Consider the following 142312-nt stretch of genomic DNA (forward strand, 5'->3'; position numbering starts at 1 on the left):
TAAAGGTGTATGTTTCTCTATGTTTTCAGAGTTTTGTGTTGTTGTTTTTTTTTTTTTTTTTCTTGAAAGACAATAAATTGGTTGTGCTAATTATGTTTCTTCTGATCTTTAAAAAAAATGTGCGTGCACAAGTGCATGAGACAAGGTTGCGTAAATCTCGTCCCACATGCCTTGGTGCAGTTATTACTTTGCTGCGTGATTCAGGTCTCCCGGGGCAACGCACCACCTCAGCTCTTATCAGCTCATCCCTGCATTAAACGCATTACATCAGCATGACAGCGTCTTCTTCCATGTTTTATTTTTCCGCTGATATATCGCAGCTGGTGCATTAGCATCTCATGTAAACTGATTCACGACATTGGATAAGTCTTCAAGGTAATATTTCCCCTTTTCTCTTAACAGGAGATTTCTTAACGTGTCACCGTGGTAACCGCGCCCTCGTTTTGTTGTCTCACTGGAACTGTCGCACCCCAATGATCGCAGCTGTGGTTTGTGTTATTAGTGACACCGTGCCAGCAGTGTAATTGATGCCTTCATTCCTGTGGTGCAGCGTTGCCGAGGGCTCGACCCTGATCGTTTGGCTGATCCCTGAATTTTTCATCAAGCACAAACAGCGGCTCAAATTCCAATTTCCCCAGTACTTTGGCTTATGGCCAATACCTGTTAAATATTATAGCTATGTGCTTAAGACCCGCGTGTTAGCAGCGTTAGCCTTCGTGCGACTTGTAGGCTATGGTCTCCCAGGGCAGCGAGCGTGGCTGCACTCTTCACTTTCACATGGTGGAAGTTTGCTTCAGGGCTTTCTGACAGAAATCTCTTTTGGTTTAGGCAAAAAAAACTAAAAACAACAAAATAAAAACATATTTGGTTCAGTTAAACGTTGTGGTTTGGACTAAAATGATATCCTTTCGTGCAGAAAGCCTTTCAGTTTGGCATAAAAGAAGATTTAACTCTGTGAGGAAGGCAATGGTATGTTTCTAATGCATTTGTAACTATTGCTGTCGTAGCTATTATATGAACATTTGCAATGTATTATTTTAGACCAGGGAGATCAACGTGTTTTTTATTGGCCTCTCCTTGGATCGAACCATATTTCTCCTTGTCTTGTTCGGTTTCTGGCAGTGGACAACGTGCACGGGCCCTCTGACTCTGAAAGAGTGAGAGACTACTAAGAGAAAGAAATACTCAACACACATTTCAGACATCCTGGAAAGATTTTCAGTTATTTATGGGCAGATTCAAAGAAATGACAGATCGTGAAATAGTCATGATATTGAGTTTGTAATTGTAATGTAATTTAACGTATTCTGGATACCTTTAAAGAATGAAAATAACCTCCTTGTGAGGCGTTATTCTTTTATGCATTCTCAGTCATTTCTTTGAACAATGGTTTTTGCCCTCACGTTTAAATATTTCATCACTGATCACAATAAAAAAAAATATTCACAATTGAACACCCCTTTTATGATTTTTGTGTAAGTGTAAATGCCTAATGGCTAGGTCAGGATATATACGCCATGGTCACATAACTTCACAACACTTAGCTAAATTCGGACTGGTTGGCATGGCGACGTTTTGTAGTCCCATTTACCCACTTGTTAACTGAACTGCTTGACATGCCTCATTTGCATTCACGCCTTTTCTTCCGTAGAGTGGTCATGTCACCAAGTAATACATTTGCATAATATCTGCCAAGTGCTAGTTTAACACGCCCGGAAACATAAGTGTAGAGCTGAGTATGGAGTCGCTAATGGAAATGTTCTTTATGGACTTCCAAAGGAAGAGGAGTTGAAGAACTAGGCCAAAGTTCATCTTAATCACCATTATTCAGCAGTACAACTTCTGTTATCTGGTTATTGTAAGGGGCGGGGCATTTCTGACAAACATGCAAAGTGGTTGACCAATCACAATCAGAGCACACTGGGCTTATTTGTAGGGAGGGAGGCGGAGAAGAGCTGCTGCAGCAGAGCCAGGCTGGGGAAATAGTGTGTTAGCATTAAAGCATGTGAAGATGTTCCATTATACAAGTATGAACATGAAAAGGAGAAACAATAAGTCCTCTTTAAAGTGGGCAGTTTAGACATGAACACAAATAGTGACTTTTAGACAAAGGTTGAGGAATCACATACGGATAAAAGTATCAAAACCACCTCAAACAACATCTTTTTTTAATTTACCACCCCCCCCCCCCCCCCCCCCCCCACCTTTTTACAAACCCGACAACATATCCAATGTGCTACCTAGGCATAAATATGTATTTCTTCCCCTTTAAAATGTATTTGGTTTATTTCTTGAATGGCAGCTAAATTAAATAAATGGGTGACGTGTGAGCGGAACAAGGTAGATGAAATCCTGTGCGTTTTGGCAGGATGTCCTACAAGTTTTCTTCTTCCTTCCTCCTGTTGAGGCCAAATCACCAGTTCAGCTGGCAGGACAAAAACAGGAAGTCAAAGGAAGAAAAGTCATATATTGGTCGTTTGACAGATTCCCACAACTTCTGAGAGCAGACAAATTAAAAGGACGCATTTCTTTTTAATTGTATTTATTTAATTATTTTACACATTTTAATGGAAATGTTTACCGACAGCTGTTAAATAATTTCTCTCACCACTCCTACAGAGTGGTGAAGGATCACTGTACAGTAAGCTTTTCACAGTATTTCTTACAGTATTTACATCCTCCATCTCCGCTGGCAGCACACTCCTTTAGCAGTGGATTTACAAATTCACGCCTGCAAGCTAAGCACTGGGCCCCTTTTAGACAGCGCCGAAAGCAATTTACAAAAAGTAAATATCAGCATACAAAGGAAAACATAATCAGTTATCTGTACAGTGTTTCTTAAAATTAAGTTAGTACGGCCACATACAAAAAAAACAAAAAAACAACTAAAATAAACTGCAATGCAAACCCTCTCAAGAGAACTATTTGGGTATGAGAATACAAAATGGAGTGAAAAGCAATGTTAGATTAACTCAATAAATAAACCCTGTTTAAAACAGCTTTAAAACACCATAAAGGCCAAACACAAAGACATTCAATCTCCTCGTTTGGCTCATTCCCCCTTACCCAGTGTCTGTGTGTGTAATGTAATCAGAAAAGTCTCAACAAAGTCATCTGTGACAAGTAAAACTTCCTTAAGATACTTTATTTAAGCATTTATACTTATAGTTCTCAATGTTTTCATTCTATGGTATGTAAAGTGACAGCAAAAAAAAAGGTCAACTTGGTTGTAAGTGTCGTCAACAGTGCAAAACATTTAGCCAACTTCTATCATCTATCTCAGTCTCTTGAGCAAGTGGAGCAAGAGGAACACTTTGAAAGATATTTCTAGTTTTGTGTATAAGCAACTGATGCAAGAGATCAAGAACACGAGAAATCCTTCATAATTTCAGATTTTGTTTCCTAGCTTTTTGTTGGACAACAGAAGACCACGTGATGCAATTGAAAGCTCTCGAATAAGCTAGTAAGTGAACCTTGAGTTTTAATCTTGGTTCTTAGATGTGAGTAGTTATCCTGTGCTAGTTGGTATATATACTGAACATGGGCGTGGTTTAATTCCTCTGTGACATCACTGTTGGGTATGATTTACACAGCTTTGTACGTTTTGATTTGTGTTGTTGGCGGCCACATTTGATGGCGGATCGTGCCTTTAACATCCTATACAGTAACGGGTGTTCATGATTTTTCAGTGCAAGAATAAACTGTGACTTCAGTAACACCAACGCTACACAACACAGTGGGTAAGGTGACCCCCCCCCCCCCCGATTTTAGCTCAACCTTAATTATGTGCGGAATGTGTTTTCAGTTCAAGCCCACATGAACTCGAGCCTTTACCATCACTGACTGCCAGAGTGTTGGATTTAATTCAAAACTAAATAAACCTGCCCGACTTTTCTCTTCCAAAAACCCAAACTGTGTCAACAGCTGAGTACCACTCGGCTCCAGTGTCCTCGGTTAAGTGAATGGAGAAAGTAATTCAGTGCAAACACCCTTTTGATCTGGGCTGAATTCCTATCAGGATATTAGGATTGGGCATTCAAGCAGCAAAAATCACTAATTTGGTCTTTGTCTGCACATCTACTAAACAGATTACTCCACTATTAGTCCTCCAAAGTAGGAGCCTCTCGATTATCTCAAATGAAAAATGTGACATGGGGGATTTTCCCAGACAATTCCGACAGTAGCGTGTGCTCCCAAATATGTGCCTTCATTTCAGTACTGGGTCATTCATAAACCCTTAAAGGAGCTATAATTCACATACAGATGGCTCCGATCACCAAGGATAAGTGCCACCGACTCATTTTGAATATAAATGCGATCTCTCTTGAAAACATTAGGCTGTCATGACTGGAAACCATTAGCATCAGTTAGTTAATGTCTCATCTGCTGGTCTGAAGGGCTGCTGCTCACTTGGTAAATTATTTAGCCAATCAGTTACATGAGACCAACAGTGGAGGACAAAGGTCCGGGCTCAGTGTCTCCCCCTGATGGACATCCTGATGTGTGTGTGGGTGACAGAGAGGGCACGTCGTGTGCTTATGTTCATTAGGAAGTGTTTGTGCTGAATCGAGAGTTGACTAAGAGGCCGGTCAGTGTCGACGTATCAGCATGTTTCAAAACACAACTATAGGACAGAGACCTTTTTAAAGTCCATGCAGAATTGAATATGGGACCAATGAAAGGAAAGGAAAGACCAATTCAGTGGCTGCATCCTTGGTGGACGTTGACAAGAAAGAGTATCGAGGAGGTAACCAACGTTGTATGATTTAAATGGAGCCAGGGATCAGGAGGCTGCGTTTGAAGGAGTCTTCGGAATGGGACAGCCTTGCTGCGATGCTGCCTTCATATGCAGCCTCCGAAGGATGTGGCTACTGAATTGGGACACAACTAATGTCTCGTAAAATCTTCTTAGAAATGCCCTTTAACTGTGAGCGGCCAGACTGAGAACAAAGGACAACAGGAAAATAATGATGATTTGACACATGACATCGGTATACGGGCCGTGGTTAGTAGCACTCAGCCTGTGAAAACAGTGGAGGACGACTATGAAAATAATTATAAGATGCAGCCTAGACTCATGTGACATCACAAGAGTAAATTCAGCTTGGGTTTGGAAACTACAAACGTCAAGTTTGAACGACGCAATTGAGTTGCATTGTGGGAAGTGCAGGATCCAGTGTTTTTGCTGTTGGACCCATACTGGGGACTAGAAGACACCTCCGCCTCTACTGCTTCAGCCTTGACTGCTCTTCTAAACCTTTTCCCACGTCTGAGAGATGAGATGAGGAATCGCCGGAGTACAAAGACCGACAAGATATGTACAGTACCATTAGAGTATTAACCTGTGAGTCGTGATGCTTTGTTAAGAGTACTCAGAGGATTTGAACTTTACACTATAACGCTGTTGGACTCAGACAGTTTAAAACAAAAGTGATGATGCAGCTGAACCAGACTTGTCATCTTTTTAGTCCAAGTTATACCCACAACATGCGTTGGAAGCATCTGATGTAGCTTGGAGCCGCTAGCCTCCAGCACAGATGAGCAGCGGGCTAAAGAGCCGTTAAGGTCACTTCTGTCTAAACGGGTGGTGATGGGTCAAACAAACACAGGCTATTCACCCAGGGGACCGGTGTTCAAGTCTTGTTATGGAACATACCTATATATTCTAACCCAAACCTTGATCATTTATCTAACTCTTAACTAGTGGTTTTGTTGTCCAAACAACGTGTGACAATGGAAAATGGATTTCAGAGTGTGTGGGGCTGAGAGCGGTCTCCGATGTTAGGATGTGGAATGGCTGCTACTGCCTCAATCTAAGACACAGGAGGGCATAAAAGAGGGGAGGAGGGGTTTGCAGGGGCGACGGAGGTTGTGATTTTCCAAGAGGTCTGGAAAGTTGAAATGGAAAGTTCCACGGACCTGCTGCATCCATAAAAGTCAAGTAGGTGGAAAACACACACAGAGAGTGACGCTTGCACAGGTCCCCTCTTTTTACCCAACATCCTCCTCCAGCTTCGTATCACCTCCCAGCTCAACACAAAGCATCAAGCAACCCAAACCAAAGAGTTGTTTCCCCTGAGATGTTAAATAATCCATGCCTTCACATAAATAAATAAAATGCACATTTAGCTACTCTCTATCACCAATTGCTAGAACACAATAGTGATGCGACCTACAGCCAGTCCATGAAGAAGCTTTTTCATTTGCTCCTCCACCTCCTCAGTGTCCTGGTCCTTCCAGGGGAAAAGTCCACTCACACAGAGAAGTTTTTACATTTCTAGCAGCAGCGGCAGCAGTTTGCTACGAGGAAATGACAGAAGCTCAAACTGCTACAGAAAAAAAAAAATCAACAGTACCGCCTACAGTGTTAAATGCACAGGTGATCTCTGGGAAGTGTAGTGCAGAAATGCAGCAGCTACAAGCACTTAGCATCAAAGATGGAGGAAGGATCAAATCAGAACTTAATGGTGTTAAAATATCTGCAGAGAGGAGGAGGAGGAATGGTCTCAGCACACACCACATGAAACCCCTCTGTAGTTCTAACTAGAACAAGGCCATGGCAGAACAAACTGTCAGTGTCAACATCAAACCCTCTTTAACAATCTCGTCTCTCTTCCGACCGTCATTCCCAGCGTTGAGGAACATTCCCGTGCCAGAGTAACAGACATAAAACAGGTTTTAAGTCTCTACCCTAAACTCAGACTGCTGTGCTCACTACGCCTTGTTCATTTGGCCAAAGAGGGAGAGCAAGACGTTGGGTCTGCCGAGGTAAATTAAGAACACAAACATACACAAGCGTAGACTCACACACACAACCCATGGAAGTTTTATCATTCTTGGGCTAGCTAGAGCGGCGACAGAGCGAAGTTGGAGCAATGAAAAAGTAACTGCGCTTGTTGCAGAAAAGGATGCCGAGGTAGACCAAGCATTGGTCCGTCAACAGCTGGCTCGCAGAGAAGCGTTCTCAGCATGAAACCTGTTACACTCTCCCGCCTCGTCTTCTCTCCGCAGTCTGTCTTTCTCCGTCGCCTCTCATTCTGGGATCTGCAGGGCCATTACCGCAGGTTTGGTCTGGAAGTACTGGTTGAAGCGTAGCACAGCGTACCTGCAAGACAGGAGAGCGAAGAGGTCGCGATTTATTGAAACAAGATAGATGTGATCATTTCCAAAATTTGTCTTTTTCTAACAAAACATTCCGTTTCAATCCATATTTGTTAGCGTTTATCTATTTAAAAAAACATTTGAGCACTTGGTCACTTTGATTTAATTATTCTCACAGTGAAAACGGTAAGATGCTTCCTAATTGATGTGGTTTAAATAAAGCCCTTTATTCTAACATGTTCACACTTCACACTAACACTTCATTAGGTCTACTTCCTCCCTGTGAACCACTAGGGGAGGCACACCTGCCGTCCTGTGTGTTACAGGTGTGTGAGCAGGAAGTGTGAACTGGTATGGAGGCTAACCAAAGAACTGAAGAGACTTGGTTTGTGGTTTCAGTGTTTCATAATGCTCCGTTTAACCCACACGGACAGATTGCTTTCAGACACGGAGTCCGACCTATCACTTATGTAATATCCTCCAAACACAGCTCCGAAGCCGTCCACACACTCACACGGCAACTTACCCGAGGAAGTCAAAATCGATGGAGGAGTATTTGGCCTGGATGAGTGCCCAGAAGCCCCAAAAGAAGTGAGAAGCCTTCAGAGAGACAAATCAGATATCAGGTGAAATAGAGTAACATGAGACGCTGTGGGTGTGCGAGGGTGTGCGTTTTGTTTCCAGCGTATCCCTCCTCACCAGAGCAAACTTGTTGACCTGTACGTAGAGCGTCTCCAGCTCTCGTGGGCTGACCTCCTCTGTTTTCTTGGTGAAGAGTTTGTACGCCTGCAGGTACACTTTGAGCCAGTCCATCTGCATCTCCCGACTGGGATACAGCCCATAGTCCAGCTCCGCCATTCCTGACCACACACAGTTGTAGAATAAGTCGTGCTTTGTGGTGAGTGTGTTAATAGTTGTTGTTGTAACCACACAAGAGGCTCGACAAACCTGCAAATTCATTGAAGTGGTTGCCAATGTCGAAGGCCTGGTAGTTGTAGCTGGAGTATTCATAGTCTATGAAACGGACGTGACCTGAGACACAAAGAGGACACGCTAAGTAATGTATAATGTTAGGTGTGTCGTGGTGCGCCTGCTCACCAACATTCAGACTATGGCAGAGGATGACAATCAGACTGGCACCATTTAAGTTAAAGATGCAGTGTTTCAGCTGGTAACGTTGTGCAAGTCAGAGTAAAAAATTAAATAAAATAAAAAAACATGAAACAAAACATTCTGCAATCACTCATCTATTCCACTCCCATAATGCATGCATGGTTTAGGAGGTTTTGGAAGTAGGAGAAGGTCTGTGTTTGGAAGTGTCATCCCCCCCCCATGGGAGTCCCTAAAAACATGTCTCATCAGCTCGTTTCACCACTTTCTGGATGAGCCAGCAAAAACAGAACTTGGAAGAGTTGTTTATTAATCTAATATTTGCCTAAAGCCAAGTTTGTACCTGAACGAGACCTCGCATCTTTAAAAAGAGATGAGTTTTTATTTATTTTCTGATCACTATTTACTAGATAGATTTGCCATGGCTGTAACTGCTAAAACATATGGACCTATAGATGGAAAGAAGAACAAGACAAATATACTCAGATACTAATAGTATATAATAGTATTTTCTGTAAGTCTTCAAACTTGTCATGCATCTGATCTCATTCTGTGCATTTATTATTTAGCTAGTTTGCCTTAATTTCCAAGCTTTGAAAATCAAACTAATCTTGCTTTTCCACTCCATATTCCCAAAATATTTCAGGATTACAAACGGGCCGAGACGTTCCCGGAGCTCGCCGAAGCTTACAAAGCCACGCCAATCTAACTGATTACGTTTTCAAGGAGTCCCTTTCCCCGACAGCAAACTCCATTCCACAGGAAACACTGAGGTGCTCACCTTCTTTGTTGTTGTAGATGATGTTCTTGCAGAGCAGGTCATTGTGGCAGAGCACCACAGGGGAGCCCAGCGTGGAGAGATGCTCCTTCATCCACGCCATCTCCTGCTCCAGCACCGCCTTGCTGGGAACCTCCTGCTGGATTCTGGACAGGGAGCATAGAGATGGGGGCAACGACACTGGTTATGTTTTCACCTTGTGAGCCTGTGTGAGAGTCATCATGACAATTACTTATTAGTTATTACTGACCAAAAGAAACATGTGTTTCCTTGCTTTGGGATCATCATCACAAAGTGGGAATATATGTTAAGTGGAAACAACTGGGACCGACATGCACAAACAGCACACAGGCTCAGTGGGGCTCTGGCCTGCTGGCTCATGGGATCTCGGTTACAGATAAACAAGCTGTCAGTGGACGCTAGTGGTGCTGTAGGGTCACTATGGCAACACTGCTTTGTCTCTATGTCGTTTCAGATGTGATTATAGACGTATGAATTGTAGGGCTGGGTTAAAATAATCCTGCAAGAATCCGTGTGATGAGCAACTAGAATCTCACATCAGAAACGTTCAGAAATGAACTGATTCATAACTGAAAGTGAAGCAGCGAGTGGATCGACAGATGCTGACTTCAAAACATGCTCAGAGAATTTAGAAACATTTAAATGGAAAACACGGAATTTGGGAAAAAATAAAACAGAATCTGGAAAAAATGTAAACAGATTTCATAGGGCCCTAACTACTAGTAGTAGTGAACCAAAACATATGAGATATGTTAACCTATTGAAGGTTGTTCTGTCTCTATCCCAGGCTGCTGCTCAGATCGTTCAGATTGCGTCATGTCCTTTCACTACATTCCCTGTTACAGTACTTAATACTTGACTTCCGTACAGATACAAATAAGATAGAATGTAAGCCTGACAGGCTGTTGGTCATGTTTAATAAAAAGTACATTCATGTTACTGCTTTGGTGTCAGTTCTTAATGTAAACATTAATAATTTTAATAATGCACTAGGTTAGAGGGTTCCTTGTACAATTTACAGCATTAGTTCTATGAGAATCTACTTCACATACAAGCAAAATTGGTATTGTAACTGAAATATCCCTAATCAAATCCATATTGAATCGAATCAGAGGTTAAATCTAATTCGGACCTTGTGAATCGGAATCACTCGATTCGGGAAATCAGTGGCGATACCCAGCGTTAATGATTTGTGATTCATCAGTCCCGGTGACATGACGCACATTGAAGGTGTTACAATCGGCTAGTGGAGAAAGGGTCAAGTCCCAGTTAGCGTCTCAGCCAACCAGACTGCTGTGCTGCGCAGAGACCCCTGTGCTAACTGTAATGGGCTTACGGGGCTTAATCCACTGTCAGACTGATAGGCTGGGAAGAAGGCTGCGTCACACACACCATCCTGTACCACACTGGGATATTACACTGATCTCTGCCAATGCTTTGAAAAAGCCCGTTGACATCTGGGCCTCCACAGTCCGCTTCAGACCGCAGAGCAACAAGTGTGTGGTGTCCAGGATCAGGACACCCTTGCTGTCTCTGTTACCAGGGAAGAGAGCAAAGTGACCCGATACCCTGAGCAGAGCAAACATCTGCTGGCCTACTGCATGCCTCAGACTCCATAATCCAGTCGGCTATTATTGTTACAGTTATATAAGCCACATGCTGGATTTAATCTTATAGCCATCAGAACAAAGATATCAGCTGTGACTGGGCAGGTTATGAAATGCTCTAACTTTGTCGGCTCAGTGGGTCCAGTGCCAAGATAAAAACCTGGTCTTTGGCCCCAAAAATAGGCTTTGCATTGTGGTTATTTATTATAGACTATTTGATTACCAGAAGCATGCTCTATATAGAATTACCTGTAATGGGATAGAAGGGTTAACCCTAATCCTTTTGTTATAGTGCCCAGACTAATTTACAGTATCTTCTGTCAGAAGCAGTCTGATTTCTAAATCACAGCAGCTATTATATTCTATGCTTAGCCATAACTTCATAAACAGTACAGGTTAAATACTTGTTCAGGGTTGCTATAATCTCATACAACTGTCATTGAGCTACATTGTATCCAGTATTTTACACTGTAATGTACTAATGTACCTTTGTTATTCTAAATACTCAAATTAAATCTTTTACATATTGGTGAGCTTAAGTGTCATTTTGAATGCTTGAATGGTGCTGACCAAAAACTGCATAAAAAAAAAAAAAAAACATGCTAATGTGGTGAAAATGGTTGGTGGTGCTTTTGAAAATGAGGCTATCTTGTAGTACCTCGGTAGCACCCTCACATTCCCTGTCTCTGTACCTACATTATTTACATTTCTACCTATAAAATTAAACATTTTCTACCTAGAAAATTAAAAAGGATGACTCGTTACATCCTGGTGAAAAAGTACTTGATAAAACTACTTCTGAGTTCTCTCAGATGAAATCAGGCTTAGGGAAACTTGACTCCGTCCTCATAACTTATGTAAACTGCAAATCAAGCTGTGCTCCAGGAGCCATTTGCATCATTGCATCATCAGTGACTGAGAAGCCAGATCTCACCGAACGTTGGATGCTTGGTCGGTGAACTCGGTGGCCACAAGGGAGAAGTATTTTCGCATCTTGATCCAGAGGTTGGGTTTTGGGATGCAGCCGTTGTGTGCATGGATGGCATGGATACGAGCCATCTCCCTCGCTATCAGTCTGCGAGGAGACAAAAAGATAAGTAGGGTTATCAGTGTGGCTGGAACTCAACACCACTATCCTGCATTAGTCTCCAGTTACAAAGAAACTTGAGTGAATATGTAACACACACAGAGCTGATATAAACATATATAAAAAAACAGATTGATTGCTTGGGGCACGTAATAAAGTGTCATGTGCAACTCCTCTGCTTCCAAACATGTGCTTGTTTTTGCAATATCGATATGGTGTGCCAACCATCATTTGCATGCGACTCGCATCTTCCTTTGCCTCTTTCCTGTGATGCGTCGAGGCATTTCTGCATTGTTAAATTGTTTCTGTCTGTATGTAGAAACCTACGAGGATTCTGTGATCAACAGCACAACGCTACCATGTCTGATTTAGGTCAGTAAAAATCCCCATTAGTCCCATGACTCCACCCTGTTCCGACCTGAGCAGGGAAGGATCCCTGACGTCCTGCGTCCCAAGAGCGTCCCCCTGGATGAACTCGTAGCAGATGCCGTTCTGAAAGGTGCAGTAGAGGTGAGGAGCACACCCGTTAGCATGTAGCACCTAGAGGAGAGAGAAAAAATATGCAACACATAAAAATTAGATGAGAGAAGCTATTGAGGCATTTAAATTCACAGGAGAGCACGATGTCTTTACGCAACCTGAAAGCTTTTGAGCTCATTGTCTCTGTCCACAATCAGCTCCGTCTTGTTCCCATACACTCGGACCAGGACCACGTCCTCTGGACTGTCCTCGACGTAGCAGCCCACCAGCTTGTTGGTGGTTCCATCAGTGAAGAGCTGGAAGAGGAAGAAGAGAAAAGATATGACTCTACAGCACCCTGTTGGTTCCCAACAACTTCTTGACTTCCTCCTCTAAAGCTATCAGTCGTCTTCAGGTCCGGAGCAGCAGTGCAGACACCATGCAGCTCTGAACGACACGAGATAAATGTTCTCACGGAGCATGATTTTTAACCGAATCCTGTCACATGTACCTTCATACCACAGAAACTTGCATCAATGCAACAGTTTTTTAGTCCTTAGTTTTAAATGCAATTCAAAATGTAAATCTTATTTGACATTGAATAATTTAAAAACTAATTATAAGTGTAAACTCTTGATTGATGTCCTATAGTTGTGCCATTGCCTTAGAGCGGAGAAAACAACACATTCATTCGCCTACAAGCAACATCAGAAACATTTCAACCTGCGACCTTAAGTATGGCCAGTGTTTCTCCTATATTCTTGCACCGCTGCTAAAATTTCACACAATCATTAATATCCTCTGCTCTCGTGTTGTGTGTGGGGGAGATTCTCCACACACACACACAGACAGGTGAAGTGAAGGTAATGAAGTTAATGTTGGAAGCCTTTACAAACAGGCTCGGTAGTGACGACACGCTAACGTGCCGACAGATTCAGTGTTTTAAGCTGAACTACACCAGACAGTATTACGTTAAAACAGATCCTCATCGTTCTCCGGCCTGCAACCAGATTTTAAAAAGTGTCCTATTTTCTTTTTACAAATTCATCTAATTTATGATGCTGTGAAGAGTGGTTCATGTGAATTTAAATAAGGGACTCATAATACATATTTGGAAAAGCAACATTTAAAGAAACTGTAAAAAATTAAATTTGAGAAAATAATTTAGTGAGGTGGTAGAATAAGATGCTGCAACATGTTGGTTAAAAATAAACTACCGCAATATGTCTCATCATTGACAATAAGACTGTTTACATTATGAACTGTCACAATGTTTACTGCATCAGAGGGTCAGGCCGGTATCCGGTTTCACCGGTTCGGTGTACGGTGCTAAACCGGTTTAATTTATGCACAAACCGGTTGAACCAGCATTTGTCCTTATGACACGTTCTGGAAAATTAAACACATCAGCGACCTGTGCCGACATCATGGCACTAAATCCAACGTGTCTTTCATAAGTAATAAGCAGCAAAAATGACAAGTGATTCAAATAAAATTTTATTCATAAACGGATCAGCAAATGTCCATCGTGCGCAAAAGGCCGTCATGACAGCGATCAGATTTCAGTCAACATGGGAGGGGGGAGATGCGCGCGTCGTACCTTCTGTTTGTTTACATCGACATTTTGAAGACGTGTTACTAGGCAACGCGCCACCGGAGCATTAACGAGCTGAGAACTTAGATCCAAAGAAGATAAAAAAGCCGCTAGTTGCCCGTTGTTAAAATAATTTTTCCGTAAACGAATAAATTCACCCAAGGAGGAGATCGGAGACATAAGTAAAGTCGACGTCTGACTTTAATCTTGATCAAGAGGAGCAGTTACAATGCAACAACGTGTGAGGATGCTACAGAGAAAGTGCTCAAATCATTGTTGTGACTTGAGTCTTTTAAAAGGCACAGGAGATAACGCGTCATTGAAAACATGTAATACAAGACATCATGTGCACAGGGCCCCTGATAACGGTTAGCTGTTCTGCAGGATAGCTTTAGGCCCTGTTTAGGTCATCAGTGGAAATACTAAAGTCATTAAAACGCTAAAATCATGTGGTCTCCTTTCTGTGATTGAGGCGCAATCTTCTGTGTAAAAAGACCAACGTATCACTCGGGAGGGTCTGCTATGGCAAGTGCTTAGTGGGAAAGGTCGGTATAACCGGTACGGTCTAGTCTTTGGCTAAGTATCAGACCGGTTTGAAAATGTTTAAGTCAACACGTTAAGTCAAACTCCTCTTCTAAAATGAAGAGTAAGCAAAACGCCTAAAGCTAGGCCTTAAATATCTGAGTGACAACATCACTCCAGTGGCAACCAGTGGGCCGGTCCACCCCCCCGCCGCGAACACAATAACAACATACACACTGATCTGCATCTCCCCCGGGCCCAGACGCTCACTCACGCATATCTGGCATTCCGCACGTGGCTGACCACAAAGATGGGCGTGCAGGCATCCCTGTTATGACCGTACATACACAAGCATACGCGCCTTTGCTACCACATGACTGATCCCTTCTACCCGCCACACAATACGCTGCTAAGACCGGTGATCAATACATCGACAGACAGCGATAAGCTTGGACCCAGACAGAGGTAAACATTCAGCCATATACTGCCTGATGCTCTATTTTTTTGAACGAGTCTACGCTTCTGTGGTGTAACTGCAAGGCCTCTGAGGTGAACTTTCTTTGGCAGAAGAAGAATCATCATCAAGGTTGGAAGAGGAGACTGTTGCTCTGTTGCTCTTGGCACACTCCACTGTTTTCCGGATCTCAGTGTGTGCGAAGTGGACGTTGTGTATTTACAGTAAAAGTCTTCCTGTCCAGGTGGCGGGGGCTAATCAGGTGTTTCTGTCAACACTGCTGCCCTGCTGCTCGCCGCCACATTCAGAGCTTCCCGCCGCCATCAAAACAAAGAGTCCCGCTGCTCGAGAACATCCTTCCCAACTTTTATTTTTTTTTACATTAATCCCACACTCTCCTCACTCCACTCTCTGCTGTGACCTGGTTTGTGAACATGTTGCCAGTTGTGCAGCTGTAAAGCCTGTTTGGGTGGTGGTCACTGAGAAAAGCTTTGCTGGTCTGGACTGAGGTTGAGGAAAACACGTCCTCGGCTGCAGGTGTGTGTGGATGGGTTGGGTATCAAATCCAGAGAGATTAGCCAGCAGGTTGTAAACACTTGGTTGGCTTTAACTGTGTTCAAACTGAGCCACTGGAGAGTTAATGCAGTAAATGGTGTAATCGAGGCACTGTCAAAGACTTTGACCTGGCCACGACAGTAATTTTTACAAGAAATCAATCAAGCATTTTCCTTTCACTTTGTCTCAAAAATGGATTGCCGTTAGCTTGCAGTGATTATGTTTCATAGTGAATTTTTTTGGTTTGGTATGCAACATTCTTGTGGTACGCCCTATGACCCAAACAGCTTTTGGTTTAACCCTAATACTCATACACACAGAAGCCCCAGTTTAGTTGATAAAGCTCAATGGACCAAGGCCACCCCTAATATCCACAATTTGGAGATCATATAGGGACTGGGTATCATTTTAAAAAGTATGATGCCAGTACCAATACCAGCACGCTTAAAGTGATACCGATGCCAGTACTTCATGCGGTAACCATCATGTGAATGGAAGGACTCATACAGCAGTAATTGCTGATGGTGCAGTCCCCACCAAACAAATAAATAATAAAATGATAAATGTTTCTCCCTGTCTGATATTAAACCGAGTAAAATATTCAATAAAAGATGTTACTGATGGTAGAATGCTGACCATGAGTTAATATGCTATTTAAAGTTAATATGGATTTGACAACACAAGGTTGCACACATCCTTCATGCTACAAACGCATAGAACATACAAATAAATATGTACTATATACATGTATATACACACCCATCCAGGTATACACACTGAAAGTATGTACGGTATAATGAACTGCGTAAGCCTCTCATATGTTTAACCATTAAATCAAATTTGTTTGGGTTTTGGGCTGCTGGTTGGAGGAAGCAAGACACGCAGGCTCAAGGAAATAAAGAAAGTTCTTTTTTCCATGCTGAAGCTCCATCTCAGAGCGGAAATACTCAACTTTGGGTTTGCGTACCACAGTGCCAATTTTGTAATACTTTTCTAATAAAATACATTTATTTGTTTTTTTTATTCAATACTTTTAATGCAAACAAGGTGCAAAATAGAATAACCCACCCGCCGATTTAAAGTTTGTAAATTTATTCCTTTCATCTTACAAAAGTGGCCGCCAGGCGAAGCAGGTTGAGTGTTCCTGCTCTGATCTCCTTTCTGCTCCAGTCAACGACAATTCATGAATAATGCAACTAGAAACAGCTCCAATTTTAAGTTAGGTTATAAACGTTAATTAATACACCTTCACTTTCATGTAGTAAATAACCTAAACCTATGGTACTATGAGCGTAATGCTATATACTCACAGTATATGACAGGCCTGTTACACCCCTACTGCCACTAGGCAGTAGCTGTAGACACAGTTGCAGTACACTGAATTGGAATTAAGCATATTAGTATATTATCTGTGTCCAGCCCCACCTCAACAGCTGTATGTTAATGTTTCTATTACTACTGAATTAATACATTTAGTCACACACACATAAAAAAATAATTTGACAAGAGAGCAACGAGATATATTAAAGTAACAAGGCTGAATCTCAGTTCAACAAAACAGTCTTCGTAAAGAGTCGGCCCCACCACATTTATCACTCAACCCTGACTACTACGTCATTGACACACAGCTGACGACGAAGGTGGCTTTCGTGCTATATTTGGTGCTATGTGTTGTGTAAAATTTGGATTTTACAAGTTACAAATGTACAAGTACCCTTCTGGCCTTTGGTCTAACTTACTCACTTACGTTAGTTTGCTAGCTTAGAGTTCAGGAGCGTCTTGCTAGTTCAGCAAACGTTTCCATGTTATTCCAACTATATTACAACATGATATAAAACATGAGGCGTCTTCATTCACCGTTGAGGACTGGAGTGGAGATGATTTACGTGAGATAATTTAACGTGATAATGTCTCCAGGGCCCTGCACCTGGCTGCCTGGTGATGCTGCGGAGCTGTCAATCTTAACCTAGCCTAGCATACACCGCGCAGCTAGCTAGCTTAGCGGATAAGATTACCTTGGTCTTGACGAGGCTCGTCTCCCACGCCGGTCTCAGCTCCTTAATGAGCCTCATCGCCCCCTCCGTCACATTGTGTTCCTCCACGAAAACGGGGATTTTTCTAATGACCGGCGACCCGACTGGCACATGTATCTGCGTCTCCATAACTGCAGTCGTTTATCTAAAACGTTAATCTCCGAGCCCTTCACAGATGTGTCTAGAGCTTGCAGCATACAAGTGCTGCTCGGCTTTGTCAGTAGCTAAACGTTGACGCGTTTCAGTGAATTAATAACGTTTTGCTTGAGATATTTATCTTGATTGGTTGCTGTTGCGGTAACGATGCATTAAAAGCAGCGAAGACGTGGGACCAAACTGCCGGGTGTGGATGCCAGTCACCGGTTTTCTTGGAAGCAGTCAACCAACTGTACCATTTCCTCCTACTTGGCCCCGCCTACCCGGGATCATCCGATTGTACCGCCGGTACAGCCGAGCACGCCCATTATCTCCGAGTGCGTCCGAGCGGAGCCGAGTTCAGCCGAATGGAAAGAAGCGTGAAATGCTGCTGGCTTTCTAAGAAGACAGAATTAGACTTTAATTTACTGCATAACTTATGTTTGTTTGGGTTTTTGTTGTTTTTTCTTTACGTATTACTGCAGTTGAAAGGCCTACTGTCATATGAGGACAAGGTCAATGCTGTTTCTCTGCAGTAATGAGTGTGTTCAGATCAAAGTGTGTTTTCAGAAGATAGTTAATGTACTACTATAACTACTATATAAGTATCATAGTGGACATACATATATCGGTCTGTTATTCAACTATAAAATCAAAGTGTACAGAGATAAGATAAAATCTATACATTCCAAAGGCAAAACATTATTCCAGCAGAACAAGAGATGAGGTAATGACACAAAAAAGAGCAATGAAAATACAATTTTACACAATAGATTAATAGAATAATCATGATTTCAAAATAAACAAAGGTATTTTGAAGAAAGAGATGAATATTTTTTTTACTATAGTTTGACTATTGTTGTGTAATTTGTGCATGGGAATGATCAGCAACCTCCACCAAGGCAGTAACAACTCTCAGTCAAGTGGTGGCAGTAGAGTAATAAAAATAGCTTTGCTCATCAGCACAAACCGAGGAACAGGTTACACCGAAGGTTTACTCCGAGTTATGATTAGTACTTTAGAGAATATTGTAGCTTTCAGCTTTTATCAACTGCCTCAAGTTGATGAGTTCATTCATGTACAGTCAAGTCCAGTCAGTTTATTTCTATAACACATTTCAAAACAAGTGTTGACCTAAATACTAATACTTCACTACAGCTAGACATTTAAAAGTCATATTGATAACATTTTTATTTAAATGAATAATTTGAAAAAAATATCCAAAGAGTATGAAAGTATAATTTATTTTGAAAAAAAAATGTTTTGATTGTGAATTAATGATTTTAAAAAATGTTGATGGGTCCAAAATGAATGGATGACGTTGGTATCACGTGGTATCTCTGCATATAGGGGTTAAGAATCTTTGGGGTTGCCAGTAAGTGGAAAAAATGGAAAAATGGCTGAGTTTGATGGTAATGATGCAAAATGAATTCATACCAGAAACGATTCATCACTTGACATGACTGAGGCTGTCTGAGTGTCACTCCAAAAAAACATGAAGGTTGTGCATCGAACTTGCAACCCATTGAGGGCGCATGCATTTTGAGCAACAGTGTTGTGATGTGAATGCAATGGAAGGGGGAGTGCGAGTGCGACATCTAGTGGCTGGATTTTTTTTATTGTTGTCGATAGCACCTTTAAAGACATAAATGGTGCATAAAAGGCAAAGAAACAATGGAATATTACAATCCAATAAAACAATAAAATAGAAGTAAAGAATTAAATAAGAAGTGAGGAGAAATTAAATAAAACCAATTGATTAACTATAAAAGCTGTGGGGCCGAACTAAAGGCTGAACTAAAAGGGGGTGAACGAAGGTGGGTGGATTTAAATTGTCAGTGCTTGTGGAACAGGACGTAATGTGGGATGGGAGGTTATTCCAGAGCCTCGAGGCAACAGACAAAGCTTTGGATTTGAGGCACAAGTGAGATGCTGAGAGGAGATGTTTTAAGGTTGACCTGAGGGACCTGGGGGCAGAATGTGGCGTTGGAGGTCAGTGATGTATTGGGGAGCTAATCCATATAAGGCCAAAAAAGGCTACATCACAATAAAAGTCCACTGACTAAAGATCCCTATTTGTTAGAGGTCACGTCCTGTACGTGGAGTTAATTATTTGTTGTTAACCAGGTGGCATGCAGCAGAGATTGTGTGTTTTAATCTAAAAAAATGACTTCATATATGTGTGCTGAATGTAGCAGCTCCGGATATATTCTATAATTGTGAAACAAGCAAATGTGATATACTGAGATTATGGGATGTCATCTGCTTTTATGAATAGGGGTGTGGGTTAAACATATCGAAAGATTGGAAAGGACACCGCCAGTTTGATAGTATTTTGAAAACTCAATTTTACTGCAGATAAAACTTCTTCCAAGAACTTGTACTTCCGGGTTGCCACCCGGTGCTGGCTCTTCTTGTTGCCTATATTGCTAGAGGCATCCACTGCACAACTGATGTGTATGTGCACAAAGCCAGGATAAACGGGGAGGGGTGGGGGGTGTTTGTAGTGTTTACCATTTGGGAGCAGAGAGCCACAACTAGGGCCCACATAGATGTATAAGTTTAATCTTCCCAACTTATTGCAGCAGCAAGCCCTTATGCAGTCACGCAACATGTTGCTCCAGTGCTCTGATCCCTGCCTTCACTCTCCATGACATTGCAGTATACGGCTGGACCGCGGCCTCTAGCGCCACCTATACTGGAGAGAAGGCAGGCATCTCTACTCCCAATATCTCAAAAGTTAGACAACTCACACCAAAACAATCTAGATTCAATTAATTAATACATAAATATCATTACAGATAAGAGTAAAATATATGTATTTTGGATTTTGGGGTGAACTGTCCCTTTACTGTCCTATAATTATAGTTAGGCTTGAAATGACTCCAGAGACATTAAGGGGAAGTTTAAATGTCGGTGGGTGTGTATGTGTGAGACGGAGGTTACTGATTAGCATTGTGGGATGAGAGGAATTATAATGAAGATGTGTAAACAGCGAGGAATGCAAAATTTGTTCATGCCCTAATATTTCTAAATGTCACGTTTGCGAGTGACTAGCTTAGATTTACAGGCCATGGTGGGGTGTGTGTTGGTGTGTGTTGGTGTGTGTGGTCACACCCAGACACTGTGTGAACGTTGCAGCTCAGCGCTGCAGCTCTACCTGTAGCCACATGCCTCATCTGCTCTCCCTTAACTCCATCCAGGCTCTCCTCATGCTCTCAGGAATGCAGCTGGCAAAGCGTGTGAGTGAGTGTGATGGTGGGTAGCGGAATGGGAATGTGCATGCGAGGCGTGCACCTGAGCCATGACCTTGTAAGCAGGTGGGACAGCTCAAAGGTAGCTCCTTGGGATATCTTAAGAATGAGGAAATGTTTACATTGTCACACTGCGGAGTGCTGTTGACAATGTGACACACAGAATAAATCACGCCTCCTTTGAAAGAGTGAACTCGGATCCCGCTTCTTGTCGAACCTAATTTCTCATGTCAAGGTTCATGTTGACACCCTCCTCATCTATCACAGATTGCACGATTACAATGAACCGGAGTGTTTACTTTCACATGCAACTTCATAACATTTGCACAAACCCACGCAGAGGACGTGAATTGCTTTCAACATTGACAGATGTGGCTGAACAATGCGCCCAATTTATGATCTACAACAAAGTAAGTGAATGGGAGGTCATTTATGGACGTCTGGCCATCTGGACAGTTTGGAGCTCGCTGGACTGACAGACCTTTGTAAGCTTTTATTGTTACTCCGCTGTCTGTTATCGCCATCTTTTATCACTGTCCAGTCCAGTGACACTTGTCAAATCAGGGTTACACTTCATCACATTGTAAAAAATATTTTTATTGTAAACTGAAAACAACTGAACAAATACTATGTATAACAATTTCCAACAGCTCTCCTGAAAAAATAAAAAAATAAAAAATCCATAAAGCTGATAGACACACAGCCCTGTCATATTATCTCCTTTAAAGTTGGCTAACGTGTGTCTATTTACACACAACAGACATCATACTAGGTAGTCAAGGGTGAGAGACAAATCATTGTCGATTACCGAACGCAATGCAAAACGAGGGAGACCACTGAAGATTTCGCCCAGAATAAAACGAGTATACTTTTAAATTAGTGGCAGTTTGGCCAAATATAAGTTAATAACGGTGGGTAAAAACGTCGGGATAGTTTGTATACACTTCCAATCAGTTCAAGACAGCAGCCTTATCTGAAGCACATACATGTCACGCGAGATCTCACACGGGAACACGAGAGCTGCGTTCGGTAATCGACACTTACGGACTATCCTTCGCGAGGAGCTGGCAGGGGTAGAATTGGTGAGTGTTCTTAACTGTCTTCTGTTATAAACTTCGGGTTCATGAACTGAGTTGTTGGTGCTTCGTTTTATGTGTGGACACCCAGAGCAAGCTGCTGACGAGGTTTGGCGCTGTTTTGAGCAATGTTAGTGGTTTAAAAATGCGATTTTGAAAGCGTGTGGCTGTAGGCCCCATGCTAACCCACTGTTTGCGATTTTGGACTCTAGCTCCCGACCGTGCTAGCTCTGAACTGCGTGATGAGCGAAAATTACTTCCTCCACGGCTTAGTTGATGTATTTTCATTCAGAAAATAGCTTTATTTTCAATTTCCGCCGAAGGTGGATGTGGTCTGAGCTATAGGGTGCCAGGAAAAGGGGTATAGGGTGGGGGAGGGGCAATTACCCCCCCCCCCCCGATAATATTGTCTCTAGGTTGTAATTTTCTTTAAACTCAAAGCTACTCTGCTATTAAGAGTCTTTAGACTTCACTTTGGGTAGGAAGTCCCCTCTCCATGACATGTCAGTTGAGTCAGAGATTTAGGTCAGCGATTGTCCCACTCCAGATACTTTAGATAACACACCTGAGCACACGAAGTAGTGAGATCGTCAAAACACTCCAAGGTTATGAACTGCTGTCAAAAGATTGTTTGTTCTATTGCAAAATAAAGCTGGCTTACGTGTTCAGGAACATAAAGTGGTTCTGAAACATGGCTGTTGATTTATTTGCCTTTACTGTACATAAAGGTAAACCCTGAGGTGAAGATATAGAGCATCATTGGTCATATAAACTATTTACCCACACACTGTAGGCGTATTAAGTACCACTTTACATGTTGAGATGCAGCTAAACAATGGATCACATTACATCTTGTTGCTGTGGGTGACAAACAGACACTTATCAGCCAACTCTGCAGTTTCACTCAGCTCTCTGGAGCATGCTAACATCTTTTAGCTTATTGTTTGGGTTTTACAGCCCTACTTTCTTCCACTCTCACTGCTCTCAATAGTGTCGTTTGTAGCCACAATAGGGAGCTGTTATAAGTGAAAAACTAGTTCACTTTTCCTGCTCAGCACCAAACAGCTGACAGGCCCAGTTAGAGACCAGGCTGGTGAACGTAGCATTTAGCAGCTAACCAGACAGATATCTCCCTGTGGAGTATGGAGACACCCAAAACGGAGCTAAAAGAAGTGTGAACATTTGACTTCAATTTGTCAGGTGGACAAATAAATGAATGCTACTGTTGCTATATCCACTATAGATGTTTAAATGGGCAACTATTTGTAGCTTTATTTAACTTAGCTTTATCCACAGGTGATAATCTGGTTGTTGCTGCCCAGAAGCAGCTTCATGTTTAAGGACAATATTACATGTATGTTCCCCCACTACATTTATATTTATATTATTTTCCTCTTCTGTTCTCCTGTACTTTTTCTTTCTTATTTTTTCAATATTTGTCAAATAATCTTGAAATGTAAACCCCCCAAAATTGGAAATAGGATGTTAAACCAACAGCAAAACTCTTCACAGCTGTGACTATAGTTATATTTCACATGTTTTTTACTCCATTATATACTTTATTTACTTATCTGTCACTATACGTCTACATGTGTTAGCTTCAGCCTACTGTAATTTGACCACAGCATACTGTATTTAATGAAAGGTGTTGCCAGTGACTAAAAACAGACACATGAACACAATATTCAATGATACGAGTAAGACAGATCCCTTGTGTACAGTATGCAGCATCTATAACACTGTGTCTTTGCAGCAGCCACATATAATGTGCAACCACCATCCTGTCCTCAGTCTCAGTCCGGAAAAACTCAGGCCAGGACAGGAAGTGGTCACAGATCAGTAAAGATGTAAGAGGACAACAAAAAGCAGGCAAATAGGTTGACAGGTGTGACCTCATGCTTAAAGACCTTCCTATCCCTCCGGGGTTAAACCAGGACGAGCCCTCCGTGAACCGACACAGCGTATCGGTCAGTGTCACCACTTCAAACAGTGTGTGTGTGTGTGTGTGTGTGTGTGTGTGTGTGTGTGTGTGTGTGTGTGTGTGTGTGTGTGTGTGTGTGTGTGTGTGTGTGTGTGTGTTGGGACTGTATGGCTGTATTTGTCTTTTTGTTGACCCTCAGAGGACCATATGGCAGCCAGCACAAAGCCTTAACCCGACAGCTATCTATACTGATACCGCCTCACTCCTCCTCTCAAAGGTGAACAACAGGACACAAGGGCCTGCACAGCTCCCCCCCTTTATTTACAGCCCCCTCTTCTTGCTTCCTTTCCTTTCATTTTCAGATCAGGTCCTTTCACCCAGAGCGGGCAGCAGCTGGAGGACTGACTCTCAGAGGGAGGACAGCAGGTCTGAGGGGACTCGAGCTGAGCTGCACATTAACTTCCAGTTACACAGCAAACATTTACTCTCACCCAAACACTCTTTATGGGATTTGTGTAAACCTGTTTTTTTTGGATGCATCTTGATGGAGAATCAAGTGCTTTAATTCCAAAGAAATAGCAGTCAGGACAAAGGAAGTGTCGCACATAATGCAACTTGAGTCATTATGACAACAGATCTGCGTAACCCTTGTTCGCGGGTCTGTAGACGGGCAGCCCTAAAGGTCGTTCTGTGGCTAAGTAAGTAAGTAAGTTGCACCATTGGTCAGTTGAGTGTAGGCCTACTACGTCACCAAGGGGCACAGTCGTCTCATGCGTCCGTATGGTAACAAGCGATTTTCGTCGGTTACAACACACAGAATACGGTGGATCTACAAGCTGAAGCCTGAAAGCTAAATCCCCACTGCAGCTCTATGGTTAGCACACCTGCAGACAGCATCCAAACAATCTAACTTCACCCCTAATAGACATATATATATATATATATATATATATATATATATATATATATAATAGACACCTCATTATAAAATAAGAAAATTGTTCAATATAATATTAGTAGTATCATGATTTCATGAAAAAGACAGGAAAGGAAAGAATACATTGTAAGTTATCTATATAGATTATTTAAAACAATAATAATACAGTATTTATTGGTGCGTTAAATACCTTGACCTTGCCTGTGTGAGAGATTTCTCTTCCCTGGAAGGAAGAGCATAGTTTCCAAGACACAGCCGGAGGACCTGAACTAAACCCTGCCTGCCCCCACATGTTCATGAAACAGACCACTGTCTTTTTATATCTTCAGGACGATTTGTGTGTGTTTGAGAGGATACATGTGTTTGTCTTGGGGAAGTGGCCTTAAGTAGCGCACCTTTCCAAAGGCTGAAGTCCCAGATGAGTCACAGCAAGTGCTGCAGTTCAACCGTATTCAGATTAGAGCTAGAAACCAAAACAAAGACTAAACAATATCTCAGGTTTCCCTCTCCGAGCTCAATGTGACTTCAGATGACTCATCTGCCAGCCAGTACATCAGACTACGGTATGCAGGGCTGAAAAAGTATGGACATCAACTCCAGACACTGTTCATGATTACATTTGTTTTTATTGTGGGGTTTTCTCCATGTTTGTTCAGAGAGATGCGTTTTCATTTACATTCACGCTCGCGTCATTTTTCGCACACATCAATCACACTGTGTTACAGTGAAATAAATGAAATAAAAATAACAAAGATGAAACACTCAATAGAATATGAAATACCTCAAGCTTGGGATCACACTTGCAGACTGATGCAGACTGCAGAGGGATCTTCAATGATCTTTCAGGAGAATCTCAATGCTGATAGGCTTTCGCATCATGTGACTTTTAATAAATAATACACATTTGGGGTAATTTGCCTCATTCACATTGCTTCATTCACGTCATTCAATACACAGAGTAAACTATATGCTGTTATGTGCATATTTCTTCTTCCTAAAGTGAGATCATTTAGCGTACAACATTAAAGTATTTAAGTGATTTATGCGAGAAGGACACAAACATTATTTTACAGTGCTGTAATTTCAGTGTGCCATAAAAAATAAATCTGATGCTGAATATGTTAAACGTGAAGAGATTAATAACCTTAATAAACCTATTCAAGAAAGAGAAAATATACTGTTGCCCACAAAGTTGTTTATTCCTATTTAAATGCATCAGTAATCACCTCTGACCAGGTGCATTGATTACACTGTGTCCCAATTCAGGCGAAATGAATTCATGCATGACATTTATTTTGCGCTATGAGACATTATAAGACATTTGCAAATGATTCCAACTTCATGGGCGTACCCAGTACATCAACATATTTGTGTTTTAACTGCAGCAGCTGCATCATTTGAATACATTTGATTCTATTTGAATTTGAACTACACAGTCGTACTAATTATGAGTAGTGTTCTAATAATTTAAACATAAATATTATGTGTTTATGTATAAATGATGAATAAATCATCGCTACCTTTTCCTGTTAATGAGACAATTCGACTGACTCGGAACTCAGCTGTCCACATGTCCACATAATCTTATTTTATATACAGCATGTTGAAAAAGCATGTTTAAGTGTGCAGTTACTCTTTTAAGAGAGTTACTCTTCATGTTTGCACACACACACACACACACACACACACACACACACACACACACACACACACACACACACGTACATATGCATGCCTATATTTACGAATGTATATGTGCATGAAAGGATGTGTACGTAGCAAATTTGGCCAAGGCTGTCTCTCATAAGTTTGTACATTCATCCATGTGATGTTAATTTCCTTGAACAATAACAGTCAGAAAAAAGTATAACAAACATGATATTTAACCCGCTGGTTGTTTGTTTATTCACCTTAAACATCCAAAGATGTAAGCTAGCTAGCAAGGACGCAGCCACCATGTTTGTGTTTGTTTATGACATGGACGGAGTCCTGTTGTTTTGCTGCAGCCTCTCTCTCCTCTCTCTCTCTCCGTACGCCTTCATAAAGCAGGTTCATGGGGCAGCTGTTCTTCAACACGTTGACAAACAAACGAATATGCCACAATGTACGTTACTTAACTCATATTGTCTGAAGATATCACTCACATTAGTTTCTTTTTTCAGACGCTACATCAAAACTCTTGACTCTGTGTGTCATGTTTTACCTGCCATATGGGGACATATGTTAACACTCACATAGTGGGGACTGTTAGGACCAAATGGGGACCAGTGAACGTCCCGAAGTCTTGAAAACACGACTGTGTGTGTGTGTGTGTGTGTGCGTGCGTGCGTGCTGTAGGCTAGATTAGGTATGATCTAATCATTTTGCCATCCGTTTGATTCACCTCGTCAGGTAACAATGTTTTGGCACTATTGTGATGTACTGATTTATGTGTAATGCTGTAGTTCGGGGCAGCAGTGGAGTGTGATGTGTGTGCAATGTGTGTAGTAGGCCTAGTGACTATATAATGAAGACACTGTCTTTGTTACTGCTGTCAGGTGTGTCACAACCGGTGGTCAGGGTGGGGAAAGGTATTTCCTGCTTGCTTGGATTCCTGGAAACAAGTTCATTTTTGACTCCCAAGTGAGAACAGAATTGGTGCAGAGTATCAAAAGAGACTCCTTTTTTGGCTGCTGCCACACAGGCAGTGAGTCAGATCCACTTTATTCTGGAAAAGGTGTAAACTGATACCCGCCATGACTCACTCAACTGTGTTGTTGTGGTTTGTTTTTGTCACCGGGTGACAGGTGCCACAAATTGCCCCAAGTCTCTGAAAATGATATCATTTTCCACCAAAGGTGTAGGTGGCATGTAGGCTATCTGATCATTTATCAGAAACATTATACCAAGAAGAGATTGCTCGGTTCTCTGTGTGGAGGAACACTGGGAGATACATGTGGCTTTTTTTTGGCAATGCTTGATATGTGATCCACTTTTGTAATGGAGATCAAACAACCACAGAAACAAAATTGTCCCCACTTTCTTGCTTACTGTAAGCGGGGAAACGCACCTACTGTTACAGATATGCGGTCAGAGTGTGCGCACAAAAGGGCGGAGTCCCTACACTGTTTTCTTTCTTCTTTTTTTCTCACCCGAGGGGATCAGATCTTGACTTGATGCACCGGTAAGGAATCCAAAGTGAGTTTTCCAGGGAATGACGCAGCGTCAAACCACACCTGGGTGTCTTTTAGCCTCATTCTGGTCTGAATCACATCCGATGCCAATTCCAGTCATCTTATCTTTTTTTAATTGGATCTACGAGCACTACGAGCACAACTTGACCGGTTAAAGTGCAGTGATGGAGCGCGCCGCATTGCCCCTGCAGCGCATCCGACCCTCGCCGCGAGCAGCGCGTAAAAGCGAGTGGCTCCGGAGCGCCCTGGCCCATCACCACTGCCCCGACCCCGGCGCAGAGAACGAAATCGTCGTCCTTGCCACTGGGATAGACCAATACCTGCAGGAGGTCTTCCACCACCTGGCCTACCCCAGCCGAGACGACACGGTGTCGGCGGAGGATTTCACCGCGCTGTGCGCCGTGCTGGGACTCACCGGAGCGGTGAAAGGAGATCCAGATGAGAACGATGAAGAGTTTACTGACGTGTGCTCTGTGCTGCCCGGCCAGCTCGCCTTTAAAGACTTCCACTCGCGGCTCTGTGGGTTTTTCCGTATGCTCAGCGCGCGTAGAGGCACCGGGGCGTGTGCCGGACGCCTGCCCGTCACTGAGGACACGGAGCTGGTGGAGCGACAGATCCGGCTCCGGTGGCCGCGCGTCCGACGGAGGAAATGTGTGAGTTTTGATCTGGCGAGGGATCAGAGTGGACCGGTTAACCGACTGAGTAAAGGTCGAACCGCAGAGGAACGCGAGTCAGGTACTGGATGTCTGTATACTGTTTATTGCATCGAAATGGTCATTGAGGGGTTCCACGGCGTCTTTAATATAAGAATTTACACTCCACTTTATGGGGAATGTATTTAGTGCTGTTGTTGCTGTAACCGACTCATCTACATCAGTGTGGAGACACGCAGCGCAGTAATAATAGTCCTGAGGCAGTGTGTGGTTAGAGAGGAAGTAAGCAGCAATTATTTATCTATCTTAACATGTATTTATCCTGATTTCACACCTGGTTTATTATTCACCCTTTCTATCTCCAGCACCATCTCTCTCATTCAGTCATTGGAGGCAGTGCTCCTTTCTGAAGCCATTGTTATGTTAATACTGATGTATCAATGTGTAAACAGCATAATGCAATACATGCTTTTCTGGTGGAGCTGGCTTTAACTTAAGTAAAGAGTGGAGTCAGTGGTTCCCAACCTGAGGGTCGTGTCTTCTTCTAAGGGTCAAATCAATCTGAATGGTCCTGAGAGGAAAGAAGAAAACACAACGTTCTGATATAACATTGTAACATTGTATTCATATTTTAGGCTTTTCTTGAATCTTTGTTTTTTGTGGAGAAGTTTGACCTCTGAGTGTCTCATTTATCAGTTAAATGACATTATCTGTGAGGTTAAGAGGGGAAATCACTGTTTCATAGAACAGAACTGCTGATGGCTCATAGACAATATGATTCGTTAAACATAATGATCTTTCACAATGCATTGCATTTTATAAGCAAATATTATGTTTTAAAAACATTGTAAAATGTAAATAGTAAATTTGTAAAGTAATTACAACAACGACTGTCAGATAAATAAAGTGCAGTAAAATGTATGATACTTCCCTCTGAGATGTGGAATAGAAGTAAAGTAGCATAAGATGGAAATATCCAAGAAAGTCTTATATTCTCCTTAACTTGCAAATGTGGAGAATGTGTTCACATCCTTTATATAAAGAGAAGAGATATATGTATATATTGGATTATTATCACTGCTTTTATATATTATATAATATATATTATTGTATATCATTACTGCAATTTACCAGCTTGGAGATCATTTAAACGTCACATAGTTTCTTTATCAGTGCATCATTATAAGCTCATCATGTGTTGTTACATCTTAATTAGTAAGTAACTAACTATAGCTGACTGTATTTCCTTCTTAAATATAGTGGAAGTATAACATTGAATATAATGGAAGTACTCAGGTAAAGGACAAAGATTTTGAACTTACAGTACAAGCTTCTTGAAACAAAAACAGGATAAAAAGTGTGGATGGACAGATCATTTGTAACTTAGATATTGTTATTTGTCCCTTAGATCAATAATTGATTAGCGTTTCTTCTTCTCCTCCTCTAGATGAGGTGGCAGCTCTGAGGGAGTTGGTGGAGGACCTGCGCTCGGCGCTGCAGGGGAGCGACGCCCGCTGCCTTGCCCTGGAGGTGGCGCTCCGACGGGAGAGGAGCCACATTAAACCGCCTGCATCCGGCCTCAGCTCCGCAGCTTCACCTCAAACAACTTCCATCACCCTGATACAGGGAAAGCTGATGCCAACGCTTAGAATCAAAGGGCAGCGCAGTGGCTCTGGAGGAGACACGGCGAGGAGGGCGGCCAGGAGACGGGACATCAGGGACCCGCTTGTTAGGGAGCTGAAACTGATCCGCTCCTCACGTGATGGGCAGCTGGAGGAGGCCATGAGGTTCAATGAGCGCCTGGAGGAGGAGGTGCGATGGGCGTACCAGGAGGTGTGCAAGCTGCAGGCGGTGGAGTCGGCACTGAGGAAGGAGAACGCTCAGATCAGGTTTGATTTCTGTAAAGTTAACTGGATGATAAAGAGTGGATAGATATCAGAGGAACGGTCTGATGATCTTGGATGATCTCCATCAGGCGGCGGGCGGAGGAGGCCAGGGAGGCTCTGAGCTTGGGGCTTCAGAGGGTTCGGACGATCCAGGAGCAGGCTCAGTCTGTGCCCCAGCTGCAGTCCAGGATCACCCAACTGGAGACTGAACTCCACCAGTTCAGGTACAAACACTGTGTGTGCATGTTTGCGCCTCCATTTACACATCATTTGCCTCTGTGCTCTAGTGATTTGAAATTTTCCAGCAGCTTAAGTTACACACATTCAGTCTGAGTTAGAGTGTTGGGTTAGCTTTCAACAAACACTGACGCGTTCATGTTCAAGACGTCTTACATTCCAGGTTCAATAACTCACAAACATGGGAGCCTCTGTCCACAATATTAGCTGATTGACAATATATTGTCTCTACCTATCAGATCCCTCTGCACCTGCATCCCTGACCCCGCCCATCAACAGATTTACCCAATGGGAGCAGCAGACGCCTGTAGTAAGACAGGTATGTGTCAGATAATCTGGAGTGTTCCAGCCAAAACTAACCAACATTTTTCAATGACCAATTGATTTTTTATTTTTACTTCAAAATAAATTTAATTTTCAATTCGTCATGAAGGTAAAAACATGTGACACACATTTTGTGGCAATCTTCAATTGCCCCAGTAAACCATGCCAATGAGCCAGCATGTATAACAGCAGGAATTTGAAACAGACACCTAGATTAAATTCTGTTTTTAAAGGTTATCAATTATTCCTTTGCCCTTCCAGTGTTCCAGTGGGACCTATCAGAAAAAATAAATACGGTAGGCAACAGGGAGAGACAAACATTTTTTGGATCATGTTTGAATTGTGCCATGAATTACACATATGACGTTTGTCCATTTAAAAGATCAAGTCAAGAAAGTCACACTTTGTAGTAGGTGTGTCATGCACCATGCACGTTACCAAGGATGACACAGCTGTAACCATGGCTTGCTAGCTAGCTAGTCACGTAGTTCCATTACAAATGTTTCCTGACGTGCATCTTTTAAATCAACAAACAGCATTATGTGTAATTCATGTCACAATTCAAACAGAAATATTTGTCTCTCACTTTTGACTGCCACACATATTTTGTCTGAAATAAGTTTTCACACTTGGCAGGACTTGGCCTCTCTGTGGGGCACACAGAACATACTCTATATCAGAACGTCAAAGTAAACACCACTAAGAAATAAACTAAAGCTACTCCTTCTCCTGTTTGCAGAGGCGGAGTGTTTGCAAAGAGCAGTGGAGGGGAGAGCTGCCTCTGATGAAGAAGAGGAGGACAGGGGGATGGGGGAGGAAGGACAGTGCTGCCCCCTGGAAGTGAAGAAGCATCAACACCACAGCTGTAGCAAAGGGTCAGTTAACATGTGACACAACGCCGCCACCACCGTCCACATTCTTCTTTTCCAAATGTAAGATGCTACTTTTTTCTCATCTTCCTCCAGATGTCAGAACCATGTGGTCCAGAAATGTGTCTCTCAGAGTCCCCTGCATGATAAAACCCCCACCAGCACATTTAAGGACAGCAGGGGGCGCTGCAGCTGGAAGGGACAAAACCAAGAGCAGCAAGAGGGAAGCAGAGGCTTTAAAAAAGAAAAGGTGGGAGAGAGAAACTTGGTTAGCTGAACACATTAAAGTGCAGACTAAGTTGTAAACGGTTTGAAAGCTCCGAAGCCCTCCAACATGGCGACAGCTGAGCCGGCGGCTAGCAGCTTACGGTGCTAGCAGCACAAACCTTGTAAACAACAGCAACAGACCTGTCAGAGTTAACCTGAGGGGGGAACCAGAGGGTGGGCGCTACGCCTCAGTGACAACAGCTAAGATTACAGTGAAATCATTGTCTGCTCAGGGAGACATGACGCTCTATCCTTCCATAGCTACTAGTTGTTTCACAGCTATATTAATTATCTGAATTAGTTTATTTTGCACATAATTATTGTTATATTAGGTATGGGAATTAACTGTGTCTAGGTAGTTGCCTCATCCAAGACAAGTGTAAGGAAAACAAGTAAAGTTAATGTCGAGCTGTGATGAAAAAAGCCTTTTTAAACCTTTTTGATCACATTTCCATTCCTGTTCAACAATATAAACCGAATATAAATGTATTCGTAATCAAAATCGAAAATCCTTTTCCTCCTGGAAAACAATATGACGCATGCTTACGCATCAGCTAGAACCAACACATTTCAGGAGATAATATCATGACATCCATCTGAACGTGTTAGCTGCACAGATCTCAACAAGGTTGTGAGTTAATCTGTTGAACGATCCCGACGTTTCGTCCCGCCTGCCTGACCCTGATTCACTTGGAAATGCATCATGATATGAAGCTACATTCTCTTGGAATGCAGTTTCGGCTTGACATGCTATCGTTCCCTTCCATTGAATTCCGAACGGGATGAACTCCTGTCAGATTACTGCCAATATATCATATATAAGATTGGAATTATACTTCCATTTCCAATTGATACTGTTCATTGATGTACTTGTGTCAAACTTCTTCTTCCTGAATCAAACATGTACTGTTGGCGATGAGCATTACTGAGACATTCACGTTTCCCTCCTCCTGTTTCAGAGGGCCGAGGAAGAGGAGGACAAGACAAGGCTGGAGGAGGAGAAGACACATCTGTCTTTGCTGGAGGAGAAACTCACAGACGGCCTCACACTGCTGCTGCAGCTACGCAACAAGGTTCTCACAACACACACACACACTTTCACTCACACACGCCTCTCCACTTCCATCTAGTGTTTATTCCATCCCAGTTGGATGAGTCCAGAGCTGCTGAGATGTATTCCTTCCATATCCATTATTCGGGTCTGAGCACCAACAACATCGGGCCAATGAAGGCCCTGTTGTCATTGCAATGTTTCTTGTTATATTATATATTATTATGCAAAATGATCGCATTTTTGGGGGCCTAAACATTCAAATGGCCTGACCCAAATTGGCATGTGCATTCAGCCTGGTGAAACATTTGATATTTTATGGGTCTCCTATTCAGACACGCTCACTTACCACCTACAGGATTTCAGGCCATGCCCCACACACTGAGACTCCGAATTAAACTTGGCACACATATGCAACTGAGTGCTCTACAAAATTGCCATTGGGACCACTAAAGTCCACCTCGAAAAAATGATCCGCCATTTTTAATTTTGTGAAAAACACGTTTCACTGCCCAGTGACATTATGAAAAAAATATATTGTGGCTCCTATAAAATGCTCAAAACCATTTAAGCATTTCTCCAAATAACATCATGTATATATTTTACACAATCTATTTATGTACATTTTTATTTCATAAATTATTATTTTTTTATTTAATATTGAACACTTAGGGGCTCCATTCTGTTTCTCTCTAATGAACAATGGTATTTAGCCTGACAATCATGTGTTTATGTTGATTGATAGCCATACCGGTTATCTGTATTACAAACCATATTTGCATTCCTTGTAAGGCGGCGACCTCTAGTGGCTGTTGTAATGATGGCAGTAGAGGAGGCAGTTTGATGTGACGTGGTATTAAGAGCAACAAAGTCCACATAGTGAGGAGGTCGGACTGGATGGACGGGTCAAACAAACACAGGACTTTGACCCATGACATTGCTGTTCATGTCCCATAGTGAAACCAAAAGTCAAGATGTGAACTTATTTTAACTTATGCATGTAAGTTAACTCAACAAATGTACTTACATCATGTACATAAGGCACTTAACTTACATACAGTACAAGGGCTAAGTAATGCAGCATACCTACTTACTTTAACCAAAATCAGGATTGTTTCCTAAACCTGAGCAGTAGATTCATTTAAATTCACCACATATTTTCACAAACAACCGATTCAGTCCATTGGGTAGGAGGTTGGTTTTTCATGTTGTTGAATGATTCTTTCTGTGAATAAAATGTAAAAACCATCAAAAAGTAAAAGTAGCTACTCTATCGGTAGAACGTGTCCCGGGGAGCCCTGGAGAAGATCGTGATGGAAACTCTAGATGTGTGCAGTCGGAGTGGAGACGGTAGGTGTCTTCTACATCGTCCACTCGTCAAGGCATTTATGGTGTAGTGTTGCTTGCTGCTAAAGAAAATATCCATGGTATTTTTTTACAATTCCTCCATCCAGGTCCATCTCAGGTGTTGCAGGTCGCTAAAGCTCTTTGTGTCCGGGATCTCGGAGGGGATGATGAAGAAGGAGAGAGCAGAGAGAAACCCCGGGTCCAATCTTCAAACCCTCTACTCATCTCCTGCTAAATAAGCTTCTGCTCTCCTTTATCTTTGGTTGTTATACACCCATGTTTATTTTCCCATTTGTGGACCCCCAGTTTTGAAACTGGTTCACTATTTAAATAATAATTTTATTTGCTGTTTTTGTGCTCTATTTTATATGTATTTAATTTCAATTATTAAATAATTGTATCCAAACGCTTTCTTGTGGCTAAACCTTGAAGAAACAGAGTTGATACAGTTGATTACTGTTTGATCTGCAAACAATAAGAAGTGGACCTGCTTTAAGGTTTTCTATGAAAAAAAAAAAAAAAAAACATTGAGGGTGTGATTTGATTTCAGCACTTGAACGCACTGTAAACCTCATGGTAAGAGGTTCATGTGATAAAAACGCACGAAGATACAACAAAGTTGTAGTTTGGAAGTTGGAAATGCAAACGTTTAGTTCAAGAATTCATTCCTTTTTACTATGCCCCAAACCTTTCAACTATTGTAACTTCATAGACCATCAAAAATGATGGTATAAACATTATGGCAAGTAATATATAATACATACAATTATAGCAAATAACATGGCAAATATTTAACAAAAAAGAATTTCAGCATTGATGACACCAAGCATCATAATGACACATCTGTGGTTTTCCATGTAACTACACAACATTGCTATGTCCACAAAACTGTATTTCATAAAGTGTATGTCAGAAGTAATAGAATAAGTAAAAAATGGGAAGGAAGTATTGCATATTAGGAGAAATGATCATAGAGTAGGGCTGCACTGTGGTGTAGTGGGTAGCACTCTCGCCTCACAGCAAGAGGGTCCCGGGTTCGATTCCCGGGTCGGCCCGGGTTCCTTCTGTGTGGAGTTTGCATGTTCTCCCCGTGTAAGCGTGGGTTCTCTCCGGGTTCTCCGGCTTCCTCCCACAGTCCAAAGACATGCAGGATGGGGATAGGTTAATTGGTGACTCTAAATTGCCCGTAGGTGTGAATGTGAGTGTGAATGGTTGTCTGTCTCTACATGTTGGCCCTGTGATAGACTGGCGACCTGTCCAGGGTGTACCCTGCCTTCGCCCAATGATAGCTGGGATCGGCTCCAGCCCCCCGTGACCCTAAATACAGGATAAGCAGTAGAAAATGGATGGATGGATGGATCATAGAGTACATCAACTCATATCAAAGTCCATATTTAACCCTACAGGATAGCCTGACATGACCCATTTTCACACTTTTCCAAGTTTGTGGAATATGTCCTTCCCTTTTATTACGTGTGATATTTCATATGCATATAAGCTTTCAGAGCATCTTCTCTGAGAACAAATTTGTGAGTGAAAACGACGCTTGTGGGAACAAGTTTGTTATCTTATGTGCATAAGATAATAAGTATCACATTCCAGGTGTTTAAGAGCTGCGTAGACTGCAGTTTATCTGTAGAGAGAAATAAGTGACACTTAATATAATCTTTAGTAAAGCGGCTAGGAGAAAGTAATCCCATCTAAGATCATATGAATTAGGTTGCTTGAGTGTCCTTCCTGCTTCTTAACACCTGTACTGAGAAAGTATGAGCAGACTGGAGTGCATTCAGAGCAAAACGCTGACAAAAACAGACAGTAAGACGAGGGAGTGGTATGAAATAATATAATCCTTTATTTCCAGCAATTTACAAAGTCCTGCAGGGAGAGAGCCTTCCTCCAGCCTCACAGAGAGAGGGCTTCTACAAGTAGAACACAGAGAGAAAGCAAACACCTCGGCCCACTGAGACCAGCACACGTTTTTACATCAGTTTCTCAGAGGCAGCAGAGCATCTGAGACAGGTGGAAGTTAAGCGTCTGAATCAAAGGCTCCACCTCGATGTGGACATTGGCAGCCTGAGGATCAGCTGTGTTCAGGGGCTCGAGGGTTTGCAGCACTGAGGCTAACAAGGCAGAAGGTGGGTGAAGGGTTTTCAAGGCAGGCTATTTCATATACAGGAGGACACAACTGGGAGTGACATTTAGTCATCTTGCACTTAGTTTTTTGCCGTCTTCATGGGTTCAAATATGACTTCTGTTAGTGCTCAACTCGACTGCAGGCCTTTCAGGTGCCCTGTAAACCCAGCCGACTGAGGCTCCACCAGCCCTCCTTTCCACTGCTGTGTCATATAAAGTCATTATTACATTACAATCATAATCAAATTTACTGTACATCTTTTATTAATCAAAGCTAATTAAAGAGACGCTACTCTGTGGCGAACCTAGCTCCTGATTGGTTACTCTGAGTTGAGCTTGGCTCTGATAGGTTAAGGCCATTCTATGTCTTATAATTATGCTTCCCCTGTGTGTGACAGGGTGTGTGTGCGTGTGTGTGTGTGTAGACTGGTAGTAGGCACCATGCTATTAAGCCTCACCAAGAAGCTCTACTGGCCTTTTGCAAAGAAAAAAACAGAAAAGAGAAAAATGACAACATGGTGACAAAGAATCGGAGCCAAAATGAAATGACAAAATAAACAACCTTATATATAGAATAAATATAATATGTACAATTTGCTTTGTGTGCATCTAAAAATAAATAGACAAAGCATTACTTGCCCCCTTATAGAAGTATTCACAACTTTCCATTGACGCAGGGGCAGAACGCTGGCACCTGGTCAGTAAGAGAGTGGAGGATGCAGACTGAGAGTGGATGGAAGGATACAACTTTTACAGTCAAACGCTGTGGAAAAGCGTCACTCCGGGCGGACACGTGTGGGTTTGAATACAGAGGACACCGAGACGCACTGTAAAGTTGTACACATAAAGAGAATCCCTGCAGTGCCCTCTGGTGTCTATTTTTTGTTGTTGTTGCAGATTACAGTACTTTGTGCCTTTTTGACCAGCGTTGAGAAGCCGCTTCATCTTTACAGTGGTTGTTCACGCGATGACATTTCCAACACAAAACAATAATCATGAAGAGTTAAAAAGATTAGGGAGAGGAGGAAAGGAATAGAAAATAAATCACATCATTGACACGTAAAAAAGAAAAAGAAAAGCGATTTTTTAGCAAATAAAATAATCAAGTTTTGCACATTCAAATTATGTGCCCTGCACATGCATTCTACTGGCCCCTTCTAAACAGCGCCGGATAAGTCAAGTATCAAATGCACGTTTCTCCTACGACACTGGGCGTTTGCCTCTGGTACAGTCCGTCATATGTGGCTCACAACTTTCTTTTTCATTCTCCACCTCACCTGTAAACCCTCAAAGAGTTCAGCTTAGTCACAAAATCTGGTGGCAAATAGTGTGTTTGTGTTTGGGGGAGGGGGGGCACTAAGGTTAAACTGATTTTGCCCTTTGATTAAACATTGTCCAGTCAGTCATTCACTTACACAAGTGTCAGTGTTTCATACTTTTTTCTCTTCTCTCTCTTGCCTTTCAGGGCGTCTGAAGTGACAAGAGAGAAAAACATTTTTTTCACCAAATAAAACTGAATCTGAAAAAAAAAAAAATCTTCCTCATTGCCTGGTCACACCAGAAACTAGCACAGCTACTTGATAAATTGGAAAAATAGCAGGTGGGAAACAAGCTAGCACTAGTCAGTCACAACATAGACTCACTATAAGGGTAAAAGGTCTCTAAGCTAACGACACTTGCTAAGTGAAAGCATAATCAAAAGCTAAAAAGCTTTTAATTCACCTCTGACTGAAAAGAGATAGCTTAAGGCAAATCGCGTAGCACAGCTAATAAGCTATGAAAGCTAGCTCTCCTCGCCGTTCTGTGTGGATATTCAACAAGTTTCGCTAATTGGTTGCAATTCATGCAAAAATGTTGCAAATAACTTCAACCTGCAAGAGAATCCCGATTCCACTGAAGCGATATCATCGAAATGTACCCGTTTTATGTGCTGGTGTGACCGGGACTTTATCAGAGCTGCTTTTACTGGGCCAGCTAGGTCAGCTTTAAGAACTACGCTGATCTTTTGGTGAATCTGAATCTAAAGGAGAAATAATGAAAACCAATAGCAAAAAAAAAAAAGTTTGCCACAACTTCCTGTAGCCACTGTGACCTTACTGTTAACCAACCTCAAACAACTCCGTTGGTCTGTCTTTCATTGGAAAGATTCAGCGCTCCAGTTTTGATTCCCACAAAATATTTTAGACCATCTTAATGCTTTGTGGGAAGTACAATTGTCAAATTAAAGACAACGAAGATCCACACTAAACATCAGCAATCAGAAATGTTTCTTCTGGTGTCAGACGGCTGAACCTGAGAACTGAGTACAACTTAGCACATTGCACCACGGGGGGACACAATGGTGTTCAGTTGGCTGAGTTCTGCAGGTTGTTGCTGGTGCGTTGCAGCAGGTTGAGCCTCTTGTCACTTACTATGAGCCCAGCTTGGGCAACAACAACGACAACTAGCTTGCTCCAGTAGACAGTGATGGTTTCAGACATGGGGGCGGGTGCTAACCTCACCTGGAACAGCTTCTACAAAAATAATACAGTGAGCTGCCACAGTGAAGTGTGTGTATGTGTGCATGTGTGTGTGTGTGTGGTGTGGCGACACATTCCTAACTGACACTTCTCTGGCCATTTTCCACATACTATTTTCCACTGTTTCCGTCTGTTTGCTGCTCAAAGACCAATCCAATTCAGGGTATTTCATAATGGCAGTTTTGGCCAAAAGCAGTGTAACCTCTGAGGAATAAAATTTCAGGCTATTGTGTGACTGAGCACACATCATCATCCGTTCTTGTTGTGTCTGGCGAACACGTTTGTTGAGTGATGCTCTGACCTCGGATCTGATATTCCCTAAATCTCGAGTCAAGGATTGAGGGGGGAGTAAGTGTAGTAACCTTGATTTTCTGTTTGCTGTTCAAATTAAGCCATCGCTGATGGAAGTGAAAGGGGTTTAGCTTGTTATGTTTGTGGTCCATTTCCTAAATCCTGTTTCCTACTGTCACAGAGAGAACCACGAGCCCTATGCACTCTATACTCAATCAGAAATGAGACACAAACAAACACACACTCACTCACACACACACACATACACACGTGTTTTATATATATATATATACATATATATATATATATAAAACATGGCACTTGGTGATTAAGCATTCTAGGCTTGTTTGGATATATTTTCTGCTGTCTTGGTTTCAAGTGTTCAAACTTGATTTTTAAAAAACGGGAGGGCGCGGACGTCCCCATTGAAAATAATGAGGATTGGCCCTGCACATAGAAGAAATATCGATTCATATCAAAGGCATTTGTTTTTTTTATCAACAATAACAATCATTGTCAATAGTATAATAACAAAAGTAGTAGGACTCAGTTATTAAGTAAAATCTAGGAGGACTAGCGTGGTTTGAGTTTTGTGGACTGTTGAGGTGGAGATACGTGTTTCCATCGTGCCTAAAGTGTCCTGATATCCTGGAGATGAAACTGCCCCTACAAGTGCTATACCATCAATCAGAGCCCTACAGGAGATTAGCCCTTTTATAGTAGACCATGTCCACTTTCAGATAAAGTCCACGCTTACGGCGGATGTTCGTTACTGTCCGTGCTTGCAAACGTGGAGTGCGCTTTTTTGTTGTTGTTTTATTTTGTGCGTGTCGCTGTGCATGCATTCAGTTGCCAGCGTTAGCGTCTCTGTCCCCGATGAACCAGCGCATGTGGAAGCAGAGGGCGAGGAAGCCGGTCCCCAGCAGGTCACCCAGAGCCGTCAGGTAGGGGATGGAGAAGTTGTCGGGGTCCATGCCTCGGCCCCACATCCAGTGAACCATCCAGTCCGCCAGGTAGAGAAGGATTATCACCTGGAGGAAGACGGAAACACTACTGAGCCTGTTTGTAACTGTAATCTTCACAACGTAAGGTTCACTAAGATGTTTACCCTGCAGAAACACAATACTACTAAAAACTACTGCTGCTCTGATAATAATGATACCAATAAAATACTAATACTACTAATAAAACATGAAAACATTAATGCATACATGGCGTTGCATCCTGGTTTGGTGTTAGAGTAACAGTGTGTGTACCTGCAGCAGTGCAGCCACCATGTAAAACGTAATGAAGACGGGTGTCAGGGTGGTGTGCCCCCCCCTCAAGGAGTTGATGGTGTAGAGGAAGGCGAGGTGACCCGGGGCGACCAGGAGGAAGAGCACACGGGCTGAACGGGAGTTCACAGCTGGAAGAGAAAGAGGAACCTGCTTTCACAAAAGCTTACTTCAATAACTGAACTGGGGTCGACCTCCGCCACATCCCACTGGCAAGCCATCACGGAAAGATCTATTTTAACGAGGCAAATGAGAGAAACAGTGGAACGTTCCACAGCAACGCCCGTCAACTTACAGGAGCCGAAGAAGGAGGTGCAGGGTGTGGGGCACTTCCTGGGGGTGGGGTTGGGGTCCCCCATGGGGAGGCCGTTCATGTGCAGATAGGTGGAGATTCGACTGGCCTGAACCGCCACCAGGTTCCCGCCCACACCTGGAAACAGAACATAAGGGCTTCAACATTGGTGCGATGATGATATATGGATGCTCTGGTGTTTTTTTCCATTTGAATGGGGAAATAGATATTTTTAACCACTTCTCATTTTTCATATCTAAAAAAAAAACTAGCATTATATCATCCATCAGGAGCAATGTGCCTTCTCCATCTGTCAGTGTTTATGATGATCACTTGTCTGTCTGTGTCATGTGGTAACATGAACAGATTTAAACACATATGTCAGCGCACCAAATATTCTATATTTGTTCTCCATCTCCAAGGATGAAGCCGCCATATCTTTGATATTTGACTTCTAAGCATATTGGCTGTTGTTATCTACTCCACTCACTTATCTTTTTTTCTTTCCTTTCCACTCACGTTACTCAAAGGAACCATTAAATGTTCATCTTTGATGTTTTTATGACTCCTCACCGTTGATGACCGGGGTGAAGACAGCCATGCCAGCGAAGTTGGGGTTGGTCACCGTTTTGTCAAGGATCAAACCGCCGACACTAAAAGACAGGAGAGAGTGATGAGCTGAATCCTGACAGAGTAGAAAAGCACAGTCTGCATTTTTTGTCAAAACCACAGTATGTTTATTTTATAGAGCGAGGTACTAATTTCTGTGTACAAGTTATAATTTGTGGCATCAATTTAATTAAATCCTTCCCATATTTTTCATTAACCCATGGCCACAAATTAAAACATTAAATCGTTTTGGCTGGTGCTTCCAGCTGCTACATGCTTAAAGGTCCCCACATTGTACAAAGTGAGATGTTACTTATAAAGCAGGTCTGGGTGCTTTATAAGACTGTGAAAGTATCAAAACGTTTAATCCACGGAGAAAAGCACACAGCCTGTATTCAGAAACTGGGCCTTTAAAACCAGCCGTCAGGACTTCTGTAAGGGTGTGATGTCACAGCGACACAATCACCGGTAGAAGTCTGTGCAGCTACACACACACACACACACACACACACACACACACACACACAATGAGTCCACGGCTGCAGTGACGCTGTGAAAACGGCGGCAGCACAGTTATGGAAGACTGGAATTGATGACCAATCACAGCAGACTGGGCTTTTTTGGGAGGGGCTTAAAAAGACAGGCGCTAAAACGGAGCTTTTCAGCCAGAAGGTGAATACAAGTATATTCAGACAGACAGTATGAGAAAAACAATGTGTTTTTCGGAGATTAAAGAATGTGAACGTGTTCTAGTAGAAACCCAAGAGACAATCATGAACCCTAAAATGAGCATGATGTGTCACCTTTAAGGCACTTGGTTGTAGAGCTGGCGGTTAGAGACTTTTAAATCAAGCTTTTTTAAGTTTGGGGATGAGTTTTTCTTCTTCGTAGCCTGGTAAACTTTATTGTTACCAGAGGGCTGTTGTGAGTCTGTTGTGCTCCTGTAGATACACTTAACTTGTGCACACAAATTAACAAAGAAGTGGGAACTATTTAATTGAATTGAGACCACCAATCACATACAATTATTAATTCTTGTCCTCAGTTTAGGTATTTTTTCTCTCCCTATGGCCGATTAAACAAAAGAGAAATAAGGGTACATGATCCAGGTGTGCTGTACCTGCTGATCGCCATGGCGATGATGACTGGCTCCCAGCCGGAGTACAGCAGTTCTCTGGTGGATGGGATCTTCCTGGCGATCAGCACCCATAGGGGGCACAAGGCCACAAAGACCGCACACACCAGCGGGTTGGCGTAGTCATTGTACTCTGTAAGGGAGGAAGCATGTGTTGATGGACAATGCTTACATTGTGCAGAGGTTCTACTGAGAAAGCTGCAGATCATTTATTCAGGCAAGATCGTATGATATGGATGATATGGATGATTGGATGTGAATATATATTAGTTTAATTATTTTACTGAAAATGGTGTGTGTAGTTTTCCCCAAGGACACCATACTTTGTTATGTGACACATTCAAGTGTGTAGAATTTCCAACATTAACTGTAATAATCATCATCACTAAAACGTGGTGTCATCTGTTGCACTGTGAAGAGAAGAATGGGCCAATTTAATTATTACCCGGATAACAATATATGTGAGATGGAGCTGCGGCGCTAGCTGGAATCTGATGTTAGTATTCCTCAAAATAAAGACCACCTATTGCAAAACAAAAAAGTTCATTCCTGCCAAATCCAATAAGGTTAAGGCGAAGAGCAATGTTCTCATTTGTGTACCAAAACAGTTTTATGACTATCATTGCTTAATAATAACGAATTAACAATTAGTATATTTCATGAAAAGTTTAAAGAAACTATTCATTTTAAAGTCAGAAATCTTGAAGATAATGACAACTGAGTTTGAAATTTAAACTAATAATATCAACTGCAGAGAGCAGGTCTACAGTTGGACTGACAGTACCTGGTTTCATCTCTAGGAGGCAGTCTTTACACTAAATTGACAACCACCACACACAACAGTCAAACTAGCCCCAACAAGTCAACATAGTACATGCCCGAGGTTTTTAAAGTGAGTAAGACCGAAGAGTCTGCAGACTCCCAGACATAGGGAGGAGTAACCACACACACTTGTCGGGATGATTTCATTGGTTGTCCATGTTTGGATAGTTTAGTGAAGCTGAGCCGGAGCTAATTACTTTAATTAAGTGACATATTTATTTCCAATTCCATAGACACATTGACCTTTCTTTGATTATTGGTATTCTATTCTTAATATTAAAATATCTCAGCTGACCTCCGTCATACACAGTCATGTGACGCCACGTCAATGGCGTGTTGTGATTCGTCCAGACATCAAACATGAAAGTATTTAAATAATTCAAAATAAAAGTTGATAAAATGTACTCTATGACACCCATTTCCCTTTTTTCCTGTCATGATGTATTATAATAAAGCTGTAAGAACAGCAATATATTGCAATAAATTGCTTTGCATTAAATTATATTAATACACTGATAAGCCTGGTTGCACAACACTTGTGTGACTAATAATCACCATTAAGGTGCAAACCGTAGTTTGTTTAAACACTGGTCAGTTTTGAGATTGAGAACATGTTTGCCTGGTTCCCCCTGTAGTTTGTGCATCACATTAGACACTAAGTGTATGGAGTTGATTCTGTGACCCGTGTGTGATTGTTACCGAGTTCCTGGTACAGTCCAGTTGAGATGCCTGCCAGCAGGGACAGGGTGATCAGGTCTCCCAGGCTGGCAGCGATGGGCGTGGCCACGTTGTCGGGGTTGATGCCAACTTTCCTGGACGCGATGATCACGCCGATCATGATGAGCCCTGTGTGGGATTTTAAGGTCAGAGACGTCACAACTTGGGAGACCCGTCACGCGCAGTCGAATGTGTCAATATGTGATCTTCCATGTAACACGTGATGCTCAGTGTGACCAGCTACCATCAGGGTTCTGGGGTCAAGTGTGTAGAGCAACAACACAGAGCCGAGAATGTTGCCTTTAAGGGTGTAGCCAGAATTGTTTTTCTGTTCTGTTGTTTTCCACTGTGGAAGTCAAAGCTGACAAGAACAAAACCTGAAGGTTGCGTTCACAACATAAATTGAGACGAGCTGAAGCTGCTGGCCAGAAGGTTGAAGGCTTTAACATATTTTAAAATGATTAAACCCGGTTATGTTCCCACATGATAAATGTTCTGTTTCCTACTGCGACAGGCAGGTATTGACTGCAGTTTATTGGAAACAGGGTCCTCTCATGGCAAGGTAACAGCTAAGAGTATGCCTTCACTCATAGAAGGGCAGACAAGCGAGAAAAAGAAGAGCAGTTGTTGAGTTAGTCAAAGCCATTATACTTAAATAGAATAGCAATTAATGCAAATTTGAAGCCTTGCTGGCATGACTCTAGGGATGGCTACGTTGATCAGTCGGTCTATCACCCAGTCCAGACTGACATATCTCAACTATTTGGTAGAGATATTCATGGTCCCCAGAGGATGAATCCTGATCACATTAGTATTACAATGACTCTTCCACTAACCACCGTGAGGTTCACAGTTAGGGTTTGGAGTGAAATATTGCGATGACTGTTGGATGTACTTCCATGAAATATGGTTCAGACATTTAACCCCTCTTTGGTGATTCCTGAAATGTTTAACTATGTGAGGTTAAGTTGTTAGTAATCCGATGCTTCTAATACTTAGTTTTATGACCAACTACCTGCAAAGCTAATGAGATTCAGCCTCAACTGTACTTAGTGTTCTGTGCTAATTGGCAAATGTTAGCATCCTAACACACTGAACTACAATGATGGACGTGGTAAACGTTAGCATTTTAACATTGTCACTGGGAACATGTTAGGATGCAGATGTTAGCATTTAGCTCAAAGCAGCACAGGGCCTAAGTAAGATCTGACGGAGCCGATGGCATGGCTGTAGATAGGGCCCTATTTAAATGGTCAATAGTTCATGGAATAAATTGCATGTCACAAGTTCATTTCAAGTGTCCAACTTTTACTAGTTAAACGGCGATGAATCTGTTTACAAAGTAAAGAGTTTGTGTTTAATCTCTACTCATAGTTGTGTTTTGGACTTAACATGAATTAAACCGATCTTCCATTCATTTTAAAAGACAGATGAGCCGACACCTGGCACATTGCTATAGCAGCAGTGAAAATTTTATTTTTTTAACAGGTTAATCGCAAACAAATATGGATTGAAGCAGAATATTTTGTTAGAAAGAAACATACGTATTTTGGAAATTATTACGTCTTCTTTCAGTGTTTGGGGTTATTGGAAATGTTTGGATCAAATGAGTTGGAAAAAATCCTATACAGTCATATCTGGAATCAAAAAACTGTGAAGTATTCAAATGTTTGTCGCTGTCCGTTGATGGGATGCTGAATTAATGTTTGTGTAGGGAGGGGAGGGGACAGGTATGTGTATGTGGCCCTTGATAAAAATACCACACCTTTGACTTGAGACCAGATTTGTGTTGGCCAGTGGTGCAATAGCTTTCTGCTGCCTGGAGATAGAAATGCCCCAACATTGAGCCTGTCTACACAGTTTTTTAGACCAACACGCCCATGGGTGCACGTATGTACCCCAGACACCCCTGATGAGTAGCTGTGTGTGGTGGTCGTACCTAGCAGCAGAGAGGCGATGAAGGCAGTAGCCACACTGGAGGCACACAGTAACACCGCGTGGCCCAGCCTGAAGTGTCCCTCTGGGATCCAGCCGAAGATCACAGCAGCTATGGAGGCTAGGAAGCCAACCACTGTGGCCTGGACCTGAACACATGCATGGACATGGTTGATGTGGCTATCGAGTTTACATGTCAGCTGCATGACTGACTATCTGACATCTGAGCTGCAGAATATTCACACTGTTAGTTGAGCTAAAACTGCATACCAAGAGTATCTTTCTTCTGTATCGCGATGTATTTCTGAGTGAAACAGGATCGGCAGATTGGACACAATGTGTTTTTAATGTGTTCTTCTGCATATATTGTCAAACATGATCTAAAAGGGTTAAAAAGGCACTCTAAACCTAGAAAACATTTCATTCTATTGTGTCAAAACTTTAAAGGCAATTTGTGATGCACTGTGAGCAAGGAAACTGTGATGGAGCTGGACTGGAAGGTTGGACCAACAGGAAGTCTTTTTTTCTTTTTCCTTAGTGTGCTATTTTTTTTTTATCTGAATTGTTTCATTAAATCAACCAACATTTTTTTATAGAAGGAAGACAAATCTCTGCCGAGCCACCATGAGTAACGTTAGCCTAACTAACATACTTTTTAGCAATGTTTGCGAAGGAATACAAATTAGCCGAAACCCCCCCAGACTAAACTCCTAAACTCGAATTTTGTTTTAAATTTGAATTGAATTTAAATTTGATTGAAATGTGTTTCTAATGATGCAGCAGAGCTCTGCTTCATTTTCAATCTGGATTTATTCATTGTCCTAAACACTGATTAGAACTAATCTTGGATTAATTTAATCCTTGTTGGTGCAACCCAGCCACAGAGTTAAAAGTAATTAATAAAAAAATCTAAATCTCCATTCAGACTAACATTGAAATTAATGGCAGCATATCGGCAACTGTGTTTATTAAATGTTAAGTAAGGAAATGTATCTAAACAATAATGTTAAACAGTAATTCAGCTATTTTGTCTGGGTAAATTATTTAAATTACACTTTATTGTGGATTTACTCATCTTAAACCTTGTTTTGCTAAACTCTGATTTGAATTTATCTTAGATTAAATTAACCAGCCACCAGAATCTCCAGTATAACTCACTACAACTTAGTATTGACTTGTTCTTCTGTTAGCCTGTTGTTGATTCTTGTTTTGTATTTATGTTTGGTTTGTTTTTACTTATTATTTGTACATGTAAGGTTTCCTTTAGTGTCCTGAAAGGTGGCCATAAATAAAACATTTATTATTATTATTATTTTAAGTCTCTTAATGGAGCACCAGTGTGACCCAGTGTGAGTGCACCCTGACCCTGTACAGGAGGTTGTGTCAGCACCTGTTTAAAGTGACTCTCCAAACATTACATAACCACCAGCCCATTTCAAATGGCAGAACCTCAGGAGAGGCCACATGAAGAGTTCGGTTGGGGGAATGAATATCCTTGTTCATGTAGGGTAACTGCTCTGAGCAGTAATCCAAGCAGAGGCTGCAGTGACTGCAAGGGCATTAATTGAGAGTAATGACAGCTGTGATGCACCTGTCAGGGCGTGGGCACCTTCAACCTGCATCAATGCGGTCAGATCAATCAGATTGGCACTTTTAATTAACAATCAGAGCAAAGTGTTCAGAAGCTTCCACACAGCACACACACTGTGTTTGCCGCACACTTATCAAAGCAGGTCGCCCCAACGGTTTGGCGGTGATTTGATTCGTGAAATATCATCTAAAGCAGAAACTGGCTTTCCTTAATCAGATTAAGGGATTGAGAGAAACACTTTTTTTTTTGGTCATGTAAAACTGTAATCAGGTTTTTAAAGGGTTTTCCATCATCCTGGGCAAGAATCATAGGACAAAAAATGAAATTGGTCCAGTATTGAGTGAGAACACTTCAGCCGCTAATTGTAAAGTCATCGCTCGGGGCAACTCTTCATCAAAAATGTACGTCCACTAAAAATGCTTGTTTTTGCCACCAACATTTTTCTTTACGTTTTACTTGACCATGTGTCATGTGACTTGTTGCTGGAACGATGAAAACATGAGTGTGAGTTGGAGTACAGAACGTGTAGCTTTATGATATCTAAAATATTTTCAGTGCTGATTTTGACAACATGGATGAGGCTGAATGAGACTTCTCCTTGAGCCTGACTTGGTCGTATTCAATGACAAACAGACCTGATCAAGCTGAAGGTAAAATGAAGAAAACGTTTATTTCTCCGTAGAGTCCTTTCCATAATGTTGTCAGACACTTAGAATGCAAATCTGAGTCTCTCAGAAGCAAAAACAGGTACTTTCAGTGGACTTACAATTAAAGAATTGCCTGAGCGATCAATGGCAGCCTGTTTAGCTTCGGGTTCAAGAAACACTGAAGTTATCCCTTAAACTGAAAATAAAATGTTCAAGAGTAAATTTGAGGATTGAACTGAACAGTACAATTAATTATCAGATGTTCTGCCTTGTTGCTTCAGTGCCATGTCAGCATGGTTAGAGATGCTTCATGACACTGGACTTCACTTCATCATCCTCCAGAGACGTGTTTCACTTACCTGGATGAGGGCCAAGTTCCCCATTATCATCTTCCACATGTTCTTGGCTGTGTCCATCTGACCAATATTAGCCTGTAAGAGAGACAAGAATGCACAAGGTCAACCTATTACCATGTAGTGTGTGTGTGTGTGTGTGTGTGTGTGTGTGTGTGTGTGTGTGTGTGTGCGTGTGTGTGTGTGTGTGTGTGTGTGTGTACACGCTGTTGCCTCTTGGTCCCATCAGAACAATCAGATGTCAGTTCTCTGGACAAAGAAACTCTGATCTGATTCCCCACCCTGTGGCCGACTCCACTTATCTCATCTCCCCGCTAGTTCACACACACACACACACACACACACACACACACACACACACACACACACACACACACACACACACACACACACAATGATGGTCTCAAGTGTCAAGTGGCTGTGGCTACAGTGGGCTTCTGTGTATCCAGAGCAATGATCCCGATGCTCATCCAGGGTGAGAGGACACAAACAGAGGATCTCCTCTTCCTTCCTCTGCTCCAACATTTACATATGCAGAGGGAAAGGAAACATCTGGACACATGAAAACACAAACAGCGCTGCGGGGAGAATATCCGCTTCATGCTCGGGTTTAAGGCAGTGTAAGAAGTTTACATATACATATGTATTCATGTGAATGCAGTTTAATTCAGGGGTTTGAATGTTTGGTGTGTAATTCTAGTTGATAAAGACTTTTTCTTTTACAGTAATAAACTTTGCTGTTAAATTATTATACAGATGTGGGAACATAGCAAAATCTCAACAACCAAGTCCAGTGGAATAAAATGACAAGCAGACAGGCTATAAACAAGTTTGGACAGATCCTCTAACCCACTTTACTTGGAGGAATAGCAGAAATTAAACACACAAAAAACTGTGAATTCATAATAACGACAAATAAGGTCATATTGATAACATTTTTTTATAAACAAATATTTAAAAAAAGAATACATCCACAGAGCTTTTAGAAAGGTGCAGAATCAAAGTATCACTTCTTGTGAATTTTTTTTTTTTGAGAATTCATCATTTTAAAAGTAAGGTCCAAAATTAATGTTTCATGCTCTGTGTAGATGTGTGACATGTGGCTGCGGCTTCTAGCAAGACTTGTGAGCCAATAGAATAACGACGTTGGTATCACATGGTATCTCTGCGTAGTCAGGGGTCAATAGTCTTTGGGGTTAGTGTGTAACAAACGGGAAAATGGCAGAGTTTGACGGTAAGCGGGCGACATTTCGGTACCAGTCCCAAGTGCTAAGTGACAAAAGGAGGAGCAAGACCAGAGTGAACATTGGTTCAGCGTTTGATCGTTGGACTCAGCTGAAGGAGTTTCAAGGACTGAAAAGCAACGCCGAGGTGGCTACTTTCCTTCTTGGCCAGTAAGATATCATTGAAGCTAGCTTTTTGCTAACACGAACACTGGCAACCCATTGAGCTTCAAGCAACAGCTGTGTTGTGACGTGGATGTAATGGAAGGGGGGAGTGTGAGTGCAACATCTAGTGGCTGGATGTTATCAATGTTGTCAATAGCACCTTTAAGTCAAAGTTGGTCTAAGCGGGGTGACCGCTTATGTTTCTTGCCCATCTGACTTCTTTCAGCAATTCACTTAATTAATTAATGAGAGAAATGATAGCTAACAATACAAAAATAAGAATTATAATAAACAAGAATTATCTTTGCACTCTCGATGCTAACAGCTATCCAAAATGTTTGCTAGGATCAACTTAGTATTGTGTCAATTAATCCTATTTTAGTATAATGCACTAAAAGGAACAAAAGAGAACAACACACACAGATGGCAACATTCTCTACTCAACATTAATGCACTATATCTTTACATAGCTACTGGTTGGTTCATGCTTATTAATGCACATAAATGAATCTATCCTAAAATGTTGACATTGAAAAAAAAACCTGACCTACAAATCCAAATATTACAAAATATTAAGAAGATTAGAGATTCTAAATAACATAACAGTTGAGCCATGCTGTAACGTCAAGTGAAATTGAGGTCATTTTTCTTATTTTTTTAAGCTCTCAAATTATTCTCACTGTAGCAGAATTACCATTTGACTATCTGGCAGCGTTCAGGAAACACTCAGAGTTCAGGAGAAGAAGACGCTTTATATAATATGAGTTCAACTAAAAGCAAAAGTCCCTTTTAGGACGACAACATGCAAAGCGATTCAGTACACGGATGAGATGAGAAATTCTCAGAAGCATTGCCTGGTGTTATGTGATGATGTGTAATGATGATGCCAGGTAATCAGCTCTGTGTGTGTGTGTGTGTGTGTGTGTGTGTGTGTGTGTGTGTGTGTGTGTGTGTGTGTGTGTGTGTGTGTGTGTGTGTGTATGTGTGTGTGTGTGTGTGTGCAGCTGGATTAGTGGTGCTTGGATCATCACAGCGACAGAGCGTGGTGAGTGTTGTGAAAGAGATTTACAGGATGACATAAGATGAATAAGAGGGGTACGATTCAAACGCATCACTCCTGCTTTTCAGGCGACGAACATTTCCATTCATATTCAACTGGTTGACTTTGTGTTGACTTCCATTTCAAGGTTGGAATCTGCACACTTGTGAACATACGTTGAAACATCTAATACACACAGAAGGGGGATAAAGTCGACTTTTGGAGGGGTTGTAATCTCTGACTATAGTGTGGTAGAATGTGTGCAATGTGGAAACAGCTGCAATGCAGGTGTTGCCAAGATCTAGTAATCTAAAAAAGATCATTATCCGAACACGTGCAATGATTAACATGCAAGAGGGGATATGACAGAAGTGCAAAAACAACTGTACATTTCCTTTAGTTTGATGAATAACGATGCAAGACTCACTTCAGTGAAATATTCAAAGACAAAGAGGTTATAAAGACCAGGGAATCATCATCACGGTCATGTGAATTGAAAACTCCTCCAGCCAGCCAGTCCCAGGGATTACATTATTTTTTTCACTAATAAGCGCATTAGGAAATTTACAGTGGTCTTAATCTTCTCTTAATTAGCGGCGGCATGGAAAGAAACGTGGTCCTGCTGGGCCGAGCCAGCAGAGAGCCAACAGTCATGTCTCAGGGCAGGAACCTCACTCTGGCCTACTTTGTGATGATGGATGTGAGAATCGTTCTACACTGAACTCTTAACCATGCAGCTTGACAAATGGGAGGAAAAATGCTGATAGTAATCCATTCTGTTTATAGATCCTAAAAAGTATAATAACAGTTCTGTGTAAAATAAGTATCGCCTAATTGTCTCATAATGAATATCTGTCATTTCTTTCAAGGCTCCAGATTTAATATCGCAGACACCAACAACCATTGACAGTTTGTTGAATCAGTGTTGAAGCATCGCTGAAACAATGTTGAATTACTTCCCAATGTGTCATTGATTCACCATGACAGCTGCACTCTGAATTAATATGGAAGCACCATGGAATGTTCTACAAAACACTAACTACAAGCAACCGAAACATTCTTACTTTATGTACAGCCAGGATTTTGCTTTAACTATGACAAACATGATACTGGCAGGTGTCATGGCTGGCCTGCATGTTGTCTTTCACTGAATGTTTTGCTACTGAAACTTGACTGATAGAAATCATCAGGGCTGCAACTAACCATTAGTTCCATTGTCGATCAATCTGTCGATTATTTTCTGAATTAGTTGCTTGTTCTAAAAAATGGTGAAAATGTGTGTCTAAAGGCCAACATGATGTCTTGAAAGGCCTTGTTTTGTCCACAACTTTAATATTTTAATTTTACTGTAACAGAGGAGTAAAGAAACAAGAAAAATATTCACCTTTCAAAAGATGGAATATGAGAATTTTTACTATTTCCTTTCCAAAAATCGTTCAAACCAATGAGTCGGTTATCAAAATAGTTTTGGGAGCTAATCCATTAATTGTTGCAGCGCTGTTATTTTGAAGTGTAAATATGGAAGACGTCAACCTGCTAATTGATCATGCAACAATATGATCCTGCTGCTCACAATCACGCTACTACTAATCAATATGTGATTCTATGCAGTCAAGCCTATTGTTTGCATAGTCTTTCTAATAACCTATTTTCACAGCAAAATGTGACTTTCTTCACAAGTAAAAATATCTTTTAAATGGACAAACATGTGTAATTCATGACGGATTAAAACGGGATCAAACTGAATTTGTCTTTCCACTGCTGTATATTTTTCCCAAAATATGGTCCCATGGGGCACATTGGAGGGGCGGGCCTCTGCCTCTCCATAGGGGTTTGGAGATTCTGCAGCACATGTGGATTTCTCGTAGCTTGTAGTCAGATGGATTAGCATGCTATATGAATCCAGGGAAACATGACTGAGACGTAAAAACGGACTGATTCTAAACGTCTCATGAGAACAGTTTATGTCTGTGACTGAGCTGAGCTCTCCATGCTGGGTGGGCCTCAGTTAGCGATGCTAATCAGAATTGTCACCGGATTCCCACAGGCCTGTGGAAAGAATGTGAGGACTAATTCCCTTATGCCTTCATAACTGTAGGGTGTGCTGCTGACCTCTGGTCAGCTCAGTGACCCCTCACACCGTACAACAGCTTTCAGAGCCAGAGCTCAGTGGAGCCACAGACAGTAAATGTACTACTAGCATCAAATTGTACTCGTAGAAAACCCTGCAGCCCGAACAAAATTACATTTAACTGTGAATTACAGGAATATGGATAGCAAGCAAGATAGCACACAGAATACAGATTCTAGAGATTGTTTTTATTTTGGAAAAAAAAAGCCAATTCAACACTTGAAGATTGCTCTTCTTTGAAGCTTCCAGACATCGGAGCAATGGAAGCAATTGGAGCATTATGCATCACTTTTTTGGTTGTGTCCAAAATCACTCACTCATTCACTAGTCTCTACTCACTCCCCTAATTTGTTGAAATTTAACTTCTGCTGATAAGCAGTGATGCCGCGTGTACGTCTCAGGGTTTTATTGTGAAAGGTAAGGGTGAAAGGAATGCTACTGCCTTTTCATTGTGGAGGCAATGAGTGCATTGACCAAATCAATAAATTAATGTAAAGTCCTTTGTGGCTGTTTGATGCTCTAATAACATTTATTAAATGTGTGATTTCGGACAAAGTTGTAGTTTTGCTGCATTTTAATTTCCTGCAACTCAGGGGATGTTTAAGATGAACAACACATTCAGACAAAAGCCACCTGTGTGCTCAGGTGCACCGGAGAATGGGCAGGAATGTTGCTATCAGTTTGTCTGGAACCCAGGTCACGTTTGGCAATATGACTCCTGACCCCGACAACAATCAGCTTGAATGTGTCTGTCAGAGGTTTCCAGCCAATGGGAGATTGGTCTCTTTACACTTTGCAATTTAAACATTTCGCCGGAATGACTCAAAGTAACTGTGATAAAGGTATTATATATACATATTCTTACCGCTGTGGAAAGCCTGGAGGCCAGGGTCATCTCCAGGTTGCCTTTGAGCCCCAGAAGTGCTGGAACCAGGATGAAGACCTCTGACACCTCCGTAAACACCGTCCAGTGCTGCAAAGACCACCACGTAATATCAGTAACACAACATCAAACAACAACAACGTGTATATAGAACACATCGCTGCTGGGAGCACGATGTCTCTGTGACCTTTTTCTTTCATAGTGATTCAGTGGTGAAACCAGACCTGAATGATGGACCAGATAGTGTGTCTCCACAGACCTTTTACACAATGTAAAATTTTTACACAACCTTTTACACAATCATGTCAGCTCTCTGATCTCCTTTAACCAGATCAAGGTCACCGGAACTTCATGTAAAAGTGATTTATCATTTATCATTTACCTTCTTTCCTTAATCTCCCTTGTGTTTCCCCCTTTCTGCTTACCCACCAATCCTTATCTGCTGCAGCATCAACACAAGGAGATGGGCTGCCTCATACCTCACCATCACATTAATGGTGTGTTACATATGATAACAATAGCATTACTTTAAAGTTGAGATTAAGTGAAAATCCCTTTTTTAACACCTTTAGATCATGTCTCCAGTCATAATGTGCACCTGTTTAACAATGTACGCAAAAAGCAACTTGTTCATATATTTATGTTAAAAATCTAGTCTTATTTTCTTCCTTTAAAAGAAAACCTGAGGAGTGCTTACATAAGCTAATTCCATGGAAGATAGTTTTATTAGGAAAGACTGGGTGAGGTGTTTCTGCTTACTTTTACTAGTTACTCAACATTACCACCCTTTAAGCACACATTCATATTTCTGTCAACAAACATGGGTGATTCACACTCATGTGAAGCCCTGTCTCTTCATAATTTCTCATGAAATGTACAAGCACTGCATTCTTCTCTGTAGGAGGAACCTTTCATGTAAGTATAAACTTAATTTCATGTATTGTTGTTAGTTGTGTAGGTTTGGAGTCTGATTCCAGTCAACCAACTATCTTCAACTAGAATGTACAAGGCAAACTTGGATGGCTTCATGATGGAAGAGAAACCATATTATAGCATGTTAAATATAAACAAACAATAAATCCAGTAGCCTCTTCAGTGTTGGGACAATTGCCATCAGTATGTCCAGATCCTCATAGATGGGCAAATGTAGTTGGTGATATTAGATGTGACCTTGATGACCTCCTCTCTGGCGACTGGCCAGCCCTTGAGAGGTGGGTTCCCTGTGAGACCATGGATACACTTGCCTCTTCAATGGGACTGTCGTGATCGGATGAGCCAAATGGGAAGACAGCTGTGTCCACATATGTGTCCACACTCGACACCTCAGTCTGTCTGATTAAATGGTGATCAGATACATTCCATGTCTGTAAAATGGTGAATAAACACATTTAATGTCCTTTAAATTGTTCACTGAATTCTTCAATAGAAGTTCCCCGGTATTTTGGCTGCTCACTCTTCCTCCCTACAGTATTAGTAGACTTGTTTTATTGAAGAATAGCCGCTAACAGTGTCGCTAATTCTGTAATAAACACATTTCCCTGTTAATTCTTCATAATAAAAGTCCCCCTGTAATTTTGTTATTTAAGAACTTTTATTTTGAAACAACAAAAACAGGAGATGTTGGGTTTTCATCAGTAGGATTCATACAGCAAGTCTCAACTGCGCTGACCTGAGATCTGAACTCAATGAGAAACAGGCCACCTATGCATCAGATTGGATCCCAACGTGAGCGAGATCCGATCTCGGTGTACAGGCTTGACAATAAACACGTCCTAAAATAATCGGATGACAGGGGTTGCACTGAAAAGACAAGTGTGACAAAAGCACAAAGCCCATGCTGAGGCCGCGGCCACCGATCCATCTCCAGTTAAAGTGCTTATCTTGGGGGCCCGGTCCCACAGTCCCCTAGCACTTACGCTCCGGTCTGCCCTGAGCTGAATCAATATTCACCGAGGCTGACACAGAAAAGAAAGGAGACGGAGAAAATAGATGAGGGAAGGAAAACAGAGGAGTAGCTGATGTTACGTATAAACAGTGCCGGCCTGCATTTCTCACAGCAGTGAGCTTGTATTTCTGTTTAATTTTGTCACTCTGTGCATCCACATGCAAAGCACAGATGAGGGCCGTCAGTAGGCGTGGCACCAACACTCCAGTGCGGGTTAAACTCCCTCCGTCTATCCCCTTGCTGTCGTCAGGCCAAGCAGAGCTCCTTTCCAACAGCCAGTCCCTCAGCTTGGCTCGCTGCCTCCTGCCAACCCAGCAGCCTTGTGAGCACCTCTGTGAGCACTCCTCTCTTATTTCACAGCCGCGTGTTTTCAAGCTTTCTCCCCCTCCCTCTCTCTCCTCTCTACTTCTGTCTCACTCCCCTATCTCCCTCTTTGCCTCCCCTGTGGTGATATATGTTGTTGTCTCCATGGAACACTGGCTTCGGGCCAAGCAAGCCCTCCCTCTCGCGGCCACCTCCTCGGTTCCAGGAACTCTACTGGACAACCCCAGTACCTCTGTGTACAGACCTATAGGAGCTCTGGTATGCGAGCCCCACAAGGGTCGGGTTGCCCGGTTGAGTAACGAGGCCCAATTTTAGTCGCGATCACTGTACTTGCTGTAGTGAGCCGAACGCTGAAGCTGGTGGCACGCAATGTCAACGCAACGCCGGCAACGTCACAGAAAACCACGTCAGGTGGTGTCTGGTTCAATGGGCGGTACAGGGCTCGTGTGCTAACACATGCCATGAAGGGTGAAATGATCATAGACATGGCCATAAGTGTTGAGCACATTGGATTTGAGCCTAAAAGATTAGTCAGCTACTAAACTCTTTTTAATAACTCTTTAATATAAATGTTCCTCTGTGTACTTAAAAGAATTCATCGCCCAAAAGTTACTATTTGGATATCAATTACTGAAACTAAGTTTTCTCGCATTCATGTTAAAAACGTCTTGATGCATTGAAGTAATGGTGAAAAAGTAAAGTTTTCCCAAAAATGGATGTTTTTGGAAAGTAGTGAGCACACGACTTAATAAACGAGACTTGGATTCTACTGGACAAGATGTGTCAGAGTCTGAAAACAGATGGTTGGATATAGTTTTGCTGTTTTTAAACACAGCCCCATTTACTTCAATTCATCAAGACTTTTCTCCCATGAAGGCAAATGGAGAATCCAAAAATGGGGGAAAGTCTTGATGAATTGATGTAAAAGGGGGCGACGCCAAAACTATATCACACCATTGGTTTCAAAGTAACTCATACAGTAACATCCTAGTCTCATTTAGTATGTGCACTTTCCCCAAAGATAATTGTTTTGAATAGTAACCTTATGATAGTAGATGTTTGTTTGGGAATTAGGGGGCATACGACTGGATAAATGAGACTTGCATCATACTGGACTACACTTTTTTTAAATTCTTTGTTCACCTTGGAGGCAAGAAAAACAACATTGTCTTCAAGTCTTCAAGGTAACGTGGGGTGAGTAATTGATAGACAAACAATCCTTTTGTGGGTGAAGGATTCTTTAAAAAGACTTACAAAGAGGACATTTTCTAGTGACACACAAGTTTTTTAGGCAACAGACGCACTGAGGAAAAGCAAGTCCTAAAGAAGCCTGAGACTGTTGGATGCAGCTTGAAAGCCTGAAATCTCTGACTAGCAGAAGTGCGAATAAGCGACCCAGGACCCTCCAAGGACTCCTGAGGATCCTGAGTGAAAGATTAGCCAGGGTTTGGGGGCAACACAAAAGCATTCTAACCTAGTAATCCTTCCAATCTTTATCGCTCCCATCCTTACCAAGTAGCTCTCTGATATTGTCGAGCGTTAGCTGATATGATGTTAATGATTGTCAAGACACCTTTGTCTGACGGAAATGACTGACTCACTATAAATAGAAGGTCTAAAAACAGGCAGTCAGATTCCAAAAATCACTTGATCCTTTATATATTTTACATGTTGAGCTAAAGATGCATACGTTTGCGCATCAATGTCTGGTGAATGGGGGAGTTTGAGGAGGTTTCACAGTGGCTCCTGTGTGAAAACTAGACAAGTGGATGTGGTCGGACCCAAATGGTGTCTGGTGGGCAGCGAGGGCTCGGCTGCTGTTTAACCATCGGGACGCCTGTGCTTTCCTGTTTACTGGTGCCTGTATTTTTAAACGGGTTGTTTTGTAGGGTTTTAGTACACATGGCTCGACAGTGTGGCGGACGCTTGCATGATGATGAAAACTGCATTATGGTTTGTGGTTTTGTGCCAAAGAAGGAATTGCACGATTTCGAATGCGCATCTTGTGACTGGAATCACAAATCACCCGTTTGACCTTTGACCCTGGCATTCCCAGGAAAACTAGCACTACGTGACCTTTACAAACCACGCGTAACCTTTACAGAGTAACCCAAGTGAGCCCCGTTTCTAGCCCCAACTGGGAGAGACCGACGGTTTTAGGTCATTCTGCTGCCAAGTCACCAAGCAGAAGTATGCAGACGTCTCCCTCCTCTATACCAGCCTGGACGCTCCTTTCTAGGCCGAGTGGGAATGAGGCCATGAGCTCTGTGTGTGTGTGTGTGTGTGTGTGTTTGTGCTGTATATAGTGAAAGTGAGTAACCTTAATGAGGATACATTTCAAAGAGGCCTTATAGAGAATGTTTGCAAAAAGCCTAAAACGGTCCAAGCCGCAAACTTCTAAACTCAGGCCGGGCAGACGCATCAAATAAAGGCTCCCAAACGTTACGTTCACGTTTCCCAGCTGGCTTTTTAACAGAGAGCTGGTGCATTCTGGCCGAACCAGAGAGTGAGAGGCTGACAGAGAGTTAGTCAATTACCTCGCTGCAAGGACAGGGGGGATTAGCCGAGTTAGCGTCTCAAGGTGTCATGGAGGGGGAATTAGGCGGCGAGACGACCAGCTAGATGCTCAGCAGAACTCAATGTCGCCTTCGGCCGACCGTCTAGCCTCGCCTCACATCTCACAGCACGTGTTTACTTCAAGGTTGTCCTGTGCGGGCACAAGCCCAACTGTCCAGAAGGGAAAGATAAGGCCCACTACCTTCCATGTCTCCTCGTTTCCCAGCCTCACCTCCGAAGGAATGGTACGCTGTGTGTTTTGGAAACTGGAGAGACTGCAGCAGCATGGTGCCTAAGTTGAGGCAGCATGAAAAAATTTTGACCTCGGAGCTCTGCATTCCTGGTTTAGTGAGAATACCTAACCACACGGTGACGGAGGCTTTGACACCGCATTGTGTTTCCGTTTCACTCAGCTCGACTGAAAACATTTCAGGTGCTCAAAGAAAGTACGCTTCTTCCACCGCCTCTTCCCCTCCCCCCTGTTGCTGAGTTCCCTGGGGTCCACCATGTTGGCACCAGCATGCCTGGACACTATGTGCCCAAACTGGTCTCCCGGCAGCCCGACACCACCAGCTTTATCCGCATCACAAGCTTGACTTTACAGAAATATATGAGCTGTCAACATGACTTTGGCCTGCATTTCTACCCTGCAGATATTTCTTTACAGTGAGTCAACAGGAAAAGAAGAGAGCAATTATAAAGGGCAGTCACATCTTTACTCACTACAAGTGAGATTTTAAATAGAGGGGTGTGAGACAGAGTGTACTAATGTGTGCCAGGCCTGAGGACAGCGAGGCAGAAGAGGTGAAAAAAGGTTATGCAAATACGTGACAGCTGCCCCACCCATCCCCAAACCCATGCCATTAGACAGTGGCCAGTGGCGCTATGACAGACACATGCCAGCCAAAGTCAACAGGGCACGTTAAATCAAATGCTTCAGGGCCCATCCCACAGTGTGACTCCATAACAGGGTAGGAGCTGTGAACCGTGACACCTCAGGTGAACTTTACCTGTTGGTTTTCACAGGTGACTGGTTTGTAAGGAAAGGGAATAACAAACTTGATTATTTCCTGGATGAGTGAAGTACAGAAGTATAAAGTGTAGAAAAAGGGAAGAGAGTTCTCTTTTTGTATTCTTTTGTTCTCCTAGGGCTTTCCCGTTGTTCTTTATGTGCCTAGTTTAGTGCGACAGCATCTTCCGTTCAGCTGGAGTTCACTAATTAACAACTGATTTCTTTCCTGAAAGTAAAACACATTTGTTCCCCACTTCATCACCATCTCCCAAACATAGTTAAGTTCCCCTTCGTGTTAGCATACAATACATGTTAAATGTTCTTTAGACTTAGAGTAGAACCTTTTTGTTGCATAAGAGAATTAACCACATGAATAGTTTATTTGGATTTCAGTTTCACATTACAATCAGAACCAAGCACTTTTCTTTATCAATATATTCAGTGTTCTCACTTTGTTAGTACAAAATGAGCACATTTTTCATACATAAATATATGTTGTGTGCTCGGGATGTCACAACAACTTCGCTACCAAATTGATGCCCAGATTCTGAAAACGTGCCGTACTTGGTTTTCGCGGCACCAGATATGGGTTCTGTTGTATTGAATTGGCCATCGAGAATTTGGAATTTCACTGGTACTTTTCTGGTATTGTGACATGCCTAAAATATATATATATATTGAAGACTATGTTGGGATCACTCACCTGGACAATGTCTAGCACCATCCCAGCTGCCACTGTCCCGAACCCGGCCAGCAGGAAGGGGAAGACCACCTGCAGGCCAATAGTGAAGGAGGTCTCCTTGAGTGGAGGCGGTGGTTCTGGGCTGTGGTCGGTGCTGGTGTCGTCGCTCTCGTTGCTCTGGCTCGCATTCTCCAGGAGAGCGTCCTCCTCCCGCTGTCCTTTGGCGTTGGCTCGGCAGTCCAGCACCACCACAATCTCCGCCCTCTCCTCATCCTCCCCGGTCTCCCCGGCCCGCTCTGTGAAGGATGTGACCTCGGTGAGCTCCAAGTCGCCCCCGGTCCCTGGGCTCACCTCCTCGGGGCCCTTGGTCAGGATCACCGGGGGGACAGAGCAGTTGGAGTTGAGCAGGGCCGACGTCGGGGGTCCTCCCTCCTTCTTCGCCTCAACGGCCCCGGAGGACATGTCGATGTCAGGGAGTTTGTCTTGTTCTTTCGACCAAAGTACCATGCGGACGCCTTTGGAAGACAGTGGACTTGACAAGAAAAAAAGGTCAGGGTGTTTTGGGGGAAGTCAGAATGGAATTGGCCACCTGATCTGGTTTTGAACCTGATCGGTCCAATTGATTTATCCCATTAAAGAGGCTTACAGGGAGTGGGGGTCGCTACTAAAGACCAGGAGAAAACTGCTCTGGGGGAAAAAAGCTGCGGCGAGGCACATGCAGCCGTGCGTCTGCAGAGCCCGTGTTCCTGTCGGTGCTTCGGGAGCAGAACCAGTATGTTCTCCATTCACTGCAAGGTGCTCAGGGTAGACCGGCGGAAAAAAGAAAAGAGCATACTGGTTCAAAACAGGAGAGAGGAAAACAATCGGCTCGGGGGACTCACCGCAGATATCCCCTCCAGTCACTTGTAGACAAGTCCTTTTTAGAGTTCAGGAAAAAAATCTAATCAGAGGTCTGAAGTGGGCAGCGTAGACTGGTCATGCTCTCAGTCCAGTGATCATTAGACTGGTGAGTGTACCAGGCTGGGAATGTCTCACCTTACACCACGTGGCTGCTGAGAGGTTTGCAAGGGAGATATTTAAAGGTCTGCAGTATGAAGATTGAATTACCTCCTGTGGAAAACCTCTCCAGTTGAAGTGGACAGTCACCTGGGAAAAGAGCACATTTATTGATTATTCGGCCTTTAATGTGAAGCGTTTTAAGTCCAGTACACGTTTATTTCCAATAATCAGTAGCAGACCAAAGCTGCTTCACGAGAAGTTATTCTGATAAAATCATTCATGAATAAATCATATGCCAAGGTAATAAAACAAGGAAATACAGCCTGGGTGATATTAAAGTGGAGCTGAAATGGCTGTATTAATATCCATACAATATCTTTCTTCCACATGGAGACATATTTCCGAATCAGGATAGAAACATGAGCTCACGACCTTCTCTAACTGGGCAGAGCCTTAGTTGCAGATTGATCGATGGATGGATGTCATTACTGGCTAAAATCTGTTGGTAAAAGCTGATGCCAGCACGTGTTTTCCAGGAAGATAAGGATATTGGATTATGATAAAAAAAAAAAAAATATCTGCATATATTGTTATATAGGTGCACAATATGACCAAGATGTGGGTTAAAAAAAGGCATTTTTCACTTCAGCTGGACTTTAAGTTAAACTCTGATGCATAGAAAAGCTGAAAACTGCTAGTGGGAAAATACTTCTAAGCAATATACATAATCTTTCAATTCACGAAACAGAAATCCTAGATTAATGTAGGTTAACGTGCACATTTCATGACAAATATGATTGTTACATGACTGTTACAGAAATATAAAACACTTAAAAAGTATAAACTCACCACAATAACACAGTACAACTGCTAGAATCTTGAAAACGAATATCTGTCATTATGACACCATAAATACATGTCCTGAAAACCCTTGCGAGCCACTGTTTAAGCCAAACAAAGTGACGTTATGTCAGCAGCCAGAAGAGACCGACGGTGAGTTTAAAAACAGTTTCATCCAGCGCCAAATTTCCTCCCGGCGGCTAAAAATATTCTACCATTAACAGAGGTGCTGCGTACATCCTCTGCGACGCAAAGTCACACGACTGTCAAGTCACAACCGATGAAAGAAAACCACTTCCGGTAACACCTTTCAGAGTAAACACCCCGAACGCGCAGCGGCAACTTCAAAGCAGCGACACACGAAAATGCTCGAGTTGAGGAAAACCTCACTCCGATGTAGGAACATGTTGGCGTCGTCTTGGTAACAGACGTCCCCGGTATGTAGCTAAAACAATCACTGCACACACTCCCCGATATCATACCGGCGATGACAAATTACGAGTAGTGCAGCTAGGAGAACACGCAACTAACACACAGGACAAGTTGTACTTTTGCATATTAAGTAGCAAAAAAAAAAAGTTTATTTTGAAGGCCGCTCCGCTCGCTTCCTGTGCCATCGCCGCGGGCTTGACGCGGCTTTCATCCTACATGTTGCGACATCCGCACACGGACTTTCCCGGCTGAAACAATCCTCTGTTTAGTAGTCAGGACCAACACCACCCGAACCCAACATGGCAAAGGCGTAAATTAGTGCTCCCCTGGTCAGCGCTGAATAGACGAGCCCTCCTCTTCTATTCTCCTGCTGTCTGAAACGGGGGCAGCCCGGGGCTCTCTGTTCCAGCACCGGGCTGCAGCTCATGTCACTGCCACTATCAACCACGAGTATTTCCACTCGTGATAATCAACGCAAACCTAGCGTCATCCTTACCCCTATAGCCGGTTCGTTTTCACCTAGACACGCTGGCCGTTGCCGCGGTGACACATTCCGTTACATAGAAGACACTTTCTATTCTATGACACCGCAGCTAAAATGTCCAGCAGGTAGTCAGGTTTAAAACAATAAAGGATCTCCATGGTTACCTTATAGTGTCCGTTGAGGAGACGCGCTCATGGTAACGAGCCCTTCGCGTGGCTGTCTCCGAGCATGTATCCTCCGCCTCTGGTAACGCGCTCAGGCTGAGGCGTGGACGCCGGTGCGCACGCCTTATGTAGCCTCCGGTACCGGCTCCGCACAGCTGCCTTAATGGTTAATGGTGGTTAATGGTTAAACCCTCCCTCCCGCGCGGTTAAGGCTTGTCCCAGTCCCTCCCGACCCCCGGTCACATTGCACCCGTCCAGTGGCCCCCGCCGCCCGGCTGCTTGGATGCGCATCTATAATACACCCGTCCGGTGCAGGGGGCCAGGAAGCCACAAGGCGGGCCCTACTCTGGCCTCACGATACAGACCTCCCCCTCCCCTCCATATCCACCACCACCACACTCCTCGTCTCCATTGCGCACGTCCCCCTCCCCTCCACCCCATGTGTGTGGAAATTCGTGCCCGTGCGATGCCAGTCTCCTGCGCAAGCCTACTAATTTACTACCAGGGGGGCTGAGATAGAAAGTTTTAATTTAACAATGGGTCTAGATTCCTGAATGAATGGGCACGCACGCATATCACTACAGTCTAACTGAGCTGGGGTGGACTTTAGTCAATGATCCATCCACACAGAAAATAAATAAATGCAAGTCTTACATAAGTAAATCTTTTGAAATTATACCAAAGTGACCCAAAACCACACGAGAGAAACAGACATCTCGAGTTGTAGGCCTATTTGTTTCCTTTCAATTGGAATAATAATCACAATCAAATAATTTTTTATTTTTTATTTTAATAATGTGTCTCTATATCCAGCAGTAAGTTTATCATTAGACGCTTAGTGATTGACCAGTTGACAACCTCCTGAAAAGTGAAGCCAATGGTCAAGTAGCTTAGATTTGCATTCTCTCTACTGGCCATCAGGGGGCGACTCCTTTGGTTGCAAAAGTAATTCAGATTGAATAGAAGTCTGAGAATATGATCCTACTTCTCACTTGATTTATTATCTCAGTAAACATGAGTTTATGGTTTCAATCTCTAGTTTCAAGTCTTCTTCAATCCAGCATGATATTCTTTTAGTCAATTAGTCCATTTAGAGTCAGATAGACCATAAAGCAGGGTATGCTTTAGGGCGGGGCTACCTTGTGAATGACCGGTCGTTACCACGGTGTCACTACCGTCGTTACTCTGCAGTCCAAATATGGTCACTTCTTTTGGTTTAAAAAATTCCAAGATGGCGCCGGCCAAAATGCCAAACTCGAGGCTTCAAAATCGTAGTCCACAAACCAATGAGGGTGACTACGTCCACTTCTTATACACAGTCTATGTGATCCTCTTAATCATGTAGATCTTGCATCTCCTTTGGTAAAAGGATTTCTATGACATTATGGTCCTTGATTAGCTGTCATATTTGTATATTATATAGTGCACTGAAGCTTTTTTTCCATCAAAGGATTGCTTTGCAGCGTGTATGTGTGTTGTTTGATCTAACAGATAAAGTGAGGAGAGCAGCCACTCTAACAATGTCCCCTGAGGACCTGCAGCTTTGTTGTGCTGCTTGCCTGTTGCCATACAACTGCTCGCCTCATCTCAGCATCATCAGCCACAGCATCGCCCACAAGGCTGAGGCTACAATCCATCCCACCCATGCTGGCATAGTTCACCCACAGCGTCAACAGAATGATGAGGGGGATGAGTGTCAGTCACACTGCGGGCTCTGGGTGTGTTTGGCGCTTTCAGCCCAGACTCGTAAGTGAACAGGAAGTCACACTCCCTCACGTTGCAGTCAGGGTTTTAGAATTGTGCAAATAAACATTGCACAAGAGGAGTGAGAGTAAAATGTCTGGAGGAGGTTGGAGTGCACAGTTGTACTGAGGTGTGTCCTGCTGCTGTGCATGCATGTTGTCTCTTCGTGAACATTCTGTGTAATTGATGTCATGGTTTATTTGAACATTGGAAATATGCCTGGCGACATTCAGATTGATACCAGGCCCATGTCTTTATGGTGAATATGAAAGTACCACCTTAGCAGATTTGGGGGAAATGTTTTGAGGGAAATTATTGTAACAAATAATAAGAACTGATTGATTAGTATTCGACCACAGTTGACGAATACTCTTTTAAAAGTCAAAGTTGTGACTCTGAAAGTCAAATGAAAGTGGTAAAGATGTGACTGTGTCGGAACAGCTGATACTATCTCAGAAGGCAGCTGTCATTAAGGCATTTTCACATCTTTAACATCAGGTCACTGAAGGTGCTTCAGGGAACCAGTTCTAGGATGAAGACAGTTATTAGAGAGATGATTAGAAACTGGTTCTGTAACTGAAAGCCACATCTTTATCACTTTAATTTGACATACAAGGTATTACTTAATCATTTGTAGTTTTGTTTATACTTAAAGTCGAGCTGAAAGGGAAAGGGAAAAGGAAGGCAACATCATTTTCTTCCGGGAAAACAAAACATGGTGCATACTTAAATCAGCGAGTAGCAACCAATCATCGACACCAACATCATCCTTCATTCAATCAGCAACTTCATCTCTGCAGCCCTTGTGGGGTCTTTGGGGCAAAAAATGACCCCACTGTATATTTAACCTCAGAGAAAACCCCCTTCATAATATTTTTCAACTTGAAATTTGATGTATTTTCATAAAGTGACCCCAACACTAGAAAAGGGGCAAAATCAAATGTGTTTATATTTCCATAACAGCTGTGAACAAAAGGGTACATAGAGGGTCCTGGGCTCGTTTCTGACCCCACAGCACTAAAATCCCTTTAACGTCACAAAAAACACAGTCACACACACACACACACACACACACACACACATAGACATTCCAACATATTCCCTTCATGACCCCAAACAATTCAAGACTAAATAAAAGTAAAAGTAGGCCCCTGTAACCCCACACATTGAAAGAATGGAGTGGATCATGTCCATCAACCTGAGGAAGCAGCTCCAGCAGGAAAACGCACAAGAAGCCAATTGTGTCCCCGACAGAATGATTGCAAAACAAAAAGCACCTGCTGCATGTGTGAAAAATACTGTATACTGTGTCCCACATGCACTAAGTAGAGTTCAAACTGTGTGATCCTCATGTTTCTTTTTAGCCTATTATCTTATTTGAATTATATGACTTCGTCATACACCTTGGTGAAAATTACCTGTTAAAAACTGTTATTGAAGAAAAACTGTTATTGCTCTCCATCAGTAATGCGATAATAATAAGTAATAAGAGAAAATAATGTGTAAAAATATTCGGTAGATATAAAAATATTACATGTAAAGTGTACTAAAAACAAATGGTGTTAAATTATTAAATGTAATATCAAAAACCAGCTCTCAGGGTGGAAAAGAAAAAAAACGACACCTCTCCGTTTCGTGTTCGTTTTCGTGTGGACGACGAAAACGAATACGCTGATGTCATCGGCCCGCCCCTCGGCCCTCGAGCCTGACTTCTTCCCCCGCGACCGTCTCGTAACAACAACAACGGCGGCCTCCGTGCTCGTAGCAGATATTCTGCTCGTCTGTACGACGGCGTATCAGGGCTGCTGTATGAAAAAAAACGGAGCCGAGAGAGGGGGCGATATTCCAGGGAAAAAGCTACTTTATTATGATGCTAACAAACAACCGCTAGCTAACTTCCCATGAATGTAGGCATTTATTTGTCTAATTAATCCATCCCAACGTGTGACAACGCCTCGTCAAGGTCCTTGGGGTGACGGCTGTTGATGCTTATTGTTGGTTTTATTTATATGGGCCAAATTGTCATCTTATGGGTGTTTATTGATCGGGTGGTCGGGTGGAGATTAGCCGTAACTCTCACGTGTTGCCATAGCAATGGCAAACATCCGGTCAAGCTCCGTCTCTTCTTCTGCATTTTTGTAGCAGAAACAGCGCCGCATAAGGGCCAGGAATATGTACTACAGCGCGCTGAGTCGTTTTCAGTGGATTCGTCTGGACGCGGATTTTCTTGAAACGACGCCAAGGCAAAACGGAGAAAAAAAGTTTGTTTTGCTTCGTCTGGACGGCCCCTCATTCACACACCGACGGCAGAGTCAACAACGTAGGGGGACAGCCAGCTCGTCAGGAGCAATTAGGGTGAGGTGAGGTGTCTTGCTCAGGGACTATTTATTTATTTTCCGCATGTATATCAAAAAATTTCAGACACAAAATTACGCAGAAACCCTCATTTTAATAATAATTACACAATGATCATTCCATGTCATAGAAAAGCTGGTGCCTAATTTTGCTGGTGTGGCAGGATCATGCTGTGCATTAAAAGATGTGCAGTCAGTGGCTACAACTTATTTATGAAATCATCTCTTACATGCTTTGAAAGAACAAACACCTACAAACAACTACTTGACATGGTGTGACTGTGGCTCAGTTGGTAGAGCAGGTTGGCCAATGTTCGGAGGGTCACTGTGTCATGGTCGTTGTGTCCTTGGGCAAGACACTTCACCCAGCTTGCCTCGTGTGAATGTGTATGACTGCTGTATATTTGAGGTGGTGGTTGGAGGGGCTGTGGGCACAGAATGGCAGCCACGCTTCCGTCAGTCTGCCCCAGGGCGGCTGAGGCTACTATTGTAGTTTACCACCACCGGTATGACTGTGTGTGAATGAATGGAACCTGGAACCCTGTCAGAGCGCTTTCAGTGTCTTGAAAAGCGCCCTACAAATCCAATCCATTATTATTATTATTATTATTATTATTATTATTATTATTATTATTATTATTATTATTATTATCTGTGATGGGATGAATGAATTGTAGATAAAGGGCCAGTCTGTAGGATTTTATGGTATCTAGTGTTGAGGTTGCATATTGAAACCAACTGGAACTTCTCCCGTGTGCCAAGCTGTACGTGGCATGAAAACGTGAATGGCCCTTCCTATAGCCAGTGTTTGGTTTGTCCATTCTGGGCTCCCTTAGAAACATGGCGGTACAACGTAACTCTGTGAAGAGGACACGCACCAAATGTAGATGGATACAAAGCAGCTGGAACCGATAACAAAAACACAACTATTCTCATTTTCAGCTCATTAAATATAAAAGAATGAATATTATATTCAATATCTGCCAATAGATGCCCCTAAATGTCACACACTGGTCCTTCAAATGTAATGTAATGATTAAACGATATTTAAATGAAGTTACACCATAACAGAGTAAGCACTTCCTTTATGTTGTATGGCAGGTTAAACCGCATTCATCCAGTGAGAAGGTATGATGTAACACCTTTAATCCAAAAGTTACACTGTAAACTAGAGTCGGAGTCAGGGCACGATGCAGCGTGACTCTCCCAGGTGGCAAAAGGTCTGCTCAACGACTGCAGATATGATTAATCTTTCCTTTAGCTTAAGGCATCTATGTGATGTTTGCTTTGGAGTGGAAAAAGAAAGCTTGTGCCACCTTAATAACTTACTGAATGAGGACGAGGCCGTGGGCCTGTCCTGAGGCCGGGTGACATGTGGACATACAGTGTAGTATGGGGTCCTTCTGGTGGTTAATGATCCTCCAGCCTCCTTTTCCAAACCAGGAAGTGAGGTGAGAACGGAAGACAAAACAGCGCTGGGCCCCAGCAACGCCTCGCCAGAGTGGCTGTCCCTAGCAACGCTGAGGCGGTCTGCGCCAGTTTTTGGCCACTTCTGTCCCGGGGCTTCTTTGAGCCCAGAAGAATGTCAGGGGGAGATTTGGAAACCTTCCCTCAGCTCAGGATGAATGGCTGTCCACCGAACACACTCCCCCACTCTCTCTCCCTCTCTCCCATCCCATCCCCTCCAACCTCCCACTTCTACACGGCAACAGGCCTCCAGTTTGAGTGTTCACTTCTTCTCCTCGTTCTCCAGAGAGTCGTCATTACATCCCCCAGGGAGAGTTGCTTTATTACAATTTTTGTAGCTTTGATCATCATTCCCATCGGCAATATTAACATTGTGTTAAACCGTTAAATTACTGAGAGTCGTAAAAAGGGTAAGTCACCTTCGGGGCACGGACCACATTATTTTGAAAAAAAGAGGCTAATGATTTTTTTTATCCTGTTTGAATTGTGCCATGAATTACACAAATGCTGCGTATCAATTTTAAATATTAGTTTACACATCAAGAAAGTCGCATTTAGTCATATAACTTTTGAAATACAGGACTGTGAAAACACATAATTGGAAAGACTGTCTGGATAAACCACATCAGGTAAGAAGTCAGCGAGCTAGCAAGCCAAGATAATGGCTGGGTTGGTGTTGTGTCTGTTGACGTGCACAGCACAGATTTTTCTTCAAAATAAAGCATGTGACTTCAGCCGTGTACACACTACACCTTTCCGTTGACGGATCTCATTGACTTTGCATGGGCTTGAATCACATTATGCCAAAATGAATTGTGGGTCCGTTCCGTTGCATCGCTTGTGTCGCTCGATCGGTGAAGTTGAGAAAAATTCTACTTTTCGGGTGTCAACAGATCCGTCAACCAATCAGATCACGTTATGCATCTCAATCCATAAGCGGTCCATCAACGTACGAGTGTATGTGAATGTGACATTAGTCTCTATTGGAAACGGTTTGGAAATGCACAGGTACTTGGCAGGTGATTGGATGAACCATCTGCCAATCCAAATCTTACTGAAGCCAGTAAAAGCCGCTAGTGTCGTTCTTTGCTCTTCTTTCAATGAAGGAATCTCCAGTTGTGATATAACTGTTGCTGCTGCAGCATCTACGCTAACCTCTTCAGGCGCTGCCATGGTCGTTCACAACTACCCCGTAGCTGCCAGTAGCTCCTCACAGGATGCCGATTGGTCCGGGCACAAAAGCATTCCTTGAAGCCTGACAAGATGGATTTTCATGTGATGTGTCATTCAGAAATTCTGCTGCACCGAGTAAAGAAAGTGATATGTCGAAAAATAAAGTTTTTTGAAGTATCAAAGATAAGTTTGTCATCAAAGTTCGGGGGGGGAGGTCAGGGTAGATGGGTGGGTCTAACAAATAAAGGACCTTCACCCAGAAAACCTCTGGCCATGTCCCGCATGAAACTAAAAGTCAAAGTTGACTTTTTAACATTCGGTAACTTGAGTTATGTAACAAAATGTTTTTGTTAATTTTAAGCCAAACTATGATTGTATACTTTAACTAGCCACGTAGTAGCATGAAAGTACTCTCCTGTGAATATTTCACATCAAACCTGTTCATACAGACAGCAGTGCAAGGCGGTGACAGTTGTAACACTTTTTCAGTAAAACATACAGACGCCTGCACTACTGTTAGTGGACTAATTTATGAGCATATTTACTGTCAGGCAGAGCTGTTGTTATTATACCACAGTGGCTGTGGGTTTTTCACTGTTGCCTGGGTACATTTCAGTATGAAATGTTTTTTTTAGTATTGTTTTTGAGGGTTGGTGGCGGCCAGGTCCTCACAGGGTTGACACACAGCGAGAGGCAACCCCTCAGGCTAACCACTGCACCACATAACTTACAGTTAATCCGCTTTTTTAAAACCACATTTAAGGATCCCTTCAGTAAACAACTTTCCTGCATTCTTTATTTCTGCATTACGACTTGGGCTGCTTGAGTGCAGATGGAAACCTGTGACCTGTGACCCCCGGGATCTTGTAATGAATGAGCTGTAACCTGGCTGCACCGGCAAGTACAACATCCCGCCGATGTTCCAGGCAGAAAGATATTCATGTCAAACATGGATGGAGCAGTGTGATGATTAAAAACGTTACTTATTCAGACAGAAACTCTGAAATGAACCTGCGAGGCGTTAGAGAATAACAACCAGTCTTAGTGATTAACTGCCATGTCCTCATACGTATACTACGTGTGTGTGTGCGTGTGTGTATGTGTGTGCGTGTGTGTGTGTGTGTGTTTCACCTCCCACCGGCAGCACATGGTTCACCCATTAAAAAAAACAGACATCATCATGGAGGTGGAATATTGGAGATTGGAGACCTATAGTTTGTTGCAGGTGAGAGAGGACGGCCTCATCATAAAGGACCATACCACTGATTTTGTTTTTAGTTTTAATGTAAGCCCATGCTACTAATCCTATATGCTGCACTTTCACCAAACCCCTCTGTTTTTAGATCGTTTTTTGTACATTCATGTTTTTCATTGGATTGGACTTGCTTGACTTACCTGCTTATTGGTTTTGTATCATAGCACAGTGCAACAGGCCACCTAGTATTGTGAGTTAAAAGACGTGCAGTCAGTGGCTACAACTTATTTATGAAATCATCTCTTACATGCTTTGAAAGAACAAACACCTTCAAGAATCCAACATTGTTCAACCGTTTAAACCAAGTTGGACAGAAAGCGAAGGTTTTCCAGGATGTGTATGAACCCAGTATTGCTACTTCTACTTTCTTAAAGAATCTTGTTAGGTGTGCATGTGTGCTCTTCAGCTGTTCTCTGACGGCAGCATGTACATGTATTTGTGACAAAATTAGACAGTTAGGGGTCTTCTACTTAACATCTGTGATGGGATGAATGAATTGTAGATAAAGGGCCAGTCTGCAGGATTTTATGGCATCTGAGGTTGAGGTTGCATATGCAACCAACTGGAACTTCTCCCATGTGCCAAGATGTACGGTGGTGGACACGAAAACGCGAATGGCCCTTCCTATAGTCAGTGTTTGGTTTGTCCATCTTGACCAAATGTAAATAGATACAAAGCGGCTGAAACGAAAACACAACTATTCTAATTTTCAGGTCATTACACACAAAATAATGACTATTAAATGCCCCTAAATGTCGACCCCCTTAAATGTAATGTAATGATTACATCAGATTTTATACTTTTACTTTTGTTTGGTGAAATATAATTTTTGCTGATGATGAAAAATGAGATACCAGCCATCAGCATATTCTTTTATCAGACTACCTTCCACACACACACACATACACACACACACACACACACACACACACACACACACACACACACACACACACACACACACACACACACACTGTTGACTCCTGCAGCAGGCAAATATACTTGTTCCCACGACTGATGTAACCTGCTTGGAAACCCATCAGATCAAATATGACCCATTTGCCAACAACCGTTTGTGATCACAAAGATTGCATCAGGTTACAGTAACTGTAGAGGCTGAGGTGTCCAAGAACACACAAACAAGTCGTGTGACATGCTGTAACAAAAAGTCAATAACCTATTGAAGAGAACTCACAAGAGCATTCTGTCAATAACCTAATAACAATATTGACTGGTTGTTATTTGCCAGACTTAATATGATGAAATGAAAGTGATCGAGAGCTCCTTATAGCAACAAGTTGTACATCACGTTTACAACTCTATTACAATCCCGCCAAACAACTCTATGTGTTTAGTTGGGATGTGAGCCTTTAAACGAAGCCTCTGGTGCTGCAGTGGGTTGTGCGTTGCCAAAACGTTGCGGTTCTACGTAAAAACCAGTGGAACCTTAATGGAAGAGATGGCGGCATAGTAAACTGGTATTTGGGAGTGAGTATGTGTTGCACCATCAGACCTTCAGAGAGCAAACAGATGTTTTGGCGTCCCTACTTTATGATGATCAACAGTGCTATTTTTAAACATTTGAGCTGACTTGGATAAAAAAACGGTAATATCTGTCTGTTGTGATATGAAGTGTATGACTTAAAAGTGACATTTTCCACCGAAGCCGGGTCAAATATGCCTCTTTTCAGATACAATTTACCCTTCGGAGAAAAGTGAAAAAGTGAAAGTGAAAAGTGAAATTAATTTTCTTGCTGTATAAGTGAAATACATATATTGTTGAGTTTGTGTTTGGTATGGTCTCGTGTGTATTTCTTGTTGAGTGTTATGTATTTTAAAGGCCCATCTAGGGACGGCATTGCAAATTAGCTCAGGCTATAAATGCTGCGGTGTGTGACATACTTGTCCCTATAGAAATAAACGTGAAATAAAATGAGTTTCCTTTTACCTGCACGGTTAAGTGAGAGCTACTACTTCAGGCCAACAGCCTTCTCCTTCTGTGTCTCTCTGCTGTTTTACCAGGGCAACAAGCTTGACTGCACTAATGTGGAAAAACCACAGAGAGGAATACAGCAGCCATAAACAGCCTCACTTGAATGCAATCAACCCATTTTAGACTGGAAGATGTCTAAAATGGGTCTAAGATGTTTTAAATAGTGTGTGTGTGTGTGTGTGTGTGTGTGTGTGTGTGTGTGTGTGTGTGTGTGTGTGTGTGTGTGTGTGTGTGTGTGTGTGTGTGTGTGGACATGAGTCATTGTGGAGCAAATGTCTACCCTTAGTGGGCAGCAGTAAAAGCCCACAGAGGAAATCAGCGTATTGACTCTACAGGGACACGAGTCTCGTGGTCGACGGTCCTGTGTTTTTGTTTTTCAACCTGTTTTCGCAGCTGAATCACTTTGACATCCTTCAAACACATATTTTAGACCTCTTTTTTTGTTTTTACAAAAATTAGATAACATTTATTCCAGTTAGTGCAGTTAGTGGCAGCGTGGACTCCATGGTGGCTTATGGAGAACAGCAGTGGGCGGGGCTTTGAATTAAAACACATTGAAAGACGTTGAAAAAACATCACCATGTTTTGATAGTTTATGCGTGAGGACTTTGACTGTTTGAGGTTCAGTATGTTGCTGGTTCCAGTTGTTAGATTCCAAGGAAGGAAAATAAGTCTGGATTAGTGCAAATGAAAACTTTTGGGGGTAGGAAACGCCTATATTTTCATATGCGGCTAATATTTAGATATATTTGCAAATCAAAAATAAATACCGTTGAAGAACAGAGGCTCGCTGTGTGAAAAAGAAGGTTGGCCTTTGTGACAGTTATTCACAAGTTATTCAGAATGTCTTATTTACACAGATTAAACCTCCTTTGCTAAAACAAATACAGCAGAGAGAGTCACAGAGAGGCTTAGTCCTTCTTCCAGAAAGAATATGTATGGTAGCTAATGGTGACGCTGAAGCTATGATGCCCGTGTCTTTGGTACCAGGATGTAACGTTACAAGCACTAACGTTCTCGCTCCCTCTTTCTATTCTGGCTGATAAAAAGAGTCGCTGGATGAAACACATCAGATAACGTTAGTGATTAGTGATAGCATGTAGCTAAGTTAGCTAGCTGTCTGCCAAACCGAGCTAACGGCCGTGTTGGTGACGTGCATTGTGCTACAGTGATGTAGTGTGTGTGTGTGTGTGTTTGTGAAGGGGGCGGGACTTTGAACTGAGCTGCTTTAGTTGCTACTGCTGTGGTCAGTGATATTGTTGACGCAGTATATTAAAAGATGCTCTCAGCGCCTCAAACTCCTCAGGAAACTCAGTAGCTTCGGCATAAGTCAGCAGATTCCACACTGTGTACAAAGCTGTCATTGAGAGCGTTTTAACTTTTCATCTTCCTGCCTGGTACGGCCATTTTAAACTGTAGATCCAGGGATAAGCTTTCTAGAATTGTGTCAATGGCAAGCAAGATAGTTGGCAGACCCCAAAAGCCTTTGACACAACTTGGAATAGAAAGGACGAAGAAGAAAGCGAGGAGCATCCGGGCAGATTGCTCCCGTCCTCTCTTCAGTATTTAAAAAGTCCTTTATCCCAAGTGCCATCAACTTTCTTAACTCAACAAATGATAGGTAATCCACAATCATGGCAGGAACTGTTGCAGCTGCTGCTATTGTTGTATGAATTGTATGAATCGTCGTTCATGTAGCCTGTGTGCTTTTAACTAACTGTCTGACTGACTCTCTTTGTTTTGTGGTGCAGATTGTCATTATGTCCTGTGAGCCGAAGACACATTTCCACCCCGGTGGACATTAAAGATCTATTCGATTCGAGTCTGCTCAAAAGCTCTATGGAGCAACTTGCTGGAAACCAGTAAACTGACTGTTAAGAAGTGGATTTGTATGCAGAAAAAAAAAAAAAAGTATTGCATGACTCACATTGCAGTTTTTTTAGTCTCTGAAACCGTGAACACTTGCAGCCAATGCATTTACCAAGCGTGCCAAACTGAATGCACAGTCTCTGCTGAAGAAGTAGGTTTGGAATAACATCCGTGTGCTTGTGTGTTCACTACATGCATGACTACACTTAATTACAAACTGCTCTGCCCTGCATACACACACAAAAACAACTAACGCCACAAGTGTTTTTCATTTATGCTATCAGTGTGTAGGTGCTTCGTGTGCTTATTGTGTGTATGTCACAAAAACACAATTTTCTCAAAGAGACGCCTAACGTTTCACAGATAGTGCTTATAAGCTATCAGAAAATAAACTGTAATGCTCTAAATGAATTGTGAGTGGATCCCAGTAATGGCACATGACAACTGCTCAGAAAGCAACGTTAGCTTTAAAAAATTACTTGAGGATATCATCTGTGGAATTCTTGCTGTTTGCTGCACAAGAGTACAGATGCTCCCTCATTCAATGTATGCCAAGTCACAATCACTAGTAGGCCTACTTAGAGCACAAGACGTGTAGCAACCAATCATGCTAAACATGTCAGCTTTACACTATTTACAATTTATAAAACACACTTTTTGCAAATCTACAAAAGAGGCATCATTTAGTTTTAAAAGCCTGTGTGTTGTTGCTTAACAACGCGATGCCTCACACAATTGTCACTAACGCACCCACAATGCACCTGGGAAAACACCAGCCAACTAGATGACTTCAAAATCTATATTTACAGCATGTTTTGAATGAAAACACCCGAGCATGCTGGGTACTAGTGTTTCATACATAGCACAGTTGGCATGTTTCTGGTGTTTGTCTGTGCAGTTGTGATGCAATATTGTTTATATAGTTTGAATGAAGTGTTTTTGAAAGAGATGCAAAGTATTTGAGTATGTTTTTGGCTTTTATGGGTCTCATTTCAAAACATAGGTCACTGGTTTCAGAAACGTGTATTTTAGCACTTTAAAAAGCTGTAAAGAGTAAATTATCTAATCTGTCAGCAATCATCATTATAGCCATTTCTTATTAAATGTAAACATTTTTTAAATGTATCTTAATTTATCTTAAGAAAATTTCACTTCAAATAAAAACATTCTGGAGAACCTGAACAGTGCGACGAGTCAGTGAAGGCCTCATCGGCTCTTGTGTGGATTCATGTGTGTGACCACTGCCATCTAGTGGGAAATAAGAGTGATACAACGTACAGATCCCGTTTATTCCACAGAATCGTATCCTCAATATTACATGACACAACTGCATGTGGACAGATCAGAGATTGATTATGCTGTAAGATGAAATACAATTCTCAACACCATGTAATATTTCACAGCTTTGTCACCTGTTACACAACAGCCCGAGCCAAAGAAACAGAGTTTGGCTCCGACTATAATGACAGCAAACATATTACCAGTCAGTTTATTATCTCTACTGGAACATCACGACCTGAGTGAGGTGTTAACTGATGATTCGTACAGGACAGCACACGTTGCACGTTGAGGAACTAAAGAGAACTTGTATTGCTGCAGGAATTAAATGTGTACAATCGGTAAAGTGATCCATTTCTTTGCTTCTGATTATTATTCAAACAAACAGACAACACATTGTCAATTGATACAGTTTCTTTCATATATGAAATGTCTTGAATCATATCTATCATACCCACAAATGTGCACCGTCGCAGCATCAAAGAGATAGTACAGCGTTCTCAGTGTAATTACTACAATGCATTACACTGGAAATTAGTGAGGGTAAAATCAGCTCCCACTCAGTGTTAATTGCTTTAGTGCAAACCCTGTTACAGTATGGTTTAACCAAACATTACACACTTTATAATGAGTTTTTACTTTGCTAGATGATATCAGACAATATATAAATACTGCAGTCATGTCATCAAACTAAATTAAAAGAGGAAACCACACATCTACAAATGCTAACCTGTTAGCACAACAGAACATGAAATGCATATGCCATACAATAGTTATTGTGTCTACATTACGAGACATATAAGCTACAAAACTGTTTCTTCTCCAGGTATGCACTGCAACGTACAACGCAGAAGTGTCACATACTAAAAGTATCAAGAATAAGAAGAATAAAGAAATCATCCAAATATAAAAAAAGAGCCAGCTCCTCCGTTGTGCATGTGTGCTTACATGTGGGGCTCAGTGTCACTACAGCTCCAGCAGGGGGCAGTGTCGTGAGGGACTTTCACTCACACTCCATCTCTCTCAGTTTTGTCTATGCTTCCCATACTATTGCACTAGAGTCCGATTCCACAGGGTCGTACAGAGAAAGAGGAAGTGGAATCGCTGGTCCGCTGCATTCATCTGGTGTCGGTTGCCATCGGCTACAGATACTCTTCTTCTTTCACATACAGGATCTCGTGGGCTGAGCTGGGAACCTGAGAAGCAGAAACAAAGTGGAGATTGGTGGTCAGAGGTTGGGACTTTAAATCAGTTTATTTTTATTTTTTTTACTCTTCTGCATACTTTTAGCTACAGATGTCATTCAAGTATCAACCATTAACCACACCGCTTCTCCTGTCCCAGCTGACGTTCACCCTGATAAGGTCGCCAATCTGTCACGGGGATGACGCACAGACAGACAACCATTCACACCCACGGGCAATTTAGAGTCGTGAATGAACCACTCCCGCTTGTCTTTATGATTGTGGGAGGAAGCTGGAGAGTGACCTCCACACAGCTTTTTCATAACCCTGGTACTTTTTAAAAGATGATGCTTTTTAAAAGAAAAAGTACAGACTCAACGGAGATAATCTTTTACATCTAGATGCCATTAACTAACTTGTGCTCAGCTGTAATATGTATGTTAAAGTTTTTGACTAATCACAGGTCACATTTCGTGCTGTTTTAAGACCTTTTCTGAGGTCATATCTGAAGTCCCTTCCTCCCTACAGGTCATTCTATGTAGAGCTCTATCAGCTCATCTGCAAAAAAAAATCACATTCGGTCACTGCTCCGGCCATTTTGTCTGTGCCATTAATAATGTCACTGCACAATTAAAATGTTCCAGATCAACGGTGGCTGGTGGACCCATCCATAGAAAATAATGACAAATAAAAACATATTATAAGCTATTTTGTTGCCTTTTATCGAAATGCTGAGTGAATGTAAGTGGCATCATTGGGGCTTTTATGTCTAGGGCTTTTATTATGAAAGGTAAGAGTGAAAGGAGTGGCCCCTGTTCCTGTTGTCAATGTGGAGGCATTACATGTATTTGATCAAATTAATAGCTAAATACAAAGTACTGTGTGGCCGTTTGTGTTGTGATGCTCTGCTCACATTAAATATATTATTTTCATGGATTTGTCTCAATAGTGCTGCTCTTTCTCATCCGTCTGTCAGTTATCCTCCAGCACGATGCATGATGGTATATGTTGCTCCATTAGTAACCGTCGGTTGCACACTTACTTTTCAAGATGAATTGTGGGATGCATTGAGTCCACTATTCATTAATACAGCACTACATGGGTCAACTAACTAGAGTCTACAATTTAATGAGTAGTGAGTGATTTCACACACAGGCTGAGTTTGTGATGGTCTGATCTTCGGGTGTATCACATGACCTGTGATGTCACCCACGTTCTGCCTTTCTTCTTTTAACCTCGCATCGCATGAATCATCCATTTTTTAAGGAACTAGTTTCTCAGCAGCAGCGGAATTTTACTTTGCTCCGTCGGACTCAAAACTCTAAGACGCTCAGCCCGAAAGGCCCGATAGGCAATCGAACTGGGCCAAACTGTCGGTACTTATACCCCCAAGGCTGTCTGAAAAGCCCTGGGAGCTCACTCAAACACCGGGCAGCCCACGGCCACGCGAAGCCACAATTACGCACCGCAAACCTGGTCCGTCCGGAGAACCGTAAACCCTCGGACATGTTGCGGGGATTCCCTCCGGTAAATAGACACATGAACACCACCGAATATTCGGGCCTCGTGCCCTCAGAGCTGGGTGAAAAGCCCTTGGTCCTCACTCAAACACCGGGCAGCCCACGGCCACGCGAATCCACACATGCGGACTCTCCGTCGGACTTAAAACTCTAAGATGCGCCGCACGCAATCCAGCCGGTAAACACGCGGCTCAACACCGGCGAACTCTCGGCACTTGTGCCCCCAAGGCGGTCTGAAAAGCCCTTGGAGCTCACTCAAACACCGGGCAGCTCACGGCCGCGCAAAGCCACAATTACGCACCACGAAGCCGGGCCTCTGCTCCGTCCATAGACCCGTAAACCCTCGGACGCGTTGCGGGGAATCCCTCCGGTAAATAGACACAAAAACACCGCCGAACTCTCGGCCCTTATGCTCCCAGACCTGGGTGAAAAGCGCTTGGACCTCACTCAATCACCGGGCAGCCCACGGCCACGCGAAGCCACAATTTCGCACTGCGAACCCAGACCTCTGCTCCGTCCGTAGACCCGTAAACCCTCGGACGCGTTGCGGGGATTCCCTCCGGTAAATAGACACATGAACACCGACGAATAGTCGGGCCTCGTGCCCTCAGAGCTGGGTGAAAAGCTCTTGGACCGCAGACCAACGGCGTGTGGGCGGCGTTGAATCCACACATGCGGACTCTCCGTCGGACTCAAAACTCTTAAGGCGTGCCGCCCAAAATACTGCCCGTAAATAGGCAATCGAACCGGGACGAATTGTCGGGACTCATGCCCTCAGACCTGGGTGAAAAGCGCTTGGACCTCACGCAAACACCGGGCAGCCCACGGCCACGCGAACCCAGACCTCTGCTCCGTCCCTAGACCCGTAAACCCTCGGACTCGTTGCGGGGGATTCCCTCCTGGCACCACCAGTCTCCGTTTGTTTGGTCCCGGTTCTCAGCTCCAGCGGGGGCTATCTCGGTCTCCACAGACGCTCGTTCACGTTCTGCCCTTTGAGCATCCCTCTCACGCAATTCCTCCTCTGTATATTCAGGCTCGTACAGGTACGGTTATAGAACCGGTAACTTATAAGTGCTAGGTGATATCACTCCGCCGCTGCCATAGCCTACTAGGAAGTATGACACGCTGCTGCTGCTGCTGCTGAGACATAAATCCTTAAAAATGCAAGGTTGGTTTTATTTCAAACATTCGATAGTCGTTAGAATGGATTTGCCTCGGGTGCACTGTGGAGTCGGTATGAGTGTTTTTAATGCCATGCTAGCTAAGATCGATTGACTTGCGTTAGCCATAGCACAGCGAACTCTGCAACTAGAAGAACTGAATGAAATTTCTTGAAAACGTCTCCTTACGTCTCGAACACACCGGCTCACTTGGAAAATAGGTCTTATGTCCAAAATTCTGAACTATCCCTTTAAGCCCCGTAGTTTCCACAACCTTCACTTCTCATACACAATTAAAACATCAGCATGTATTCAGACGATGTGCCCATTTAAGCAACAGCACTTACAGTTTGTGAAGTTTCTGCCTGAAAGAGAGCCCTTCTAGCCTCTCATCCACTGTAATGTTATTTCACCTCTCAAAGTCTGGAGCAAAAACACTAATGTGGAGACTTTTAAAACTGCAATGTTTAACTTTATCCAAGCAGATGACATGACTACAACTTCACCAAAGTTGTGTGGTGCTTAAAGTAAAGCGTGTTCATCAATACAAATTGCATTTTTCAGGTCGTGACTCCTCTGTGTTATCACTTGTTATGGCTGACAATGACTCAGCACTTTCAGACACATAAACACACAGGTGAGTCTGATTAGATTACATCACAACTCAATCAGTATCTGCCTGTTTGTGAGTGGTGCAGCGTGTTTAAGCGGCTTTTAGGACTCCTCTCGCTGCTTTCTTAATTGTGAACAGATTGTTGTTGTTTCAAATTACCTCTCACTCACTCACACTCACACACACTCACACACACACACACACACACACACACACATGGGGGAAGGGGGAGGAGATAGAAGGGCAACAGTGGATGCCACATAGAAGTGGTGTACTTACTTGGGAACCTCACGATTCATTTTATATGCAGCTCAGTAGTTCCAGTAATAAATAAGAAGTTAATTATTTAAAATAAATTGTAAAATTGTAGAAGGGCTTTGAACATTATGACAGAAGTATATGATGGCCAGCCTCATGCCTCATAAGTTGTTGCAGTAATTTTTTTTGCATGATGTCATTTATTACACAGATTTGGTGCATTTTTAAAAAGAAAACAAAAAACATTAAGACACCAAGACCTTGAACATAATCGAAACAGGCTGTGATTTGGTATTTAAAAATGTGGAGATTTTTGCAATCATTTTTTCAACAGTGCACTTATGCTGTGTAAACTGCTCAGACACCTCTTTATCACCAATACAGTGAGGAAAGCCGTTAATCCTCTGAATCCACTCTGCTTCTAGTTTATGGTTGTAAAGGTACATGAGGCTGTGGTTATCTTAGAGGTCACAACAGGTCAAGTCAGTGAATTCAATTTTCCCAAAAATTATGTTAATACAATGAAATGTCTACTTTAGGGATTAACAAGATCACACATGAGTACATTTGGGCTCACTGGATCCACAAGAGTCTCCCCTTTACAGATATCCCCCTCTCCTCTTCACAGACACGCCCACGTTATGCTAAGGTCTCATGTGGGCCCATAGAACCCATTCAAATTTACATATCATGCCTACCCACGAGTTCCCCTTTACATACATGCCCCAAACTGAATGGCATTTGCATAAAGGGGGCATATCTGTAAAGGGGAGACTCGTGGGTACCCATAGAAGCCATTTTCATTCCCATATCTTGATGTGAGAGGTAAAGGGAACCCTTTGAAAATCGCCTTTCCAGTTTTCCGAAGCCAAAATTGAGCCTTACATTATTCAGCCCCTATTCTCGACTAGCTTTCAAACTGAGCCTTCCACAGCCTCTTAATGTCAGCAGGGATCGCCCACAATCCTGTGGGTGTCAGATGAAGACTCTGTTTCTCTCTTTTAAAGCAGAACTACACCCTCAGGTTCTGCATTTGTGCAGGTAGTCAGACAGACAGGGGCCTTTTCCAAACACAATTCCATGGAGGAATACTTCAAATGGAATCACACTGAGGAGGGCACTCCGCATTGCAACAGAGGATATAAATAAATGAGTAAACTGTGGGACACACTTGTCACCGAGCAGGAAACGTCTGTCGCCGTCGATAATAGATGGCTTCGCTTGCTCAGCCAATGTGTTTATGTTTGTGTAAATGTGAAAGGTTTACAGCTAAATTTAGCACAACCTGGTTGACTCCTCCCACCACCAGGAGGCGGTCTCTGATGACGATGGAGGAGGTGGAGCATCGGGGGAAGTTCATTGGAGCCAATCTCTCCCACTTCTTCTTCTGAGGATGGAAGGCCTCCACTGTGTCCAGCGCCGACGGCTCATGACCTGGACAATAGACACACACCCAAAGGTATCAGACTTATGAACGTATGGATATCCTCCCATGTTCCACGTCGGCACACCGACTGCCATGCGCCGTTTTCCTCAGGTTGGAGGTCATATTTTACAGGAAATCAAAAATGAATGCATCAGGATTTCATCGTTTCTCTCCTTAGGATTTATTTCTAACAAAGGATGCAGAAAGTTTGTCAAGAATGGTGGTCTTGTTTGGTTTTCTTCTCTGTTGTAGAGGTTGAATTTGCTGTCAAATACATTCAGTCATCACAAGGTTACTTCAACCTATACGACTGTTCTGACATGAATTCTGTACTGTGGATGCAGCGACGTGCAGTCAATAACTGCAGCGTGGAAGTGGCAAACAGAAGGTTTGGCTCCCAATGAATCTCTCTTACCAAGTCCACCTGCTGCAACCATGCGGCCACGCAGGAAAGCAGCAGCGAAGTCAGCCCTCTTTGTTTTCATCGCCACTGTCTCCTCCGACTTCAACCAGGCGCCTGCAGGAGACGACACGATAGCTGAAATGAGCAGATGTTTGCGCACTCGTGTGTGCACAAGCTTATGAGGTAGCTGAGGGTTAGGTCAGTAGCGCCGTAGTCCTCTTTTGGCCCGACAAGATGATGCTGAGCTTTGTTTTCAGAGTGTGACCTGCACAAATGGGTCACCCACAAGCCAGCTGCAGCCAGGACGTGTACAGTACACACACACACACACACCACCACCACCATACACCTGGCAAGGACACACAAAGGTGATAACTAATACAAACAGACAGAAAGGGGACAGGAAGGTTGGAGTTAGTGTGAGAATATTACACCATTTTCATGTCTGAACTTTAATGAAAAATGTGAATATGTCTGTCAGAATGAGTGGGTCGTAGGTCCGAGACGGCTTTCTGACCTCTGCAGTCTGACAAAGTTTGCACATCAGCATCTGCAGCATCTGACAAGCTTCAGGGACACCAGGTATGCTGCTTATATTCAGACTGGCAGAGTAATAGTTTGTGTGTTGTTGCATGGAATTAACAACAGGATATTATGAATTCTTGTAACATCTGTATGTGGATTGTATTTGGAGGCAACAAGTTAGGTTTCGGCAACAAAACGAGTTAGGTTAGGTCTATAAAAGATCATGGTTTGGATTAAATAATTAAACATTGAAGTCAAGGTTGGCTTTTGGTTTCAAACAGGACATGAACACTGGTCTTCTGGGTTAAAGTCCTGTGTGTTTGGACCCGTCCATTCATCAATCCCAACCTTCACCGTACAGTGACTTTATACCACATCACCTGACTCCCTCCTTGACTCCCGCCATAATTGCAGCCATGTAGAGCACCATGATTTGAAACGGAGGGCTAGCAGACTGTGACTTTATTGACTTTGCAGTGAGAGCGGGCTGGATATCATCTTTTTTCCCTATGCTTCTTAAAGTATTGTTAATGTATTTTATAGGAGTAAATATGACATGTTGTAGAATATTTCTATACAGGGGAATGTTAATGCAATTTAGGACTTCTGCTCGCTCTGCTTTGCATTTTGGACTTTTCCTGGGAAGGCATACATGTTTTTATTTCTTATTGCAATATATGTGACGCTAAGTTACTTTAAACAGGTGTAAAGAGAATATGTTGATATTTTTTAGTTTTAGAGCTCCAGTTTTATTCGTTTCCATGCAGAAATCTGTTAATTAGAAGAGCAGTCTCTGGAGGCATGTGTGTGGCAGGACAGCTGCTGGAGTGTCACTTAATGGCCCATTAACACCAAGCATCTGCACAACCATTTTTTGTTCCCTCATGGCTGCCTTGTACAGCTCCGTGTCGCCGGTTACGTGATCGGTCAGCATGCCGTGACGTTGGGTCGAGTTGTCCAATAGTTGATTCTGTTTCAACCTTTAGCTTCAGGCCACTGTGTTTCTTTCACTATGAGGACCAGTATTTTTGCCTGATTTGGTGTAAATGCATCCTGCTGGTGGAGGTTATGCTGTTACCATGTTTGGTGCATTGCAATAAAGGGGTGACAGTCCTGGGAAGTGTGTGATACAGTTTGACTCACTGTGCTCATGTGATCTTCTCAAGAGATCATTTAGATAGCTGAGATTGATCCTCCCATCATTAAAGACAGTGGGCTGCCACAAATCACCTGGAGAGCAACTTGGGTGTCATTGCCTTGCTCAAGGACACTTTAACATCATTTATTGTCAGTGTGCAACACAGGGATGCACAACCAAATGCAGCTATAGTCCATTTTCACACAAATAAATAAATAAATGAAAAACAAAACAACCTTGACGATGGAGCAGGTCTCTGTAAAGATGGGGGCCCTGTCACTGACCTTCACCGACCCCCGGTGCTGGGTTAGCCTGAAGACTTATTTCATCCTTTGACCGGACATCAGATAGCCAGGAGCATGCTGAGTAGTGAAGTAGCCTTAGGTCTTAGCTAGCTTAGCTCCCTCTCAGCTCTCCTTCCTCTCTTGGGGGAGTAAACCCCCTTATTCACTTTTTATGTTGAGCGAATTATTATAATATACTATTCAATGCTCCAGTAATAAATGAAAGGGGAATTTATTTGTATAGCACCATTCATACACAAGGCAATTCAACGTGATTTACAGAGGCAGAGAAATCCATTAATAGCAAAGACAGAATTGAATAAAAACAGTAAAAGTGAGATTTAAAAACAACAAAACAAGCAGATGAAATAGCTGAGGAATAAAATGATTAAAAATAGTCCATCTCTTAAATTTATGAAAAGCTGTAGTAAACAATAATGTTTTCAGCCCTGATTTCAATGAGCCGATGGGGGAGCATAGAAACGAAGTGCTGCCTCACTCTGCTTGGTTATTATCATTATTATTATTAATAATAATAAACCCTTTCTCTGATGACCTGTGGGCTCTGGATGCTTCATACCGAACAAGTAACTCTGAGAGGTATTGAGCCTTGTAGACCGGTAAAAGGATCTACCCCTATACACAGTACAGTAGTTTAAGGACAGGCGTGATATGGTCTGTCTTCCTCAGGACTTTAGCAGCAGCATATGATTTTTTGTAAAATGATATAGGGACATATAAAGAAACCTTTACAAAAATTGAACCTACTGAATAAATTACTGAACTAAATTAAGACGGAGACAAAGTAGCAAAATTCATGGGAGCTACTGGCCACAGCGTGTACATTTACCGCCGTTCACAGCGTGTACATCTACCGCCGTTCACAAAGCAAAAAAGTAGGAGTAGGAGCAGCGGATTGAGCAGCCAATTTTGTAATTAGAGGACGACTCACTCTACCCACTAAACCAGCTACTCTGTCCAGTACTTTGTGTTGATAATGCTTGCTTTAATTCAACAATTCTATGACAAAATCACATTTAGTTTTGCCCAAAGACCAAATGAATGTGTCCCTCGTCGTATTTCAGGCATCAGATTGTTTGTTTTTGCTCCAGTATATGACAGGAGAGTAAGGGACCCAGTCCACTGTGTTCTAATGTGCGTGGCCTATATTTGTGACTATAAGTTGTGTTCTGAGTTGTGTGCTTTTCTTTGAGTTGAGGGTGGATAGCAGTCCTAAGCCCAGTGGTCACCATCACCACTGCATTCAGAATAATCTATTCTAACCTGATGTTGCATTCATTTGAAAATTAAAAACACACAGGTCTGGCAAAAAAAATGTTGAACCTGGCTCGCAAAACAATTCAACATCATTGCACAGATATCCGGACGGACCACTAAGAGCTGCAAGGGATCCCACAACAGCTTCCCACCCTTAACACTGAAACAGCCAATATGGGAGTCCAACTGCTGGGAATTGAGGTGCATGCAGGTGCTTTTTCTTAACCAACACCGAAACCAACATTATTAATCCAAAAAAACTTGAACCGACACTAAAAAGAAATCAGTCAAGCTGCAGTTGTGGAAGACATTACAATTTAAATGTGGTCTCCCTAATTAACTGATGCACAAACCGGAAATGTAGACAGTTCTCTAAATAGTTGAGGTGACATTTTCCTTCACCCTCAGAACTGAAGAACTCCGGATGATAAAAAGAGGAAATAAAGACTCAGCCGTTGTGTTTTCCCAGCAGATTCTGCAGAAGTTTCCTTTGTATACTTTTCAGGTTTTGTTGCTGCCAGGTCTTGTTTATCTGAAGGAAACCCAGACTGGAAAGCATCGTGACAGAGGAAGAAAGATAACTTCATTAGGGAGCGAGAGAGAATCAGAAAAACATAGAGACAGCGTTTCTTCTGTTTCTATTTTTGGATCTCTCTCTTCCTCTTATCTTTTCTCACGCTAACGTTTTTTTTTTTTTCAATTTTCTTTCTTCTTTCTGCCTTCTCTTGTTTGTTTCCTCTTTTATTGCTTTCTTATTCTCTTCTCCTCTTTCCTTTTTATTTCCCTCCCAATTCTCTTTCTCATTTATTCTCAACGTGGCTCTTAAACAAGAGGCAGAGAGAAACAAATAGATGTAGAGAGAATGAAAGAGAGATAAGTAGCCAGATGGTGAACCTTCCTGCATGGTGCAGCAGTGTGTAATGAAGAGCTGTGAACAGAATAAAGATCACAGCTGGCTGTCAACCCTGCTCTGTTCTCTCCCCAGAGGAAAATCCTCCTAGCAGATAGTTTACACTGGTATGTAACATCAAACGTGTTCAAGGAATACCAGCGGTTACTTTGTGGTCAAGAATGAAGTCGGACTGATCAAAATGTGTCTGTAGCACACCGTCTGCACACCAAAATACATTGAAAGTTGCCACTGAATACTGATTTTGTTTGTTAAATAAATAGAGGATGCGTATTAAACATCCTTTAAGAATGCAAGTATTGTACCAACAATCTGGTATCATTAGTAGAATTAATTGGCTATCCACATGGTCAAGAGTTGTTATTTAGCTTTTCAAACTGGTGATTTACTAAATTGGGTTCTATTAAAACTGAATGTCTAAGCTTGTAAAGAACTTCAGGTGCAGGGAAACACCTGTAGCACCGCCCAATAACAAAGCCATCAAGTATGCAAACAGGAAGCCAGTGTCTGGTTGTCAGGCGATTGTGGGCCGTATGGCCGTACTGTGTGTATGCATGTAAATTAGCAGGCTAGCTTTGTTAGTTGGTTTGGGCAGCTGCATAAATGGCATTTGTAGTCGGTAAATATTGAGCCACAACTGTGAGGAACATAATATTCTTTCTTCTATTTTACTTCCTACTAGATACTGGAAACCCACTGTGATGTTTTTCCATTCATCAACCAATGGAAAAACAACACAAAGTGACCGGAGAATGCAAGCTACAGCACTAGTAATTCCTCTTTTAAACAGTGCTGACAGTGTTACTGGCTGGATTTTCATCTTTAAATTACAGTTGTGTCAACACATCACACTACGGACTTACGGACCAATCCTCTGAGACTGAGTTGCAACCGCAAGCTTTATTCCTATTGGCTTTGGAGGGATTACACAAGTCTTTGCGCCAAGGTTTTCTTTGTAGGATGCAGCGAAAACAGCAGCATGCATAATTCTCATCTGGAGGGAGATGGCAGGGGAGAATAAAGAGATGGAGAATAGAGACAGAGAGACAGAGAGAGAGGGAGATTGACAACAGAATGAGGGAGATGAGGCGATCCTCTGAAGACTGGCCTTTGTAGTCTGTGTGGTAGCCATTCCGTCCATGGCTCTCCTCTGTAATTGTCCGTCATGATTAAAAGTAGAAAAGGATGGTGAGTGCTTCTCTGTCTTTGATGGATTCAGACTGCTGACCACCAAGATGATCCTTTTGGGCAGAATCCCTTCATTGTATTGTGGCATTTTCAATAATTGCACATTAGCCCACAGCCAAGGCCGACAAAAAGGGCACATTTTCCCTATTCTCATTTCTGCTTGATTTCGTCTGCTTTGAAGTATATTTGGGTAGTTTTGAAGCAGGACATAAATCACAACGTGGGAATACATTTGTTACTAGTTGGCCGCAGGGGGACTGCATCATTTGCTGTTTCTGCTTACTGTTGCCTGAGTTCTTCATGCCTTAGAGAAACTTCTGATGTTTCTGTATTATTTAATAGATGCAGCAATTTGGTAGAATTCATAATTTCATTTATTGATAAAAGAAAAGCGACTTCAAAGGGTCGGTTTAGGGCTGAGCGAAGATTCAATATGATAATGTGTCTTTTTTCCAATGGAAACGTTTAATGATTAAATCATATATCAAGATACTGTGATTTACGTTATCTAAATTGTTTTTAAAAGAAGCACAAAACGACTCAAATATCTCAAATCTGATCAAACTCAGTTAAATCAATTAATCCGATTACTCTGCATTTAATTACATACATATAAGCATCGTCAGTATATAGCTGGATTTGTTTTTCATAATTTAACTTGGAAATGTTTTGTTGTTAATTTTACACTGAATGCACCTCATGACGTGAGTCACACAACATCACTTTCATTAAATGATAACAAAATGCAGCGCTATGTCGAGCTGAAGAATAAAAACCTTCATGATGGAAGACTCGACCGTGTGTAGTATTCACTATCTTCCAACGTTCTTTTAACAGACAGAAAGAAAACACATTTCATATTGTTATAGTTACTAAAAATGACACAGCTATATCCAACAGCATGTACGAGACTTTCGGGCTCCCAGCGAGCTTATTAAGGATTTTGTAGTGAAATGAGGTGGTAATGTATCGATGCCTTTTAATTTCAATGACTCAAACAGCATGTCCAACAAAAGATTCAGTTATTTTGTGTACAATTCATTTTTGAGAGAAATAAAAAGGCAGCTAGCCCACTAATTTTAATTAGGCAACTTTTTTTATTTTGTTTTTGTTATTATTGAAGTCAGGATGAAAATTAAGGAATACTGAAAACGCAAAAGTAAAAAATTTTCATTTGTGCACATTTATATTGTGCACACATTAGCGATAGCCGACCCTTGTTGATCACTAGCTGTTAACTGACAGGCTTAGTTCCTTGCATACAATGGTGATGTTGCGACAATAACCTCATAAACCTCATTCATAAACAGGTCATATCCATCATTTACCACCACGCGCTGGAGTAAAACAGGCCGTCCCCACTTCACCTGCATGGGACAGTTAGCAGCTGAATTATTAATGAACCCCAGACACAACAGTTGTTGCCTTCCCAGTGTATCTGGGACATCCAGGACATGTAAAAAGCAGCAATAGTATTTTTTTCCAGCCATGTTCGATGAAACCTTGTTGTTAATTCACTTAAGTCACGTTTGACACACAAGAGAGAGACAAAAGATCCTGCAGTCAAATTTGAGCGAGTAATGCAAGATGAAAATTTGCCTTGCATTGTGTAAGAGTCCTGAATTCTTAAAACAGTATCCTGATCCTGGCCCCTGGAAAATCTGCTGTGGTGGTATCAGACAGTTCCCAGCAATGGTGCAATTTATTTGTCCAACTTTTTCAATATTCCGCTCTGATATTACTAACTCTGCCACAATATAATAGAGGTGAATAGAATTTGTTTGTGGTGCACACTGAAGCCAGTGTATTGTGGTGGAGGCAGACGGATACTTCAGAACATGGGCAAATAAATCCAACTATCTGTATGGCCGGATACCAGGAAAATGAGAATTTCTTTTCTTTTTTTGTCGTTCCGATGAATGTACCCTTTGAACAATTTCACTTTTTGTGTTCATTTTCTTTCACAGCTCCAGTCTTTGTGTTTTCGGTCTTACTTGTTGCAGCTTGCCCACATCGCTGAATCATCACCTAACAGGCGAGTGTGTCTTAATGCTGGCGATATGGAATGGAACAGTAATAGAATATCACTGTGTGACAGCAGATTGCATGACCGTGTGTGTGTGAGGAGAGATATTGCTGCAGATGGATAATAAAGCAATCTGTTTCTGGATCTTGTAATTTAAAGCGCTCCTCATCCCCAGCCCTCCCTCCGCAGCTCATCTCCCATCTCATCTCCACCTAAATTAGATTGGAGAAACGGGGTACGGCTGGCTTCCCTGTATGTGTGTGCACGTGCGTGTGGATATGCATCAGTACATGCACGCGGACGCTCCTGTTTGTGTCTGTTGGAAGGCCCTTTTCCTTTTGTTCTTCCTTCCTCTATCTATCACACACAAGGCAAACTTTCTCCCCATTATCATACATTAACGTTATCACTCCCACGTTCTGCTTTATTTGGCCAATCCCGATGTGTGACCGTAAATCCTGCTGTCTAAATGACTTATCGATTCTTGCTCTCCCATTTCTCCTTCCGGTCCCTCTTCAATTTGTTCACCTGTTACTCTAGGGTGTCTCGCCTGTGACTCTGGGGGTGCTGGATTGGGGGATAATTAATTTCACGTTTGTGTTGTGGGACTCAGAGTGTGTGCGCAGAATTAAGGGAGGAACGAGGCTGTTTGAGTAGAAAACCGTTTCTCTCCATGCTGTGCTTGATGTTAACTGGTGCTTTGTCCGACGGTGAACAAGATGAAGGAGACAATGAGACATTAACCGATACCCCAAAATATCTAATGTTTGTGTTAAATTACTCAATAATTTGCTCAATACAACATTTTGTGTAAATCTATTGGCTGCAAGCGGCTCTCAACATGACGGCTGAGCCAGCGGCTCACAGCTAACAGTACTTACAGTAAACAACAGCAGCAGTGCTAATGCTGTGTTCACACCAAAATCATCGGGAAGTTTTTTGCGAGGTGCGATTGCATACAAAGTCAATATAGAGATACGAATGAGGTGTTATTAAAATATTTCAACTGGCGAAAGCCAGCATTGGAATTCTCCTCCTGTTGTCACTGACGTCCTGATGTTGCTGAATGAGAAATCTGTGGTCAACCAGAGCTCTGCAATAGTACCTCATATTAGGACATAGACCAGATGAAACTACTTGTATAAATGGATGTGTATCAACTAGACCGTCTATGGCACAAAGTTGATGCCGTATGCCTAGATGACGTTATTTTGAGCTACAACGTTAGCATAGCTTAGCATAGCTTATGCTATGCTGAGAGCTGCTTGTCGGATGTGCCTATCCGAGCTCCATTCAACAAGCACTTTATGAGTTGTTTGCTAGTTGTCTTGCTGACACACCTAACACACCATAAAATCAACATCATAATGTAACTATTTTGGCGTCCTTTTTAAAGGTCCCATATTATGAAAAACACATTTTCTCTGGTCTCTACACCTATTAACTGGTCCTCCCTGAGCCTGTCAACTCCAAGGATGAGGAAAACAAGCGACTCCTGCATGGTCTCTGCAGCCCCCCAACTGGTACAACGGTGCTCCTACAGGCTGTTCAGATACAGCTCCCATCGTTACATAAGTAAGGGGTATACAAACTCCTCTGCGCAATGATAGGAGATATCCGAGAGGGGGCGTTCATCACCGAGGTGAAGTTCGGTGTGTCCTGTTGTGAGCTAGACACGCAAAGCTAGACACGCAAATTGCTCTGTTGTTGGTTGTACAAATCAACATAAGTGCTTATATTCTGTCCCAGCTACAGAAGAACAGAAGAGACAGTGGTTGCGTTTCATTTTTAATGACTATGTGCTGGATACGGTTCATGTTAGCTTGTATGTGTGTGCTAACCACTTCACATCGGACAGCTTCAGTAACAAAGCTGGCTTTGCCTCCACACTGACCCTCGTAAAAGGATCTGTCCCAACCATACGGGACCCAGCAACTTCACCTGAGACACATAGGAGAGCCATAGTGACACATCCACCGTAAACATTGGCGCATGCTGCCGCTGACTATGGTATGGTACTTAAACTCTTTCAGGACTTCAGTCCCAGGACTGTGAGACAGACACAGCAGAGCCATGTCATTCATTTTACTTGTGTGAGAAGTAGCAAACTGTCTTGGCGAACAACAGCCAGGCACAGTGACTGAGCACACAGAGGGGATGCCAGGTTTGTTAACTAAACCAAAATCTGTCCGAGCCAACCGTATCTGGCAAGGGGCACTGCAGTAGACTGATATCCTCCTCTACAAGGAAGAAAATATTCATATTTACCAAACTGTACAACTATTCCTTTAAAACAAGGGATGTCCCGATCCGATATTTGGATCGGATCGGCCGCCGATATTAGCAAAAAATGCATATCGATATCGGATCGGCCTGCACAGGAAAATCCCGATCCGGACTCCCGATCCAGTTTTTTTTTTTCAAAACTCCGGTCCGTGTTTTCCAGCGCACCGATGTAGGTAATCCATTCCAGTTTTTTTCCCCCGTTTTCCCCAAAATCCGGTCCGCGTTTTCCAGCACACCTAGCGCACACCTCGCGACATGTCCAGCATCCACTAAACAACAACAAGACGGACTTGTGTGCATGTCCAGTGTTTCCCCTACCATTGTACAGGCCATACAATCAATATGCCAAAAATAAGCCACCTATCAATTCATTCATAAATCAATAAACATTTACATTAGGAGCGCCTCCGCGCAGCACAGTAGACTTGCTCCGCAAGACGCGCAGACACAACAATCCTCGCCGCGCGCTCCCGCTACGTTCTTCTTCGTGTACTTTAAGCGCTTGATGTTGTTCTGATGCCGCTCCGCCTCGTTAAACCACCACGATGTCGCTTTCTACTTTGAAAACACGGAAAGTTGACACTGTATTTTGATAAGCTGTTGCACTCTTCAGACTCGTGGTGTGAGCAGAACCGGACTGGTACCGGAACCGGACCGGCTTCCGCGCTGCTGCTCGCACAGATCCGCTCGTGCGCACATGCGCTGATGCAGGTCGAGTGTTGTCGATAAATATATGCACTCCTTCAAAACAGCATCAAGCCATATTGTGTGTGTAGTATTAGGACGTGATGACGTCTGTGGGGGAGGATTGTTTTTGATAAGCTGTGGAACTCTGAGTTAACCTATTTCTACCTGAATTTCTATGAACTATTAGGCTGTTGAGTAAACCTATAACTTATATTTTACTTGATAAAATAAGACAATATATGCACTCATGTCGTTGTAGTGTTTTACAATATCTGTAGCTATTAATGTGATGCTCATCATTTTCCAGCCATATTTTTCCAGCCCCTAATTTTGGATCATTTCCATCAACCGGCATCTTTAATCTTTAATACGTGCTTGGATCGGCCGGTATCGGTATCGGCCGATACTAAAAGCTACAATATCGGTATCGGATCGGAAGTGCAAAAAGCTGGATCGGGACATCCCTATTTAAAACCCTCCTCTAGATTGTACAAGTGACACCTGTCCAAAAAGCCAACAAAACTGATAATATATAGTTTTGGATACAGGGCTGCATAAATAGCAGTATTATGTATAAATGCTTTCAAAGTCCTCATCCTTTCTTGATATTTTGTCAACATTCCAACTCTTCACTGAAGTCACAGCTGATATTAAATGAAATAAGTCGAGATGCGCATTTATGTACAATTCATTCTGACATATTTGGCATCTTTCGATGTTGACAGTTCGGAGGAAGTTCATGGATTATGGATCAAAGGGAGAGGAGTGGCACGCTTTATTAAATTTAGAACCAAAGTACAGAACTATTATCAAATGACTAAAACAAAGAATGGAGTGAAGTCAATAAAGGAAAATGTGTTATTTTACCTTGGTTGGTGTCAAAAATGTTGACGTTCTTGGTGAACTTGGAGCTCTGGTGTCCTCCCCCCTGCCGCAGTCCTCCAAGCAGACATAACCTCCCAGTTATGTCCCATACCACGCCCCCATACGAACGTTTACAAGGCATGATGGGTAGCATAGTCCAAGAACGCGTCTCTGCGTCATACACCTCAAAGGCCTTCACTGGTCGCTTACACTGGCGGCCCCCTACAAAAGAATACTTAGAATTATAATTATATAGATGTTACAAATTGCATACTGAGATCCGTTTCTGACACTCTGTGAGGCTTCTGTCGTGTAAACACACCCACACTGTGCTTGTACCTGCCACGTAGAGCTTGTTGGCCAGGAGGTGTGTGTTGGCATCGTAGCGTGGAGTCGGCATGGGAGGAAGTAGCGCCCACACGTCCTTTCGAAGGTCATACTGCTGCAGGATGCTACGAGGGAGCAGGTCAGCACCCATTCCACCCACAGCCAGAGCCCGGCCGTCTACACACACAAGCAGAGATAGAGTCTTCATCCAAGTAGGCCACAATATTCATCCAATGCATGGATTTGATCATAGACGCTATGTTAATGGCCTGCATTTCTAGAGCGCTTTTCTAGTCTATGCGACCACTCAAGGCACTTTACATTACTTGTCTACATTCACCCATTCACACACATTCATACACTGATGATGCTTTTGTTTGGCCCATGTCCCATCTGCTAACATTGAGGGGGTGGGCTTTATGACCTATACTGCAGCCAGCCACCAGGGGGAGATCGAGATGCTCTGGCTTCACTTTTTTGAAGCTGCATGTTGTCCATATTAATAAACACCCTATGGATTTTATTTATTTAATTAAAGTAAATATCTGCTAAGATGAGTCAAACAATAACAACCAGCTCAACAATAATCAGCTTGTGAAAGTATGATCCCAGCAGATGGAAACACCTCGTTGACACTTTATTTTATGAAGTGCTAAAAATCTGCAGAGCTAGAGAGTTGGCAGAGAGGTTCGTGACGAAGCAAGAGACTGTGGCAGACATGGGGAGGACAGGGAGAGCAGCAGCGGAATAATAAAACGCAAGAGTCCACGTCTGGCACTTTGGCATGCCACCTCTAGCACAAGAATGGACGTGGGTGAGGCTGTTGACACGAGCAAAATACAGCATGAAGAATGCAGAGGATGAGAGGGAACACAGTCTACAGGGTTTTCTAAAGAAATGACACACATTTCCTTCAAAAAGGTAAAAAAAAGTTTCCCAAACACATTGTAAAGCTCATTACCTGAAGCTCATTATCTAATATCTGGAAAGTAATGATTCTACAAATGTCAATAATCAAATCGGTGACTGACTAGCCATTCAAAAATACCATATTTGTTTTAATTTGTTCCTATTGATTATTTTTGTCAGACTATTTGTCTCTTTATCAGCTGAGAAGATGAGTTTAGGGATGAAACTGCAAGCCAATGGATGTGGATTGAAGATTGGTCAGGGAGATGGAGAGAGTCGCCTAAATTGGGGCAATAATTCTGTGTGTACAGCATTTATCTGTGTTCCAGCAGACACTGACAGATGCACCGCTATGCTGAGCACATATTCATCCAAGGCTGAAGAGATGCCGTCTGTTTATTTCTGTCGACTATCTAACCCTAAAATGGGAGCATAAATGTGATCGTCACGGCCCAAAAACTGCACCATCGACCTCAAAAGGGAAAACGTACCATAGACTTATTGGTTACAATTAAAGCCAGTTCTTGTTTGAAGTGTTGTTCATGCAGTGTGTTATCCTAACACTGATCAGGTGCTTGTTGATGAAAACATATTTAATAGAACATTAACTGCAATTTTAAGCTATAAAGATGAAATCCAACAAGTAGTCAAGTCACCCGGAGGCATTTTTAGAGTTGTAATTGCAAAAAGTTTAATGGTACATGGGTGCAATCACACAACTCATAAACCCGGAGTTGTTGCAGTACTATCACATTCTCTCACCCTGTTTATTCTGATACAGTCCGTACCTTTCACAGTGATGGATAAACCCATCAAAGCTTCCCGCAGAGCGCTCCTCTTCCTCCACCTCCCTTCCTCTGTGTTGTACATCTCCACAACCTTCAGGGGGCTCTGGTCGTCTCCCACTCCTCCCACCACCAGGATTTGTTTTCCCAGCACTGCCACAGCTGCTCCAGCTCGAGGGGTGGGCATGGGAGGCAAGCTCATCCAGCGGTCCTCCTGCCAACACAGAAACAAGCAGTTGCACTCGGGCAGTTACAGACAAGCCAAAGATTTGTAAATGTGTTTGAGCTTGAACTTCTCCTAGGTTTTATCTGTCCTGTTCTTATTGGTGGATCCAGTGCTGGGATTTGCTTGATATATAGTTAGTTTATTAGTTTATTATTATAGTAGTTAGTTTATTTTCCATTTAAATCAATTGATTTGTTGTTGTCTTTGATTTGTTGTCTCCAGGGGGCTTGCATGTAATATCTAAATTTGCACAGTGGAAATTGAAATGCCGCTACTGTACAGATGGTACTTTGCTGCTGATTTATCAGGGAAATTATGTTTTTTATATTTATATCACATCTTTATTTCCCCGCCAGTGTATTCAGTAATTTAGATGTTTCGTTGTGGTTTTTAGCCCTTTGTAAACATATTAATTAATGTTGTTGTTGTTGCAATTTTAGTCATATTTTACAAGAAGAGGGCTCCACTTACCTGGAATCAGCCTAAGCCAAAGTGCTAAAGACTATCAAACTTAACATAAAAAAGCACCAAACACTCAAATCTGTGCAAAAATCTTTTGAAGAAATAATTGCTGCTCTGACGTAGCTAGTAACAGAACTCTTGTCAGTCATCAGGACAAAATGAAACATCAAATGTGTCCAGAATGCATCCGTTTACCTCGGGGGAGTAGAGCTCCAGAGCCGGACAGGGTCTTCCTGCAGCGTCACAGCCCCCTAGCATGTACATCTGCCCCCCCACCTCAGACAGACTGTGGTAAACGCGTCCGCTGGGCAGTCGTGCCAGACTCTGCCAGTGAAACTCGTGGGCTGAAGGTACCGCCATGCCCTTAACACTCTGGGGGAGACTCACTGAGGCAGGGAGAGACAAGGGAGGAGGCCAGAATCAGGAAACTTTTGGGGGTGGATTGTTCCAGGGGAGCTGAGAAGACAGAGATGTGGGAGACCGGAGAGACTGCAGTCAGGATCCCAGGGTGAGGGGGAGGTTCTTTATTGGAAAGGTGAAGCGGAGGTGAGCTGTAGGAGTGTGGGATCAGTGAAAGGCCAGGCTGAACTCTACTGGGGATGGTCCTCCTTCTCATGCAGGGCCCTGGAGGGAGGAGATGTGAGGAGAAAATAGATTCAGCAGGGCAATTATGCAGAGCATGCAAAAAAGAATACATTTTTCAGAGCTTCGACAAAGACCAGTGTTTTTCTGGTGAGTTACAAGAGTGGACATTTACAGCAGCCTCCGAGATGTTCACACTCAGTAACATCCAAAGCAAAGATTAGGATATTTCAGGTGAGAGCCCGATACAAATGTTTGTTGATTTAAAATTATTATTTTTTATTTTTTTATTTCAGAAACGCGTAACAAAACATTAACAGATTTCCCTAACATTAGTTATTTGTAGTAATTTATGAGTCTTAACAAAAATAATATGATAATGCAGTTAAAAATAAACTTGTTGATTTTATTGTCACAACAGAACGGAGGAACATCAAAATATATTAAAGTTCTGATAAATAAAATGTATAAAAATACAAACTTAAGATATAAAACTTAAAGTCCTTTGAACAAAAACACAACAACAACAACCAAACACAAAGTTACCAGTATTAAAAGACTTGGTAAGCTTCATAAATATAACTTTGAACAAGACTGGAGACAAATTCTGAAACACCCTCAAGTTCTATGAGGGTGTTTGGTATTCATTTATCGGCCATTATAAATGCCGGTAGATACCGATAGTTTGGAAAATGCCTAATATCGGCCGATAATATCGGCCCGCCGATATATCGGTCGGGCTCTGACCAAGTAGATTTACTCAAGTCCAGTTTTAGTTTTTCAGCACTGTAAAGCACAAGCAAGTAATTGGCATAATATTTCAGCACAACACGGGCTATTTGCATAAAACATAGTGTAGTGATACATAACATAAACATGTAGTGATACATAATAACAAGTTAAATTCAAAAGAAAAAATAAAATGGAATCTGAATGTTTCAACACACAGTCTCAACAACAGACAACTATGTACAAAAGTAAAAAAATATTCCACCCTTGTCTTGATGTGGCTCAAGAATTCTATGATATGCTATTTTAAACTTCTACTGTACCAATATCACAGAGTGCCAACGTGTCTCATTAAAATGAATTATTCATCCTTGGAGCCGCTACAAGGTCCCATCTTCTAATTTAAAGAATAATGCTTATTGCTGAGTTAAGTCTTGTCATACATTATATGCCAGAAAATACTTTTGCAGTGCGATTATCAGTGACTACAAGTTTCACTTTACCCACCTTTCCCTTTAACACTTTTATCACTTTCGCCGTGTGTAACTGAGAATCAAAACATCCTCCTCCTCCACGCTCTGCTGTAGAATAGTAGCTGCTGCAGTCTAGTGGAACCGAACTGACACAGCGTCTCTCATCTTTAAGTTTCCTTCCTTGTCCTTGTGATGTTGGGCGCCGCTCTTGTTTTTTTCCTGTGTCATCCCTCTGGAGCGTTCTGTTTCCTGCGTGTAACTCACTTCTCCTGCCTGCGTACGGTTTCCAGCGAGGAACGGGGGAGGAAGTGTGTCACTGACGTGGGAGGAAGCATCCAGAATGAACCCACGATGCGCTACAGACCGAATTCTTACTACATCACAGACTACATTACCTTAAATGCACCCTGTATCACCACAATACGTGTCATACAGGGAGGGAAATCACTAGTCATGACTACCAGTCAGGTGTGTTTTGAGGAGGTCACAGGGAGGAGATTTGGAGAAGTAATTCTACAGGGGGGGATTTAACACAGCTTTGTTTTCGAAGCTTCTCTTCCCAACCTCCACCCCTTCCCCCGTTTTCTCCCCGTCTCTGTCCGTCTCCCTCCGTTTTACTGCCACATCTACCTGTCGTACCTTTGATCATCTCACAGACGGAGGAATAAAGGATGGAGTGTGAATATAAAGAGAGGACAGCCCTTCAAAATAGAATCTCCCCTGTTTTAGTATGCGCGGAGAGGTTGCCATGGCAACAGTTAGGCTTTTCCCCAAGAGGTGCCGCTTTTGTTGTTTTTCTTTCCATCTCTTGTGCACATGATTGCTTATCGCTTGGTTTGCTGTTAATAACGGCTCATGAAAAAGGATAAAAAACAAATAAAAAGCGTTCGCTTTCCGATGACCGTGGCAGGCGTGCGCTCGCTAACGAGGCGTGGTAGTTTCCTCCCGCCCCGGCTCACAGGGTGCATTAATTGCAATCTGTAACCGATTTGGTTCGCCACGCCACCCCCCCCCCCCCCCTCTCTCCCCTTTTCAAATTAACTGCTTGAACAGCTTGAGATCAACAGTAAGCCCACCAGCATCATCCGAAGTCATTTACAATCAGCATGCCTCGAACTTGAAACTTTTAATTAGGTTGCATAGTTGCTCTCCCTCAGCATCCTCCGTGCAGGGACCGACTCTAAATGTAAAGTCATAGAAAGCTTCATTCATTAAGTGATGCATAATGAAGTGCATGTTGATTTCATGTCATTACCATTGATTAGTGTCTTCCATCCAAGTTTGAATGACAATAAGCATCATTTATGATAAGCAGGTTGTGGTGTGGGAGGAACTCATCGCATCAATATGCAAATAGTGAGATTACAAAAGCTAACCTGAAGCAAAGGCACAAATCCACCCAGCAATAACATTTGATACAACAAATTGGAATATTTGAGGTGACTAAACTGGATCCAACCGCGCTGCATGTGAGATAATCTCTTATTAATCTGACCTGGAAGGAAGAGAGCATTTGTCTTCCCCAGGACAGACTCACATTAGGTAATCAGATAATATTCATTTTTCATGACGTTATTTTCACAAATAAATGTTCCTTTTGTTAAAATGTAATTGAATTACTTCAACTGGTAGCATTATAAGGTAAACCTACTGCATTTCAAATTATACAAACTGGCGTCAATTGTTTTGTGATGGATAAGCTGGAGGAGAAGCTGGATGGATCTTCATCATAGTCTGTTTGCTGTATAAAGCACATTTGTGGCACCAGAGGGAGCCCTGTGTAAATGTAAACGTGCCATAGCAGTTGATGAGTGGCTATCTGATTGTGACGCATGAATCAAAGGATACAAGTCTTCAACAGTTACTGCTAAAGGAAACCAGACATACCGTTTTGATTGGCGAAACAATTTGGTTGCCAATTTTAGTCACTTTATATTTTGAGTTATTAAGATAGTGCAGTTGGGGCTTCCTGGGTCGGGTTCCTTCTATGTGGAGTTTGCATGTTCTCCCCGTGTTAGCGTGGGTTCTCTCCGGGTTCTCCGGCTTCCTCCCACAGTCCAAAGACATGCAGGATGGGGATAGGTTCATTGATGACTCTAAATTGCTCGTAGGTGTGAATGTGAGCATGAATGGTTGTCTGTCTCTACATGTTGGCTCTGTGATAGACTGGTTACCTGTCCAGGGTGTACGCCCAATGACAGCTGGGATCGGCCCCCTGCGACCCAGGATAAGCGGTACGATGGATGGATGGATGAAGTAGTGCAGTAGATATGCAACAGTTGATTGTCGGTTGAAATGTTTTTTCACCTGAATGTCAGTGAGCTCATATTTCTGCTGGTTACATTTACATGCGTTACGCATTTTAGTCTGCCACACAGGGACATAGACGGCAACGTCACAGACAGTAACACACACTCACTGATGTCACTGATGAAGAGACTGATGTCTGTTTTAGAGGAGATCTTCGGTGCTATGTGATGTTCACTGACAGGACACGTTTCCATCGAGGCGGCAGCTTGTTATTTTGACTCTATGTTGGAAAATCACTCTATCAGTTAGCATAAATACACATCTAGGCCGTTACCACAGTAACCAATGCAGATAGTGACAAGATGCATGGAAACACAAGTCTCATGTGATCACTCACATCAAGCTGGTATGTTATGGTGACAGAATCGGAAACCAAGATGTGCCTACAGTCTGAACACTCCGATGTCGATAAGCTGAAACTGTGACGAAGCACAATCACTGACACTCAGTGCATGTAGCTGTGATCAACTCATTTCAAAAATTAGAAGAAGAAAAAATCACTAGACTACAAATGTATAACAGAGCCTGTGTGGGTGGTGTCGAGTTTAAAAGACGAGGGTGTCTACCAGGCAGAAGGGTTCTAAGAAAAGATGTACTTGACTGTGGGAAATGAAGAATCCTGCCTTTTGGAAACTAAAATTCAGGATGATGTTCCCCCTGCTGATTCAATATCGACCTTTCTTTTTGCAATATATCTCTTGTGAGTCTCCCAACTTTATGAAAGTTATAGACAAAAATGCTGGAAGACCACTAAAATGTGGAGTCCATAAATACAAAATATCTGTCAAAGACAAAGAGGAAACATTCTTAAAGCTCAAACCAATAAAAAGTGCTGTTGTTTGTGATTGAGATAGAGACTGTGATGATGAGTATGCGTTCGCAACATACCAGTTTTACTTGGGCCAGATTAGAAATGTTCAAACCGGTCTGATATTAAGCCAAACACCAGACTAGATTGGAATACCGACCTTTACCACTAGGTGTCGGCCTTGCCACAGCAGCCCCTCCCGAGTGAAACATTAGGCCATTTTACACAGAAGATTGCGCCAAAATCGCGTAAAGCAGAGTAAAAGAAAAAAAAATGCTGCAATCGCACCGTTTAAAAAAAAAAAAACCTTTAGCTCGAGGCTTCTAAATAACAATGAATGGTGAACATTTGCTGGTCTTCCATATTTACATGACTCTTCAGCCGCAAGCAAAGTTGCTATGCATCATAAAGTATTGCTGCATACAACGGTGGCCCCGTATATGAGCAACTACCGGCTTTCTATCTTCTTTGGATCTACGTTCTCAGCTTGTTAAATGCTCTGGTGGCGCCTCACCCACATAAGTAACCAACCATAAGGTACGTCGTGCACATCTCCCCCCTCCCACTTTGACTGAAATGTTATCTCTGTCTTGCCGGCCTCGGCCTGCTTAGCGGCGGGGAGGCCCCACTTTATGCACCAGCCGCCTCAGAGACTCGCGGCTGCTTCGTCTGTCCGTTTATAAATAAACACAATATTAATCACTCGTCATTATTGCTGCTTATTATTAATGCAATACGAGTTGGATTTAGTGCTGTGACGCCGTCGGCACAGGTTGCTGATGTTTTTCATTTTCCAGAACATGGAAGGAAAAATGCTGGTTCAACTGGGTTTGCATAAATCTAACCTGTTTAGCCCTGTACACCCAACCGAACCGGTGAAACTGGAAATTGGCCCAACTCTAGTAGCGATGCAGTGCTTGTTTGTCAGTGAATAAATGCTACAACTCCTCAATAACAAACCAAAATGTCCATGTCTTGCTTCGTGGTTAGCCTCGAATTAGCAACAATTTCAGCCCAAGCTCACTTATGGCTAACCAGTGGGGCGGCTGTGGCACAGAGGTAGAGCAAGTCGTCCTCCAATCAGAAGATTGGCGATACTTAACCCCCAAATGCCCCCGATGCTGTGCCATCGGTGTGTGTGTGAATGAGTTAGATCCTGATGTGCAGGCGGTGCCTCTGCTATCAGTGTATGAATGTGTGTGAGAACAGGTAAAAGTGACTGAATGTAGTGTGAAGCGCCTTCAGTAGGTAGTTAGCTAGAAAAGCACTATATAAATGCAGGTCTATTTACTATTTGCCAACCTTTAAGACAAGCGTGACATTCTTTTAGGATAATCTGCAATTTTTTTAATAAACTGTGTTTAACAAATACACAGAGGTTTGATATTATGAGGACGACCACAATCCTTCTTGCTGCTGCTTCAACTACCACATTATAACTTGAAATAAAGGGGAAATTTGCAGTATGGTTTGATCTTTTTTTCTTCAAAATACATCTTTCTCTCCATCTCCTTTAATCGTGCTTTTAAGTCTGTTAACAGGTTGGTCTTATTTTTAGGAGAAGGCTTCAATAAGCCTGACCAGTTATTTTTAGTGCAGTAATCTATTTCATTATTTAGAGGTCAGCTAAAATAACAGGTGCGCTTTCATCTGGTCTAAACTGACCCTCTCTGTACTCTCCCTCTGTGGGTGCTGGCAGTTCACCAAGGGATCATTTATTGACTTGCATTTCATTTAATTGTCTGCATTATTCAAATTGCGCATCTGTGCTACAGTCTGTAGCTGACCTCAGCTACAGACTACACCACCAAAGTTGCCAACATTTGTTAGTGCATGCATGGGTGCATGGGCACTTATCTGGATGTGTGTGTGTTGGAGTGTATGAAAATGCAGAAATCGGTACCTGAGTTTTATCTGACAAACAGCTTTTCACACTGGCTATGTTTGAACAATACTAAATTCATCCCCCCAGAGCTCCAACAGCAGCTCTAGCTCCCCGAGGCTGATACCATCAATACTGTAACTGTTTTGGCTCAAGCGAGCCTTATCTAGTTTGTAAGTTCAGGAGAGGCCATACAGACACATTTAACTTTAGGAGAAAGAAAAAGTCTTGGCAAAGTGAAGATAGACACAGGAAAGTGTAGATGCAGCAGTTCTTCTTTAGCACTGCCGCCTTCTGAGTAAATTATCTGGGACATTTTTATATTCAATGTGTTTTGTTACACTGTTCACTGACGCAACAGAGTTACAGAGTTACAGTGGTAAAAGATACATGCATATGACGCCTAAACTAACATTGCTCATTTGGTCACATCCTATAAATATATTAACATATGTATCCACTAGTCATTCGCTGCTTAGGTATTTGCATTTTGCATTTCAATTCTGGTATTGGGATATTCCTTCTAGTTTTTTTTTAACCCCTCAGAATTACAAACGTGCATGAACACAACAAACCTTTCCAAAAAATGCTTCTTATTCTTTAACAACAATACTATAGAATAATATAATCCATAAACAAATAATGCATTTAATTAAATCTAAAGACACAGATTGGTCCCATCGATAACGAGAGATGTCTTGCTGAGTCCTAAGTCATGTCATGAAGACGAGCCAAACAAGAGCCAGAGCCACCGTTGCTCATACAAAGCAGCAATGGTGGTTATTTCAGCCATTTTCTGTGATTGATGAAATATTGTGGGTGTCTACATGGAGGTACGCCTCCATCTCCCTGGCATGTCTAGCACGAGTGACGCAAATAAACACAAATGATCCTGCAGTCAAACTTGTGCGAGTAACATGAGGCATTTGGTGTGTGACAGAGGAATTGTGCTGATTTAATAACCAGAGTCCGTGCTGACGACTAACCGAGAGGTTAAAGCGATCCGACAGTCATGGCACAGTGCAATTCTCTACCACGAAAGTGATGAAATTTATACACAATGTATAATTATTACAATTATTATCATCAATATTGTTCATTATCACTGAGAAAATTATGGTGGTGAATGGTCATGAGTTAGGGCTTCAAAAGCAAAATGGTTCACATCGACCACTGAAGGAGCCTGTGAGAGAACAGAAAACCTATGTTCCTCACATAATTACTTTTCACTGTTTTCACAACACCTTTCTCTCTTGAGGAAACCAGCAATATTGTGTATCCCATGTCTATTTGGCAGGAGACAATGTTGAAACTGCAGCACCTCAACTTCCATCCATCCATTACTGGTGACTGCTTAATGTGTTCAGGGTCATGGTGGAGCTGAAGCTTATCCCAGCTGATACTGGGCGAAGGCAGCAAGCACCCTGGACAGATCACCAGTCTATCACAGTACTTAGCAATAGGGTTGGGCCGATTTCCAGTTTCACAGGTCCGGTTCGGTGTACGAGGCAAAACCAGCATTTGTCCTTATGACACATGTTCTGGAATTGAAAAACATCAGCAACCTGTCCTGACGGCGTCACAGCACTAAATCCAACATGTCTTTCATTTGTAATAAGCAGCAATAATGACAAGTGATTCAAATAATAGTGTGTTCATGTAAACGGATGAGCCAGTGTCTGAGCCGGCCGGTGCGCAAATTGCAGAGCAAGCCGAGGCCGGCATACAGAGTTCACATTTCAGTCGAGGTGAGAGGGGGGAGATGCGCGGGCTGTAACATACATTTGTTTACATCAACGTTTTGAAGCCGTGTTACTAGGCGACGCGCCACTGGAGCATTAACGAGCTGAGAATGTAGAGCCGAAGAAGATAAAAAGCTGGTAGTAGCTCGTACAAGACACATACATGATGCACAGCATCTCTGCTTGCGGTTAAAGAGTCATGTTATATGCAAGACCAGCAAAAGTTCACCTTTCACAGTTGTTTTGAAGCCACAAGCTATTTAGAATTACGGCGCTCATTGAATATGCCACACGGCCTGCGGCACCGTATCCACATCTCTGGTTCCACAAAGCCGTGATGTTTTGTAAAAAGAGACCCCGTTGAGGCTTGGGGAGACCATGGCAAACTCCACACAGAAGAAACCGAACCCCTGTTGCTGTGAGGTGTGAGGCGACAGGTTGTGCTACCCCAAAGCACACAAACTGATATGTATTGTGTTTCTGGCTTCTTTGGAAGAAAGACTGGCAGTGACAACTACCATGGATGAACAGTAAATTAAACTTCCTCATGCAGGAACTGCCTATACAGTTGAAATGGACGGTCTGGAAAGTGGGCACTACAAAAAAGGGAGTGGAGCACTAAAGATGGAGGCAAAGGGAAGGAGAACTTGTAGATTACTTTTAGGATGGGATTTACAGGACAGGAGGCCTCATTTTCTCCACTTTGCTTCAAACTCACACACTATGAAACATGCCATTTACACAGCCTCTTAGCTGTATTACCTCAAGGCGTGAGATCTCCTCCTCACCATGTGAACATACAGCACATTCCAGTGTGAACACATTGAGGCTATCTGGCTGACAGATCCAAAGCTCGGCTCCTCTCAGCCAACTGAATCATCACCTGGTTTACAGCAACAGCTGCAGACATCCTGCCGCTGGTCGGCTCACAGATTAGATGAAGCTCGGAGTTACCTGGCTGCCCAGCTCCAACTGACCTAATGGCCTAGACAGGATTAAGTGAATGTGCTGCCTTAACAGAGTGGGGCAGGGAGCTAAAGTCTGAAGGTTTGCGGGTTGCAGATAGTCGCTCAACCAAGAAGGCTCTCCTCTGAGTCTCAGCTGACCTCCGGATCAATAGGCCAGATGCGGAGACGGCATCCCTCAGCCTCCAGAGAGCAAACAGCCAATGGCTGCTCTCTCTGCTAATCTTATCTCTCCTGTGCACACATACAGTAAACACACCGGGTGCTATCTGTAATAAATCACCATCAGCAAATAGATATTCTACAGTTAGAAAGAACAATGCAGCATAATAATGTTGCCATAACCAGGAAAATGACCAGCTGCTGTCATTAGAGCATTGTTGTACCTCTGCTTCTGCTGGCCACCTCACTAAGAATGCTTCCATTTGCATATTTTACACAAGATTGAAATGGCTCCAGCCCAGCTGTTCCTGTGTCTGTATTGGTAGTGATGGAGTGAGTTAGCAGGCTAAATCTGGCAGCTCAGGATCCAGGTCCTATAATGAGAGCTGAGACAAAATCATTTGTGGCTGATTGTTGGCTGAGGATGTAGTGGAGCAGTTGGCGTTTCTCTTTAAAAAGGCAAACAACTCACTCTGTTTCTGTTTCCGGCTTGGTCTGGCTGTACTTCAGTGGTTTTGTGTGTGTGTGTGTGTGTGTTTGTGTGTGTAGGCACACAGCTGACAGATGCTGTAAAAGTGAACACACTATCTTTGTAGTCCAATTCAGAAGTTCTGGAAAGGTCTGTCTTATCCGTCACATAATAACAAACTCTAGGGGGCTTCTAGTATATGTTTTTTTTTTTTTATGATCATGATTATCGTGAATTATTTTGGCCAGTATCATCGTGACATGATTCCCCATTTTATTGATTTGTGCAGTGTCAAAAATACATAGCAAAAGACATGGCATGGTCAAAATGCTGGACCCTCAATATGAGCTGCCTAGAAAAAAACATTTCTCTCAAAAAGCCATGCCCGACCTGTACGATCGGGAAGGAGTTTAAGTGCTTGTGGTCGAGGCAAGCAACTATGCTCTGACAACAGGACAACAGCAGGACATGACCCCCTACATGTTTTTAATAGCACACTTCATCACGTTTGACTGGGAACTTCAAAATGCCTTCCGACCAGCTTTTTCTCAGAAAACAGTACAGCTGAAAACAGAAGTCAAGCCCTCCGCAATGCACTTGAAAATTATGTTTCGATGAGAATAACCTGTCAGCAATAACCAGCTGTTATAGCTCCATTGGAGTATGCTGATCCATTAAAGCAGCAAGAATTGGGACTACCACAGCATAGTCTGATAACGGTAGGCAATATTCAATCCAAATTAGACACCTGTCCATTGCTTAGGTTAATAAGGCTACACGTCTAATTATTAGTTAAAGGAAAACACCACCGCATTTCCATACTGAACTATGTTCTGCTCTGATCTTAGACGAGGTGATACATACCTCCCTCTCCTCTGTGCGTGCACTCAATGGCTCTTGCGCGCATTCCGCGCAGCGCTGATTTGCTAGCATGTAGCTTGTCCCAGTATATTCATTAGGATCCAAAGGGGGGTGAAGTTAGAAGCGACCAAGCACTTCCACGTTGTCCCTATTTAAATACGGTTACGTGAGTAGTTACACGACCCAAGTTTGGTTACACAAAATGAAACATGCCAATTTTTCTAAGCGGATAACAAGGATAACTATATAGTATGGCGGAATAACAACTGGAAGCACTTCGACGTCGGCGCAGTAATATCATCACTCCGCTCCCCCTCTTACTTCCGTCAATAGAACCTACGTGACCTGCACGCCGTCGCCTGCACTACCTGTAGTAGTTTGTGCACAGTTGAGGAAGCATCAGGTTGTAGTAAGATAGTTTGTGAACAATCAAACATCATGGTTATAACGTGCATCGTACAGGGTTGTGAAAACAAGCAGAAGGTATATAGTCCCGTCATGTTTTGAGTGATGATATTACTGCGCCGACGTCGAAGTGCTTCCAGTTGTTATTCCGCCATACTATATAGTTATCCTTGTTATCCGCTTAGAAAAATTGGCATGTTTCATTTTGTGTAACCAAACTTAGGTCGTGTAACTACTCACGTAACCGTATTTAAATAGGGACAACGTGGAAGTGCTTGGTCGCTTCTAACTTCACCCCCCTTTGGATCCTAAGGAATATACTGGGACAAGCTACATGCTAGCAAATTAGCGCTGCGCGGAATGCGCGCAAGAGCCATTGAGTGCACGCACAGAGGAGAGGGAGGTATGTATCACCTCGTCTAAGATCAGAGCAGAACATAGTTCAGTATGGAAATGCGGTGGTGTTTTCCTTTAAGAGAGATAGCTTACATGCTTGCTTCTGATTATAAAGTGTAAGTGCGTCTAAAAATTGAGGCTATTATTGATTCCATTTCAATGTGCAGGATTTCCTACTAGCTAGTAGGGTTGGGCACTGAGATCCGGTTCCAAATAGGAACCGGTTCCTAACGTCCGGTTCCGGAACCGTTACGAAGATGTTTGAATTTCGATTATTTTTTCTGGTACCTAAATGCCCGCACTAGTTTGTTTCCGCGGTTTGTATTACTGCCAGTCCGCCGGACGGAGAAGAAGAAGCCACTGAACACCAACGAAGAAGCGTCCACCGGAAGTGTTTGCATAACCGAGCGAGTCGAGCATGGATAGCGTGCGTCGGCGGTCCAAAGTGTGGCTTCACTTTTCTAAAAACAACGAAATCTCAGCAAAATGCAACATTTATTTCGTGCATAGGAGGGTGCACGACGAACATGAAAAAGCACCTCCTCCGAGTTCATGGAGTAGAAATAAATGTGTGTCCCGTCTTTGACGCGCTGCGCCGACCGTCCTCCGCTGCGTCTTCCTCTGGCTTTCGGTCCGGGTCCGGCTCTGACCCCCAGCATGGCACTGCAGTGACTGCATTGCAGTCCGTATCCAGAAAGTTAATCAATAAATAATATGTCTTGCGCCAACATTGAGGCAGCTAACAAATTAGCCCATGTATTTCTTCATAGACAATTTACGACCTGAGATTGCTAACGTGAGCCAGGCTGGTGACTCCACGACTCCGCGATGTGCTGAGCCTACTCCGTTCGCCTTAGCAGCAAAGGGGAAGATGTCGGTGCAACAAAAGGAAGGTTTTACAAGTTGTTTATTATTGTTTATTTGCTATTCTGCACCAGGTTAGCCCATCAGTGGGAGCACGGTAACATGTTAAAGTACCTGCACCATCATACACATGTGTAAATGTGTTTTCATGAGGTCTTCAAAAATAAAGCTCTCTTGAGAAAAGTGTACCCCTGTGAAGATGTATTCATATTTTAAAACATCATTTTCAAGTTCATAGATTTGATATTAATATTGCAATTGAAAACAGTCCTGTGAGAAATTCATAGTAAAGTTCATAAAAAGTAAAAAGTTCATAGAATTAAAATTGATGGAGAAGGTCAGACTATTTCATTCAGAAAGACCATTGGTTAGCTAGCTCATTTAAAATATCCTAAACTTTTTTTACCCTGCCTCTTAAAAGAATCGGAATCGAGAATCGTTTGGAACCGGAATCGAAACAAGGAATCGGAATCGTTCAAATTCAAACGATACCCAACCCTACTAGCTAGTGTTCCAAACAACAGATGATCGGTCAGAGGATAATTGAACAGGCTGGAGCCGTCCTACAGGTAATATCAGAGGGGCATCAATCTCCCTGACATGGCAAGACCTTGATGTCCTTAAAGCAGTCAACGAGTGACTGAAACTAAGCGATGTTGGGTGATACATATGGCTAGCTCATCCTCCCCATTCTCCAACTCTTAAAGGAGAACATTCTCTCCCAATGGGAAAGTGATGTAAAATTGATGGCTCAAGTTAAGTCAGGAATGTTGACAAAGCTGAATGCCAAATTTGCAAAGTTTGATTATGTTTAACAGCCTCTGTGAAATTGCACCTTTGTAGACCCTTGTTACCATAAAAGGCAAATGGGTCGAGTCAACATCACGGTGGAGGAAGGACACAGCTTGCAAGATGGGGGAGACCCTGAGGAAAAAAACAAACGTGGCATGGAGAGCAGTTGTGACAGGCTAGTCTAGTGGAGCGAACACACTCAGAGCTGGTTCTAAATATGCAAGAGATACGATATTACTTATTTAATAAGAACCGATATAACTCCTTGGTGGAGAACTGCACATTTTCTACTACTCTGATTGTGAAAGCCTGATATCAAGCAGGTTATTGAGAGGTTAACATCACCAGTGGTGCGTTTATAGAGATGTCTGCCACATGTTTAGCTAAAAAGATATGCCAAATTAAACAGTCAGTGTTGCCTTTTGCCTTGTCAAATAAAATAAGTCTGCTTGTCACCAAATAAGTCACACTCGATTCATATTTGAGGTCATGAACATGATGTAACTCTGTTATCAATAATATTCGCTAACCTGTTGCTCTTTTTTTCTGTGTAGGCTTAAAACTATTTCAGGTCTTGTGGTGTCCGTTGGCTTGATCCGACTCTGGCTTAATTTCTTTTTGTGTATGGAATTTGTCAACAAGTTGGAACATTAATAAGCGCACTATTTGTGCAGCTGTTATTAAAAACCTGTCTTTTCTGTTTAAGTGGGGTCTTCCTTATTGCTTGCTATGGATGGATGGATTGGATGGATGTATGTCATGATATCATATGTTGACAATTCATATTTTGTTTTACAGGAAGGATTGATTTTGATAAACCCTTTTGCATATATTGTAAAATAGGAAAACAGTTAAAGGCTGGTGGTAAATCTGGCAGATGAAAAGACAAGGCAGGTTCAAAAAACAGGCTTTTCAAAAACAGAGCAAAGACAACATTGAAGAAACACTAGGACCAGGAGAAGACTAGGGGAAACCTAACAGTCTCTACAACCCCCTCTAATGGGCGCCTCCTGGAGACCCTCCAGGATTGTTTGGATTGGCCCTTTTAAACTCTCAAACCATGTCAGGGTCAAGGATAAAAGAGCAAGCTCCTCAGAACCATAATCCTTCAGGTCCACCAGGTATTGTAGAAAACGGACAGCATAGACCTTGTCGATAGTGAAAAGGCAGATGAACTTGGGGGACAGCTTGCAAGACTCATTTGTCACAGAAAGATTTCTGCACCAGACCGACCTGGGGGGCTGGATGGTGATGACGGTTGGCAGTGCGCTGGTTGTTGTCAGAGGTGCTAATAAAGGCAGCATGGTTGTCTCTCCAGACATTCTGGCAATGGCGGACGTGATGCTGAATGGAGGGAATGGCAACCTCAACCTCCTGGTCCGGAAACTTGGGTGGATGGTAACCTAGGGGGACTCAAAAGAGGAGAGACCAGTAGCAGAGTGAGGGAGTTATGTGCATACTCCAACCAAACCAGATGGGATGTCCAGGAGGATTTGAGGCTGACACACCGAAGGGCTGACTCCAGGTCCTGGTTGGTGCATTCAGTGTGTCCATTGGTTTGAGGTTGAAAACTTGAGGACAGACTAACTGAAGCTCCCAGTGATTTACAAAAAGGCTTTCCAAACATGAGAAAATAAACAGGCGCCTCGATCAGAGACAATATACGAGGGTTTGCCATGGATTCTGAGGGCTTGGCTAACCAGGATGTTAGTTGTCTCAAGAGCAGCAGTTTTGAAGTGGACGACTTTGGAAAAACAGTCAACAGTGTCGACTGAGCACTGGGTGGTACAGGCAGCTACAATCCCACGGGTATCGGCTTCCATGTTAGGCTGCGATGGCAAGCAAACCAGGAACTGTGTGACTACCTGGGTCAGGTTGTTGATGCTGTGCCACCTAAACAGTGTGCCTGATCTCCCAGGTGAGCATGGCCACCACTCGCCTGGATGGCAGGATGGTGTCAGACGAAGGACAGGTCTCTTCAGAGGCATGCGGGACAGAGCGTCTGGTTTAATGTTTCTGGAGCCTGGACAGTATGTTAACATGAAGTTAAAATGACTTGCCTGGTATTCCGTTGTTTGGCCCATTGAATGTAGGACAGATTCTGCATCAGTACCCTCACACCTGCTGATGAGCCTGATATTTTGAGCATACAGGGCAAACCCACTCAAATCTTGCGAAGGCGCTATCAGTTGTTAACTTGGCCCGGCCCACGGGCTCATCCTCTTCAGATCGAACTTGTGGCCGGGGTGGCGGAGTAAGAGGCTTTTGATGGGCTCTCGGGCATGGTGAGTGGACAGGCATACTGGGGATAGCGACAGGAGTGCGTGTAGCCTTTTCCTGGCGGCAATCACAAAGCCGGGTATCCAAACAGGTAACGGGTTAGCTAAGAAAACTAGAGAGTTAATTCATCCTTCAAATCCCTGAACAAAAACTCTGCGAAATGCCTCCTTGTTCCACTGGACGTCTGCTACCAAGGTCCAAAACTCAATGGGGTATTCTACCATTGACATCTATAGTTTAGGTCTGTTGTTAGCACAAGCTTTTTTCAGCTGCGTCTCCTGGCCAAAGTGAAGCCTTTTTTAAGTCGGCAGGACCTCGAGAAGACGATCCACACTTTCATTAGTTCAAGACTGGACTATTGTAACGCACTTTATGTCGGCATCAGCCAGTCTTTAATCTCCCGTCTTCAACTTGTTCAGAACGCTGCTGCCCGCTTTTTAACAGGCACGTCCAGGCGTGAACACATTACCCCTGTACTGTCGTCACTCCACTGGCTTCCAGTTCGTTTTAGAATTGATTTTAAACTTTTATTGTTTGTTTTTTACGCCATTAATGGCCTGGCTCCCTCCTACCTGTCAGAGATTTTAACTGTCCGTGATCATGGCAGGGCCCTCCGTTCTTCCGGCCAGCTCCTGTTAGAAGTCCCAAGGTCAAGACTCAAACAGTGGGGCGATCGTTCTTTTGCTGTCACAGCTCCCAGGCTGTGGAACAGATTGCCCCCTGACATTCGTACTATTACTGACCTCAGCCTTTTTAAGCTGAAGACACACTTTTTTAGATTGGCATTTAACTGTGACTAGGGTAGTCCTGCTCTTAGGCATACTTATTTTGCCTGTTTTTACTTAAATGCACTTTAGAGGGCCTCAAACACCCTGCAGCACTAGTAGCACTTTTCTTGTGTTTTCTTGCAGCACTGTGGCACTTTCTTGTGTTTTTATGTATTGTTTTAATGTATTATTTTATTGCTCTGATGTAAAGCACTTTGGGTACCATCTGGCTATTGTAAAGTGCTATACAAATCAAATTTGATTGATTGATTGATTGATTGATTGATTGATATAGTTAAATGTACAGGCTGTAAAGGGGATTTTGCCATAACTTACCACACGAAGAAGCAAAACTGAATGGTGACCAGTGGAGAGTAGGATTTAGGTTTAAATACTGGAGAGGTGGATGATGGCAATCAGTGGAAATGGCTTCAGGTGTGTAGGTTGGCAAGGAAGGAAGTAGGTCAGCCATGCAGGACACACACAAAGATAAAGACAAACTGAGGATGGCCAACAGACACAAGGAGGGAAACATAGAAGAAACACTAGGATTGCAGGGGAACCCTAACAGTGATGGAAGAGGGTAAGCACAAGCTATTTCATATCAACTTTAAATAGAAATTATTATCAACTTACTGGGTGAGAGTCTCATGATGATCACTGACTTAAGGTCAAAGTTTAACCACCATTTGAAAAACAATGTACAAAAACCACACACACACGCTCTCTGATGCACAAACATCTTAATGAATATAAATCAGAGACTCTGGAAGCTGTTGAGAAGCTAATCAGAAGAAGAAGACGTGGCTGCATTTGGCGTGTTGCTGTGCCAGGAGCCATGGAGCTAAGACAGAAATAGATGCAGGCGCTTAGGAAAAAGCAAACATTAGCAGAGCTGAGAAAACAATGCTTGATGTATGCATGGACATGACGTGCTTGCAACAAAGAACATGCTTGGTTACATAAGGACAATGTATATTCAGTTTCCACTGTGGTGTGTTTGGTCCCTGAAGCACAGTCCGCCTCCCTGGCCTCTATCCAAGCGATAGTGGCTCTGCTACCTTTCACTGACTGCTGTGTAGGAGTCAAATTAGAGTGACTTGATCCAGTGTGGCAGCACTGTGAAGGCTCGAGTGGAGAAAAGAGCAGTGGAGAAGGAAGTGTAAGGAAAGGAAAGATGGAGGACAGGCAGAGGGGGGTGGGAGAGTAACGGTGAGGAGTGGGAGAAGTGGGCTAAGTTAATGGATGGAGGATATTACACGGAGGAGAATATAATGAGAGGGAGGGACAGCTAAATGAGGGGGGTGATATAGACTGGATACTAAGCTGAAGGGTTATATGGAGCACAAGCTCTATTACAGAGGGGAGTTAGGGACATCATAATCCCTGTGGCCTTATAAGTAATTACTATGTGATAGAGAATGGTAAAACCTATCTACTGTCAGCAGAATTGGAATGAACTCCCTAACGGTTATTTCACTGCGCCATGCTTTTATGTGTGTGTGAGAGTGTGTGTGTGTGTGTGTGTGTGTGAGTGTGTGTGTGTATATGTGTGTGTGTGTTTGCTGTACTTTACCCTTTTTTAGATTTGAATGACTGACTTTCAGAGTGAGAGCATTTGTGCAAAGTGAGGGCATTTTCTTCTTGGCGTCACTTCTTTAAGCGAGTTAGTTCAGGGATAGGAGGTGGGCTTATGGGCAAAGGAATCTATAGGAAATATAATTACCTGTGTGTGTGTGTGTGTGTGTGTGTGTGTGTGTGTGTGTGTGTGTGTGTGTGGATAATAAGACAGCAGGAGGCCTGCTTTTATCTACCAGCAGTAAAGATGCACAGTATCCAGGCTGCTTGCCTTCAATTTGGGACAGTATACGCATTCACATTATGAAGTTAAGCAACAAGAATAGTATGTGTCCCTGTAGATCGCTAGCTCTAGTACTGCAGACTAATACTTAAGTATGCAATGTGTTGAGTAAAATCATGCTGCTAAGACTATCAAAACTAAGTGACCGACCTGAGAAACTTTTTTTGTTGTTGTTATTAGCTATAGCTGATCATGTCAGGTCTATTTTTGGACCTGCTGAGTAACCAGGAATTCATAAACCCTGAGGTGATTTTTTTAGCTGCACATAGAATCCAGCCATTCCCTTTTGGCTCCCTGTTACGGTACAAAAAGGGAAAGAGTGGTCCCTGCTTGTAAGAAAGAGTCAGTTATATGAGTATGATATTTTCAGCATATTCTTTTTACTAATCTCTCATAGAAAGCCTCACTTGATGAGTTTGAGTTGATGTTCAAGATTATGATAATCTAGATTAACCACAAATACATACATTGAAATGCATGCACTAAATATCCACACTTATTCATTCAAGCTACATTTGACAAATCAACACTTTTTACTAAAATGTTTAGTGGACTTTTATTGGACTTCCCGTTTCTATTTATTCCTGTAAGAGCAGCGGATTCGTAAAGTTGAAATGAGGCATTATATGTATGATACCTCCGAATAGAAGTGGAACTTGGGCCGCATATTTCTGTCTGAACCTGACCGAAGTCCAAGAGTAGTAACCGAGGCAGAGCCAAACCCAACAGACCACCCTGGTGTGTAGGATTACTTTCCTTCAGTAGCAATATCTAGGTTCTTTTGAAGAAAAATATATTTTTGTATTAATTGTTGAAAGTTGTGAATCATTTCAGAATCATTCAAGATATGAATCTTGGTTCCTTATAAAACCAATTTTTCACCCACTGCTATTTACTCTGAGAAATGCTATAATTTGTTGGTTTTCATAATGGTTAATTTAAAATACCACTCAGAACATAGCACATGTGTATGCTTATAGTGAAGAGTGCACAAGTTGTGTCCTAATGCAGCGCACAGTGCTGCAAATTATTGTCTTGAACTGAAAATAAATTCTATAAAGTATGTGCCACCAGTCGTCAATCAAACTGCAACTTTGGAGCACTGCTGCCAGTTCAAAATTTAAAAAATGTCACTCACCTTGTCAGAGAAAGATGGGCCGTCATCCCAAAAACACTGTCTGACAGACGTATGTTACATCAGTTTTTAACTTCCTCCTAACTTTGACAGGAAGGAGACCCATCCTGTTGTCTTATTAGAAAATGAGCAGGCTGACATTAATACTGCAGCCGCATCGAACCGCATCAACATAAAATTACAGCGCACACTACGCACAGCAATTGACTAAAATGGTGCTCACGAGTGTGTGCAGTTCGGAAGAAGGCAACGCTTATTGAAACAAGAAAGATGGGAGGAAGAAAGTGAAAAGTGAGGAGAGGCGGGAGTGGAAAGGACAGTATCAGTATGGAGAGAGGAGGTGAAGAGATGAGGAGGTGAGTCTCTTCTAAAAGAAAATCAATGACACCAGTCTACCTTCAGGTTGAAATCCCAGGCAGAAAACCCTCGATGATTTCAGATATCTGTGAAGTCAAGAAGATGACACTAAAAACTCTACACCACAGAGCATTATCACACAGTAACACCAGTGTTTCCCCCTCATTCATCCTCTAGCGGTACATGGTGAGAGAATCAGAGAGATCCCTTATGCTGTTTTGCCCTCATTGTATATCAGTATAGTTAGTTGGAAGTGATGCCCCACTGTGTTTTATGTGGAGTGTGCACTGCACATGCCTCCATTTAAAATAATTGCCTTTTAAATGCTTCACTCCTTGTCAACAACCAGTGATATGGTAACGAACCTTGAAAACCCACAGGAAGCAGCGGAGTGCGGAGCACTGTAATAGTACTGATGAGTTTCAGGCAGGAAGGGTATTCTCTGGCTGCACTTGGCTGCTAATAGTTAAACTATCCCTAACTCAAAGTTTGTCCACAATTCACAAACTTTGAAACAGCTTTCCTTAGACATTGTGTGGCAGCTCACACACTTCACTACTGCTCTCTGGTACATGTTTGGTATTAGGAGGCAATTTGGCCTTTGTGTGCTCGGTGCTCCAATTCATTTTTGTATGCAGTTACCACACAAGTCATAATTTAGTTTGGCATAAGTGTACAAGAGAGGTATTTGGAAAAGTGGAAGTGTCCTCTCATCCATATGACCTCTTTCACAGACATTGTCAGTTGTGCAGCCTTCTATTTGTTGGAGTTTCATTGATGGTGTTCTCCACCTGCTTTCTGCAAAAACCCAGCCTGCCTCTGATTGGTAAGTAATCATTACCTTCTTCGACAACATTGGTTGAAGGTTAGTAGGTAAATTATCTCAACTCAGATGTGGATGATTTCATGGATGGCAGCCTTCATTTATAGTGTTCTGATAAAAAAAATTGCAATGTCCAGATTATTGACTAAAAATGTTTTTAATCCAATTCAATTTAGTGTCGTATTACAACACAAGTTGTCTCAGGACACTATTCACATAAAGCAGGACAATAGCACGCTCATGATTTTCATTATCAATTCATTTCAAATTTCCAAACATTTTAAAATTTTGCTATGCATGTTGCCAATATGGATGGAGTAAAATAATAGATCCACTGAAGTTTTAAATGTGACAAATTAAAATGACACATTTTTAAGAAGGGAATTTGGTGTGTTAATTGGGTTAGCTCCACACAACAGAGCACAGTAACGTTTTGTATACCTTGTTTGTTTTTAAGACAAAAAAATGAAGGTCATACATTGGTTGCGAAGTGAAAAAATTGCATATTTTAGTTTCAGGCGAAAGTGTCCAGCTCTATAGTCTGCGATCTGATAGATTTGTTTTAACAATTTCAAAGCTAAATTCAGTCCCACTGTCAATCCCACTGCAAAAAAAAGTCCTATCAATACAACTGTATGCCAAATGGCCAAAGTTAGTGACTAGCAAACTAAAGAACCAAACATCCAGTTGCTAAAGGAACAACTCATTTTCTCAGAGAGTGAACACTTAAATTCACCAGGTGGTCAGAAATAAGGCACAAAAGTCCACTTCCCACAAGATAACAAATGCTAACATCTCGATTTTTTTTAGTCAAAGGTTAGAATGGACATTCATTTCCGGTACATATGACTCTGGTAGTCAGGTATTTATCAGCTCCAGCTCTCATCAGCAGTTATGGAAACATGATACCAGGTTGACACTCCTCAAAGTCACTGGACTCCAGTCAGACACTGCAGTCAACCGCAACAGAAAAACAAAATAAAACTCATTAAAACCATCTCAGTAAGACTTTCCACTGTTCCAACAATCACCAATCCTGGTTTGAGAGTTTGAAATAGTAAAAAGAAGTAACCACTGCAACACTTCACTGTTTACTAATAGAGCCCGACCGATATATCGGCGGGCCGATATTATCGGCCGATATTAGGCATTTTAAACTGCATTATCATATTATTTTAGTGAAGACTCATAAATAACTAATGTTAGGGAAATCTGTTAATGTTTTGTTACGTGTTTCTGAAATAAAAAAATATCGGCCGATATATCGGAATATCAGATTTTTAAAGCAACAAACATTTGTATCGGTATCATCCTTCAAAATCCTTTATCAGTCGGGCTGTATTTACTAAACATGCTTCCGCTGCCGGCCATTGTGTCAAACGTGACAAATTAGGGGGGAAAAAAACACTGGAAAAAGGGGGAAATGCTAAAATGAATGCTAATGTTGCTATTCATTTGGTGCATGTCTAACTCTTCTTTTGTTATGCAATTGTAAGTTATGCTGAGTTTCCAACTTTGGAGAAAAGTATGTCAGTAAGGGAGAGTGACAATCACCCTCAGGGAGAAAGGAAGACAAAGAAATGTCATTCTTTCTTCTGTACGTCTCTGCTCAGTCTGAACCTTGAATGACTGAAGAATAACAAGTGTGGTGAATATTGACTATGTGACCTTTCACATAAGGCCTGGATGGTCTTTATATTCACTGTCATCATTGTCCCGAGGACCCCAACAATAGATCCATCATCATCAATCATCATTTCATGGGCTGGGGAAAACCTTTTGGGCTATGGCAAATTATGTAAACAATCCAATAATATTCAGACAAGGACTTCAACTCATGGGACGAAAGGTTCATGCCACAATTATCCTGTCCAAAATAATGATTCACAATATTAGTCAGATTATGATCAAAATATGCTTACAACGTAACTTAAACAAAGCGGTATCACTTTCCATTTTTCAATTGGGTCGCAGGTAAGACATCTATTTTTTAGTGAAAACCCTTTTTAGAGAAAAACAATCCTATAATCTTAAAAAAAAAACAAGTCATAATGTCCCACTGCATAAATAAAAGATGATTTAAGAAAATGTGTAGTCCGTATTTTTTTTATTTTTTTTAATCAGGCTCTATTTTTCACTTTTCTACCATGATAGCAATTAAGCTAGACTGCATTTTCAAGTCAAGATAATATTTACAATTATCCTGATAATGGAACCCACAATATTGTGGGCACCCTGCTATAAAATGTTATAGGACCAACAGCCCTGCAATAAATATTTCATTATTCTTTTATGGAGACAGTTTTTATTGGTGTTGTTAATTCAAATTTATGGAGGCTGAAATTTGTGATGCTGTTGAATTGTATGGTGTTCTACAAAAGTTGTTTCTTGTACTTTGTCAACCCCCTTTTCGCAGAAAGAACAGCCTAAACACTTTAAAACAGTTGCAACATCAACTAAACAGAACGTTCATGATGGCCTGTATTAGACAGTTAGTTGAGCTACTTGTACCTAATGGCCCCTCTTCACAGCAGCCATCTTGACATGTCATAGCAGGGTAAACACAGGTGTAAAATTGATTATGGTCTCATTCTATTTTGTGTCACAGCCATTCCAGTGTGCCAGGATTCACAATACCAGGGCCCCTGCCCACCTGAATGGAACTGGGCCATCATTAATTGTATTAATTACACCTGTGTTAACCTTGCAGACAGGTCAAATGGTTGCCTTGAAAAGCACCACTAAACTTAAAACTGAGTGTATTTTGCCATGGCTTTGTTGCTTGTTGCACTCACTTTATGATATTATTTGGTGCCCTATCACTAATATTCCTCAAATGATTGATCTCATACAACTCTAAAAATGTTTATTTTTCATTGCATGCTGTTTGTCTTTCTATTTGTAACATTAATGACCATTAAGCAGCAACTTTTACATAAAAACAATGGCTGGCCTCATAAAGGTTTCCCTAGCCTAACGTTAGCTAACGTATAGCCTACTGTAGGCCTGTACTCCAACGTTAATTAAAACCACAGCTAGCAAAACAAGTGTCACCTTCTTTTAGAGTAGTTTTAATATTAGCCTGTAGTAAACGCATCACACCACTAGCTTCCCTGTGTCTTGCCTTAACAACTAGCCGAAGTTTACAGTGGAAAACGGTAACTTTCTCGGAACTTCCTGTGCACCGTGTAGCCGAAAGTAACGAGTAACGAAACGCTGCTAGCTGAAGTACGAGCGTTACTTCACAACTCGGCCGTGAGTCAAACCGCTCAAGCGACTCGCCTCACAAGAAGACCGAATCCCTGTCATTTCATTTCCCTCCTCTCGAGCTACTTACTTTCCACGGCTTCCGTCGCCCCTCTCCCGGCGTGTGCCGCTTCTCCTTGCCCCTCCACTGCTCTGTCTGGAGGCGAGATGGAGACGGGATGGAGTCGGAGACGGGATGGAGTCGGATCCAGGCGGAAGAAGACGGCAGGAGAAGGTGCGCCGCCAACAGCTGCCGCCGCACCGGGAGCGCACAGCGGAGGAGCGGGCTGTAACACAACAGAGCGCCGCTTACCGAGCCTGATATATCGCCATTATGTGGGTCAGGGACGAAGTATTCATCTCCGGCTTTCATCGCACTAGTAAAAAAATCATCCGTGCGATGGTACAATCCGGAGAGAGAGGGATCTGTGTGTTGTGATAACCTATATTTGGTTGAGGAGAGCCCACTGACACTGTTTCATGTATTAAATGAAAGACGGGTTAGTGGGCGGTTACTCGTCTTTCACTTGATTTGAGCATACACTATCAGTCTGTTATGATTAAATAAAAAGGGCATAATTGTAAGGAGATGGGGATGTTCAAGGCTATGTTTTGTCCTGATGGCATACTGCCATGCAAATATATATATATATATATATATATATATATATATATCGTTTGAATAGTATACAATTTATTTAACACTAATTATTTAATCATGTCAAGGGTTGAGCCAGGTTTGGTGTTGTTCATGCTCACTCACTGGAAAGCAATCATTGGAGAAAATGTATGTAACATTGAAAAAAAAAGAGAATCATATCTCATATTATTGGTACTTGTGATCTCTCAGTGATAACGCTGCAGACTTTACCGTTTCTCAACGTTAAGAATACGGCCAAACAACGCCACAGATGTCAGATGATGTCATTAAAGATGACCTTGTGTTGCAGCGGCTGTTTCTATGGTGAATATGTTCAATAGCTCTGATGCTCATGTATCACGACAATTATGCAGGATATATGAAAATTATCTCCATTCTTCACAAACAATCAGTATCAATCTGACACAATGTGAGTGCAACTTTTTTTCAATATGTAATCTTCACATCATGTCATCATATTTTTTTTCTTTTGCTGATAACCTGGAAGTACAGCAGACAGAAAATGATCACAAACCTGCATATATGGTGTTTGCATGCTACGTCTACAGGATACATATTCCAGCTGGCATATTCAGGTGTAAAATCCAATATAAAGGCATATTCAGGTTTCTTATCCAGCATATTAATGTGATGTTTACAGCAGGTATAACATATGTGCAAAAATTGTTACAGAAAACTCCTTCATATTAAAACGGTACATTGGTCCATTTTTTTTAGGGAGTAGAGTTAAGAAGTTAGAGTTAAGTTAGAGTGGAAGAGCCTTCAAATTCTCAACTTCACTGTTTATGTGTTCTTTTGCTGTTTGTTCACTGATCTCTGCCTTTGAAAGGCAGTAATGGCCACTACCATTCCCATGCACATCCACACCATGTCAATTAAGCTGTGTGATGTAGTCTGATGGACAGTCCAGCTTTTGTGTTACTGCATTGCCTCTAGAAAATCAAGCCCCCCTTATTTTCTCAGCCTGGGGTCATTTTCTTTCTTTTTTGCTTCCCATCTGTGCTTCCACATCCTCTGCCCCTCCTGCGATTTTTTAAAAGCCAGACAGAGGGTCTGTGGCCCAGAAATCCTGCTCTGAAGATGAGTACCAACTCGCTGTCAGCACTGCTGCCTGCTCTCCTGAGACCTAGCCTGATTACAGCACCATCATTCTCTCTCTCTTTTAGCTCTCTCTCACACTCACACACACACACACACACTCACACACACACACACACACACACTGCTCTAGATGCACATCTGTACTTTACAGCTCATTGAATATGCCTTTTCAACTGCATTATTATTTTCTAAGAGCGCTGAAACTGTGTGGTCTGCTGTCACTGTGTTTTCAGGCTCTCAGAAGTCTGAGATAGAGATGACTATGGAGATATGGTTGGCAGGCTGGCCAGTCACATAATTGGCTTGTCGACATGTCACTCTCTATCTCTGGTGTTTCCATTGGAGCAGAACTCTGGGCTCCCTGCTCCATCTATAATTCAGCTGAAACTCAAACTGTCTACAGGCAGCAGTTTTCACTTGCAAAATGTACAGCTTATAGTACTTGGCCCAGGTGTGAGGTTTGCCTGCTGCTACTGCAGGTTTGTTCTCTACCAGGTCAACAGGAGCAGAAATTGGGTCGCAGTGGATTCGCAAACAATTGCAATATCTCACTTGGAGGAAATGTGCTTTCGGTCAACTTACCTATTTTTAGTGATGAGAATTCAAGAATCAAACGATCCATCTGTGCCTGGCAGATCACTGCCATCACTTCAGCAAATACTATGATAGCTGTGTTCACACTCCCACTGTGGCCAGCCAGCCACATTGCTTCCAAGTCACCGCTGAAGTGTTGCTTGCTTTAAACATCATTAGGGCACTGCAGAGCGCTGAGACCAGCTCGACTTTGATTTGCAGCATTTCATGCAATGTGGTAGCTTAACGTGCATCCTTTGTAAAGGCCACCCGACTCCTCTGGTTGCAGAGAAAAGTCTGACTGAAGTCTGAGAAAAAGACCCTTCTCACTTCATCTATTACCTCAGTAAACATTGTAAACAGTGTTTAGGGTCTCAATCACCTGTTTCAAGTCTTTGATACATGATCATTTAGTAAATTATGGTCCATTTAGAGTCAAATAGACCATAAAGCAGGGTTTGCTTTAGGGTGAGACCTTGTGATTGACAGGCCGCTACCTCAGTGTTGTCTGGTCTGGAAGTTGTCCATGTTTTCTTCTTAAGAACCTGAACACTTTCACAGTTTTCAGTTTCTGAAAGTTAAATGTAACATTTTGGTTGCATGAAAATGTCTTGTTCAGTGTTCAGTTGCACTAATTTCCAAACTCTTGTCTGGTTGGAAAAAATAGAAGGATCAAAAACCAAGATGGGGATGTCCAAAACGACAAAGACAAGGCTTCAAAATGGCAGTCCTCAAACTAATCGGTGATCTCACGATGACTATGTCCACTTCATATAGTCTATGTTCACACAGCGACAATGTAGGGCGTCAGTTTGTAGCTCCTTGTAGCCTTTGGAAATGAAAATGTAGAACAAAATCTGAAACCAGAAGAGTGGAGGCTGTTCGGTGGTAAATTACTGTATAAGTGTAATGTTCAGTGGTCCACATACCTTTGGCCATGTCATGTAACTTGTAGAACAGACACATCGCGTCATTAAGTAAAGTAAAAGTACCTGAATGCTAATGAGAAAGATAATTTTAAAAAATGTGGTCGCAGAATATCAAGCTATAAAATGTTGAAAAACTTGATAGTCACATTTAATGCCTCACATGGGAATACTGTGAGAAACAGGAGGGATGCATCTGACCGCCACGGTCTGCATTTTAAACAATGCTAATAATGCATTCACTTCATTTATAACAGCCGACAACATATAATGTGTCAGAGCGGGCAGCATTAAACAACACTCAGCCCAGCAACCAGTAAAGCTAAAGCTGGAGAGAGCAGCATGCCATGTGTGAGATCTAAACAATACATGTTGGGCAAAGTGAAGGGAACAAGGCAGTTAAGTCTCTCCCCATGCACAGAACAGAGCAAGCCCCGGGCAGGGCTTCACTTCTGGGGCCGTCTTGCTTAACTGCATGCCTTCATCCACTTTGATCACAGAGGCGAGTTGAGGAAATTCAGGAGAGCTCCACTTCAATCAGCCAGCAGAGCTCCGTCTGTGAAGAAACTCGGTGTAGTGTGGCGTTGTGCGCTGGGAGATTTTTGTATGGTAATTTGTGACGGAGGTGGTTTTCAAAGGAGCTCTTTGAAGTTTGCCAGTACGTGTACATGGATGCATGGCGAGATTAGAATATGCAGTGAGTAATTGTTCGGTCCCAGACAGAGATGAAACAATGAATAATATTATCAGTTATGACCTTCAAGATTGAGTCAAACAGCTTTTGTTCCAATCTGATCACGAGAAAGTCATTTGACAATTGAGACGGCGCTGCCTTTCCCTGCGAGGACTGACAGACACGGCATGCTGGGACCCGATGTCCTCCATTACACCGCAGTCACCTGGGTGTCTACACCCATTTCAGATGTCATCATAGACGTTTCAGCTGTTTTTAAAAGGCAACGAGCAACTATTATTATTATTATTATTTATTTGATTAGGACAATGCACATTAATTAACATATCAAAGGGCCGGAGTTAGAATAATTGCTAAATTTCATCCGTCGTCCTAAGGAAGGTATTCTAAAAACATACAGACAACACCAGAAAAGACAACATCCAAAAACAACTGGTAGCTATTACAGTCCAATATTTTGTACTTATTAATAATTTTACAATAATGGTAACGTATAGGGGGGCTGCGTGGTGGTGTAGTGGGTAGCACTGTCGCCTCATAGCAAGAGGGTCGTGGGTTCGATTCCCGGGTCGGGTTCGGGTTCCTTCTGTGTGGAGTTTGCATGTTCTCCCCGTGTTAGCGTGGGTTCTCTCCGGGTTCTCTGGCTTCCTCCCAGGCCTATAGAATAATACATCATTCTAACTGGAGAACAGAATGTTTTATACATAAATACACATTGGTTTGCATTTTCATGGAATATTGAATATAGTTATAATCTCTGATAATTTCTCATAATCAAACCTGCTCCCGTCTGAATCCAAACAGCTGGCAACTCAATTTCAAATTCAGCACCGTAAACCTAGATTTACATTCACTTGCACTGCACATTGCCCCCCGGGGACAATAAAGATCTCTTGACTTGACTTGACTTGCCTGGAATCTCTTGTGGCCATGTGATTCTGTGATCTCACCAGTGTTAACAGGGTGTCATCATTCAGGATGAGCATTTAAATCCACTATTTCCACAACATACAGCTCAAGCAGTGAATAAAAGAATAGCAGGGCCAGGTTTAGTGCTGGAAATGCTGACTTTGAATGTTGGTTGTTGTGATGTTCTCACCTCAGTAGACACTAAAAACCTGTGAGAGCGCATCGATACCTTGAAGATACAAACCTCTAACTAACAAATGTGATTTGCAATTCAGATCCCCCTCAAAAACTAATGCAAAAACATAATCTTTATGCTTGGAAGTCTATGACTGTGTCCCAATTCAGCAGCCGCATCCTTCGGAGGCTGCATTTTTAGACCGAATGCATCACAGCAGCTGCGACAAGGCTGTCCCATATCAAAAACTTCCTCTATTGCAGCCAAGAACTGTGTCCTTCTTTTCCCAGATTTGCGGCTCCAACTGATTCATTGCGCACCAGTGACGATTGGATTTTAATCAACGTGGCGTCTACGAGGGAATCAGCTGGAGATGCGACAGACTTACACATGAAATATCATGTGCTGGCAGAGAAGGATATCCTCCAAGAAAATAAAAATCATAAAATATGATCTCTGGCTCCATTTTAATCGTATAACATTCATCTTCTTGTCAATGCTCTTTCTTGTCATCCACAGCTGGTTGCTAGGCGACGGAAGCGGCAAAGGGTGCGTTCAGGAAACAGGAAATCCTCTGTAAACCAGACCATCTGTTTTCGGAGGCCGTCCATCCTCTGGTGGATGCGGCCGTTGAATTGGGACACAGCATATGTGACGGAGTGATGTAAGAAGAGCCATGACCATGAATGAAGCTAGCGTCATAAGTAGCCATGTGGCATCTTAAAACCAGGCTGCGCTGGAAACATCTGTGCCAACCAGTTGTCCAACCAGCCTGAAGGCAAAAAGATGTACAAGTAATGACAGCAACACTTAAAGGTAGTGGTCATACGTCTGTTTGTTCACATGAAAAGTGACATTAACAGGTTTGTGAAGAAAAAAAGAGCTTGAGATGGAAGTTCAAGCCTCTGCAAAACGGCGCCGGGATGTGGGAGTATTTAATTGTCGGCTTTTAGAAAGTTAGAACATGTTTTGGATGTTGATTATCTCATCTCCATGCATCAGGATGTGATCTTGCTCACTTCCTAGCTGAGAAGACTTGGAGCTGTAAAGCTGATGACCTTCCCTGGTTGGTGTTCAAGTTGTGCTTGTGTTGTAAATTTGTGCTGCGTGTGTGGGATCGAGGCCTCTAGTAAATTTGCTGAAGATAAAACAGTATTTTCAGACTGTTGGTACATAAAAGTTGAGTTTCCTGCTCTTGTGGGAAGAGGTTGGCGGTGATTCAGATTCATCCCGGCAGCGTTCGCTGTGCAAAAGTTTGACTCCGAAAAAAATGAAAGTAAACAGAACTCCTCCTCATGAGATATAACTGCACTAGATGCAGCACTTATGTGTAGCAGCTACAAGAATAACATAATTCACAGGGCATCGCTGGCCGTTTTGCTGGAGATGAATCTTAATTGGCGTTATACGTGCTGCTCGTCACGTGCACCACCGATCTCAATCAGAGGCAAGCTCACGTATGTTCACAGCATGTGGAAATAATCTCGTCGACCCTGAAACCAGGAAGGTGCTTCATCACTCATCCCAATCGACTTTGAAGCCAACCAGAGGTGCACTGAAGCAGCTTGATGAAGTGGAGCTGATTGGTCAGCATCTGCTGTGTCTTGACCCTTGTGTGAAGCATTATTCTGATAAACAAGTGTTGGTCATGAATTGCAACAACTTCATTGTTTATTGAAGCTAAAATGGCATTTCAAGAGTATTTAGCGAACGTGATGTGATGTATTTCCGAGTCAAACAGGACGGATGGGAAAAAACGTGGAAAGATTAGCTCACAACCTTCTCGAGCTGTGCAGAGCCGAAGATGCAGATTGATTGATGGATGGATATCATGATATTATTGGTTGGAACTGGCTGATGTAAGCATGCCTCATGGTTTGCTTTCGAGGAAGAAAAAGTTGTACTTTGATTTAGGTGCACGAGATGGGTCATGAAGGGTTAAGAAGGAATTTACATTTCAGCTCTACTTTAATTTTACTGTCTAAATTGCACAATAAGCTTATTTTCATCTTCATCTTCGACCGCTTATCTGGTTCTATTGTCTGCCAAGAGGCGATGAATCAGGACTGAAGAGCAAAATAGGAAGCAAACCGTTTAACATGAGCAGGATCATCTACGTGTATCTAGATCGGACTAAATATGTTAAGGTTCCATTGCGTAGGATTTAGGGGTATCTATTGGTAACATTTTAATATAATATTAATAATTGTGTTTTCATTTGTGTAAAATCACCTGAAACTAAGAATTGTTTTGTTAGCTTAGAACCTTCATATCTACAAAGGAGCTGGTCCTCTCAACAGAGTCCGCCATGTTACTACAGCAGACCACAGTGGACAAACCAAACATTGGCTCTGGATAGGGCCACTGTAGTTCTCTGACACACTTGGAAAGGGAGGGGCGGTCGATGGTGTACTACTCACTGTCCACTCAAAACTGAGCTGGTCTTAAGGCCAAAACAAATAACGTAACTGGAAAGTAGCTGAGAAAGATCTGTGGAAAAAGCTTTCAGAGCATTACGACCATGTAATGGAGGGAGAAGGAATGCATATAAGTGAATCAATATATGACAAAGGAAAATCAGGAATTAAGTCTGTTTTAAAAGAAAATTTCACAGTTTGTTTGTTGGCTGGTAAAAGCTTCTTAGTTGTTTGGGGTTCTGCTGAGGGAATTGGGATTCATGATCTCCATATTTCTAAAATCCCTGCTACTGTTTATGTTACTGTTCATGGTGTACTCTCAGATGACTTAAACAACTACAACCTGCATCGGCTAGAGCACCAACTGCGTCATCTAGACATAAATACAGGTGACACAATTCAGTTTGACCAATAGTGTCCCACTATTCCACTAACTCTTCGTGGTTGCTGCAGGTGAAGGTAACATGCCAAGATACAGTATGTCGCAATGAGCCAGCAAAAACATAATGAAAGACTTCAAGCTAGTAAACAGGAATGTAAACATAAAAAAAAAAAAAATTAAGTGGAAGGAAATGCTCTTGACAGATTTGGTGGACCCTAAGGATGCACATGTTTGGTTTCTTTAAAAGAAAACGTATCCATTTTCCAGACATTGGCCTTTACTGTCCACCTCTGACTTTGATCAATACCAAAAACACTGGATAAAATAAATGACCCTAACCTGACATTTTATCAGATTCCACAAACCATCTTATAAAAGTGAGCGTCTGTCTCCTTTCCAGTGTTGGGGATTTCACTTGGAAAAGCTCTGGGGTGTACGCTGAGAGTGCTCGCTTCCGATGCACCGGTGGCCGTGGATGTTGCTGTAATCCTCAGGATGCTGAGCAGAATCCATCAAAGGATTTCACGCCTCCTTCTCTCATCTCCTCATTTCCTCACCTCCTTGTTCCCTCACCCCCTCGTCTCCTCTCTGTTCATCACATCCCCTCTGACCTTCCTACCCGAAGATATTCCCCCATTCCCAAGTTGTGACACGCTTGAGGTCAGCCCTATGTTCCCTTAACCCCGATGTTCCTCAGCAGCTGTAAATAACCCCCATTTTGAAATCCAAATGTCCATAATTGTTGGAGATGTGCTGACAATATCTGAAGAGAGACATTAGCATCATTACTTTGCTGCAATGTGCCAGCAAACACATACAACAACTCCAAGACATAAACATGTAAATGTTTTATGAGGAAGGAAATGCACTCCTATGTTCGACCCTATGGACACACACAATGCATTTTGGGTTCTTTATAAGAAAACAAAAGAGAGGTACTGATCTGAGGGAACATAGATACGCTCCCCTGAGCTACAGCCCGATGGGGGCCGGGCTAATCGCTGAAACGAGTAAACAAGTGGAAAGGTGAACAGAATGCAGCGCAATCGTTAATGGTGCTGTGGTTGATTGGTGTTGAGGCAGCGGGTGCACACACACACACACACACACACACACACACACATGTACACACACACGTAGGGTCCCAGAGGTCAGTCTAAACAAGACAATGAGGAGGTGGGATCAGTTGTTGCTTGACATTAACAAATGAACAGGAATTTCTCAAAGTAGGTATGACCTCAAGTCCTCATTTCCTCTGCCAGCACACACACACACACACACACACACACACACACACACACACACACACATGCTCACAGTACTTACACATTTACATGCACACACAGACTTATTAGCAGTTTCCCTCCTTAAGTGAGTACAGCTGCTGTTGTCGTGCATCTCGGCTGCTTTACTTGATCAGTTAATGGCACTTATATTCCAGAAAGAGACTCCACCTGGCTTCCATGCCACTCCATCAGCCTCTGATTAAAGGCTGAGTGTAAATACCAGCATTTTTGTGATCTGCAGTGCTCCCATGTGTGAAAAATAAGGGCCTCGGATTTGAAATGGAAGGAGAAATTTGAATACTTGAAGGCATCTGCTGGTTCCCCCTCAACAGCTCCCAGCGAAGAGAGGATTCGTCTCGGCAGCATCTTCTGAAGAAGGTTGAGTATGTAGTATAGAAAGAGAGACACTTGTTACAGAGCGCTGTCGGTTGAATGGCTCCCAGCAGAAACTTCCACCTTTTGAAATAACGCTCCGGCTGCGTACTTGACGGACAACGTTGCATCTCTTACATCTCACCTGCAGATGGGCTCCAAGGTCACCTTGCAACTATTCAGAGCATCTTCATTAGTTCTGTTGGCCCTCTGTTGTTCCCATAGCAACCCCGCTGAGCTGACGGATGAGAGGCGCGGGAGTCGGCTTCCTACATAGTTGGAAAAACACACACACACACACACACACACACCTAGGCATGTGCACACACATTAAAACAATGAACGCACAACTACATCTGGGGAAGCATACTCTGCATTGTTTAAAATAAACCAGGCATCAGAGGCGAGGTGTTGGAGTGAGATTGCCGTGCACAAATAGGCCATTACGGGCAAAAGTGGAACACAAGGAGTCTCCAGTGAAAACAGAGTGTTCTCTCTCTACTCCTGACTCTCTCTTTTCGCTCGCTGTCGCTCCCTCATGCGGGCAGGCCGCGTGCGCCTCGACGCTCGTTATCAGAACAAACAGAGATGAGGGCGGAAGAATGGGGTGCACACCACGTACCACAGAGGGGAGGATGAAAGAGTACAAAACAAGAGAAAATCTAACAGCCGTCACGAGGGAAACACCGGGGAATTGTTTGTATCGGCGCACACCTACTTCCATAGGGAGCATTGCCATTTTAACACATTAAAGCGCCACACCAACACACCAGATTGTCGGTGCCTATAAAAATAGAAACATTTCAGTCCATATCAGATGTTCATTTCCCTCAAGGGTTTAAAAAGAAACAAAAAAGAGAGCCTCTCAAAAGGCTGCAATAGGCTTGTAATAAATACGACATTGCATCAGAATTGGAAAGAGAGTGAAATCTCCTTCCTGTGTGCCCCGTGTGAGACAACGAATGTATCATGAGCAACTCTGTCTTTTTATGCCCTTGCTGGAGTCCACAGTAATGAATGGGGAGAGGAGCTGTTCTGTAAAATCCAAATACGGATGGCTGAGGTTTTTAGACATTTCTGCACTGATATAACTGGATGTTGCACAGTGCTTATGGCATGTTTTGATGTATATGACTATAAAACATTTGGATTAATTCCAATGACTTGCATGCACCGCGTCATTTGAATTATGCTTACTATAATCATCAATCAAATTTAGCGAGTCTACAGGTAGCAGCTTTGTTAGCTATGAGTGGTTCACCCCTATATTTTCTCAGTCCTTCATTCCCACAGCATAAGGATGGCCCTTCCCTAAAGTCACGTTGTTGCACAAAAGAAGTGAGCACAATGGCTTCAAATTTAAATGATTAAATCCCTCTTCCTCTGCGAGTCCAGAAAACTTCAGTTTTTGACCCTCAACTTTATGGATGAAGAATAATTTGCAGCCAGACGCCTTCCCCCGGCTGGAAACCCCTGCCATCCTGCGACGCAGTCACCCGTCAAGCTCCCTTATCTCCCGAGGGAAACACCTTCAGTCCTGGTGTGTAGACATCTACGCTACAATACTGTCTGCCCGAAATCCCAAGCGGCTGAAACTGCCTGTAGAGAACAGAGAGAGCCGGGGCTGCAGTCGGTCTTCTGATAACAGTCAAAGAGGCTCAGACTTTGAGAGGTATTCACACTGAACACACACACACACACACACACACACACACACACACACACACACACAGTAGTAATCACAAGTTTGATGAAAGCAGTCAATATAGCGTCAATATAGATTATATATTTTGTTTGCGATTGCATTAAAGACCTCACAGAGGATATAAATCAGCACGACTGCATCAGCGTCGATGTGAGGATCTTGTGTCTGAGGCAGTTGCAGTACCGCAAGCTGCCATTGGGTGTCCCTGCTCCACCAGTAACATCCAATGGCAGTCTGTGGAGGTTTTCTCCTCCTCCATGCTGTAGAACAGGTGAATGAACAGGAAGTATGGAATCCAGCAGCTCTCCATTCTATTTATTTTCCTACCCTCTGTATGCTGTTCTATCATTATGAGGACCAGATATCCCAATAGGGAAACAAGCCGGCATAACTAAGTAATCCAAAGTGAGAGTGCTTTGCCCCCATGGCACATATATGACGAAGACATACTGTAAGAACATTACTTGATTGAAGCTGCTATAATCTCTATTTTTATATTAACGGGGCATGAAATGTAATGTGACACTGTGGGACGCTTCAGCTCTACAGAGCTTTTTTACCGTCTTTCAGCTCACTGTTTTGGTTTTAAAGCCCGCGGCTCAACTATTTTGTTTCAGTCTCACTGCTCTCATCAACAATGTTATTTTCATTTTGATAAACAGCCAGCAGTTTTAGGTGAAAAGGCTTGGCAAACAAATCTGGCAACCAGGTGATGTGGTGGAGCTTTTAGAAGCTAAAGAGCCAGATATTTCCCCCTGGAGTTGGTGCAGACCTTAAATAGTGTAAATATTGGTCTTGAATTCACAAGGCGGACAGAAACATGACTCTGAATGAATGATCTATCTGCTGCCTGTTTCAAAAATAAAGAAGCATCATTCATTCACTACAATTTGAAAGCAACATTCGAATGCTGTACAGCTTCTTTATTTTGCATTTGTAGTCATTGTGTTTAAATTAGGTTTTTATGCACATTATCAGATAAAGATTGGGCGCCACTAATATTTTTAGGATGATACTGTTTCTGGAATTATATTCCAGTTATGGCCGCAAAGGATTGTTTCCGACTCATGTGAGGCAAACATTGCCAATAATGCCAGAGTGTGATCGTCCAAGTCCAAAAATCAATCTTTTCCAAAATTCACATGTTTTTATCTAACAGAATAGACTTTTCAATCATATTTGTTAGTAAGTAGCCATTTTCAATGTGTTCAAAAATCTGTTCCCGCATACAAAGGGAAGGGTGCAACTGTAAATGTACAGAAATTACATTTATATAACCTCAATAACAACAACTCTTTTTTTTTGTTAGGGTGAGGACGTCATAAAATATGTCAACAGAGGTTTGAAGCTGCATTCAAAAACCTCAATAGAAGCTGTAAATGTAAAAAGAAATTGTCTCAGCATTTGGTTCAGCCCTCATAATAAAGAGTTTGCTAACAAGTTAGCAATAGCATGGATTTTAGGACGTGATAATGGGTCAATATTGTGACAAAAACATAGCAAGATTAGGGAATGATTGCCTTCATGATTAAAAAACAATATTGACTTTTGGTCAAAGAGGAGATTCAGACAACAGTCTGTGGTGTTTAAGTAATTCCTTTGACGACCCAACCATCATCACAGCCCAGTTTTTGTCTTTGCCTCTGAAAGACAGTTATCATTCACAAGACTGCAGCTTTTCACCAAGGAGGACAATTATTAAAAAGAAGATAAAGAAACCATTCTGCCAAAATACTGGCTAAATGCATGCGCCAAAAGAGTATTCTGGTGCAGCATCAGTAGCTCAACCTTTCACAAAACAGCAGACATGATCAAATCCATTATCTTTTGAGTTCCATCCAAAGCAAAGAGTGAATAAAAATACACAAACACCTTGTGCCAACACCTTGAAGCTCAATGATTTCACTGTGGGTCCAAAACTCCAATATTTACTTCATTATCCTCTACGTGTTCCTCATTTGCAAACCTCAAGTTGCCCTAGAGTGATTTGCAGGAAGAGTCATGCTGCTTTAATGTGCCCAGTGTACGCCCCAGCATCATACTTTGTAATACCTAAATGCAATTTGCAGAAGACCCATGTACAATTCAGTCAAAAATACATGGGCTATTAAATTAACAGCTGTCTGTGGACAATGGTAGAGCACTAACTCGTGGTGTAATACTAGGATTTGTTTATCAAACTGTATTTCATTGCTGGCAGCAAAAGATTTCGCCGGAAATTTCCCTGAACGTAACCAAGTCTTTTTTTTACTTAGACTGAAGACGACCATTAAAGGCAGAGTAGGTAATTTGGAAAAATCTGAAAAGTCCCGCCCCTTCAATCAGACCTCTTTTCGCTGCCCCAGAACGAGTGCCAGAGTACACGCAATCATTAAGTAAGCATTGACAGACAGGCAGGCCATCCAATCATTTTCTCCGGCCCATCTTTTTTGATTGGACAGGGTTTTTACAGTCCTAAAACGGCTACAGATGATATGTTTTTTTTTTAATGTCAGAGCATTTACTTTCTACACTGCGATCTGTATGTTACGAGGATTTCATGTAATATAACAGTAAGTGTTTCTGAAATCATCTACTCAACCTTTAACTGTGGTTGATTTTGGTCCATTTGGAAAGCACTGTTGTCAAAGTGTTATGTCAACCCTGTTCTCACTCCCAACTCAAGTTGCGTTTATAAAACCTAAAAACTAGATAAATGTACATTGGAAGTTGGAAGTGTATTAGTATCGAAAAGACACAATGCATGTTGCAGGTTAGCAAAATTTTGTGGTACATGGTACACAAAAACTGCAATTCTTGAAATGGCTAGTAAATCCCCAAAGACCGTCATGTTAAAATGTTAAACTTTACAGCAAAAATGAAAGTGTTTGCAGCCTCATTCTAAAAAATGTTGGTCTCTATCCCTGTTCCAGCCCCTCCTCATTCCCAGGGGTTCAAACACTGATCAGCATAATGCACCCTTTAGTGTTTAGTGCATGAGACACATAAAATGTCATCTGATGTAAACCCTCCTGTGCCATTATCGAATGTTGGGGAAAATTAATGTGAGCGTGAGGAAGTGGTATAATGATTGAAATCAACAGGGTGGGATAGAGGGGAGGTGGGCAAGACAAAAACACATGACTTTCACCCAGGAAACCGGTGTTTGTGTCCCAAAGTGTTGTAGTTACTTTGAAGTTACGTTAGATTCTGCAAACTATTATATGCTAATAAAACCAAGCTGACCAATAAAATAAGGACTTTTGAGATTAATAGCTTTTCTCCGACTGCAATGTCATACTGTCACATGACCATATGGATATTGGGCTCACAAATGAGTGTCTACTTTGATAAACCAATGAAAGATTATAAAGACAACATCTGGGGAAGTAGTTTAACTTGCTTGTGATGGTGAGAAGCCTTGTTTTATGACTGCGGTGAAAATATTTTTTTGCAAGGCTAAACACTGAAGGCAATGTATTAATATTAATAATAATAATTATTAAAATGTCAATCTTATGAATGACACTTCAAACCATTCGGAAGCCTGCAGCCTTAATTATGTTTAATTATGTTATTAACAACAACGGTGGTATATGAGCTTGCTTAAGAAAACGATGGAGCCCCAGAGGAATTTAACATTATTAACTAACCATTAGACCGTATATTGGCCATGTATGACATTAATAAACACTTCACAGGAAATGCAATAAGATTCTCACTTTTCTACACGTCTAGCTCACATGGAAGGATAGTGAGCCCGTCCCCGGTGTGTGGGGTTGATAATAGTAAATACAGCTCATGAATCGATGAATGTGTGACCGTGTGAAACTTACGTTTTTGGTGTATTACACAGAACAGCATTGAATGTGATGATTTACTTGTAAATGTTCCACATTTTTGTTTTTCGTTTTTTTTATTTTCATCCCCAGTGTGAAAAGGCCTTCTAGGGCTGTGTTGCCAAACTCTAGATTTGAATACATAGGGCCCTAGTTTCGTAGACCAGGCGCAGTCAGCTTTCAGCACACCTGCGCCGCGGGGTGTGTCCGCCTGGACTTTGCAAGTCGCGCAGGCTCGCGCAGGCTCGCGCAGGCTCACGCAGGCACACCTCCCGTCTCGCCCACCGGCGCAAGTGGGAAAGAGGGAGGAGAAGAAGGCGTGAGTGGGAGAAGAGGAGGAGACGAGGCGTGGACTGGGATTAATACAGCCGATTCAGATCTTCACCAATCAAATGAGCTCCTCTCCTCTCCTTTAATGCGTTAGGGGAGGTTCAGTGCAAGTTCCGTCACTTGATAACCCGATGACAGAAGCAGCGCCGCTGCTCCCACCACGCGCATCACGCGCTGTGCGCGCGTATCATAATAATAACAATGCCGATATTATAAAAAACAGGAGAGAGAGAGGGAGATGTTTTGGTCCGAGAGGCTGAGTTTCCTTTACGCGTGCCTTTGATCTGACGTCAGATGTGACGGGACAATCTATATAGATATACATTCACGTGTTGATTCAACTAGTTGCATTAAATAGTGTTTGTTGTGATTATTTATTGCATTTAAATGTGCCTGGAACTGTGGAAACCTGCCTGTGAGGTCTCGGTGACGTGTGCGCACTGCGCGCAGTCAGCCAAACTTCCACTCCGCCAGCTGTGATTCGCATTGAATGAATGGACTTTATTTACGCCTTGCGCCTTGCGCCGAAAGTAGACCAGGTTGGAGCTGGCGAGCTTTCAGCGCAGTCTCGACGAGGCTTTTTGCCACGAAACTTCCGCTACGCCAAGCTGAATCTGTGACGCCTCCCCCTGCTGCGCCGCCACACCCATCTTGGCGCAGGCGATCCACCAAACTGCCAAACTGAGGCTGCGCGGGTCGAAACTTGCGCCGGCTCCGCCACCCTGCGCCGCCCTGCGCTGCGCCACGAAACTAGGGCCCATAATGTTAACTGTAGCCCGGCAGTCTGAACAGCCATTCTAGTTCAGATTATCTATGTTTTCAGGTTTGGTGGCTCGCCGCTGCCACCTAGTGGTGTAACTGAGTGATAGGAAGTGGTGCACTGACGAGTGTTTCCAGTCCGAAAAAACGACAGACACGTGTATGGAGAGTGAGCTTAGCAGCATCAGCAGAGAGCTGTTATTAGCACAAAACAATAGTTCACTACTTGTCTCTAAAGTAGGAAGTAGCAAGGCTACGTTAGAAGAGTTTTTTGACCGTGGAAAGAGAAGTCGTCGAACGACGTGGCTATTGAATATCCCGGTGAGTTAGCTGTTAGCAAACACGGTGAATTAGCATTCTGGTTGATAACTTGAAAAAGGTTTATAACTTCAGACTGTGGATTTATTGTGTTAAAAAAACAGTCGGGATAAGCTGATAAGCTCATGGTGATATTACGAATGGTGTGTTTATTTTGGAAATGTGTAAATACTGTGGAAAAATGCTAATTAGGCCTGTTGGTCAGCTAATTCAGATAATTTAGCAGACATGGTTAATATTATGTGCTTAATGTGTGAATATATTCTTTGTGAGCTATTTTATTAAGCGTGTGTGAGTGAAATGTTATTATGTGAAGTATGAGGTTGTGTGATAGTGTGTGTAACTCGGAGAGATAAAAAAAGAAAGAAAGAGACAACACACATTGGACTTTTGATAAGGACAATTATTAATTTTCCCTGCACAAGGCTGTTTTTTTTGTTGAGCTGTTCTACGAACTGGATCGAGTGCTCAAGCTGCCTTCATCCTGCTGCTTTCTGTTTCCCCCTCATCATTCCCCTCCATCACTGCTCACTGGATCTCCACTCATCATCCCCATCATCTTCAGTCCTCTCCTCTACTCACCTCACAGCCTTCATCGTCTGTAACCAGGGTGGACAGTCTTTCTCATAAAGGGTGGTAGGAAACTTGAGTGCACTCAAAATAAACTGAAACATTCACAAACTTGGGTTGAGTAACCAAAGACTGACTCATACTCAACCTGTTGACACAAGAGTACATTTTTTGTTCATTGAGATCTCAATGTTTTTTGTTTTTTATTTTGGTTGGGTTTCAACGATTTATTTAACAATTTATTTGTACATTGATACAAGGTTAAATGCAAGTTTATCGCTAAATTTCATGGTGATAGTGAAGTTGCCATATTTGTTTTGGTATTGATAATTTAACTTCAAATTGGGCCAGATGTGTGTTTAAATTTTGTCATGCCCAATTCTGTACCAGGTTAAAGGTCCTCGTTACAAATATAAAAAAGTGTATTGAAGTGAAAAAAATCCATTTAAAGCTATTGTTTAACTTAAAGGTGAATACCGTTAAAAAAAATTGAAGCGGAAACTGATACAGTGAATTTAAACGGTTTAGTTGTTGGTGTGAGTTATTGTGGGAAGAAATAAAAGTGTTTCATTTACTACTTCGCTGCTCTATTTTACTTTCAGTCTCCTCTTAGAACCTAGACATTAGACATACCTGCAGGGTTGGTGGAACACACGCCAGGTGGGTTACATAACCATGCATTTACTGCAACCATAGCAGAGCGTCAAAGTTTAGTGATCAAACATCAGAATGTGATAAGTTAAAAACATGTTGCCTTGAAATTAAGATGTCATCATTTAAAAAATCCCCAACATGTTCTAACAAAATACTCTGCTTCAATCCATATTTGTTGGCAATCAGCCTTTCAAAAACATAATTTTGACTGCAGTGAAGAGTGTTTGATCACCGGCAGGAGCCCATTATCTACCATTACCTGTAACGGCAACAATCTAACAGCACTATAAATTACATTTAAAAAAGTACAATAAGAAAAAAAGTATTTGTTTTCCATTCATTTTTAGGGTGATGCCATTATAAAATCCATAAACCTTTGTCGAAGCTTTGGATGTGAACTAAAAAGACTTTTGGTACAGCCCTAGGTTCTTCAGTTATTACACAACAAATGTGTGGAGACAAAGTGTGAGAAAGAGACAGACAGCTAGACCCACAGAGAGACGGAGACTGACAGAGACAGAAGGAAGAGATTTCCCACCGCTCTTGTAACTCCCTTTCAGCTCTGATGTCGGCTCTGTCGATGCCAGAGAGATACTTTTTCTCTTCCTTTCCTGCTTCTGAAATGTCAAAGAAGGTGGCTGCTGCCGAGCAGTGCTGTGTCTCTGCTACCAGAGGGATAGGGAGAGAGTCTGTGTAATTGTAGTGTGACGACTACTATCTCTCTGTTTGTTTGTTTTTTTTAAGTTTGCAGAGATTCAGGATGCCAAGGAGAGCATTTTTCCTCTCGATTAAAAGCCTGGAAGAGGGGAAGAGGCTGGTAGGTTCACACAAATGCACACAAACACACACAAATACACAAACATACTGATAAACATGTAGCCACACTGAACGGATCCTGACGGAGAAATCACAGTCACAGGCTCTTCTCTCTGTTTATCTCGTCTCCGTTTCATCTCCCATCTCCCTCACCTTTACCTTTAAACCGCTCCACCCTTTTTCACTTTCCCCCTCTACCACTCAATAATCCGCATGCCAATGTTATTTTCATATTCAGTAGGGGAACAACAATTCATTGTTTTGTTCTTCATTTATGAATCCAGCATGTAACATAAAAAGGCCAACACTTCGGTGATAGTACCTGATGTAATGTAATGCAGGGGCAGCCAACACCAGTGGCTGGTCGCCCGCAGAGAGTACAAGTCACAGAGCTCTCAAGTCTCACGCATTTCAACCTGTTCACACGCTCACACGCCACATCTAGTATTTCTCACGCAGACAAAATACGGGATAATTAAAACTTTTTTTACAAAAATAGTTCACCGAAATGTGTTTCTGAAGACACTTTATTCAAGAAATCACTATGCAGTTGCTGAATCTGTCTTTATTTTAGATTGACAACGGTCAGTTTAAAAGATTTTCGAGAACTTGCGCTCCGCTTATGAACTCAGGCAGGTCACTGTTAGTTTCCCGGTGTGTCTGGGACTTCCACAACATGTACAAAGCAGTAATAGTGTTTATTACGGCCACGAATGATGAAACATTATCGGTGTAAATGCAGCGAGTGCCGGTCATATTTCTCTCTCACCTTTTTTTGTTTATAATATTTTCTTTTTTCTATTTTCTACAAAATGGATAATCAAAATCACACCAATTTTTGTTTTTCAATTTTGCTCAATCATGTTTTACCATGAAAAGAAAAACACCATTTCAAATTTAAAAAAAGGAAAGAATGAAATAACCACCATTTCTTTCAGTTTTAATATCTGTTTTGTAAAGGGAAATGAAATGACCAAATACACGGAAGTAAGTAACTTCCTGATCACACAAATCGGAAACATTAGATATTAAAATCATATTCACTCCGTGGGCTGTTTTTTGTTCCGTATTATTTTTTTGAGCAATAGATCAAAGTAGGCTACGATGTTAGACGTTTTTTGTTTTGTATTCATAAAAGACTAAAAACATAATAAATTGTTTTTGTATTTTCTGACTCCCAGTTGAATGTTAAAAGAAAGAAATTATACAGATTCTCTAGTCTGTCTGTCTGTCTGTCAGTCTTGCTGCTTTTCTTCACTTTTCTTATTTTGTATTACTTCACGCTGATTTCGTTTTTTTAGTTTTGTTTGTTTTTAGCAAAATTGACACAAAGTAAAACTATTAAAAGAACACCTGGACTGTTCAATTTCTATTTAAGTGATGGGAACATGGAGAATAAAACCAAACATATGGCCTTACTCCAAGTATATAAACAGAATTAAGTAATCACATATTCGCAGGGTCATACTCAAAAGAGATTTTGGAAGGATAGAAGAAGAATGGTCTGAACAGAGAACAATTGTACCTCTAACCCATCTCTAAAAAACAAAATTTAAACCTGTGAATGTAGCAAATTAATTCAACATCTCAAGGGCATTTTTGTATTCTCACAGTTTAATTACTTGTTTTTTGTGGTTCAACCTTGAATAAAGCAAGCGCCCCAGTATTAGTGATTAGCGTTCAGGCACAACGCTCTCTGAAGATAACTGCAGGTTGGTTACTTCTGAAAGTTATTTGCATTTACGAACTTAATACAAACTGCATAAGGACTAGAGACACTTCTTTGATGACACAATGTTCTCATTCTGGTCAAGGAACACAGATAAGATAAGAGACATACATTTTTGTTAACCTGGAAGAGGAAGTGGTTTAAGACATAACCAGCCAGGTACAATACAGTCCTCAGATCAGGCCTGAGACAAATCAACAACCGTCCACACTTGGACTCATGTGACCATAACGACTCACGTGGTGGCAGGATGAGTCAAGGACTCTCAGGTGATCCATCCAACACCCATTCATACCCATGTGAATAGTTCACTTGATGGCTCAGGACCCACTTGCCCCCACCAAAGTGCTAAAGACTCAAGTTTCATTGAGGGCTGGGTGGGTCCAGGAGTCACATTCCTCTCTCAGTATTAACGACCCCACAAGAAGTTAGATACCTAAACTCCCCACTAGTCAGTTAGAAGTGAGGAAGATGATGAGAGAAGGTTCAAAAACCTAAAGAGAATCAAGTTGATAAAGCTTTCAGAGATTACTGCAGATTCATTTGATGGTCATCATCGTTTGGCAGCAGATTCAAAGGGGCTACAAACAAACAACTAGGTCAATGTTCCCCTTTTTGTTGATGTAATCCAATAAGTTATGCAAGTAAAGTTACCCGCATGCAGTTCACCGATGTTCTCAGTCGATAACCCACCAAAAGCCAGGAGCCTATCTGGTGCGAAGAGGAATTGATTCTGTGAGGAAATGCATCATTTGAAAGAAACTACAGTTGCATACCAAGTGGAAGGGGATGTTCCGCTGACACAGCATATTATTATCACTCAACATGGTGTTTGCTTAAGTGCAGTGCTTCCAGAATATAGAGGGATGAATAGTCCCAACCCCCCCCTCCACCCCCCGAAAAAAACCTCTACTGTTCAGTCTTGACTGTTCTCCTTCAAGTCAACAAAGAAGTCATATCCCCAGCATT

At 42.3% G+C, this 142312-nt stretch overlaps 4 protein-coding genes across 6 annotated transcripts; 1 reads left to right on the plus strand and 3 right to left on the minus strand.

Annotated features, from left to right (window-relative positions):
- Positions 1–2525: 2525 nt before the first annotated feature.
- Positions 2526–17689, minus strand: etnk2 (ethanolamine kinase 2). The gene is made up of 9 exons (XM_084036901.1): positions 17304–17689; positions 12343–12480; positions 12123–12244; positions 11552–11692; positions 8993–9135; positions 8050–8133; positions 7801–7961; positions 7628–7701; positions 2526–7105 (listed from the first exon to the last, which is right to left on the minus strand). The coding sequence occupies exons 1-9, from the start codon at positions 17448–17450 to the stop codon at positions 7033–7035; spliced, it is 1083 nt and encodes a 360-aa protein (XP_083893027.1). The 5' UTR covers positions 17451–17689; the 3' UTR covers positions 2526–7032.
- Positions 17690–27810: 10121 nt separating this feature from the next.
- Positions 27811–34885, plus strand: LOC311021201 (EF-hand and coiled-coil domain-containing protein 1). Its single transcript, XM_084021643.1, has 9 exons — positions 27811–28552; positions 29918–30359; positions 30446–30580; positions 30833–30912; positions 31657–31792; positions 31883–32036; positions 33013–33126; positions 34385–34454; positions 34559–34885. The coding sequence occupies exons 1-9, from the start codon at positions 27982–27984 to the stop codon at positions 34684–34686; spliced, it is 1830 nt and encodes a 609-aa protein (XP_083877769.1). The 5' UTR covers positions 27811–27981; the 3' UTR covers positions 34687–34885.
- Positions 34886–36280: 1395 nt separating this feature from the next.
- Positions 36281–63852, minus strand: slc41a1 (solute carrier family 41 member 1). 2 transcript variants are annotated; one of them, XM_084022491.1, is made up of 12 exons: positions 63649–63852; positions 60751–61875; positions 54193–54300; positions 48776–48847; positions 46183–46327; positions 44226–44372; positions 42690–42837; positions 41534–41613; positions 40964–41098; positions 40651–40799; positions 38581–40425; positions 36281–38529 (listed from the first exon to the last, which is right to left on the minus strand). In XM_084022491.1, the coding sequence occupies exons 2-11, from the start codon at positions 61234–61236 to the stop codon at positions 40240–40242; spliced, it is 1656 nt and encodes a 551-aa protein (XP_083878617.1). In that variant the 5' UTR covers positions 61237–61875; positions 63649–63852; the 3' UTR covers positions 36281–38529; positions 38581–40239. The 2 variants fall into 2 exon arrangements, with proteins under 2 accessions (XP_083878617.1, XP_083878618.1); XM_084022492.1 differs by lacking the exon at positions 63649–63852 and adding an exon at positions 62578–62796.
- Positions 63853–76810: 12958 nt separating this feature from the next.
- klhdc8a (kelch domain containing 8A) lies at positions 76811–121621 on the minus strand. 2 transcript variants are annotated; one of them, XM_084038399.1, is made up of 9 exons: positions 121240–121621; positions 117119–117165; positions 97435–97863; positions 96555–96765; positions 94870–95034; positions 94534–94752; positions 83357–83458; positions 82801–82949; positions 76811–77976 (listed from the first exon to the last, which is right to left on the minus strand). In XM_084038399.1, exons 3-9 carry the CDS (start codon positions 97597–97599, stop codon positions 77923–77925), a joined length of 1065 nt encoding a protein of 354 aa, XP_083894525.1. In that variant the 5' UTR covers positions 97600–97863; positions 117119–117165; positions 121240–121621; the 3' UTR covers positions 76811–77922. The 2 variants fall into 2 exon arrangements, with proteins under 2 accessions (XP_083894525.1, XP_083894526.1); XM_084038400.1 differs by lacking the exons at positions 76811–77976; positions 82801–82949; positions 83357–83458 and adding an exon at positions 83472–83719.
- Between the last annotated feature and the right edge of the window lie 20691 nt (positions 121622–142312).

The sequence above is a fragment of the Eutrigla gurnardus genome, assembly GCF_963514095.1.
Source record: "Eutrigla gurnardus genome assembly, chromosome: 2".
Lineage (NCBI taxonomy): Eukaryota > Metazoa > Chordata > Actinopteri > Perciformes > Triglidae > Eutrigla > Eutrigla gurnardus.

What these genes read in the sequence shown, in the direction of transcription:
- etnk2 (XM_084036901.1), bottom strand. Translation starts at nt 17,450, where the DNA reads ATGGAGACGCAGATACATGTGCCAGTCGGGTCGCCGGTCATTAGAAAA. An exon ending in AGGTCAACAAGTTTGCTCTG is followed by an intron (nt 7,702 to 7,800) that starts GTGAGGAGGGAT and finishes GTCTCTCTGAAG; the next exon opens with GCTTCTCACTTCTTTTGGGG. An exon ending in ATCGATTTTGACTTCCTCGG is followed by an intron (nt 7,106 to 7,627) that starts GTAAGTTGCCGT and finishes CCTGTCTTGCAG; the next exon opens with GTACGCTGTGCTACGCTTCA.
- LOC311021201 (XM_084021643.1), top strand. Translation starts at nt 27,982, where the DNA reads ATGGAGCGCGCCGCATTGCCCCTGCAGCGCATCCGACCCTCGCCGCGA. An exon ending in CGCAGAGGAACGCGAGTCAG is followed by an intron (nt 28,553 to 29,917) that starts GTACTGGATGTC and finishes CTCCTCCTCTAG; the next exon opens with ATGAGGTGGCAGCTCTGAGG. An exon ending in ACTGAACTCCACCAGTTCAG is followed by an intron (nt 30,581 to 30,832) that starts GTACAAACACTG and finishes TCTACCTATCAG; the next exon opens with ATCCCTCTGCACCTGCATCC.
- slc41a1 (XM_084022491.1), bottom strand. Translation starts at nt 61,236, where the DNA reads ATGGTACTTTGGTCGAAAGAACAAGACAAACTCCCTGACATCGACATG. An exon ending in TGGTGCTAGACATTGTCCAG is followed by an intron (nt 54,301 to 60,750) that starts GTGAGTGATCCC and finishes TGGTCTTTGCAG; the next exon opens with CACTGGACGGTGTTTACGGA. An exon ending in TGGTGGCTGCACTGCTGCAG is followed by an intron (nt 40,426 to 40,650) that starts GTACACACACTG and finishes GTCTTCCTCCAG; the next exon opens with GTGATAATCCTTCTCTACCT.
- klhdc8a (XM_084038399.1), bottom strand. Translation starts at nt 97,599, where the DNA reads ATGGCGGTACCTTCAGCCCACGAGTTTCACTGGCAGAGTCTGGCACGA. An exon ending in TTTATCCATCACTGTGAAAG is followed by an intron (nt 95,035 to 96,554) that starts GTACGGACTGTA and finishes TTGTGTGTGTAG; the next exon opens with ACGGCCGGGCTCTGGCTGTG. An exon ending in TGGTGGGAGGAGTCAACCAG is followed by an intron (nt 77,977 to 82,800) that starts GTTGTGCTAAAT and finishes TCTGCTTCTCAG; the next exon opens with GTTCCCAGCTCAGCCCACGA.